Source organism: Meriones unguiculatus, chromosome 6, assembly GCF_030254825.1.
Source record: "Meriones unguiculatus strain TT.TT164.6M chromosome 6, Bangor_MerUng_6.1, whole genome shotgun sequence".
In the NCBI taxonomy this organism is placed as follows: domain Eukaryota; kingdom Metazoa; phylum Chordata; class Mammalia; order Rodentia; family Muridae; genus Meriones; species Meriones unguiculatus.
Window position 1 is genome coordinate 2,102,345 of NC_083354.1, and position 144,179 is coordinate 2,246,523.

Below are 144,179 nucleotides of genomic sequence, written 5' to 3' on the forward strand. Positions count from 1 at the left end.
ACAGAAACCAAACTAGAAAATAGAACATTTAGCCATTCTCATATCTTCTTGTGGAATGCCTAGTCCTGTATTTACTCTATTTTTTAACTTTACCGTTTAGCTTATCTTTTCATCCTCTTATAAGGGATATTCATAAAATAGCACTTCTCTAACTTAATGAAACCCAACTTATCAACTTCGTAATTTTCCACATACATAATGACTATAAAACCACGTTGTTAATTATCTTACTTAGAAATGTAGTCAAATTGTTACCGTTACAGTTACTGGCACCCCCAGTGGCCATTTACAGGATTATTGGAGAATTATTTTTAAAAGTTTCATAACTGAATCACCATTCATGTTGTCACAATATAATTGTAAACTGGCAGTCCTGCATACCCTGGGGAAAGATCATCTGCCTGTGTTTCAGAGACATTTAAATTCTTACAAAGATGACTACACAATTTCTCAAAATTCTATTATGGGTAATTATTTTATTTTTCTTATGGAAAATTATAGCATCAGCTAAAACTTTGAACACTAGATTTCATATGTAAAAGAACTAAGAAAAATTTTAATTAAAACAAAAGCAATCAGGATGTGAACAAACGGAGAAAAGTAAATAGTGACAATAACAAAAACAGCTCTATATGGCCTTTAAACTTAATTTTCTTGTGACCAGGATAACACAAAGCTTTCAGTGTCTTTCCTATTACCTACCCAAGTAAAGGAAACCCACATCTTAAAAAAGAGGTAAAGAACCAGTACTTTATTCGATTTAACTATTGTAAAATTGAATTCGCTGCTCCTTAATTCAGTCCCAGGATGCTCTGGGTCTGCATCCCTCTGATGCTTCAGGTCTCGGTTGCGGCTATGCTGTGGGTGTTGACCACATTCTCACGCTGCACAGTTGCTATCAGAAAACACCATGAGTGCTGCTTCTTACGTGTGATTCTTATCCCGGGGAGCCGCAACGTGGAGCTAACCAACACAAAATATACATCAAAGTTCTCAGCAGTCCAGAAATCACACACAAGAAGCACATATGAAACCTGTGACTATTACAAAGGACTATCAACAGAGGAATCTTTGATCTACGCCAAATGGTACTTAATGGTCTGTCCTACTTACTTTCCTATTTCATTAACATTTTAGCTAGATTATGCTTACCCCGGGAGTTAGTATTATGCAGTATTTAAAACCAGGCATCTTTCAGTCAGTATGTCAGAGCTGGAATCTTGGATATGCTACTCTTCAGTTATGTGAACTTCGGAAATTTATTCTTTAAATATTAGCTTCTCTGAGGTCTAGCTATTGCTACCGACTTTAAAACATAGGAAAATTGAGTAATATGAGGAAATACGCAGCCATGCCTCACACAAAGCTCTCCAAACATAACTAAAAATAATAACAAAGTCTGACAATTAAACAAGGTAGCAAAAGACTCACTGAGTGTATGCCACATAGTCCAGTGTGGCAAATAGTTGAATCTTAACGTGATGTTTTTAGATTCAGACCTTAGTTCAAAACAGTGGCTCTTCCCTCTATAGACACAGTAACATTCATCGTCTATCCTCTCCATAAAAGCTGTAATTATTACTCTACAGGACGATTAGTAGACTATTAGTCTACCAAAAAGGGCTAAATGTCACAGCCGAGCTTCCAATGATTGGGTCAGCCTCGGAGAGTGCTGGCGAGATGAGGCTACATGAACAGGTTACACCAAATGCACCGTACAAGGCCTTCTAGATGTCTGAAGTTTACTGTAAGTCCGATAAGAGCCACTGAAGCATTCTGAATACTGAACTAAGCTGGCCTGTGCTGTCAAATAATGACCTCTTAAATTATATAGACAATGGGCTAGAGGAGGGTGAGTGAAGAAGTAGAGGGCGAGGAATGCAGTTCAAGAAATAATGTCGTGGGTCAAGACATGAGCACTGAAGATTTAGAGAAGCGAGTAGAAGGGCGACATGTTTTGAAGGTAGTATTGGCATGGTCGATTACGCGTAGGGAAGAGAAAACTCCAAGACTTCTGTCAAGTAATTACATGCTGTGTCACATAATGCAGTAAGAAGTATAGGTAGAAAAAAATAGCTATAGGAGGAGAATAAGATCAAAGCTTCCTGGGCTTCAGGGATGGCTCAGTGGGCAGAGTACTTGTGGTGCAAACATAAGGACCAACCAGAGTTCAGATCCCCACCACCATGTAAAAGCTAGGAGGGAGTGGCAGGTTGCTGTTTTCCTGTCATTCAAGAAGGTAGAGAGAGGAAATCCTTGGAGCAAGCTGGATAGCTAGACTAGCCAAATCAGTAAGCTCTGGATTCGAGTGAGAGACCCTGCCTTAAGGTATAAAGGTGGGGAACAGTTGGGAAAGACATCCAGTCATCAACCTCTAGTGGAAATACAGGTGTTCCCACACACAAGTGAGCATGCATATACACATGCAAAAATGCAAGGCTTCTACAACATGAGTGGTGTTTCTAGTGGGTGATGGTGGTGCATGCACTAGGGAAGTAGAGGCAGGTGGATCTCTGAGTTTGAAGCCCTCTTGGTCTACAGAGAGATGTTTCTAGGATATTAAGTGAATATACATGAATTGGACAATCGTATATAGAACACTAGAGCTGAAAGGGGAAATTTAGAACAAGAACAAATAGAATTTTAATATTATCTAAGGTTATGTCATAGAAACCTATTTTGTTCAGTCTAGCAACAGTTTGTGAGAAAATTAGTGACACCTCAAGAATTGTTTTAGTAGCATTGTGTGGGGAATAAGGTGGGACTAATTCCCTAGAATAGACTTGTAGGAGGAAAGAGAATGCTCGACAACAGGTGAATACAAGAAAGGTGGGTATTTTGAAAATGGCATTTTAGACAGAAGGATCCCACAGCAGTTTTACTCCCACAGATGGCTAGAGTGAGACACAGGAATCCTGGTGAGGCTCACAATCAGTAAGAATGCTTGAGCTCCAAGTCGTATGTTGGAAGATGGGTAGAAGAGCCACCAGAACAGGTAAGACAGATCAGGATGGTGCAGACATAGACATGACTTACAGATTTAGTGAGAAAGGGATGGAGACAGTACAGCCTTATTGAATCTACACTGAGAGACTGACCAGGGCATCGTCTTATGGCTGTGAGCTAGATACCAGAGGAAGGCCCAATAAAGGAAGAAAGGTATGGGCTAGGTGAAACAACGCTGGGTGTGCATGGACTAAAATTGTTCTTGTGACTTGGGAGTTAGGGATGCTTAAAAGCATGATTGTCTCAGCAAAATGGTGAAGGTTGCTAATTCCAGAATCCAAGTGGAAGTGAGGGGATTAGAAGATGGTCCTCATAAAATAAATAACTGGTTGATGGTAAAAATAACTGTATGCTGAGTGAGACGGAATTGAGACCACAGGGGGTAAGTCCCAGACTTTCTCAGCTCATGTACACGAAGTATCACCGAAGGCTTTTTTTTTTCCACTGCACTCCTTTAGCGGGTGTCTAGGCTACTTCTCTGTGTCACAGTACCAACGTCCATAGGGACAGTGCTCATTCGATACATACTAAAAAAACAAAACTATAAGTTGAATTAAATTGACTTGTGAATTTTAAGAGTTAAATAATGTACGTAAAGCTCCCATCAAGCACTCAATAAACGGGAGCTTAAAACGGGTCTCAATTGTTGTATCTTCATAGGATAGTTTTTGGCTTGTACACACTCGAAGGTGCAACACGCATTGTTGACTGAGAAGTTCCAGCTAGAAAGGAGGAGTTAAGTCTACTCCTTTACTGTTTGAAGATTCTACTTGTATTCCTAAATGGCGTCCTCTGAAGAGTTGCAGCGTGTGCCAATGCGTGTATATGTATTCAGAGAGAGAGAGAAGGAGGCTGCGGGAGAGAGTGCGGCAACTCAAGCAAGAAACTGTAGAAGAGAGCTTTGAAAAGCAGGATGCCGGAAAACCCAGAGCTGCTGAGCTAGTGCCCCTGTCCCACAGAGCTTGGTGTTGTATGTTTTCAAATGCTTGTCCACCAGGTGGCAGACGTCTCTTCCAACGCTGCAATTATTTCTAACAGGTTTGTGTTTCTCTCACAACACCCACACCGAAGGTTTATCACGTGAAGGAAATCCAGCCTCGTAAATCGTTTTTAAAACTTTCAGCCTAGAAAACAGCGTTCAAATGAAAAGGGTGGGAAAGGATGAAAAAAGGAGCAGCCCGCCGAGAAAGGAGCGGTACCGAGGGATTAAACTACAACTCCCAGGAAGCCATGCGCTGGTTTCAGCTTGTGCGCTTGCGTCCCGGTCTCTGCGTCCGCCGACTGAGCTCAGATTTAGCAGGGAGCGGAGGGAAAGCGGCGTCTGGGTGCTGCCGCCTCGGCCACGTTCCTTATTTTCCGCCATACCCGGCGTAGCCCTGGTGGTTCCAGTCTTTACCTGCAAAGTCACCAGAAGACTTGACAGCTGGTCTGAGCGCTCCGGAGGTCACGTGGCAGGCTGGATCACGTGACAGCCCGGAGCCTGCCCGTGGAAGTCTGTTGCCCTGACGACAGCTGGCCCGCCCGGACTTCCCCGGAGAGCGCGGGCTCCCCGGAGCAGGTAGGTGAGACGCTTATGGCCCTCTGCGACCCTGTCCATGTTTCCAGGTTGTATCTCAGATCCGGTCTCCCAGCTTGGACGAGCGCATTACTCCGCTGTTCTGCCGGGACTCCAAGTCGGATGCGTCTTTGCTTGGCGCTGGCCCCCAAATCTGCGCTTCCTGCAACCTGGACCCCAGAAGACCTGGTCTGAGGGCCCATTCGTGGGATCCGCCTCTGACCAAGCTGTTTGTCCAACTCCTTATCCTGTCAGTTCGACCTCTGGTAGAAAATTCAGATAAAGGCGTTAGGTGTTGCCCTGCAGATTGGAGGACACCCTTTACCTTCAAATCCTCCCGCTCCCGTCCCTTAGAAAAGGAAACCAGCGTTCCTGCTGCTCTGCAGGGTTAAATCCTAAAGCTGGGACCGGTAGGAAGATGGCCTCACAGAGGGCAGAGAGTCGAGCTTTAAGCTGCAGTTTGACTACATCCCACTCAAGGTGTTCAGGGCATTGTTTCTGTTAGCCAGGTTAGTCTGAGCTATACAGGAACTCAGGCTGTAGCCCAGGCTGGCTTCCAACTAGAGGGCCTTCTGTCCCTTAGTTGTAGCGAGTTTGGGTGTGCATCGCACTAAATTCTTTATTGTATTCTGAGTCTTATAAGTTCACTTTGTTTGTGTCCAGAAACATCTCTGCTTATAGAAAGTGGATCAAACAGCATGAACTGTACTGTGCTTTACAAGAAAAAATAAATGGTCTCTCCACTTTCTGCCATATGTAGATATATAATTTGTGAGGACCTGGTTTCTGAGAGGTATTAGCAGAGACAAATACTTATACAGTACGAAATACCCTAGAACCCACCTCTGAACAATTTAATGAAATGTAATTATAGACTGTGAGAAGATACAGTTCACAAACTACCTTCCTTAGTCCGCCTCAGTGAATTAGGTAGGACTCCACTAGCATCTCGTAATTATGATTTTATATTGTCTTGATGAGATTTTTTGAAGTTTAAAGTAGTGAGGTGTTTTTTCTTCTTCTGTTTTTGTCATGTAGTGTTTCCAATGCTGTGAATACTTTTAGGATACTTTTATTTTGACTTGAAAATTATTAACTATGGCTCACTATTCCAAAGAAGAGCTTGATGAAGAATTTGAACAGTTCATGAAGGAGGTAAGTTCAGTCCTTCTAAAGCTTTGTTATGAAAGAGTCTCATGAGACCCATCCTTGGGTGCTGTCATCTGCAAACATAAACCACCCCATCTACAGAAGATGCCCAGCATCCCTTAGTTTGTTCTCATTTCAAATGCTGGCACCTGTTAGCTCAATGCCATCACCTCACCTAGTCTTCCCCAGCAGTTCCGAGTAAATATAGCATTCCCTCCGAGGTACATGTGGTGCACACACGCCCATAGCATTCCCTTGATGGTACATGAGGCGCACGTATGCAGCATTCCGTCCATGGTACATAAGGTGGGCACACACACACACACACAGAGGGGCCCTCCAAGATACAATTTAATATCTGGTTTTAGGAGAGTGGTTCAACCCACTTTTTTTAAGGTTAGCTTTTTTTAGTTATAATTAATAACCCATACAGCTCACCCATTTAAAGTATGAATGATGACTGATTGAGAATTACATAACCTTCACCATAGTCAGTTGTAGAATACATGCATCATTCCTAAAAAGAAACCTCTTATCCTTTAACTTTTCCTTTCAACTCCTTGTCCTTTCCCAGTCTTAGGCATTCAATGATTGCTTTCTGTCTCCAAGTTCGGCTGTTTACAGATATAGAAATTGAACCGTATAGTATGGATGGCCTTGAAGTCTGGCTTCTTTTACTTAACGAAGTGTCCTCAAGGCTTATTTATATTACAGCATATGTTGGTATCATTTCCTTTTAGTGAGTAGGCTGCTCTTCTGTGGATATGCTACATCTTGCATATTTTCAGTCGACAGACATGTGGGATCCTTCTACTTTGATCATTCATGAATAATGCTGCTCTGAGTAATCATCCAAGCATGAGTGCGGATGTATGTTAATCTCTTCTGGGTATTTGCCTAGAAGTGAAATTGTCTGGTCGTATGCTCTGTTATTCCCACCAGCAGTGTATTCAGTTATGAAGGTTCTGATATTCATTATCTTTCCTAATTACTATCTGAGGTCCAGGTTTTTGTTTTCATTTGATAATGATAACCTGCAAAGCAGTGTAGATTTTGAGAGTCAGAACACCTACAGTATATTGGAGGGGTGGATATTCATCATTTGTTTTTTTTGATCTTTGCCATAACTCTGAATGGTCAATGGTTCTATCACTGTATCTAGACAAAGAAACTGGGGTATAGAAAGCAAGAAATAGATTGTTTCAATGTGGTAGTAATGTTTTAAGACCAACTAGAAAGTGATTAGATACCAGAAGTTCAGATTGAAATTTTTCCTTTTCTTTTTCCCCACCTTCCCTTTTTCCTACCCGGAAAACAGTGAGTTCTTTTTGAGCATTGTAAAAGTTGAAACTCCATCAAGTTGTTGGATGTTCCTCATGTTCATCAGGAGGAAATGTGTCATCCTTATTGGATAGCTGCATGCAGTAGTGGAAAGTAGACAGCCATCAGCAATGTCCTTAGTTTGGATCCCATTTGTTATCACTCTTCAGTAGTTGTACCTGGGGCAGTTGTTTCTCCTCCAGGTTTCAGCTTTTCAGCTGTTCGAGGTTGTTTAAAGAATGAGATAAACCAGGTGCAGATCCTGACACTGAGAAGGCATGTGATAAACATGGTTTCTTCCAGGCTGTATATGAGGGGTTATAGAATGAGAATGGAAAAGGATGAAGAACCTAGTCAACAAGAAGTCTCGTGTTGGAGAAGTGGGCTCAGGAGCCCCTAACTGTTAACCAGCTGTGTGCAAGGCCACAGAGGTGAAGAGGAGCCCAGAGAAGGACACTGCCCAATTCATTCCTCGGTAGAGCATTCCATAAGGGATCAGTTTCTGTGATGTGGTCAGTTGATGACCGAATATATAAAGATATCCATATGTGTGTGTATATATATATATATATATATATATATATATATATCCACACTCATACTTGGATGGTTATTCAGAACAGCATTATTCATGACTGACCAAAGTAGAAGGATCCCACATGTCTGTCAACTGAATATAAGCAAGATGTAGCATATGCACAGGATAGCAACCTACGCACTAAAAGGAAATGATACCAAAACATTGTGTAGTATATATTGGCAGGCAGCACTTAGAAAGGTTCTGGAGACACAGTGCTGAGTGGGAAACTTGAGGGGAGTGGGAGAAGGAGGCTAAGGAAGTGATGATAGAGAGCTGGAGAAGCTAGGGAGCCAAGGAATAGGGAGGAAGAGTCGCCCCTCTGTGGGTTCCCTTGAGGGCCAAGGGAAAAAAAAATGTCTTTTGAAGCGGGGAGAAGTCTCACCAGATGCGAGTTTGGAGGTGGACTAAGGAGAAGGGTGGCATTTAGTTCTTGGTTATCTAGGAAGAGGGAGGCTACCTTATTGGCTAGAGGAGGTGAAGTGTTGAGATTAGAAAAGGGGGTTCAGTTGTAACTGTGTCTTTCTGAGTCTGGACTACCTCACTCAGCATAACCTTTTCTAGTTCAATTTATTTGGATATTAGCCATAGAGTGCATACAACAAGCCATAGACCTAAAGAAGCCAAGGAGGGTTCAAGGGAAGATGCTTGACTCTCACTCAAAAGAAGAAATAAAACAGACATCTAAAGTAGATAGAGGGAGGGAACTGGAGGGGAGAGGGGTTATGGAGGGGAACAGGGGTGGGGATCAGGATTAGGGAGAGCATCAGTGGGGAGCCAGGTGGAGGAACGAGGACTAGGAGAGAAAATAAAAATAAGAAAAGAGAAGAAGAAGGAATTCAGAATTGTAGTAAAAAAAAAATAGCTGAAGAGTAGAAAGGGACAAATAACCCATGTTTATTAATATTTGGACAGTATGTTTATTTCTGTGGCCATTGCATCTTCACCCACTGAGACTAGAATTCTGTTTTGGAGTCATTGTAATAAGTTTGCTCAATTGCCATTTGTTCTTAGGCTCTAGAAAATGTCCAGAATATAGGATTTTATTATCTACTTCCTTTTCTAAACAAATATATTTATCATATTTTCTTATTTTGTTATTGTACCTATCTGTTGCTGTGAAGAGACACTGTGATCACTGGAACTCCTATAAAGGAAAACTAATTGGGGCTGGCTTACAAATTGATGGATAATAATAATTAATATTCAGTCGTATACTTAGTAAATATTTACTCCTTAATCAATAATTTCTCCAAATAACCACACATTGAAACTACGCTTCATTCAAAGCTAAGCACCAAGCTGAGCATAATAACTAATCTATTATCTCACTATCAGTGTACTTCCTCCCACCCAAAGCCTCTGGTACTTGCATTATTATCTTTTCTGGAATATGTCCATTCTCCTCCTCTCTTGCACCTCTCTCTTGTCAAAGTCCCCTCTTGACTTCCCCAAATCATGCCCCTCATTCTGCCTCTCTCTCCCTGCTCAGCCCAGTGTCAGCAGTCTATCTTCCAGTCAGGGATAATTTTGGTAGGCCAAAGTTACAGATGTCATTTTGGGTGTGTGAGTGTCTACTCATCAAAGACAGCAAGCGACCTGGGGAGCAAAACAATTAGCATTAGAATACATAGCACCAGGCCAACCCTCAACAGGTTGGCCTGTTACAGGTTGGCCCCTTACAGGTTCAGGGGCTTAATACATTATCATATTGGTGGAAAACATGGTGGCATACAAGCAGACAGGGTGATGGAGAGGTAGCTGAGAGTAACTGGATCTAGATGAGCAGGAAGAGAGTGGCGTTGGGCCTGGCTTGAGCATTTGGAACCTCAAAGCCTACCTGTTATTGTACTTGCTATTAACTGGCCCCCAGTGACATACTTCTTCCAGCAAGGCCACACCTTCGAATAGTGCCACTCCCAGTGAGCCTCTGGGGGCCATTTTCATTCAGACCACCACTGTATCTTACTTGTTTAATTCCAGATATAAAATCAGTATTCAAAGACATATGCTCCATTTTTAAGTTTGGCTACCTATGTCTGTGGATGGAATTTATGTATTATTTCTTAGACTGTTGTTCATGTTATAACTGAACTGTGAGAGAACTAAAGGAAAAACATTTGTAGTAATGTCTGGGATTTTGCAATTTGAAATGCATCTTGGAATGTAATAATTTCTATGTAATTCAGCTTTCAGATGATTCTTTTGAAAGTTCAAACAAAACACCTGGACAACGTAAAAATGAAGTGAAGAATAAAGATACAGTGCCTTGGTGGATAACAGAAGATGATTTTGAAGATGATGGTAAAGCCTGAAGTTTTTGGTTTGGTTTGGTTTGGTTTGGTTTGGTTTGGTTTGGTTTGGTTTGGTTTGGTTTAAATCGTTTGACCACAAGAGGTCAGTCAAGACTTTAGTTCTAGACTGTGTTACTACACCATTAAACTGTAAAGAAAATAATACTAATGGAATGAATCTGAGGTTTAACTTAATTTTCATATTATTCTACTTTGCTATACAATATGTAACTAAGAGTGACTTTTTCCATTAATTTGCATTGAGATCATTTGTGTGCATTCAAATTAAGGAAATACATGAAGTGTATTTACATATCATTTATAATATAAATAGACTCGGTGGTTTAATAAAATAATCTGCCACTATACTCATGTAACCACATTAACAAATAAGTAGAATGTGGAATCTCAGTTTGCTGATAAATCATGAAAAGCAATAATTTACTTCCTCAACTGTAATGAATGCATTCATCTTCCCTGGCATGCATTTATAGACTTCCCAGGATGTCCCTAGTCACACTTTATAAATGCAATGTGACTTTAAATGTTGCTTACATATGTAATAGGTGTGCATCGTATGTAGTGCTGTCTGCATCTTGAAGCAAGTCAGACTGTGTATGGCATAGACTTCCTGTGCGTGCTGCTGCCACAGGTACTTGTGGGTCAGGGTAGCATCTCTGTTTCTCCTGTCTAGGGAAAGATTTCACCATGGCTTTTATTATTCTTGTGGGGTTTGTTTGTTTTTCTTTTCATTTTTCCATCCACAAGATTGAACGTAAATTCCTTAAAGTGACAGCTGAGGTTCTTCATAATCTGATGATAGCCCTCTTCTCTATCTCATGTGGCCTAGCCACACCTAGTTACTCTGTCTTCTAGAAACACCTTTGGATCCTGGCCTCTGTGCCTGACTTTGGAGTCCGTGCTTCCCTACCATCCTAGCTTTCCTCTCCTCTCCTAGTCCAGCAAGACTCGGTGTCCCTACTGTGCACACTCCCACTGTGACCCTTCTGGATCCCTGCTAACACGAGCTTTCTCCTTTGCGCTCAGAACACCACAGTGGCCCTTGCCTATCTTGTGACAATTGTGGACTTGGGAGCTTAGTATGGATGGGAAGCACTTCTCATCCCATGTCAGCATAGATGTCACAGTTCTTAGTATTTTGTTGTTGTTTGTTTGTTTGTTTTTAACACTGCAATACATTAAAGGAATTTCTCAGTGAAAACTTGAAGGTGATTTTTCATGAATCCCCAAACCATACAACCTGTTAAGTATGCCTGCCTATCAAGAATGTTTTTATAGAATCATTCTTTTCCTGCTAGCATTCAAAAAACCTATCATTCATCGTAGGATAAAGTACTTTGAAAATGTTGCCAAGGATTTGGGACTTAATTATCATTGAAGCCTTTTTTTTTCTTCTAGAAGATACTAAATCAGAGCAGAAATATGCAAATATTCCAAAAGGAAAGACTAGCTCCTAGAATAAAAACGCTTGCCTGTAGCAACTAAAATTATCAGTTTTTCTTAAAAGGATGTCAGTCCAAAGTATGTGCAGTTAGTAAAAGAAGCAGGGAAAACGAGGCAACGCACAAACCATTTAAGACTTCACTAGCACACAGGAGAGCTAGCTCCACTTACATCCCACCCAGAGTGTAGCCTGCCCTGTTCCTCCCCGGATACATTTAGTGCGTTCAGATTTCCTTCTGTGTACCAGGCACTATCATCCTTACAAGATGGGAGCTCTGCCATTGGGCAGAAGAAGCTTCTGAGAGACCTGTATACCCATCCTAAGGAGAGGGATCCATTCCCTACCACGCTTGAGCAGCTACCATTCATTAAACATTAAAACTGAGCAAATTCTGTTAGAATGATTTTATTTTATTTTTTTCAGTTGTCATAGGGTTAATGGGCTCTGCCTAGTAAATGAAACTGTAATTCTCTTGCTGGTCAGTAATTCAGTTATCTGTGAGCTTCTGTTGTTTCTGTGGAGCCTGTTTGTCTGGGTCACATCTCTTGAGCCAAGCTTCAGAGCCAAAGTGAGCAGTTGCCATAGCAGCACCACAACTGTGGTTCTCACTTAGCAGTGTCTATGGATAGATTTTGACTTTGTATAGCTGTGTGGAAAGTGCTGCCTGATCTAGTAAGACCATTATTCACATAAAGCCATAAAAAAAAAAAAAAAAAAACTTGATTCTGGAACCCAAGCAAGGGATTTGTGTCAAGTACATAGCTAAAAGCTAACTATGACAGGAGTCAGTGGTAAAACATTTTTAATATGTTCATTATATTTTAGTTTGAAAATAAAGTATCACATTCAAAATTGTTATTAGAGACTGTGATACCATCCCCTCCCCCAACAACATTGCACATACTCTGGTGTGAGACTTTCCCGCTGTGGAAAAATAATGGCTTCAAAGATGTTCTGGTGTTTTCTTGAAATGATATGTACACCAACAAGGATCTTGTCTATGCCTTGTATTTGTCCTTGACCCTACCCAGCCCCCCTTGCGTTTTCTGTCCTGGTTCACATAGTCTGTTTGAACAGTGTTTCAGACAGCAAAACTGGGTAAAGGAGTCCTTTGTAAATTTTAAAATGAAGGGTACTGTAATCAAACAGAATTACAGTTTTTCTTTTGTGAATTCTAGGTCTAGTTTTTTTATGTAGTATGACAGGTTTGTTTTGTAGCCATTATGCATTAAAATAAGACAGTATCCTTATGTTGGCATTATGATCAGAACAGCTCCCTGAATATAACTACTTGTATGTAAATATGAACACCAACTCTAAGTCTTGTCCACAGGACTTCTTGGAACACATGTAAGCTATTTGAAGACAAAGAAGACTTTTCAACCTATTATGGACACAGAAGAGGAGTCTGCTGAAAAAGTTCAATTTCTTAAGAGCAGTGGAACCTCCATCTTAAGTGTTGACAGCTTAGAAGCTAATGGTGAGAAGGGGGATGTGTCAGGAAGTCACTACTGTACTTGAGAAACTTGTAATGGTGGATTCAGCTAATCCTTGGCTTCCCTCACCAGATCTTACAGACGGATCATAAGATCTTCCCGGAGAATCAGAAGTATGTCTTAGAGATGAAGTCAGCCTTATGTAGATCTGCTTGGTGGGTGGGAGGTTCCTGTGCAATGTTAATAAAAGTATCGCTTAGGTTTATCAAAGCTGTACATGGTAACAAAATGTATTTATCATTCATTTCTCTGTAGAATTGGTCATTTCTGAGCTCCATCATAGTACCCTTGGTTTGGGCTTGGACACATTAGAGGAACAAGAAGAGAAAGAGCAGTTCTTTGCCAGGCTTGAGAAAGGCTTGACATCTTCTATTGATTATTCAAAATTAAATCAAGAACTGGATTCTGATGACTCCACACAATTCAAAGCTTTACGTAGGTAAATACAATAAAAAAAAACATTAACTAATTTTTGTGCTTTTCTATATTTCTATGTGTGCATGAATTCTAGTAGGCAAACAGACAAAATTAAACCTCATCTATTTCTTTTAATGTATGGAGGCCAGGGTTTGGTGGCATACATCTTCCTCATTTACTCCCCAGCTTACTTTCTGAAACAGCATCTTCAGGGAACCTGGGGATTACCAGTTCAGCTAGAAAGGCTGCCCATCAAACTTCAGGGATCTGCCTGTCTCCAGCCCCCACCACTGGGATTACATGCACACAGCACTGTGCATTGCTTTTTTGTGTAGTTTCCAAGGATATGAAATCAGGTCATTTTGCTTATCTGGCAACCATTTTACCAACTGAGCCATTTCTATGCCTTAAATTTTATCTTTAGAACTATGTTCTGTATTCATGATAGTCAGGGTTTTTCTTGTGTATGGGTGAAGTATGTTGCTATGTAGTTAAATCTCCATTCTGCCTTTAGATGCCTGAAATTTCATACCTAAAATACTATCAAAACTGCCAAGTCTTTCCTAGGAAAGAAATTTGTTTTCTGTGGACAAGGAAAATAAAACCCCAGATTACTGTTATAAACTTGGATTTAAAAACAAATTTTTTTTGAAGGAAGCAAAGACCAGTTTGATTTAAGTGTTACCTCTGTGCATGGTAACTCTCTTGGTTATAGGAACCTCATTTATTTAGAAATTCTAGTTGACTGAGAGGGCCACTTCTGAGCATAGTTGACCATTGCCATTTTCCAGTGTTTGCTAAGGTCTTGAATTTCCTTAAGTTATATATCCATGTAGTAGTTCTTCTTTTTACAAAGGAAAATTGGGCTTTTTAGGGTTTTAAAAACACAGAGGTAGAAATTGAAAGAGTTGGGAGAATCACGGCATATGGATTACCATAGCGGATTCTCAAGATGCCTGATACAGAGATACAGTATTACCTGAACTGGCATGGACTGTGGGGTTCTGAGACAGTAGTGTACTTGCAGTCTTCCAGTGTTGTAGACAGTGACAGTTAACAGTCCTCAGTCAGAAGCAATGGACTCTATTTCTCACAGCTGTACCAGTACCCAGTTTAAAGCCCTGTCTCTAGTTACTTTTCTGTTGCTATGATGGCTTAAACACTGCAACCAAGCAACTTATAAAAGAAAGACTTTACATGGGGCTTAGTAATTTCAGAGGATCAGAGTCCATGATGATAGAGCAAAGGCTTGGCGACAGGAGCACCTAAGAGCTCACATCTATATCCACAGGCTGAGAACGCTAACTGGGGATGCTGAGCTTTTGAGACCTTAAACACTGCCCCAGTGACACACCTTTTCCAACAAGGCCACACCCACTAGTGCTTCCCAAACAGTTCCACCAACTGAGGAACAAGTATTCAAATGTATGAACCTATGGAGGCTGTTCTCATCCAAAACACTGCAGGCCCCTGTGTGGCTTCCAGTAAGAGTCAAATTGATCATTGGCATATCAATGTTGATCTCATTTTGTAGAGTTTTTTTGTTGTTTGGACTTCCTGTAAGTTTACTTAATTCTCCTCATAGCTCATAATGCCTAATCTCTAGTGAAGAAGAGGTACTTACTTCATGGGATAATGTGCATACCTATTCATGCACACACATAGAAAAGCATGTGTGTTTGTATTTAAGAAAACTAGCATTTTCTTTTTATTATTTGTGCTGATCCAAAGTAAATTTTAAGCTTTAAGAATTTTTTTGTTTTCAAAACATTTTCCATTAATCCCAATTTTTAGCTTTGTTAAGAATTTGGTAGAACCATGATACGTAAGGCGTAACTTTATAAAATTTAAAACACATAATGTAATATATATTGTATGAATATATATTAGCCTATAATAGGACATGTTAAATGTTTTTCCAGCTACCCAGCTAGTGTAGAAGCAGCTGACGATGAACATGAGAATGAAGCAGAGCATGAGGAACTACCAGGTAACTTCACTGAAAGATAACATAACCCTTAGTATAGACATTGATAAGAACAGGGCTGAAAGATAAACCACATTGTCTTAGAAAGTGCTCTTTAACATGAAGTCTTGCTTTATAGTTGCCTGGCCTTGAACTTTTTCTATAAAGCATACTAGCCTTAAACTCACTATGTAGACCAGTCTGGCCTTCAGTTCAGGGATCCTCTTGTTTTTGCCAAGTGCTGGTATTGAAAGTGTGTGTGCTTTTTATTTACTTAAAATGGTTTGACCTAGCTGGGCTATGCTTTTCTGACTAACAAGTTTGCCCCTGGTGTGTAATTGATAAGCATCTACCTTTTACAAATGTTGTTTACTGAGACGGTTGTGAACCTTGTTTTTGTTTTTAGTTTTTTTGGCATAAAAATGTTGCTATAAAGCCCAACCCTGCCATGAACTTACATCAGTCCTTCTGCCTCAGCTTCTTGAGTCCTGGGGTTACACACCCAGCTTGTTGTATTGTTTTTGTTCTGCATTCTCCTGGTTTACTTACAGAATTCTGTTCTGTTCCCTCTTTGGGCTCTTTGGGTAAACCTTTTGGTTGTTGTTGTTGTTTTTAATTGCTACTAATCATACAAATGTTTGCTTTCTGAGAGTATGTTCAAATAATATTCTAACATCAAAGACCCCCTCCAAATGCCAATTTTTAGGTATTTCTTGTTCCAGTGTATGTTGTTACTTCAAAGAATGTAAAGTATATTTTTGTAAAGACATGCTGGTCCTCTGCTTTTAGTCAGTTCCTGGCTACACACACTGTTGTCCTCAGCATGAAGAACCCTCTAAGCCATCTAGTTCAGGCTGCTGTTAAAAATAAAGTCTCCTAGCTTTACCTGTTTGAAAATATATGTTACCTTCATTATTATAGAATGTACTCAGCCCCTCCTTCCAAATGGGAAAATTGCTAAGTGTGTGTTATTCCAAACTGCACTCTGATATTTTCATTTAGTAACTGAACAAATTATACGAAAATATTACCATATAACATGAAATACCAGCTTCCTCGCTAGGAATCTGTAACAAATAGAGTTGGTGCGAAATAAGAAGGAAATGTCATTGGGTCAGTCTCCAGTCTCACCAGCCATGAGGGTGAGCCTCTCAACACTATGAGGGCTAATCTGTAGTACTCTAATCACTTCAGCAGAGGATAGTTTACATTCAAAATATTCTCTTTGCTTAACTTCAAAATTATAATTTTAAAAACAAGAATGTGTTCATAAAATTCAGATACAATAAAACCATAGACAATTAAAGGTCTAACTGCTCCTTTTTGGGGGCACTTCCTAGCCTTTATTGGCAAATTTATCTGTAAACTGAGTAAAATGCAATCTGAAAAACCTTCTTCAGCACCTGTAGTGAGGAACACAGGGGCATTTGGACATTTGGACAAGGGATGACCACATACAAAATTGTGACAAACTATAAAACGACACAGAAAAGATACTGAACAACTTCAAGCAGGATGAGTACAAGAAAGGCAGCCTTAGATGGTCACAATCAAGAAGTTAAAATACAAATGTAAAGAGAAAGGCCCTAGCTCATTTTAACACTGCAAAGAAAGAGAAGAAAAAAAGTGATGTGTGGCTTCATTAACTTTTAATGTAAATTAAGCAAAACTGGCTATCATACACACATCATATTTGGCTCATAGATTGTACATGTTATAGTAGGAGTGTTCCTTAAATACTACTTAACTTTTAGATCTCAGAGTTCCTTGAGATAATTGCTGTTAATCACTCTATGGACGAGGAAAGTAAGGACAATTCTGAAGCTGGAAGTGGAATAAAGAACTGAGTTTAGGCCTCTGGTTTCAGGTCACTCTCTTCAGCACTGTTACCGTGCTTTTACATACTACCTCTGTATGCTGACACCGTAACTTTTTCCATGCTGAGAAAAGGTCCCTCCCCTTCACTGCACTGATCTCAACCAGTCTCTTGATTTAAAAACTTAAAAATTGATGAAAGAGATGTTGGTCAAATAACTGCTTCCTCACCTCCATCATGAATAGACAGAAGAGACTGATTAACTCAGAGATACATTTCCTTCCACTGCAAAGACACTGAGATATAATCTAGAGCTTTACACCAAGAATTGTCTAGGACTGGAGAACAGCAGAAGTCATAGGGCCAATATTTATGTAAAGCACATGACAAAGTACAGAAAATAAAATAAACCCAGCATAGTCTTCATTTTAAATTGAACCCATTCATTAAATAAATAAATAAATAAATAAAAATAAAAAAGATCTTGGAAGGCCCCTTCATGCTGACACCTCAGTGGCTTGTACTTGGAGAAACCTTCTTTGTAAGCCAAAGAATTTTTTTGGCATTTGACCTTGCCAGTGTGATCCTTCTCTTCCTAACAATAATTTCCTTCAGAAACATACAGTGATGATTTTGAAGATGCGGAAGATGTTGGTTCACCTTTGGTTACTAAAGATGAGGAGACCCATTCAGAAGAAAAGTCTGAGTCAAGAAAAGTGAACGTTCCCAAACAGGTATGTATCAGTTGTCCTGCAACAGTTTTCTGGCTACTTTCATCAGCGCGGCTCATGCGCCATAGGAAGACCTGAGATACAGAGTTCTTCATGGCTTTGCCCATTGTTAACTTAGCAAGTTTCAGGGTGTCAGTATAAATTAGACAATTGTGACACTTGATGTTCTATTTATACAGGATGACTTTTTCTGTATAGTTTTCTTAAGGTAAGCTTAAGAACAATTAAATGTTAGTGCTACTTTTCAACTGGTCTACGAACTGACATTGTAGTAATACCCATACTTATGAAAGGCCGCAAATGCCCCTTATCAGAATTGGTAAGCCAGGCAGTGTTAGTGTCTGGAGCTCATGTAATTAAGATAAGGGAGCACGCTGCTCTGTTCACATCTAGGCTGCTTCTCTCCAGTTCTGCGATTCCCCAGTGCTTACCAAGTTGTGTTAGGGCTACTGTTGAATATTACCTATGTACTATAATTTATAATTTAAACTATATAATAGTAATTAGTTGGATTGTTCCTATTTATTATTTTGGTTTTTATCTGGACACTTTTGGGGGACTGTTAGAGCAAGATGTTTTAAACATATAAAGCTGTATATTCTCTAAATAGAAATACTTTGAGGTTATATATAAATTCTTTCATTTTTTTATTTATTCAGTACATTCCTTGAATATATATAGAGTATATATAAATAAAATCACTCAATTTTTTTATATATTTATTGATATATCGCTTATCACATATAATGCTCCTATCACATATCTCAATATATGTGTATATGTTACTCATATCACATATATTAATATATACATTTCAATATATATGTATACATCTCAATATGTATGTACATTGAGATGTGTGTGTATATATATATCTCACTCAGCTTGTAAGAGGCAAGATGACCTGTAAATTAAGAAAAATTAATGTGACCTCATGAAACCTACAAATTTAGTGCTATTTATTTTTGAAATTTGGCAGTCTTAGTATTTTGTGAATAAAGCATTAGTTTTAATAAAAGGCATGCTGATACCATTTATCAAGAAAATAAGCTGTACATACTAAAATGGAAACCTCCCAGGTAGCTGAGTAAGAATCAACATAATAAATTTAAAGTTTTAACTGTAGGAAACCCTACACTCTGCCTAGCCTAGAGGGGAATCAAGGATATGCTACTTAAAAGATTTGCTATATTTTAGTATTTGGAAGCATTCCAGTCTGAAGTTATGTCCTTCAAACTGTAGAAGAAATGGGGAAATGGATGTATATTTGATAATTAATTTTTGCACAGTTGATTGATTAATAATGTTATAATTGTAGGCTCCTGTATGAAATAGCCTTGTTACTTTGGTATTTAAAAAAAAAGAAAAAGAAAGAAACGCAGAATTTTTGAGCAAAGTAGATGAGCTCGTAACCTCTAGGTACTTCGAGCAAAGCTTTTTAGACATAAAATAGTTTTGGTAATTGCCCAGGTTTAGAAGAGACATGGAGAAGTTCCTACAAAGCTGTGACTCAGATAAGTGTTGGTGAAGGAACCTAGAAAACATGGTTCCTGATCTTCTAGCTCCTGCTTCTCAGAGCTCTGTCCATTCTGTGGTCACTTTGTAAGTTTGCTTTCAGAATGTGTAATTTTCTTCCTCTAATATAGGAGGAAGAGAAAACTGGCATGCTGGCTAATGGTAAGTATTAATTGGCAAGTAATTAAGACTGTTCAAAAATCTCATCTAAATAATTTTGAATAAAATGTCTATTTTTTAAATCTCTCTCTAAGGAATTAAATTTCATAGCCTTTCTTAATCATGTATCCTTATTCCTGTTTTGGCCCCATCCTGTTATATTTGAAATATTTCCTTTTCTGTTTTTCTCTAGCCTTTTTTACCTTCTACATAAATGTATAGATACATGGAATCACTTATGTGCATTTTGATGTTAGCCTGTTATCTTGTATATACCATGAAAAATCCTGTTTGTAGAAACACACACATGATTACACACTTATACTACATTTATATGTAAACACTTATTTTTTTAATCATTACATGTGATTAATTTTATTAGACCAAAAGTCAAACAAAGTTTCCTACACTTGGTTGTTTTTCTTTTATATTCCTGCAGTTGTGCTTCTTGATTCTTTAGACTCTGTTGAGGATGTCGAGCTTGCTGATCAAGAGAAAGCAATCCCTAAAGCTAAGGCCCTCCCAGAAATGACAAATGGTGAACTAGCGGGAACAGGTAAAGTATGTGGAAATTTGAGTCTTCTCTAGCTACAGAATGCTCTGTGAGCAACTAGCTTCATTTCAAGGAAAATACATGAAATAACCATCTGGATATTAGAGACATTCAGTCTCATAGCAAGAGTTGTCAATACAAGGGGAACACTGTCGGTGAGGACTAAGCAGTTGTCATGCCCATCCTCTGTTTTGTGCCCATCACTATATATATATATATATATATATATATGTAAAGTATAATATATTCTTGATTTCCCACATTGGGACCTTTTAAACCATCTTGCTGTGGGGTGGGGGTCTTTAAGCCTGTTTCCTCCTCTTTAAGATAATGTGATAATGGTCAGCAAATATGGATACCGCATAGTGGCTCAGTAAGATGGCTCAGCAGGTAAAAGTTCTTGCTGTGCAAGTCTGATGACCTGAGTTCAGGTCTTCAAATCCATGTAAAGGTAGGAAAGAACTGACTCCACATACATAGTTGTCCTTTGACCTCTATATACAAGCTGTTGCATACATGTGGCATGTGTTTATACACACACACACAAATATGTAAATTACTTTTAACTTAAAAAGAATTGCAATACACAGCAATCACACGTGGTTATTACCATCACTGGTAGTCTTCAGTTAATAATACTGAAGCTGCAATACAGCACTCAAAGCACATAGTATAAACAGTTGGTGTCTGTGGGGTCTTGTGTTTATCTAGAGTTCCTAAGGTACATTTGAAGGACATCTTAAAGTATAGTCTGTAGGTGAGCGTCTGAATTTGGTATAAAAATGGAAAGGCTCAGTAACTTTCTGTTTTGTTTTACCATGTTTCTATGAGTGATAAGCAGCCTGGGTAGGTAACCTGTCAAAGCAGTCTTTTATTAGCGTCATAAAATTCTTTGCTAGGCTGTATTACAAAGGTTAGTAAATATAAAAGTGGGGTTTGCTAATACAAGGCTATATTATTTATATTCATTTGTACTTGTCTCCAGACAGGTGTCATAGTCTTGTGTCTGGATGCATGGCTGGAGTAGTCATCACAGGATGACTATTGTTCCTTGAGACAAGGCCTATTCTCTGCAGTGGCAGTTGATAACTTTCTGTAGTTGAGAGCATAGGAAACTTTGGTCTTGTACAAAGTGACTACATGGAGTAAGGCAGAAAAGTAAGCCTTCTTACTTACATAAAGTCCATCAAGTGTGGTCATTTTGCATTATTGTGGGATGACTTAATTTGCTTTGACTTGACAAAGAACCTTTCCCCCCTCTGTTTCCAAGCAGCCTTCCTTGCTATCTCTAGTTCGTAACTTTTAGGTCATTTCTTTTTCTGCACATCTAGTTCTTTGCTGCTCTAAGGCAGTGGTTCTCAACCTTCCTAATGCTGCAACATTCTAATACAGTTTCTTGTATTGTGGTGTTCCCCAACCATAAAATTACTTCATTGTTATTTCACAACTGTAATTTTGCTACTGTTAGGAATCATAATGTAAATAATCTAATACGTAGTGTATCTGATATGTAACACCTGTGAAAGGATCTTTGGCCTTAAAAGGGTTAAGACCCACAGATTGAGAACCTTTGCTCTAAGGCCTGCAGCTTCCTTCGCGCCCTTCACACCTACTAAACAGTATGAAGGTTCAGTGCTGCGGTGCAGTCACTCAGCATTCAGATCTTTCTGTAATGCACTCAGCATCTCATGCAGTGTCCTCATATTTTTATAGAAAAAAGAAAGCACTTTTATGCCTTTTCTTTTTTTTCATAAAAATTATTTCTTCAGTTGTTTCCTCCCCCTCCCCCCGCCCGTGTGACTTCGGTGGGGTCAGGTAGGTTGCTTCAGTGTAAGAGATGGCAGAGCAGACCTTTCCTCTAGATTGTCTTCTGACAACTCGGCTCTTTAGCTGTTGGAAACTCTGCTCTAATAGTGTCCTCCACTTTCAGGCTTTTAGTTGATTTAAGATGTTTGCTGTTCAGTCTGTGTTCTAGTCTTGGTGAGCTCTAGCATGAGCTAGAAAGAAACCCCCCTGTTAAGCAGTACTACACACACCTCCATGATGTTCAGCAACACCTACATTTAGTGTCGGGGGAAAAATCCCCTTACGAGCTGTGCTCTATACAGTTTCTGTTATGTACGGAACATGAGATTACATAAACCATTTCAATTATTAACCATATCAGTTTTAAGCATTAATTAACTATAAATGTCAAAAGAGGAGAAAACTAGTTACCCTATTTATATTTTTTCCATTATATGGCTTATTCTTTACTTTTGAAAAAAGCCACTGTTAAAATTGGAAAATATTCCTAAAAATATTGGGTCATTATTTTCATTAGTTTTCCCCAAAATTTGTCAGCTGTTGGGAGGAAGGTACTAGGGCAGGAAGAGTAAAAGGTGATTATCAAGGTTTCTGTTTTTGTGACTGAGTAAATAATGGTACCATTAGTTAAAAATAGGAAATACTGGTAGCAAAACAAGTTTTGGTGAGGACTATAATTAGGTTAGGAGCATACAACTGATTGACTTTACAGAACAGTGAAAATGTCTTTTAGAGAGTTTGGTGTTCACAAAAGTGATGAGAACAGAAATGTGTATTTGGGAATAATGAAACAGGCATGTAGTTGAGGCTAATAGATTTGGGAATTATGAAACAGGCATAGAGTTAAGGCTAATAGATTTGGGAATGATGAAACAGGCATAGAGTTAAGGCTAAGTGCCTTAATAAAATTAGCTGGGGGCTGCAGATCAGTGCTTTGTAAAACAAGTGTGAATGGTGCATGCCTGTAATCCAACACTTGATCAGAAGTTCAAAGTCATCCTCAGCTGTGTAGCAAGCTTGAGGCCAGCTTGGGCTACATGAGACCCTTTCTCAAAAAATAAAGGGGTAAGTATCTAGAGACATGGCTTAGAGGGGAAAGGTGCTTGTCTTGCAAGCCTGATGGCCTAATCTCTAGAACCAACATAGGTAGACAGAACCAACTCAAATGTTGTCCTTTGTATCTATATACACACCATATACATGCATGCTTTGTATTTATATGCACACCATATACATCCAATAATAATGATACATAATCCAAAACAAAGGAAAGGATAAAGGGCAGGATAAAGGGAAGAATCAATTAGGGTTTTAAAAGTATTCAGAGATTTTTAAAAGAGAACTAGAGTTAGGCCGCTTGATGGGCCATTAATGAATGAAAACTGGAAAAGCACTGACTGGAGTGGTAGGAATTCCAAGAAGAAAAGGGTATAAAAGGAACAATGGCCAGGTAAAGGACAATGTCAGGTGTCTCACAAGCTCAGAAAGGACCCATGACTGGACTTGGCCATTCGGAAACAGCTTTGAGTCACAACTGCTTTATCAAGGTGTTGGAATACTTGGTGGTTTGCAGAGTTACAGGAACGTGCTTGTAATAGAACTGTTACAGAATGAGCCGGTACAACACAGCAGAGTGAGAACAGTATGAGAGAATAGTGGTGATAAGACAAGGGCAGGATCCTTCCAAGGAATGTGTCCATGTAGAAAGTGTGCGAGTGTTTTACCCAGCACAGAGAGGTTGCTTAAGGACACTGAGAAGGCATTGACTGATAAAGTCAGACTTTACAAGTACATCAGGACCTGTCGCGACTTGCTCTGACTTGTACTGATAGCTCACCCAGGTTTCTGCTTGACTCCACTTTTATAATATTGCCATTGTCCTGCAGCCTGTTCACCATTCGTAAGAGACTAAGGAATGACTTCAGTGTTTTGTCTATCAGGAGGTGGTGCTCAAGAATGTTATTTATTTTATCAGGTGTTTTGTATGGACAAAGCAGTGGTGATACTGAAGCCCTGCATCAGGCTTACTGTCACGTAGCTCATTCTCTGGGAGATACAAGTGAACCAAGAATTGAGGGTACCACTGTGGAAAATGTCATGAGCTTAGTAAAAGAACGGCTTCAAGAAAAAGAAGAGTCTTCAAAGAACATCTCTACCACCGAATCTGGTAAAGGCTGACAGATTTAGGAGATGGTGATAGATGAAAAGTGAATGGACAGAATTTCTCTACTATTTATCCTTTTTAAATAGTGCCCATTGAAGAAGAGTTCACGTGGTGATGACTTCTCAGTGTTTGGATGTAAAGGACATGATTAAATGACACCCCATGTGGAGCATCTCCAAAGTTAGAGCTGAACAAAGAATGCAGCTCACATCCTAATGTGCCTTGACCAAATTAAGCAACAAATTTAGCATACATATATATGTGTATTAATAGAGAAGACTATTTTGAGATTGAAAAATACATAGAAAGTATGTATGTGAGGTCTGGGTATAAGTAATAGAGATGTATTTTATAAGTTCAAAGAAAGGGTTCCTGGTATAATTTTGTGATACACACTTAGTTTATTGCGCATGCCATTTTGTTAACTATATGAAGTAGAGAAAAAGTGATTTTGGTGGTATTCAGTGTGTAAATTAAGCAATTTAGGCATCATTTTTGGTCTCTGGTTTAATTTTCCTCCCCTCTTAGATCTGCCCACAGTAGAGGAGCTGATGAAACCTATCAGGATAGATTCCTATGGGATCAGTGGCTTTGAGCTTCAGCCTATCAGGTATGAGGTTTGGGCAATGCCCTGTGCAGGACGGGTGCTCAGCTGAGTGGTGTTTACTGTTTTGCTTCTTGTTTTGTCACAGGGAACTTATAGCCATCTGTTCTGTGGAACCATTCTTAGTAAATGATTAATGAAAAATACAAGCTTACATGTGTCTACCCATGAGCCACTGCTGTCTCCATCAAAAATCTCCTCGTACTAAGAGAAAAAGAGCTACTGAGAATATTGGTGCCATGAATTAGTCCAAATGTTTTCACTGAAAATAAGATTCCTCATCTTTCAGTGGCACATGGATAGTTGATTCACCATAACGGGGAAATTAATGATATTTTTATATGAATAATAGGTTTTCTGTTTTATGGATCAGTCGGTTCTGACTAAGTCACCAGCTGGCCGTTGTCTCCCAGGGCAAGCTCTGAGGTCGTAAGAGAAACAGGCTCCATGGAAGTCCTCCAGCTCAGTGTTAGGGCAGTGTATGCAGAGCTGCAGCATTCCTCAGGGCACGGACAGCTACAGTGACCTGATGCAAACAGCTTGGCATTCGTGTAGCATTTTCAGTATCATATCCTCTCCCTCACATCCTTACTACATATGGGCAGGCATCTTCAGACTCCTCTCTCAAAGGGACTCTGAATTAACCACATGGTGCTGACACTTAACATACATCGCATGCTAATAGTAGACAAGAGCCACACATTCTTACATGCATTGATTCAGCCCTTCAGCAGCTCTGAATATAGTCCATTGCTTTCCATAGTGCATAGACAAGAAAACTGAGGTTGAAGGTTAAAATAATTGTCCAAGGTAGTATGTCTGTACAGTCAGCCCATGTGCTTAGCCACTTGCATCAAGTCACTATAGCACTTGTGTTTCCAGTTACGTTTTGAGCCCCTACTTTTACCATGTTCTTATTGGGGAAATCTGCTTGTGATTTCTTGGCCTTGTTCCACACTTAATGTAGGTGAGAGGAAAATGACACAGTGAAACTTAGGCTAAAATCTCCCCCTCGAATGCTGAGTGCTCTTACAGCCATCTGTGCTAATAAGCATCAGTAGAGAGGGGCCTGCGCACTCGTCGATGTTTGAGGGGATGTCACTGTTGCTGGGGTTTCTTAGACATCATGTAAATTATTTTAATGATATGAATTCTAAAACATACATATTCGTTTAAATACTGAGGACAAACAGCTTTTCTGGAGTAGACCCTTCTTTTGGTTATTCGAGGTATATATTCATGAAGGAATTGCCAGATCACAGAGGAATGTGCTTTTACCCCTTGTAATGAACTGGAACAGTGCTTTTCACAGCAGCGCTGCTATTTGACATTTCCAGCAGGACTGCACAAGAGTGCTAATCCCTCCACCCTCTCCACTACCAGTTGTTTCTGGTAACCATTGTAATGGAATGTTGAGGATTGTCTTGGTAAGGGTTAGTATTGCTATGCTGAAGCACCATGACCAAAAGCAACCTGGGGAGAAAAGGATTTATTCAGCTTACACTTCCATGTTGTTGTTCATTATTGAAGGAAGTCAGGACAGGAACTCGAACAGGGCAGGAACCTTGAGTCAGGAGCCAGTGGAGAGGCCATGGAGGAGTGCTGCTTACGTGGCATGCCCAGCCTGCCTTCTTATAGAACTGAGGACCACCAACACTGAGATGGCACCATTCACATGATCCATCAATCATTAAAAAGGTTACATACAAGGCTTGCCTACAGCCCCATCTTATAGAAGCATTTTTTAAATTGAGGTTCCTTCCTCTCAGATGACTTTAGCTTGTGTCACGTTGACATAAAACTGTACAGCACAAGGATGTTGTACTAAGGAGGTGAGGCAGCCATGAAAAAATGAACACATATGCTCCAAACTATATGACATAGTTGAAAATCATAGGAAAAAGAGAAGAAAGGCAAGAGCTGCAGCAGTAGAATGGCAGTGGTTTAGTGGGGATATAGTGGGTCTTTGATGCTTGTGGAGTTTTCAGCTTCACAAAATCGGTATAGGGGTGGACACCGTAAAGATTGTTCAACAGTGTAAGCATGTTGTACCACTGAAATGTATATTATGAGTAGGAAAGAGTTAGTGCTAGACATATTTTCTGAGTATTCAAATGAAATTTAAACAACAGGCTTTGTTTTATGCTGAGTCTTAAGTGCAAGCAAAATAGAGGCGTTTGGGAAACCTATGTATTCAAATTCCATCATATATTTTAACTGTAAATATATAAAATTTTCATTGTCAAAGAAAACCGCAAAGTGTCCATGTCTGAGTTCCCAGACCCTTGAAAAATGCTTTTCCCAAGCACCCCTTCTCCTCTCTGTGAGAAATAAAGTATCTCAAAAATTAAAAAAAAAAAAAAAAAAAGAAATGTATACCACAAGAAAAAAATAAGAGAATAAACAAACAAGCAAAAAAAAACCTGAAGACAAATATAGTTACATGATCCAGGGAACAATAGTTTTAGAAATGTCAATAATACAGCCATTAGCACATTTAAAACTTTTAGTGATCATCAGTTATCTCTCATTCACACCTGGGTCAGTGAGGCTGGCACAGGCTCTCCTCCATGTAGACTTTTAGTGCCCAGTCTTCTGTCTTTGAGGCTATAGTGTCATCTAGCAAGTAAATAAGTGGCTTGTCACTTTAACTTGCATTATATTAGGACCAGCACTTGGGAAACTAGTCCAAGGAAGGTGGAAAGTGATTTGCTGTGTGCCTAGAAAGAAAAGCAAATTGGTTTGGCAGTGTCTTATTAGGGCCCTCCTGATAACCAGATGGCCGATGGCTAACATTTTGAGTCTTCTGGAACTAGAGCTATAGGCAGTCATGAGTCACTGTGTGGGTGCTGGGAACAGATACCAGGTCCTCTACAAGAGCAGCGGTGCTCTTAACCACGGAGCCACCTCTCCATTTTTAATGCTAGCTAATTTTTTTCAGTTCATTAAATGGGTTAATTTTAAATTCTGGTGATTTTTCTGTTTTATTTTTAATTTTCCTATGCTTTGGTTATTTTTATGCATTTTTTTAGTGTTTATACTCCTTGATTCCTTGTTATAAATTATAGTCACTTTATAGAGTCTTTTACAGAGATTTATAAAAAAAAATTTTCCCTACTCAAATACATGTTGATTTAATAAGAAATTATGAATAAAAATTATTGTGCTGCATTAAAATTATTTGAAATGAGTCAGGCATAAGGCACATGCTTGTGATCTGAGCACTCAGAGGTGGAGTCAGCAGGATCCGGAGTTCAGAGCTGCCCTCTACTAAAATGTGCGTTAGAGGCTGGCCTGGGCTACATGACACCCTACCTCAAAGAGCAGAAAGAAGTGTAAACAGGACACCTGCAGGTATCCTTGGCTCACTGTTGTGCTGTGTTGTGATGACATGTTTAACATTGTACGTTCATTTGGATAACAGCTCGTGTATGTACAGATGTGGGTGGATACCTGAAGAACTTGAGGAATTATGCCTCCTGCAGTCTATACTGTGCTCTGCTTTGTTTTCTAGCCTGAAGAAAGCAGCTGACAGCAAAGAAGGGGAATCTGTAAGCTCTTTACTGTTGAAGATGAACACAAACACTATCTTGCAAGACCCCAGGCATGTAAGCCAATTTCCCCACAAACACGATGAAAGTGTGGGTTTACACAAGACAGCAGGTGAAAGCACGCACAGCAGCTGTCCAGCTGCTACGGAAGAACATTTGGACAAAATGTACCTTGAGATTTTGAGGAAGAAAACGTCTTCGCTATTACCTCAGGATGACAAAACTAACCAGGTAAGAAGTATGTGCTTGGGTTAGTGGGGCTGATGACATCATCTGTGGGTGATGTCATTCCTGTGGGTAGGACTTATTGACAGAACTTCCATTCTCCAAGTTCAAAGTACCACTTTCTTCTAGAAGTACTTCCTTACACTTCTCTCTTGCTTTTTCTTTTCTTTTTCATTCTTTTTAATAACTACTTTAGGACTTGGAGAATATCAGAAAATAGTCTCTGCATCACAGTGTTGCTCATGGCTCATCTTCCTCATAAGTCTGCACTACTGCACTACAGGAGAGTTGGCATTTTACAGGATTGTGATTAGCAACTGTGACAAAATTCACGTCATTGTTCCTTCTTTCTGTTTTTATCTTTCCACTTTAGAGCTCCCATGGTTCTAGTATTGTATTTCACTTTCTGATTTTGTGTTTTGTATAAAGCATCTCATTTCTGTGGAGTGAGGCAAGGTGTTGTGTTAGTTTCTTTATTGTTACTGTGATAAAACACTCTGGGGAAAAAGTGGTTGTTGGATCACAGTTTAAAGTGTGGCCGGTCATGATGGGAAAGTCAAGGCAGCAGAGATGAAGGAAGAACAGAGCAATGAGTCCCATGTGCAACACAGTCCCTTTCGCCTTCTGTGTATCCCGGGATCCCAGTCATAGAATGGTGAGCATCCTCACCACAGTCAGGATAAATCTCGCTCCCTGGCCCATCTCTAGCTAGACTGCCTGCCAGGTTGACAGTTCACTAGCCATCACAAGTATGGATGTTCTTAATGTACCTTAAATCCAGAGAAAAGAAAGAAGTTGTTTTGGTTGTCATTTCAAAATATCTTCCTCCTTGATGTCTTCATTATTCTAGTAGCCACACATACACAAACTTATTTTGCTTTATTAATTTTAAGTACTTTGTCTTCATGCTAACTTTGAAGATAGGCTTCAAAACACTGAAATTCTAATGAATTATAGAACTTTGCTGTAGCAGTTTGCCCTTCACAAACCACATTATTTGCCAATTACAATCTTGCCATTTGATACATTTTCATTAACAGTAGTTGAAGTTCATTCTAGTACTAAAGAGTTTAAACTTGTGTGCAGACCCCCAGGCCGAGGCTCAGTGCTGGGGAAGAGGGACCTGTGGCTGGTAAGCAGGTTTTATATAAGAAGACCAGAAGTGCACCTCCTTTGCTTAAGAGAAAGCCACAAAGTGGACCGTACACGTCAGCTCGGAGCTCAGGCTACGGCAAACCCAGCCCGCCACTCCAATTATTCTCTGCTCTTGAAAAGAAAACTCCAAAGGACAACACAAAAAGTAAAACTGTGAGATCCATTCCCACCTCAAATCAGTGTCGAAAGAAAGGTAAGAATATATTCTTTTCACGACAGAGTTAGACACATGTAGTGCGTTATTTAATTGTCTTTGTCTCTGTGGAGAAGAGTAGTAAAGAACTGATATTCCTTTTTGGTAAGTTTAGTTCACAGATTTTTAACCGAGGGTATTAGCAGTGAAGACAGTGAAAGTGGTTGAGGAAAATATGTTTAAAGGTAGAATTGGTAAAACTGATTTGGAGCTGGGCATGGTGGTGCATACCTTCAATCTTAGCACTCTGGAGGCAGAGGCAGGCAGATCTCTGTGAGTTCAAGGCCTGCCTGGTCTACAAAGCAAGTCCAGGACAGCCAGTGCTACACAAAGACAAAGACAGAAAGAAAAAAAAAAAATGCCTGGTTTAGGTCACTTATTTTGGCCCCATGCAACTGAAGATATTTTAAGCTGAAAAGAAGGAAGCCCAGAAATTTAGTTTTGAGATGACATTTTTGGCTTATAAGCAGGAATGAGAAGGCAGTCAGATTGAAAGTCTAGATAGAGTTCAAGAGGAAGTATAGACTCAAGATACCATTTTGGAGTTTATTAAAAGCCAAAAAAAGTTATTTTTTTCTTAAGCCATGATACTCACTGAGCATGAGGATGTTCTAGTTAGTTACCTTTTTCTTTTATTATGGTACGCCACCATGACCAAAAACAGCTTGGGGAAGGAAGGATTTGTTCTAGCTTACAAGCTTCAGTCCATCTGTGTGGGAATCCTAGGTAGGGGCTTGAAGCAGAAACCCAGAGGAATGCTGCTTACTGACTTGGTTATCCTGGCTTGCTCAGCTACCTTTCTAGTACAGCCCAGGGCCCCCTGCGTAGGGGTCACAACATACATTACTAGACCCTCCTACTTCCGTTAGCAGTCAAGAAAATGCCCCCACAGACATACCACCCACAGGCCAGTCTAATGGAAGCACTTCCTCAGTTGACGTTCCCTCTTTCCCTGTGACCCTTAAGTTTGTGTCAAGTCGACACCTGAAGCTATGACAGGACAACTAGAGGGTAAACACAAACGGACTCACTATAGGAGATCAGAGAACTATAGTAGATCACTCTGCAAAGCAGGCAGAGTGAAGCAGGAGGAACCTTGACAGAATCTTCAGTCTAGAGAATAAAATCTCAAGGAGGGTCTGTTCTGCCATTTACTGCCCTCAGGAGAAGAAACAGGACTGAGAACCGCCCTTCAGTTTTAGCAAGCAGGTGGTCATCAGCAATGTAAATAGGTCAGTTTCTTGGCAAAGCTAAATGTGCAAAGCAGATTGAATGGGAGTAGGAGAGGATAGGGATGGAATTAGTGTTCCAAGCAATAGAACCTTTTGGAGGAGGACAGAAGACAGCGGCGATAGCTGACTTAGGAGAAAGAGTTAAGTTGAGGGCCAGCACAATAGCACTGTGGATAAAGGTGTTTTCCACTCCAGACTAGCAACCTGAGTTAGTCCTGGAACCCACGTGAATGTGAATGCTAGAAATTACTCCTAAAGTTTATCCTCTGGCCTCTATAGCTCCACACACATCATACACTTATTGTACACACACAATATTAAGTAAATATTTTTAAATTAAAAAAGGAGGACCTAAAGAGATAGTTCAGCAGTTAACAGGATTTGCTGCTCTTCCAGAGGTCCCAAATTCACAAGGTCCAGCACTCATAAGATGGTGCACAACAATGGAATCTGAACACTCTTCTAGTGTACAGACACATATGTAAACAAAACACTCATATACATAAAATGCATAAATAAATCTTTCTAAAAAATTTTAAAAAGAAACTTCGGCTTTGCTCTTAGAGGCAGTGGTGACTGTATGTTTGTATGCTGTTAAGAAAGACTTAGTTGAAAGAAAAGAATGGACAGTGTAGTAGGTAGAGAACTAATTGCACCAGGGCAGCGTCCTTGGCTTATAATGGTGCACAGAGGATTGCATTAGCTGGGAGTGTGAACAGTCGTGAACTGTAGGAAATGTGGAGGCACAGGAAGAGAGAGCAAGCTGGCAGCTGGATAGGCACTAGAGGGAGGAAATGTGGATCATCCTTCAATTTCATCAGTTCCCTCAGAAATCAAACTCGGTGCTGTAAGATAGCAATGAAGAGGGAAAGGGAAGATAGGAAACACGCATTCAAAAGATACTGAGTTGGAGGTTATTAGGTCATTCCATGATTGGTGATAAGATCCCTAGATTATGCCAGTGTGAGTGAACAGCTAAGGGGGAAGGAACATTCAGGAACTAAAGCTTAGGGCTTGCAGGGCCTGATTATGTTGAAAAGATTGCAAGTGAAGACAGAAGTGTCACAGTGATTTAGAAAGGAATAAGGTCAATGATGGGTTGATAGATGAAGGCAACACTTTTTATGAGTAAAGTTAACATAGTCTAAACTCGTTTTCCCATATTTCAGAATCTTACAGTATTTGTGTCTATCAGAATAAAAAATTACTCATTTTTATGCCAAAAAATGTAGTGATGGACCATATCTGTTCTTTCACTGACCTACTTCAGTCTCTCTTTAGACTGTTAAGTATGGGGATTTGTGTGTGTGTGTGTGTGTGTGTGTGTGTGTGTGTGTGTGTGTGTCTGACTTTTTATTAATAATTTACCTAGAGCAGCTTCAGTTACTCAGAACTGAAATTCTTTGGGCATGGTTAATTGCTACAGTTTGGCTTCCTTGGGAAGTAAACTGGTAAAGGGAAGTGTAGAGAATACACAGATCAACAGTGGCTTGGATTAAAAAATAAGTCCTATTGTATAACCAAATAAAAGTCTTTTCTCTTTGATGTAACAGTGAATCCATAGATAGGGAGTTGAGAGCGACAGCGAAGAAAGATCTTTTCTTTCCTGCTGCAGAATCTAGTGTGACTTCTGTCCTTTTATTTTTGTTTTTAATTATGTATGTGTGTCTGTGTGGGAGTATGTGCATGTGAGTACGGGTGCCCATAAAGGCCAGAGACATCAGATCCCCCTGAAGGCGGAGTTACAGGTGATTGTGAGCCACTGGACATGGGACTAAGGAAGCAAACTTAGGTCCTCTGCAAGGAAAATAAATGATCAAAACCGCTGAATCATGAAGTGGAATGACAATAAAGCAGCCAATCCTAGTGTTTTCATTAAAATTTCTTCTCTAGAACACTTAGCTAGGAACCTGTGCTCCCATCTTTTGAATACAACTTGTGGCCACTGCAATTTGTGTACAGTTTAAGGAGCCAGTTATGTTGAGCTAAGCACACTGCTGCCCGTGACAGAATTAGGTATATGTTAGTGGGGAGGGCAGTGTCTTTGGCCTAGAAGAACAGGTTGAAAACCACTGTTTTAGAGGTTGTTAAAGCCATGTTAGTGTTTCCAGCCTTCAATTTCAATTTTATGTGTTGCCAATCACTTCCTTCCCCTCTAAGAAATATGAAGTGATATTCCCTTTTTCTATGCTACCCAAACATAAAGTGGTTTTACGTTTTCAAGGTATATTTATTCTGTCTTGTAATTATATTTTTCTCAGTTTGGAGATGGAGTTCATGCTTCTGGTTATTCAGGAACTTGAATGTCTCTTACCTATAGTGGCTCCAATGGGAATTATTTTGGTTCTTTTTTGTTATTGAATATTATTAATTCATTGTTTCTTCAAAGAGAGCTTTGGGGTTTTAATTATGAGGTGTTTGGTATTTGAATTTCATATTAAGAATTTTTTTTAAGTAAGGGGAAAAATACTGGATAGGTGTCTCGCTATTAAGAGCACTTGCTGCTCTTGCAGAGAATCTGGTTCAGTTGCCAGCACCCACGTGGTGGTTCACAACTGTTTATGCCTCCACTACCAGAGGATTCAAAGTCCCTTACTGACCTCCTTTGGCCCCAAGCACAAACATGGTGCATAGATAAACATTCCACAAACACTCACACTCACACTCACACACAAAAACATCAGGAATGGCAAATTCTGTTGTGAAAAAGACTGGCAGGCTAGACTCACACACACAAGACCACCTGTGTTTAGCTGCCTGGTCAGTATTGGCCATCTTAGAGGATAAGTTGTTTAAAGTGATAAAGCCTTGAAGTTACCCTGTTTCACAGTCTCCTCACACTGATCTAGCTCCATTTGTGATTTCAGGTATCCTAGGGCAAAAGTAGACATTGACTGTGGGTGGCTTCTGGGGTTGCAGTGACTATAGTGAAAGAGCTGTGGGGTGGAGCGATGCCTCAGCCTGCGCAATGATCACCATTTTACCTTCCCATTGCCACTGTCCTCATATTCATTGTCCATCCTTGCTGAATGCACCGTACCTTCAACCTTACTTCTGTGATGCTTTCTTCTGTTGTCTGCAATATATAGAAATATTATCTGGAACAAAACTCATCAAGCCTGCAGCTCTGAATAAGCCATCCCCTCAAAGTGAAGGTAGCCTAGCCACACCTAAGAGGCCTGAAGACCCCCCAGATGATGCCCTCGTTCAGTTTCAGACTGTAGGTATTGAAGTTCTTCTTAATAGTTATAATTTTCATACCTTAAAATCATTTTAAAGTAGATTATAAAGTATGTGTTAATTGAACACTATGTAAGAAAATATCACAGTTGAAGTTGATTAATATGCACAAATAAAATATAAAATTAATTTTCCTTATTTACATCACTCTTACTGTTTTCTCTGTAGAACTGTTAACATGTCTTTGCCAGTTTTCATTTTTGTGTTTGTGTTCTAAGTTTTAAACACACAGCTAGTGTAATGAAGCAATGCTTCTTTTTGAAAGGAGCCTTCAGGGTCCTATGTTGGAAACAGAGAGAAAGAGTTACTAATGTTGAAAAGAGCTCAGGAAGCAGAGGAAAAATGGAGGGGTGCACAAGCACTAATTGAACAAATTAAAATCACATTCTCGGAAAAGGAGAAGGAGCTGGAGAACACCATGGAAAACCTGAAGAGGCAGCAGGAGAGAGAGCTCTTCAAACTCAACCAAGAAAATTACATTCTTCAGGCCAAGGTACCGAGTGCACTATTCAGGCTTTCCTTTTTATTTATTGAACAAACAAACAAAAAACAAAACTGTGCTTCCTACTAAATTCCTTGTTATCCTTGGTGCCTGGAGCTGTTGAATTGATGTATTTGTCACATAAAATACAGACTTCATTCTTGGTTCTCTCCTTACGAAAGAGTGAATTGAACCATTGGGGAAAATCAAAACTTGGCTCATTTTGATGATTTCCCCGTGTCAGCTGTTCTTTTAAAAACACATCAGTGAGTTTATTATGAACCCCAGAAAATGAGAGGTTTAGCAAGAAAAGCATGTCAGGTTAATGTTTCTGAGGCCCCTCTCTCGGCAAAAAAAAATCTCTGTGCTGACTTGACTGTGGTCACAGCACTTCTCAGTATGCTTAGTAATGGAGGTTGTTTGGGTCTGAAAAAACTATTTTCCTCACTTCTTTCTTCATTTTCCTCTGCAAATTAAACAACTTCTCCATTTTCTTAAAGCTAAGTAGCTTTGAAGAAACAAGCAGAAAACAGAGGTGGCTACAATTTGGAGAAACGTCTGATCCCATCACTGGAGAAAAACTGAAACAAATCCAAAAAGAGATCCAAGAACAAGAGACACTTCTTCAAGGGTATCAGCAGGTATGGTAGTTCTTCAGCCTCTGACAACTCTGGTTTTGATCCTTTAATCATAAATACCAGTTACATTAAAATACCACTGTGGTCATGTAAGATGTAGTGTCTTCACCCTAACACACATCATTCCTCTCCTTTCCTCCTCCTTCCCTCCTGGTCTTCCTCCTGTGCCCTGGAACTCATGGATAGTCCAGGTGAGCCTCAAGGTTGTGATCCACCCCCCAAATGTTCGGTGTAGACATGCACTGTCTTGCCCAGTTGACCTGTACATTTCTTTTTTTCTTTTTCGTTTTTTTAATTTTTTTTTTATTAATTACACTTTATTCACTTTGTATCCCCCATAAGCCCTTCCCTCCTCCCCTCCCAATTCCACCCTCCCTCCCCCTTCTTCACACATTTTCCTCCCCAAGTCCACTGATAGGGGAGGTCCTCCTCTCCTTCCTTCTGATCTTAGTCTATCAGATCTCATCAGGAGTGGCTGCATTGTCATCTTCTGTGGCCTGGTAAGGCTGCTCTCCCCTCAGGGGGAGGTGATCAAAGAGCAGGCCAATCAGATTATGTCAGAGGCAGTTCCTCTTCCAATTACTATGGAACCCACTTGGACACTGAACTGCCATGGGCTACATCTGGACCTGCACATTTCTTATTAGCCAGATTAAAGTAGCCAATTCTGGATTTAAATAAAAACCTAGTTTTAAATCTTAACTCTAAAACCGTGAAGCCATGTGCAAAACCTGTCACCCTTCTGTTTTTATGAGTAAGGACAATAGTGAATAAGGTCATAGTGAAATTCAAAATAAAACAATACAGACTAGCCTCATAACCAAGCACGTAGTAGCCAGTCAGAAATCATTACATGCTATTTTAACAGCCATGTTCTTTAGAGATGAGCACATTTTCCTCTGCTTTCTACAAAGTTTGTAATAGAGTTTGACTAGTCTTGATATTATTTTTAACAATAACAATCTGTACTCAAGTGCTAATGCCCCAGGATGAACTTTTTTAAGTTAGTATGAGCTGTTTGTTTATAGCAGTAGATGTTTCCAGTGGCTTTAAGACTTAGCTTCCTTCTCTGCCTTACTTTTTGTCCTATTTCTCTTCTTTTGTCTCCCACCTCATTAATTTTCTTTTTCTCTTTTACAGCTATAATCTGAGCTCTTCGCTATTCTTTATCACCCAGAGGGGACTCAGAGAAAGCATTTCCACACTCTTGCTCTGAATGTTTGCGCAGCACACGCTGCCTTCAGTTTAGAGAGATCCATTCAGATTCTTCATCCACTGCTTCACCTTGCCAAACAGGGATTTTTCAAATTTCACAGGCCCTTAAGTATGTCAGCTGCCCCCTCAGAAGACAATATCCAGGCTGCGCGTGTTGACATACCATCTGCCAGGACTGGTCCACGTGTGCTGAGATAGTCCATGTTATTGCTACCACCTCAAAAGTTCCTGGTTTTCAGCAGATTCTTAACACGAAGCTAGGTCAGTCAGTTACAGCGTCTGATCACAGATTCATTTGTTCCATATCGAATTACCTTGATGTTGAAAGCCAGGCTTCTGAAATTTTCCTCTACTTCTGATTTTTTTCCCCCCTTCCTGTCCCAAATCAGAATTGGGTATATAGCCCCACTGGGCTCTCTCACTCCTAGCCCACCACATGGGTGATAAAGATATGTTGATTCTGTCTTCACTCTGCCTTTTGCATTTGCACTGATGAAATTCAGTTTATTACACTGCCATTAGATTCTTCAATTTAGGGGAATTTTTAACACTTTGTTTTTTGAGTAAACAATTTTAGCATTTCAGAAAGAGTTGTGTCTAGATAAGTTGCCTTCTATGATGATAGAAGATGTATGAAAAAAATTTTAAATTTATAAAATTAAAAAAGCAAACTTGCCAAGTGGAGTGTCACATGCCTGTAATCCCAGCACTCAGGGAGGCAGAGGCAGGCAGATCTCTGAGTTCAGGGCCAGCCTGATCTACAAAGCAAGTCCACTATTTAGCCTCGAAAAACCTAAATAAATAAATAAATAAATAAATAAGTGAATAAATAAGTGAATAAAAAATATATAAATAAAGGCAGGAAAATTTAAAGACCACCTAAATGATTTATTTACTAACATTTCATTTTATGTTATAAAGTACTGCTAACTTAACTAAAATTCATTTTTCTGTTTTTAAAAAGGAAAATGAAAGGTTGTATAATCAAGTAAAAGATCTTCAGGAACAAAATAAGAAAAATGAAGAGCGAATGTTTAAGGAAAATCAGAATTTATTTAGTGAGTTAGCCTCTTTAAAGTAAGTTCTTTTGAAATTCTTACACTTAAATATGCTTAACTGTTTCTAAGCATAGTGCTATCATCTTAATAATGCATTTTTTCTTAAAAATGATACTTTAGCATGTATCTATTCTCACTTGTATATTGACTTCAAGTCTCATAATTTTTATGTTACATAGGCAGAGGATTTTTCTTTTAGTAACTGATAGTAATTGATAGCTAGTATTTTCAACAGTATTCTCAACATATCTGAGTGTGTTGCCATTGTTTTTAAGAAACTGAAAGTAGAGCATTTGTCTTTGTCCACACTTAAGCCTAAAATGCTTAATTATTCCCTAAACAATGATTTGATCAATAATACAAAAATAAAAAATAAAAACCATAGTATCACTTTGAACTTAGGTTCTGTAGAAACAGAATAACTGTAGAATAACTCTGGAAAGAGAAAAAGAAACAATGATCCTAGAAAAAGAGAAAAAGAAAGACAAGAGAGAGGATGTAAATGGTGTGATCTCATCTGAAGGCTAGCTTCACTCTGATGTCACCAGGAAGCTCAAAAGAATAGACTGTTCTATACTTGGTACCTAGCTGAGCCCCTGCCACTGACTGGGATGTACCTGTGAAGGAACTTGGAATGTCTTCCAGGTTTGGCTGAAGTCAGTTGTTCAGAGAGAAAAAAACAAAATAAACAAAAAACACCTATGAGTTTTTACTGTGTCCAGCACTCACTGTAGAGTAGTGGAACACATATGACAGACCCTGGGCCATCACCTTACTGTTAGAAGGATAAATGCCAAACCTACAACCATGGACAAACATGGACAAACTAGGTACTGCCTTCTGCTAGGAAATAACAGTTCATCATTTCACATCAATGTCCAGTCACACAGGATGTTACCAGAAGTTTTATTGACTGTAAATGTCACGAATGCTAACCTTATTTAGTAACAGGCTACCTTCTTTTAGATGGCTTATAACACAAAAAGTGTAGCTATTACAAGAGTGTAGCGTACACTGCTCTTTTGTGTAAAACAGAAAAATATACACCCTCCAGTAGATATAAGTGACAGCTATACAGATTGGTAAGCAGAGGGTGTGTGGGTCTGTGTTTTAATGTCCTGTTCTGGTCAGTGTGGCCCCAAAGCCAGGTGTGCTGAAATGATTCTTGAAAATACTTACATCTTCTTTCCAGATGCTTCTCATACACATGTCTAGATCTCATAAAGATCCTATCTGAACTGGAGATGTAACTCAGTTGGCAGAGTCCAGCACAGTACCCAGTACCACTTACAGCAGGGCCTGGTAGCATACACCTGTTATCACAGTTCTCTGGAGGGGAGGCAGGAGGCTCAGAAGTTCAAGGTCATCTTCAGCCATATAGCAACATAGAAACCAGCTTGGACTATATGTGACTGTGTCAGATATTAGATAAACAAGCATCTTTACTACCTGGCTTCTAGAAAGAACTATTCCAAAATCCCAAACTAAGTGACTTCCATGATAAAATAATTTATTTAAATAACTTACTGAGGCGATATTATATAGCTTTCTTTTTAAAAGTATCTAAAAATTGAATCTGAGGTCCAGATGTGTTTTGGTTTTGTTTGTTTCCGTGTTTAAAATTGGAATTTTTGTTTGTCAAAAGAAAGGAGGTAGCAACAGTAAGATCAGGAGTACACAGAAAGCTCTAGAAAAATAGCACATTTTTTTGTAACACTTCATTTTCTCTGAGAATTAGAAGCAAATGTTTTTAAATTTCATTTAAACCAAAAATCTTAGTATTCCTGTTCTTCTAACGTGAAAAGTATAAGCATTTCCCTCAAGTCTACTTTTTAACACGTCTAGTGATTCATATAGTTTGGAATTCATTAGAATATTTTGTATTAAAGGAAATACTTTTTTTAATCTTTTTTTTTAATTTTCAAAATTAGAGAACAGATGAACAAAAATCGTTTTCTGTCTCAAGCAGTTGAAAATGCAGAACCCACCAAAACCCAGAGTTTTACGGATCTTCTAGCAGAATTACGGGTAGCACAGGTAAGTTGAATAAGGACTTTAACTATTGAGGTTAGTAATCACAGAAATTTCAGTGTGCAAAAAGACCCATTATTTTAAGATAGATTATTTGAAAATTAGGAAGTATCTAAGATTAGCATTTAGTATTCATGTGACTTTAATGTACAGAAAACTTTGGAAGCTGGTTTAAATGGTCCCTACTCTTCAGTACAACCTCTCCTGGGGCACTTATCACACAGAGCCACATCACAGGCATTGCATTTGGGGCACATGTATACTTTATTTCAAATAAATTCCCAGCTCCTGGAAAAGAACATGTCCTGCCCCTTTGAGTGAGACCCGTGTTTAGTTCTCACTGCCTCCTTCAGGCAGCACACAGTCACCTCTAATTCCAGCTTCAGGGGGTCCAGTGCCTCTGCCATCCCAGGGCAACGTCACTCGGTGTATACACACACTGCGTGCTTATGCTTTAAAACATAAAGATTTAAATGTATTTAAAATATTAAAAAAGAAAGAACATTAAAAAATACATTTAAAAGTTCTTCATTATAGTAAATACACTCATTGCTAAAATAGGAAACAGGATGAAGGTAACTGTTGCCTTTAAAAGTTAGTAACTTTGTTTTGGGAGCGTTTTTTATTAATGAAGTTATTTACTTTACATCCTGATCGCTACTTCCCCTCCTTCTTCTCCTACCAGGCCCTCCCTCTCACCTCTCTCTCTCTCCCCTATCTACCCCTCTTCCCATTGTCCTCAGAAAATGGAATATCAATCAGCCTTGGCATATCAAGTTGCAGTAAGCCTAGGCATATCTTCTACTGAGGCTAGACAAGGCAGCCAAGTTTGCGGAGGGATTCAGAAGCAGGCAACAAAGTCAGAGACAGCCTCTGCTCCTGCTTTAGGAGTCCCACATGAAGACCGTAGCTGTATAACTGTGACATATGTGCACAGGGCCTAATTCCATCCTATGTATGCTCCATGGTTGGCAGTTCAGTCTCTGTGAGCCCTTACGGGTTCAGGTTAGTTGATTCTGCAGCTTTTCTTATGGTGCCCTTGATCCCTCTGGCTCCTTCCATCCTTCCTGCCCCACTTCCACAGGATTCCCCAAGTTCCACTTAATGTTTGGCTATGAGTATCTGTATCTGTTTCCATCAGTTGCTGGATAAAGCCTCTCTAATGAGAGTTATGCTAAATTTATGTCTGCAAGTATAGTAGAATATCACTAATAGTGTCAGGGGTGGGCTGCCCCTCATGGCATGGGTCTCAAGCAGAGCCAGTCATCAAATTCTGTTCCATCTTTTACCCCTGCACATCTTGTAGGCAGGAGAAATTGTGGGTCTAAGGTTTTATGGTTGGGTTGGTGTCATAAACCCTCCATTGGAAGTCTTGCCTACTTACAGCAGATAGACAGTTCAGGCTCCATTCCCCATCTCATCCCTCTTGTCCCATTCTCATACCTCCCCCACCTAGACCCCTCCCACCACTCACCCTCCAATATCTAATCTGTTTGCCTTTCTCAGAAAAATTCAGGTGTGCCCCCTTGTTAGTTAGCTTCTTTGGTCTGTGAGCTATAGTGTGATTATCCTGTGCTTTATAATATCCACTTATAAGTGAGTACATACCATATTTGTCTTTCTGGGTCTGGGTTACTTTACTTGAATGGCCTTTTCTAATTCCATCCATTTGCCTGCAATTTTCGTTCTTTTTAATGGCTGGGTAAACTCCATTGTGTAAATGTAACACATTTTCTTTATGCATTCTTTGTTTGAGGGACATCTAGGTTGTTTCCAATTTCTGGCTATTATGAATAAAGCCACTATGAATATAGTTGAACAAGTGTCTTTTTGATCTGATGGAACATCTTTTGGGTATATACCAAGGAAAGGTATAGCTGGATCTTGAGGTAGAACTATTCCCATATTTCTAATAAACTGCCAAATTGATTTCCAAAGTGGTTATCCAAGTCTGCACATCTACCAGCAATGGGGAAGTGTTCCCTTCACTCCACATCCTCGCTAGCATGAGCTGTTGCTTGAGTTTTTTGTTTTGTTTTTTTTTTAACTTTTTTATTATTATCATTTACTACAATTTATTCAATTTGTATGCCGGCTGTGTCCCCCTCCCCCATTTCCTCCCAATCCTATCCTCCCTCCCTTTTCTCCCCCTATACCCCTCTCCTAGTCCACTGATAGGTGAGGACCTCCTTCCTTCCATCTGACCCTAGCCTATCAGGTCTCATCAGAACTGGTTGCATTGTCTTCTGTGGCCTAGCAAGGCTGTACGCCTCCCCCCGCCCCCAGGGGGAGGTGATCAGAGAGCCTGTCACTGAGTTCATGCCAGAGAAAGCCCCTGCTCCCCTTACTAGGAGACTTGGAGACTGAGTCCATGGGCTACATCTGAGCCAGGGTTTTAGGTCCTCTCTATGCATTGTCCTTGGTTGGGGGTATCAGTCTCTGCAGGAACCCCAGGGCTCATGTTTTGTTTTTTTTGGTTGGTTTTGTTGTTGTTGTTTTGGTTTGGTTTCATTTGGGGGGGGGTTGGGGTTTTGTTTGTTTGTTTGTTTGTTTGGCTCTTTTGGTCTCCTTTTAGAGCTCCTGTCCCCTCCAGGTCTTTCTATCTCCCCCTTCTTTTGTAAGATTACCTGCACTCTGCCCAAACTTTAGCTGTGAGTCTCATCCTCTGCTCAAAACCTCAATCAGTGGACTTGGGGAGGGGCAATCATGAAGAAGGGGGAGGGAGGGTAGGATCGGGAGGGGAGGAGGGAGGGGCTTATGGGGGGATACAAAGTGAATAAAGTGTAAAATAACAATAATAATAATAAATAAAAAATTAAAAAAAATGAAACCTCAATCAGTAGAGTCTTTCAGAGACCCTCTGTGGTAAGCTCCTGTCCTATTCCCTGTCTTCTCCTGCTTCCAATGTCTATCACATTTGTCCTTCTGAATGAGGATTGAGCATCTTCCCTAGGGTCTTCCTTGTTGTTTAGTTTCTTTAAAAGTATAGATTTTAGTCTGTTTATCCTATATTATATGGCCAATATCCACTTATGAGTGAGTATATACCGTATGTGTCTTTCTGCTTCTGGGTTACCTTACTCAAGATGATCTGTTCTAGTTCCCACCATTTGCCTGCAAATTTCATGATTTCCTTGTTTTTAATAGCTGAGTAGTATTCCATTGTGTGAATGTACCATAATGTCTGTATCCATTCCTCCATTGAGGGATATCTAGGTTTGTTTACAGCTTCTGGCTATTACAAATAGAGCTGCTATGAATATGGTTAAGCATAAGTCTTTGTTGTATAGTTGAACATATTTTGGATATATACCTAGGCATCAGGGAAATACAAATCAAAACAACCCTGAGATTTCACTTTACACTCATCAGAATGGCTAATATCAAAAACTCAAGTGACAACACATGCTGGAGATGATATGGAGAAAGGGGAACCCTCCTCCATTGCTAGTGAGAGTGTAACCTTGTACAACCACTTTGGAAATCAATCTGGTGCTTTCTCAGACAGTTAGGAATAGTGGTACCTCAAGATCCAGCTATACCACTTCTAGGCTTATATCCAAAAGATGCCCAAGTACACAAGAACATCTGCCCAACCATGTTCATAGCAGCTTTATTTGTAATAGCCAGAAGTTGGAAACAACCCAGATGCCCCTCAGTTAAGGAATGGATACAGAAATTGTGGTACATTTACACAATGGGATACTACTTGATTCCATTGATCAACTTGTCTGTTTTTATGCCAATACCATGTGGTTTTTATTAGGTTCTGTAGTATAGCTTGAAATCAGAGATGGTGGTACATCCAGAAGTTCTTTTATTGAACAAGATTTTTAGCTATCCTGTTTTTGTTGTTTTTTGTTGTTGTTGTTGTTTTTCTATTTGAAGTTGGGTATTCTTTCAAGGTCTGTAAAGAAATGTTTTGGAATTTTGAAGGGAATTGCTTTGAACTTGTAGATGGCTTTGGTAAGATGGCAATTTTTACTGTATAGTCCTACTGATCCATGATCATAGATCTTTCCATCTTCTGATATCTTCAATTTCTTTCTTCAGAGATTTGAAATTCTTATCATACAGGTCTTTCACTTGCTTGGTTAGAGTTATACCAAGATATTTTATATTATTTATGGCTACTGTGAAGGGTGTTGTTCCCCTAATTTCTTTTTCAGCCCATTTGTTGTTTGTATAAAGGGGGGGGCTACTGATTTTTTTAATTAATTTTTTATCCAGCCCTTTTCTGAATGTGTTTATCAGCGTTAGGAGTTCCCTGGTAGAATTTTTGAGGTCACTTATGGATTCTATCATATCATCTGCAAAGAGCAATTCTTTGACTTCTTCTTTTCCAGTTTGTATCCCTTTGGTCTTTTTCAGTTGTTTTTTGCCATAGCTAAAACTTCAAGTACTATATTGAATAGATTCAGAAAGAGTGGGCAGCCTTGTGTTATTCCTGATTTTAGTGGAATTGCTTTAAATTTCTCCCCATTTAATTTGATGTTGGCTATTGGCTTGCTGTATATTGCCTTTAATGTGTTTAGGTATATGCCTTTTATCCCTGATCTCTCTAAGACTTGTAATAAAGGGTGTTGGATTTTGTCAAAGACTTTTTCAGCATCTAATGAGATGATCTTTTTATTTTCTTTGTAGTTTGTCTATATAGTGGAGTTCACTGATGGATTTTTCTATGTTGAACCATTCCTTCATTTCTGGGATGAAGCCTACTTGATAATGCTGGATGATGTTTTTGATATGTTTTTGGATTCAGTTTGCGAGTATTTTATTGAATATTTTTGCATCAGTTTCTGAGTTTGTAGGCTTCCTGTTGTTTCTGTTGTTAAGATCCAGCTTTAATCCATGGTGGTCTGATAAAATATAGGGAGTTATTTTAATTTTTTTGTTATCTATTGAGACTTGCTTTGTGATGGTCAGTTCTGGAAAAGGTTCCATGAGGTGCTAAGAAGAAGGTATATTCTTTTGTGTTTGGGTGAAATATTATGTAAATATCATAGCATCTGTTAGTTTTATTATTTCTGTTGGGTGCCCTTGCATTTGGGGCATAGATATTCAGAATTGTGATGTCATCTTGGTGGATTTTTTCCTTTGATGAGTATGAAGTATCCTCCATCCCTTTGGATTAATTTTGGTTAGAAGTCTATTTTATTAGATATTAGAATGGCTACTCCATCTGGCTACTCCATCTTGGGTCTGTTGCTTTGAAAAATCTTTTTCCAGGCCCTTCCTCTGAGGCAATGTCAATCTTTGATGTTGAAGTATGTTTCTTATATGCATCAGAATATGCATCCTCTTTTCAGATCCGTTGTTAGCGTATGTTTTTTTATTGGGGAATTGACTGCATTAATGTTGAGAAATATTAATGACCAATGACTGTTAATTCCTGTTATTTTAATGTGGTTGGTGTGTGTGTATGTGTGTGTGTGTGTGTGTGTTTCTCTTCTTTTGGTTTTGCTGGTGTAGGGTTATTTTTTTTCCTGTGTTTTCATGGCTGTAGTTAACCTCCTTAGGTTGGAGTTTTACTTCTAGTATATTCTGCAGGGCGGGATTTGTGAATAGATATTAACTTTGGTTTTGTTATAGAATTTCTTGTTTTCTCCCTCTATGGTGATTAAAAGTTTTGTTGGCTATTGTAGTCTGGGCTGACATCTGTGGTCTCTTAGGATCTGCAAGACATCTGCCCAGGCCCTTCTGGTTTTTAGAGTCTCTGTTGAGAAGTCAGGTGTAATTCTGATAGGTCTGTCTTTATACGGTAGTAGGTCTTTTTCCCTTGGTGCTTTTAATATTCTTTCTTTGTTCTGTACAGCTAGTGTTTTGATTCTGTGGTGGCAGGATTTTCTTTTCTGGTTCAGTCTATTTCATGTTCTATAAACTTATTGTATGCTTATTGGCGTCTCTTCCTTAGGTTAGGGAAATTTTCTTTTGTGATTTTGTTGAAAATAGTGTCTAGACCTCTCAGCTGGGAATCTTCTTATTATATTCCTATTATTCTTAGATTTGGTCTCTTCATAGTGTTACAGATTTTCTGGTTGTTTTGTGTCAGAAACTCTTTAGATTTAACATTGACTGATGTATCAATTTTTTCTATTGTATCTTCTCTGCCTGACAGTCTCCCTTCCATCTCTTGTATTCTGTTGGTGATGCTTGTATCAATATTTTGGTTCTCTTCCCTAGGTTTTCCACCTCCAGGATTCCCACAGTTTGTGTTTTCTTTATTGCTTCTATTTCCATTTTCAGGTCTTGAACACTTTACCTGTTTGATTGTAATTTTCTGTATTTCTTTAAGAGATTCATTCATTCCCTCTTTAAAGGCCTCTATCATCTTCATAAGATCGGATTTAAGGTCATTTTCTTGTGCCTCAGCCACATTAGGATATCCAGAGCTTGCTGTTGTAGGACAGCTGGTCTGACAGTGCCATATTGCCCTGGCTGTTTGTTCTTATGCTGGTCTTCAGCCATCTGGGTTTTGCAATTATTATAGGTTTAAATGCTGACTTCTGAGTTTATCTTTGTTGGATGTGGGGGGGTGGTTTTGTTTTGTTTTTTGATGGTTTTTACGCTTGGTTTCTGTTTCTTCTCTGTTTTCTGGCCTTAGTGGCCTGGGATTCTGGTAATTAGTGAGTCTTCAGGTGTAATAGGATGTATCCCCTGGGGGTTTTGTGGCCTGTGTAGCCTCTGGGATTTTGGGTGCTAACCTTGCCTCTTGCCTCTTTGGGTCCCTAGTACCAGCATAGCCTGGGTTCCTTAGTGCCAGAATGGCTTGTAGGCTAGAAAATGGAATCTGGGGGGAGGGGAGGAGTACAGTTTAAGGCTGTTGGGTGTATTTTAAAGAGACTTGGTGGACAAGGACTTACTTGGTGTTCCTGGTGACAATGGACCTCTGGGAAAGCAGGCAGAGTTGTGGGACAGAAAATGGAGCACAGGGGATAGGGTGCAGCTTACCGCTATTGGGTGTGCTTAAGGGGGCAGTTGGCAGGCAGGACAAGTTAGTAAATTTTTACGTATCTCAGTGCACATCTAGATAGCAGACTGTGTATTACAAATAGATGTATCCTAGTTACCCAAGGTCAAGGTGGGGACCCATCTGTCAATCAGTGGTCTCCGTTCCTAGGCAAACAATCCTATTTATAAAGTCCTTTCCTATACTAGTATCTTGAAGGATACTGCCTATGTTTTCTTCAAGCAGTTTCAGTGTTTCATGTTTCACACTGAGGTCTTTGGTCCATTTGAAGTTGTTTTGTGCAGGTGAAAGATAAAGAGTCTAGTTTCATTCTGCATGTGGACGTTAAATTTTCCCAGTACCATTTGTTGAAGGGGCTTTCTTCAGCATGTATTTTTGACCTCTTTGTCATGTCATGACATGAAGGAGCAAGCTGGCAAGCTACCTGAAAGAATAGGGAGTGCAGAGCCTTTAAGGTTGGCGTGCTCTAGGGGTAGGGGGTATTCAAAGAACAGCAAAGAGACATTTGTGGCTAAAACAGAACAGATTTCTAGCTCAGTCACAGCCACAGCTAAGTTATGTGACACTGAAAGTCATGGCTAAGGATTTGAGGTTCACCCCAAGAGAACCACTACCGGAGGATTCAGCTGGAGATGTGTGGCTAAACCGTGAGAACAGGCTGTAGGTAAGGTTTATCACAGCAGTCCAGGCAAGGGGTTACTGACCATCAGTGCTTCAAAAAAAAGAACACATTAGGATAACACAGTGGGAGTTCCAGTGGGATGATGAGAAGACTAGAGACTGCGGGAAGTTCGGGGCTAGAACACCCTCTGTCCCTTTAAGACAAAACATGACCTGAAATTTAGGAAATGTTCACGGCAGTATTTTTGGTGGGTTGAGTAAAGAAGAGAATGTCCCATGAGTTATCTATTGGTTTGGAAGTAACCTACTTTTATATTCCTTCAAATATTAAGAAAGAGAAAAACCATCTGATGGAAGACATCAAAAGACTGAAGCAAGACAAACAAGCTCTTGAAGTGGACTTGGAAAAAGTGAAGAAAGAGAGGGACCAAGCTAAAGATCAGATTGCTTTTGCCACAGGTAAGCACAGCCGAGGCCATGAGTTCAAGATTGAACTCATGTTCCAATCATGAGCTCAAGTAAGAGGAACCAGATGGCATCATTAAATCACTTACCCTGTCAATAACTGGTGATCTTTGAAACATTTTAAACTAGTGATAAAATAATGTATACTTCTTATTTTTAACAAGAACAATTGCAACATCAAGGGAGAATCAGACATTAGTTGAGTTCATAGCTTTGTGTTGAGTTGTTTAGAGGACTATAGTCTTAGCCTGGCTGAAAGCTTCCTAAAGGCAACTGAAACATGCTCTGAAGTATTTGCCATGTGAACACATACTGCTGCATTATTTTTTATGAAAAGAAAATTTTTCCACCAGGAAAATTTCTGGGAGAAAGATAAGAATAAACAGAATGTAATGGGATGGGAGAATACAAACAAACACTAAGAGGTTTGAAAGTAAAGGAGTGGAGGTAGGGCTAGGGAGGGGCTGCCTTGAGCAGATTGCTGGGTAGGTGGTGGGTGGCAGACAAGAAAGGTCAGAGTTCTTTTTGCCAAAGTTAGCCTTCTATCTACAGTACCTTCAGCTTCAGTGTAAAAGCGGTACAAACAACTCATTCTTGAGTGCTTATGAGAAAATGATGTTTCCTTTATTATCTCCAAAGTAGAAGAGGAAAAGCTATTTTTAAAAGTTCAAAACCTTTTTCATATAAATTTGTTGTATTACCTTAAGCAGTACACTTGTAAATGTATGCCATTTTTATTTTTTAACTGTAGGCATTCCTTATTTTTATTATTCTTTGAATCTATTCATTTTCTCCTGAAAACAACTTGAATTTCATAAGTCAGTGGGTAACAATTAATCACACGTTTCTAGCTAGCCATCCTTGCTATGACGTAGATTTGGATTATGAACACAATCTCTTATCTTCATTACTAAAAGAATCAACTAGACACTGGTGCATGCATCATTGGTTTATGCCTTTTGTTTCTTCATAATGCTTTTACCAGATTGACACTGAATTTTTATTTAAAATACTGGAATTTTGTTATTTCCATATTTTGAAAAAATTATCATCAGGTTATTGAGTTATTTTGTCATGTAGGTGAAAATTTATATGAAATAAAGATTTTAGAAGAAACGCATAAACAAGAAGTCAGTCGTCTACAAAAGCGGTTACAGTGGTATGCTGAAAATCAGGAGCTTCTGGATAAAGATGCAGCTCGTCTCAGAGAGGCCAATGAAGAAACGGAGAAGCTGAAACTAGAGGTGCTTTTGTACATGAGCATCCTGCTGTAGTATCACTCCTGTGTAACTGTTGTCACTGCTCCCTTGCTGCTTGTGTGTTCACCTCCTCTACTGGAGATAAATCCAGGGCCTTGCACTTGCTCTGCTCCTGCGCTCTATCTCCAGCTGCAAGCCTCTCACTCTTAACATCTGGATTTAGAGGTAGTTTAGGTTTGGCTTGAGTTTTGAGTTTGAGAATAGTCTTTTTACATAGACAGTAGATAAGTGCCAGCTACTTATTACAGCTTATAGGTACCATATGGCCTGACCCACAGGGGCCTGCCTCAAGACCTCCTGTGTGCCCCTCAGTGAGCTGACTCCCTGTAGCCACATAGCAACTTCAGATTAACTCCACTTGCCGCCTTGTCCTTGGTTCTTCACATGCCTCACACCCTCTCTTCCTCTATCAGAACTCAGCTTAAGTTTCTGCTTAGAACTTCCTCCTCCACAACCCCCCAGCCCTGCTCTTTGTCTTTTGATCTGTTGTTTTGTTGATCATAAATACCTGTGACGTAAGCTGAGTCACTTGTTGATTTACCTGGTTAGCTTATCGACCGTCTCTTTCTACAAGTGCAAGGACCCAGCTTTTCTTGTTGGCCTGTATCTCCTGCAGCCAGTGCTGTACCTCAGAGACATTTGGAAAAAAGAAATAGCTCAACCATTGTCTGTTACAGAGTTAATAGGTGAACTAACATGTCTCCCACCTTTGATGCTTTCTTGTTGTAAATACACTTCTTGCTTCTTGCTTTGCCACATTCCTCATTTGTGGACAGATTGAGAAACTGAAAAGTGAGTGTGGGAGCCCAGCTACTCAGCAGAGGTTACGCTCAAAGGAAAGAGCTCTTGATGCCAAAAGAATTCAGGATCTGGAGCGGCAGGTAAGTGTTAAAGGTGAATTTTTATTGAAGCACTTTTTTTAATCCATATTCTGACCAAAAAAGAAGAAAAAAAAAAAAGGTGGGAGGAGAGTACAGGAAGATCCTAGAATTGGGACTATGTTGCTGATCTTAGGAAATGTTACAAAGCAAGCACCCTGCACAAGGAGCATCCAGTTTCCCAGTCCTCTGGCCATCAGCCTGAGCCTTGCTCACACTGGGCATCACAAGTATTCATTTCAGGCTTGGTGTAGCAAAGAGACTAGTAAAATCTTACTGTGAAGCCTAAGGGAAAAAATGTATTGGAGTAGTTTTGGAGGAGTACAGACAATTAAAGCATTCTGTGTGGCATTTATATTGATAGCTAACTATGAAAGTACAACTTTCCATCCTTTGATGAGGGAGCAGGACTTGTGCAGTCACCTCCTGGTATTTAAACAGACAGCTATTGTTTCATCACAAATCTAAGACTATGAGGTCATCACAGAGCTGAGTGGTTTTATGAGGCGGGAAACTAAGTAAAAATTCAACTTTGTTACTTTCCCGGAACCTTTTCTGGTATTAAGAGGTATGATTTAGTAATTTGGTTGAAGGGTCAAGAAAAGGCTAGGACAAAAGTGGCTTGAAGAGCTAGAAATAATTCACCGTGAGGGTAGTGCGGGATTGTGCCCTGATTGTCTTCAGGGCTTAAGGTTTATGTTGACAAGTGTAGAAGCAGCTGTCCTTAACTAGAGGGGACAGGGGCAAAAGAACAGGTCAATTAGATGATCTCTTTAAGAGAGATCACGTCAAACTGGATATGTGAGAGTAAAGAAATGCTATGCTTAACCTATATATAAGACTTCAAATGGTGGTGTGGGGTAGATGGCTCAGTCATTGTGGTGGTTGCTGTACAAGCATAAAGAACTGAGTTCAGTCCTTAGGACCTCCAGAAAACGTCAGGCTTGGTAGCATATGCTTGTCATCCCATCTTTGGAACCCTGGGGTTTACTGGATAGTTAGCCAACAACCCCAGTCCACAAGGCACAGACTCCAGCGAGATGCTTATAAAAGTCCTGTCTCATAAGACCGCTCCTGAGGAGCAGCACTCACGGCTGACCTCCATAGGCTCCTACATCCAGGTGCAGGTGCGCGTGCACATGCTCCCATGCCAGCGGTGCTCCGCACTGGCCAGACACACAGTCTATAAAAGCACCACGTTTCACTGGACACTCACTGGTTAGCCGTCATCCCTTATGTCCCTGTAGAATACTCCTTTGAGGATATTTTCAGTTAGATTGTTACATGTACATTCTGATGTGCATACTTGATCTGTCTCCTTGAGCATTTCTTTTGTAATGATTCCGTACCTAAATTCCTATTTTATCAGAATATATCACTGATATATTCTCTGTGCTGCAGCTATGTTCTCAAATAGATTAGCTGTAAATAAAATATATTTTCTAGATAGAACATAAGTAATAGTAAGGATAATTGGATGTTCTTTTTAAGATAAAGTTTACATTATCTCTATTCATACTATTAATTTAATGGAATATTTTATAGTTTTTTAGTGCGACCTTTTTAAAATTGGTTTTATATGCCAGTCATTGGTATCACTGACCAAAGAATAACATTTTAACCCAAAATTAAAGTATAAATAGAAGTTAATTTTCCTCCAAAAATGTATTATATATTTTAGGATATGACATCTTTAATATTAAAATAAATTATTTTAACATTAACATTAAAACTATGTTAAAATATTTAATCTAATTCTCTTTTTAAAATGTACATATATATGCCTACTAATTTACATTGTTAATACCAGAGAAAATACCTTTGAAAGTTGACCGAGTGAAGTACATTTATAATATGAATATCATTTGAAGACGGTATGTTCTGAAATTTCTACTGTTAGTTGTGTGTCTGTAAATAGTATTTTGAGCTCTTAATTAGGAAAAAAGTCTTTTTAGACAAATTATAATAAAAAAAAAAACAGCATTTATCAGTGTCCATTGTATGCTGGTGCTTTGCAAAGACTTACCAAGACAGAAGTCAGTTGATCCTCCCTGTGTGAATCTTGTGAGTAAATATTGTTGTTATCCTTGTTTTACCCATAAAGCAAGAAATTTGGATTGAGAGAACCAAAGTCCCCTCATGTGGAGCATAACCAGACATGCCCCTAACCACTGTACTACCGAGTGTTTCAGATATGTATTTTTGCATGCTGATGAGCTAGGAAAGTGTTTATAAACAAAGACTGTTGGGTTTAACATATAGTTTACAGGATGCCATGGCCACAATACCACCTTAAAGCAGGTACAAGCCTTGCCACCTGTAATACCAAGCTGCAGTTTCTGTGTGCTGGGGCACAGTGCTCTCTTACAGAAAACTCTTAAAATATGTCACTGGTTTTTCAACTGAGTGAAAATAGTCTTTATGATGACTTTAAGGTCGTTTTAGGGAAGGGAGAGATGACATTGTGGTTCAGAGCATTTGGTACTTCTTCACAGGACCCAGGTTCTATTTCTAGCACCCACATGATAGCTCACGACAGTCTGTAACTCTAATCTCAGAGGACAGAGTACCTTCTTCTGACCTTCATGGCCACTGCATGTGCGCAGTGCTCAGACAAAACACCCAAACACATAATTTTTTTTTCTTTTAAAGGGTACTGTTAAGTGTCTTTGTCAGGGAGGGCCTGATGGCCTAGACAGGCAGAGGCTTAAGAAGCTCTGTGTCAGGAGACAACTTCCTGAACAGAACACCAACAGCACAGGCTCTAAGAGCAACAATCGATAAATGGGACCTCATAAAGCTGAAAAGCTTCTGTAAAGCAAAGGACATAGTCACCAAAACAAAACGACAGCCTACAGACTGGGAAAGGATCTTCACCAACCCTTTATCTGACAGAGGGGGCTGATATCCAGAATATATAAAGAACTCAAGAAGTTGAAAAGCAGCAAATCAAGTAATCCAATTAAAAAATGGGTACAGAGCTAAACAGAGAATTCTCAGTAGATGAATACAGAATGGCAGAGAAACACTTAAAGAAATGCTCAACGTCCTTAGCCATCAGAGAGATGCAAATCAAAATGACCCTGAGATTTCACCTTACACCCATCAGAATGCTAAGATCAAAAACTCAAGTGACAACACATGCTGGAGAGGTTGTAGAGAAAGGGGAACCCTCCTCCATTGCTGGTGGGAATGCAAACTTGTACAACCACTTTGGAAATCAATGTGACGCTTTCTCAGACATTTAGAAATAGTGCTTCCTCAAGATCCAGCTATACCACTCCTAGGCATATATCCAAAAGAGGCTCAAGTACACAACAAGGACATTTGCTCAACCATGTTTGTAACAGCTTTATTCGTAATAGCCAGAACCTGGAAACAACCCAGATGTCCCTCAAAGGAGGAATGAATACAGAAATTGTGGTACTTTTACACAATGGAATACTACTCAGCAATTAAAAACAAGGAAATCATGAAATTTGCAGGCAAATGGTAGGATCTAGAAATGATCATCCTGAGTGAGGTATCCCAAAAGCAGAAAGACACACACAGTATATACTCACTTATATAGACTTATAAGATAGGATAAATATACTGAAATCTGTCCACCTAAAGAAGATAAACAAGAAAGAGGACCCAAGGTACGATGATCAATCCTCACTTAGAAAGACAAATGGGATGGACATTGGATATAGGAGCAAACAAGTAACAGGACAAGAGCCTATCACAGAGGGCCTCTGAAAGACTCTACCTAGCCATGTATCAAAGCAGATACTAAGAATGCAGGGAATCAGAAAGGGGGGGAGTTAATACGACCTGCAGAGGACAGGAGTTCCACAGGACCAAATATATCTGGGCACAGGGATCTTTTCTGAGACTGTTTCTCCAAACAAGGACCATGTATGGATGCAACCTAGAGCCCCTGCCTAGATGTAGCCCTTGGTAGCTCAGTATCCAAGTGGGTACCCTAATAAGGGGAACAGGGACTGTTTCTGACTCGATGGCGGGCTCTTTGACCTCCTCCCCTATCCCCACCCCCACCCCCAGGGAGGAGCAGCCCTGCTAGGCCACAGAGGAGGACTTTGCAGCCAGTCCTGAAGACACCTGATAAACCAGTATAAGATGTAACAGAGGAGGTTCTTCCTTATCAGTGGACTTGGAAAGGGGCAGGGAGGAGATGAGGGAGGGAGAGGGTGGGATTGGGAGGGAAAGAGGGAAAGAGGGAGTGGGATACAGCAGGGATACAAAGTTAACAAACTAACTAATATTAAAAAAAATAAAAATTAAAAAAAAAAAAGCAGCTCTGTGTCTGTGTATAGCAGTACGTTCTCAGCCAGTGCAGTCACAGGAAGGGACCAGTGAGAAGAACAAGAGCTCTATACTCCAGACTTGCTGTTCTCAATAGATCAGAAGGACTGAAGGTGTGCTTTGAGTGACTGTGAGATGATCTCTGTGTCAGCAGGTAAGTTAGATGTTAGAGGGTAACCTTTTGAAATGATTGCACTCCAGTACCTTTGCTTTAGCATAAGATAGGCTGTAAGCATCCTTGACATTACTGTTGTAGCATAATCTAAGCTTAGATATTAAACTGCTTCACCCTTGTGCATATTTGTCAATCTATATATGTTTAACACATTTTTATAGGTTAAAGAAATGGAAGGGATTCTGAAGAGACGGTACCCCAACTCTTTACCTGCTTTGATACTGGCTGCCTCGGCAGCTGGTGATTCAGTAGATAGAAGTACAGTAGAGTTTATGGAGAAAAGGATAAAAAAGCTAGAAGCTGAACTAGAGGGCAAAGATGAAGAAGCAAAGAAAAGCCTTCGCACCATGGAACAGCAGTTTCAGAAGATGAAGGTACGTACAGGTAGCAGATATGGAGTGTGGGAACAGGTTGTTTCCAGCCCTCACTTTAAAAGACTACTCTGAGCATCCTTGCCTGCCAGTGTGATTCCATGTAAAAGAAGTCTAGGTCCAGCATGTCTCTTGAGCTCAGCCAGCAATTCCTTTCTATCTCAGACAGAGCGATCATCCTTCAAGACCAAATGTAAACGTGCTGTCTCTATGCAGTCTTCCCACTTCCCCAGGTCTCCCAGCAGGAAGCACTGCCTCAGCCCCTGCATGTGCGTGTCTTTACTGTAAGTGACATAGGACATGGCAGCTGTTGTGTTGCACTCCTCTCCCAGTGCCTAGTATGAAGTTGTAGCTCAGTAAATACTCACAAATGAGCAAACATTGGTACCTGGTTCCAAATAGAATAAATTGTTTATTATTTATATTTCACGATATTTCCTGCCTCCAGCTGTCAAGTTCTGGGGTTGTAGGCACGTACAACACTTGAAGACTTTATAGGCACACATTATCTAATATATTTGAATCAATTTTTAAATGATATTATTACACCCTTCAGAGACTAGGGCCCCAGTACATCTGATTTGCAAACAAAGCTGAAGACTTAAGAATACGTGTTTGGACAGAGGACTCATATGAACACAGTAAAATGCAGGGCTTTGGTAAGTAATGATATGTTTAACAGGGTTTTCATAGGTCCTGAAATCTTTCCTCAGATTCAGTACGAACAGCGGCTGGAGGAGCAGGAGCAGCTGCTTGCCTGCAGGACGAAGGAGGCGCCACATAACCAGCGCAACAGCTCGTCTAGGCTTAAGGCCCTCGAGACAGAACTTGGGGACATAAAGGAAGCCCATCAGATCACTGTAAGAAAGCTGGAAGCTGAAATAGGTGTTCTCAAACATGAGAATGCTGAGTTAGCACACAAGAAGAATGACAAAGAGGATCAGGACCTCCAGTCTATAGAATTCCAGGTAGAGCAGGCACATGCTAAAGCAAAGCTGGCAAGACTCAATGAAGAACTGGCAGCAAAGGGGAGAGAGATACAAGATCTTACAAAAACTGTGGAGAGGCTCCAGAAGGAGAGGAGAGTGATGCTGTCTAGGCAGAGCTCCAGAAGCAGAGAGGAAACGTCACCCAAAAGGCTTAAGAAAGAAGTTTTGCACCCAACTAGAGCAAATGCAAACTCCTTCCCTGAAACCCTGGATGCCAAACTGTACCACCCACACACCTTTACTGATACCCATATTTCAGAAGTTTTGCAAGAAAACTACAGATTAAGAAATGAGCTAGAGGGATTGATTTCAGAGCGAAATAAGCTGAAGATGGAATCTGAAGCAGCAATAAGCCATTTTGAAAACTCCATGAAAAGGTAAAAGGTTAATTTGTTTATAAATATATGGGAACAAAAAAGGAGTTTAATTATGAACCATGTTTTTACTATAATAGCTTCACCTTGAAATATATTCATAACTACATTTAAAAAAATGCAGTTGATCAATTGCTACTATGCTTGCCTAGTGTACATGGAACCCTGAGTTTGATCCCCAACACCACAGAAACAGAGTGTGTGGTGTACCCATGCCATCCTTGCATCAGACACTTGATAAAAGGAAACAGAAGGATCAGATCCAAAGTCATTCTTGGCTGGGTAGCAATTTAGAGGCCAGGATACCAAAATATAATATATAAAAAATAATATATATTTATTATATTGTGTGTGTAGTAGTAGGAGTATGTGAGTATTTTCAGTGTATTATTTTCTACTTGAGGAAACACCAGATTCTGATGAGCTAAAACCTCCATGCTAGTCCAAGCCGGGTCTTTGGGGTGACTGGCAAAGAGTCCTCTCTTTTTACCCTAGTTCTCCCCTCAGACTTCCATTCCTGCCCATGCTCGTTAACTATTAATGCCAACTGCCAGTCAGTTTTACCTCCTTTATTGCTTGAGGTCACTGCCTATAAACGTTTGTACCTGTACCACCTTCCTCTCTGTACTAACAGGTCGTCATACTTTCCCACCCCATCATCCTTTATTTCTCTCCCAATCATCTTACTTTAAAAATAAATAAAATAATAATAACAATAATAATATTCTCTAAATGTTCTCATAGTCATATGGTCATTGGGCCCTTTCAGTAACTGCCAACATCCTTAAATATCAATACTAAATTTCTCTACCTAGCATCTCAAATCCCATGGCCACTCTCACATTAATCTCTGTGTCTAACTTGCCATGTTTCTTTGTATATTTTGCTCAGTTCTGATTCAAGTTTTGCCTCTTCCACAAAACGTTTTTTGGCACATTCTCAGAAAATTGCTTGCTCCCACCCACAACTCCTACATAAGCATCAGTTATTACCAGCCTTGTGGTTCCAGAGAACAGATAGAAGACTGCGCTGCATTTGCATGCCTACAAATACGTGGTTTCACTCAAGCAGGATGAGCATGGAAACGGCACCCACGATGCTTAGTGATTGATTGACAGCAGTTTTGGTAATTAAATAACCATGACAGCTACATGGTGAAACCAGTTTCTCCAGTACTGAATCTAGTTGTTTAAAGATTGGGGGAGAATAGTAATCTTTCCTAGAAATAATACAAAATTTAAGTTTGTCATTTAAGGTTTTATATAGGAATTTTGTTTTATAGGAAAGTTTTGCCAGTGTTGTTAGTCTGTTTCTCTGATCTGAAGAGTTTTGCTAGGCCCAGCTTGAGGCTGTTCTTTACTTTACTATAACAGAGTTAGATTATGAGTGGTTTGGTTTTAGTCCTTTCTTAGAACTCTAACTATACTCTTCCTTGAAGAAATAGCGAATAAGCAACTGATGCTTGCCTGTCACTTTTAAATTGCCATTGTAGGTGTTAGGAATAGTGACTGTAGCCATTGCCACTTATTTGACTGCCTGGGATGCACATACTTTGTCACAGACAAACGAATCATCACATATACAATACAAATTAATTCTTTGTCTGTGAATTACCATAAAATTATTGTATTCTCACAACATGCCACTATCCATGTAGTTTGCATGCCCAAATAGTAGCGCACTGTCAATAAAAACCATTAAGGATTTTAAAGAGAACTGCTGTGGTTATCCAAACAAGAACCCAAGTAAGAAATCGTGAGTGTTCCTGAAATCTGAGTGTACCTTAAAAGACAGAATGACTAAGCAGTTGCTTGAAACTCATGCAGGTGAACTGAAACCTAGCAGTCCCTTGGAGACTATAGCTCCAGATGGAAGGAAGAGTGGAAAGCCCAGATTTTAAACTCCGTTTGGGCTTAACTTGATCTCAGGCTGAACAGTTTACAGATCTGCACCCTCTGAGCGATCTCTGTGTGTCACTTTTCCTAAACCCACTACTTTGACAAAACCTAGAAAATGCTAGCCCGTGAGTGCTTGCAGAAGCTCAAAGCATGCTGTTGGACACAGCTGATGTGCAGCAGTAGTAACTACTCTTTGGTGCTTCCTTTCTAGGTTTTGGATAAGAGTCTGGGCTTAATTACAGGTGTGAGATCAACTGTACCTGTTCTCTTGTATTTGTTCCGTAGGGTCAAGGACGACACTGCAGCACATATTGAGTCCCTGAAGGCATCTCATCAGAGGGAAATAGAGAAACTCCTTTGCCAAAATGCAATAGAAAATTCCTCTTCCAAAGTAGCTGAACTGAATCGCAAAATCACAACTCAAGAGGTAACTGGTTTTTCTGAGACTTTAATAGTATATTTTTAATATTTTGACAGAATATGATTTAATCTGGAAATGTTTTAACTAAATTTTTTTCAGGTTAATGATACAAATGGAAAATAATTATTGACTTAATTTTTATACATAGAGAGGGGATACCATTATTATATACTTACCGTTTTACCTTAAAATTAGGCCCTATAGATGTTTATGCAGACTTGTGCCTATACTTCTCAGGTCTTCCTCTATGGCTGAGGTATACGTCTAGCTGACCAGGACCTTATCATTTGACTTTTCATGTTGACCTCCCTCCCTCCACCCAAGTGGTTATCTTCATGCATTCCTCATGCATTCTCACCTTTCATCACGGAACAAATAATGACTCCAGTCAGTGAGGCACTAGGGAGAAAGTAATGAGCAGAGACACAGGGCTCCAGCCCACAGGAAGTGCAGGCTTCCAACAGCTGGGATGGGAAATGCTGACAACTAGCATTTCCTTCAACTGCTATCCTCCTTCTTGGATATCAGGTACATGTACTTTGAATATCTGAAAATAGCTGCCATTTTCTGTACTGTTAGGATGAAAATAAAACTTTTATTTAAAACAGTATATAAAAGAAATATAAGCAGTGGTGAATGAAGGTACGTGTTTATTTTGCTTCTCGTCCTTCCTAAAGGCTTTTATTTTCTTTAAGACAAGCTTAAAGGGGAGACTTCAAGGTGTTTCTGCATTCTTCATACTCTCTCTGCCACCTGTAGCCACTCCCTACCATTATAATTTTAAAAAAATCCTTCCTTGGGGGTATTTAAATAGGACAGGTTACAAAGTATTTGTAAGCCATTGTAAATCATCAGATGCAAAAATGTTGTTAAACTTTTTGAGAAGTGCCCTCCTATTACAAAGAGGTAGATGTGGAAGCACCTACCAGATGGAATGTAAGGAATGAAGATAGTTCTCACGGTGTGAGAAGTGTTTGAAACACTTTTCTGGAGTGTTTTTCTAAGTAGCACTTAGGTGCCCCTGCAGACCCTCTCCAGGTGTCAGGAGGCAGCTGGCATTGCAGCAGAGTGACTTGCAGGGACAGTGAGAGAGTAACATTCTAATGCCACAGTAACACGCATAATGTATTTTCCTGAGATGATAAATGTAATATTGCAAAAATCATGAGTTCTGTGGAAGTCAGTGCCATCTGCTCATTAAAACAGTGAAGGTGTAGTGTCCCAGAGAAAAGAGCTGGCCCTTCCACACATTCTTAGAATGTCTGAAGGAAGTCTTTTCATGGATTCCAAATTCCTCTATCTAGGAACTTGTCATTTTTAGTTCACAGGTATTATAACCTTTTAGTTAAGAAAAAAAAAAGACTAATATCCTACTTAGCCACAAAGTATGAAGATAATCCTGCCCATTTCCAAAGCTTAGGCTTTACAAAGGTTTACTTCTAACGGGTTTTTCAGTCCTGAGTCAGCTTTCTTATATTATCTACATAGTAGTCAAGGAGGAGCCTTATTAGCCAAATTCTCCTACACTGCTCAGTTTCCAAGATCAGAAGCGGTCTGGTGCATTCAGGGTTATATGGCTGTAGACTAACCCTATTTGTCGTAATTCACTAGGTACTTATAAAACATTATCAAGGTCAAGTTAATGAGCTGCAGGGTAAACAGGAATCCTTTGCAGTTTCTCAAGTTCGAGAAGAAATCCTACAGAAACAGGTAAGAAATAACCAAAACACTGGACTAAATAACTTTTCTTAAGAGATTTCAGTTAGGTTCATCTGTATGTGTAGATTTTTTTTCAAACAAATGAACATATAGACCTAGAAATCTCCGTCCTATAAAGAAAAATCATTAGTAACTTAATGTAAAGTCTGCTTTCAGTTTAGAAATGAAAACCCAAATCTGTTTTAATGTGACTTACACAATGAAACCTTCATCTGTCTTCAACCGGTAAGTCTTGTAGCTTTATTATGCATAGTACAGGCTTCCTGAGCAAAGCTGCTAATAGTGTAGCCCCCTAAAATACAAAGTTTCCTTCCCAAAGTGCCTGAGACATCAAACACCTGTTACTACATGGTGGGTAATCAGACGGGTCTGATGCTCTTTGGGTGGATGACACCTAAACGAACATCGGTACAAAGTCCCAATTTATTTCTAATATCAGAGATCAGACCTCTACTCTTGCCTGATGCATCTAAAACAAAAAGGGGGAACTGTAGAGAGCTGCGGAATGCTATGCCTTAAAGATGGAGCTGGTTTCCGCCTTCCACCTTCCCAATGGTGAGTGCTCTCTGTCACGAACAATTCCACATTTGGCTAAGGCTGAGGATCTGGCTTGCTTCCATGTATGTGGACCTATCTGCATTGCCCACGTGGCACGCCTGGGTTGGCTACCCAGAGGCTATCTAAGCTGTGGGCTGGCTGTCCCCAGGGTCCGAGGATTGTTCAAGGTTTCTGAATAAACTGCATTGAAAAAAAAAAAAAAAAGAAAATTAACAAGGAAAAAAAAAAAGAATGGTGGTTTTGGAGACTTGTTTCAAGTTACTATGGAATATAGGGTTCCAGTCAGACCTACAAATGCAGACGCAGCTATTTCTGGGGGAACTTTGGCAGCACCAACCAAGCAACAAAGATTGAGAAGCCAAAGGCCCCCAGTAGGCCCAAAGCCAGCACACAGAGTGGTGCTTGTCAGTCTACCCTAGTCCCTCTAGTAAATTGCCTGACACAAGCCAACATTTATGTCCTTCTAGCTGGCGAAAACCTGTGTTCTCACTAGTCACAAAAGCCATGCTGTTAGAACATGAGGGAAAAAAAAACAAAAACGGAGAAATGTATCCATTTGTAAAAATTGTTAACTGGCCAGTCCTTTATCCTGACTTGAGCAGCAAGGCTTATAAAACCTGGTATGTGCTCTACCTGTTCCAGCAGATGGCAAAAAAGACAACAACAACAAAAAAAAAAGATCCACAGCCAGTAACCACATGCAACTAATTCTGTGAGAATCAGTCATTAAAGAACTGAGTTTTACCTTTTGTTTTTTTCCTGACAATCAGGATTTGTAAAGGAAGGGACAAGGAAAGACTTTACCTTCTTCCCTCATCTGGGAAGTCAGACATGTGGCTCATTCCTGTAATCTTAACACTCTGTAAAACTGAGGCACAAGTTTGAGACTAGCCCAGGCTACACAGTGAGACCTTGTTTCAAAAAGCCAGGGAGGAAAAGAGGGAGAGGGGGAAATGGCTTTAGTAAGAATTCTTTCATTAAACTGGCTGCTGCCACCCTACCTAAGACACCATCCATAAGATCCCAGGAAGAATCGGGTTTCTCAGAAATCCCTGTCAAAGTCTCTAGAAACTGTCAAGGAAAATAATGTTCCTTGGCTCTGTGGGTTCTTAGTTGATACAGGCTACTGTAACAAACAACAGATTAATGAAATTCAAGAAAAGCCAACAAGTTGATTGGCACACACAGTCCTCACCAAGCAGAAGAAAACTCAGTGGCAAAGGACTATACAGTGGCTTAGAGCTCTGCCCTCAGCAAGTAAACCTACGTGCATACAGCCAGACAGTGAAAGCCACCGAGTGCCGAAGGCAGCAAACTGTGGGAAAGAATAAATGGGAGAAAACTTTCCGAGTTAGGTTTGATTTCAGACTCACCTGGTGTCATCTTCAATGGGCTCATAGAAGCCGAGCAGATGCCAGTAAAAGACTCTGTATCCTGCCTTAGACAAAAAGTGTGCATAGAAAACTTTCTGTTTGCTGTGTTATGGTTATCATCCACAGAAAAACATGTCAAAGAGGCATGTTTTAGGATGTGGCTTCCTGTAACACTGATAGTCATGCTGTGTCATCAGCTGCAATATCATTAGATACTGCTCATTGGCCTAAGGTCCCTTTGATTCTAGGAAGTTTAAAATATATATATATATATATATACACAAACACATGTGTGCATATATACATACATACATACATGTGTATGTATGCGTTTCAGCGCTCAAGATGCGCACAGAATGTTCTTAGCCATAATCAGTAAGCTTATAGGATCTCACAGAATTGAACTAAAGCTGTTAGAACAAGCAATGACAGGAAATATATGTTCATGTTTGCAGGGCCAAAAAAACAAGATCAGTTTTAACCAAGTTATCTTCTTGTTAATTTATGGACACAGTGATTAAGGCAGTTCTTTTCAGAGTAGCCAAGATATTTGAAAATAGGAAACATTTTTTGCGGATTTATGCTGTTATAAAAACATCCTAAGGCTTGATTAATCAAAACCCATTGTTAATTCAGACATCCTAGAACATCATGCCAGTAGCTAATGGGGCCTTTATAGTGTATCATCCTAGGGGAAGAAGGAGGACAGGAGAGGGCCAAACTTGCTTTTCTAACAGCCTATTTCCAAGTAACTCACCTGCTCCTCCAGTAACAACTTCAGTTCATTCGTGCACTAGGACACACTGAACACTAAACAGCTACAGTGTGTATTGAAGCTGTGTCCTGTTAAAACTTCCTAAGCTACTGCCTGCTGAATAGAGATATGCTTTGAGTCTGTATACCTGCTTCTTAATATGGAGTTCATTTACAGGAGCTGCAGTAGCATTGGCTAATATAGGCCTACCACTGATGAAGACCTGTTGCTCCTTAGCTTTGTATATACTGAGGCATTCCATTTCAATTTGAAGGGAAAATGAACTGCTCCCACCACTGAACAAGAACCGTTTCTATTTCCTGAAGCTGAACTGCTGCATGATAAACTGGGCAGTGACAGAGCTCAGCTTCTCTGAGGAGTCACAGTCCTGTGAGCTATTGCTCAGCATCTGAAAGCAGCTGATTGGTGGATTTTACTTTGTATTCTAGTTGCCCAGGCAAGGATTAAATCCTGTTACTTTGCAGGGCCACAAACGAAGGTGCAGTATACATTTTTAAAGAGTGGTAAAATCTGTTAGATCTTTTGCTAGTTTATATTTGTAAAAATATTTTTAAGGGCCATCAGAAAGCTGTGACTTGGAAGACTTCAGAATATAGTTAAAGCAAATATCCTCAGTGTCCTTGGGAATTTGCCTCTCTCACTTAGGGTACTAATGCCAGGTTACTGAAAGGGCTTTTCAATAGATAGCCTGTATGTCCCAAGCCTTTTTATCTAAACCATTTTCAAACCACAAAGCTGTTTAAAAATCTGCTGCTGCAAAGGGGTGCAGACCTTTTAGTCAACCTTTACCGTATCATCAGTCAGTCTCGTGAGGCACACATTAGCTCTTGTCTCGTAACAAAAAAAGCTCATCACTTATGAGTTAGCAGTCATTATAAATCATCAGTGACTACTCAAGTCTTCATTTATTTCCTTGCACCCTAGAGTTAGAGAAAGGATTCAAATCAATCCAGAAATCCTAACGCCAGATGAGGGATTGATTCCTACCCTGTGCAGTTAGTGTATGTGCTTCACTGATTACAAATGTCACCATGGAGAAAAAAAATTACAGCCACTTCATAGAAACCAAGCTGGACATGGTGGCGCATGCTTGTAATCCCTCAGAAACCACACTGGGCGTAGTGATGGGTTAGTGTCATCCCAGTACTTGTGATCCTCCACCTGAGCTGCCCAAGCTCCAAGCTGGCCTGCACATTCAAGATCCTGAGCAGTTGGCTAGGATGCTTAGAGCAGTATGAAGGCCGCGCATCATAGATCGTGTGTTAGAGCAGAGTTACTCACCTTGTAACTAGGAAACAAAGAAAGTTAGAGACTAGAATTCCACAATCCGATGACAAGGCTTGACCTCCCAGTAACCTAAAGACGTGTCACAAGATCCCCTCTATAGAGATACCATACTTACAAAATGGGCATCAAAGAACCAGATGACAAAGGGAAACTTTATTTCAAGAAGAGGGATTAGAACAGGGAGGAAGTAAGTGGCATCCTAAACAGTTTTAGAGTTGGGAAGCAACCTAGAGAACAAAGAAAAACTACAAACTTAAGCCTGACTTCCTGGCCATGAGGGGTTTGCCAAGAAAAGACAAATGAGAAACCACCAGTGAGCTCCATGATAGCAGCAGACCGGCAGTCCTCACTAGATGCCCGTAGTCTTTACAAGTAGTAAATCTACTTTGGACAACTAGCTACAAATAACTGTTTTACTCTCACTGAGTGCCCCTTCAACTCAAGAGACCAACATGCTACATCAGCCACACTTAGATTCCATCCTGCCATAGGGGCTAGCAGATGAAGCCTGGTGCCTGCACCTGCTTCCTAGGGACAAGCACAGGCTTCTCCATGCCCTGTAGGTCCATGACAGAGGCTACTGCATGGGAACTAGAATCATTCTTCTCCATAATCCATGGCCTCATAGCCTTGGTATTGCTGCTTATAATTCAGAAATTCCTGACCCTCAGGAACTGAGGAAGGTTCCACCTGTGCCCCACAGCTTCTGGAATGCTACTACCAAAGTCCAACACTCGTTACCAAAACTAGGGAGAATCTCCCTAATAACTCCAACCCACAGGTGACACCGATGGTACAAACAGTTCCACTATCACCTGAAGCTGCCCATCACCCCAGAAGTTTCCATTCCTCATCTTACAATTCTAAGAATATAGGCATTACCCAAACCCCAACACCACCAGCACTCACCCCACAGATGTTGATGCAGAAAGGTCCTGTCACCATCCAAGCCTGTCCTCTGGACATTCCCATCTGTGTTCCATTTATTAGGCATGTGAATTAACAACACAAATGCCAGCCCCACTAGCACTTTTCCCCATGTGACCTGAGAACATCCCCATCCATCCCCATCACATCCCCATTGTGCAGCTCCAGGACCATAAACACAGACACAAGCCCTCACAGAACTTAGAACCACTTTCATGAATCTGCAGTCTAGACTTTGGAAGTGCTCACGGACAATGCTGACACAGTCACTGCCAAGGAATCACAGAGACTGAACTTCAAGCTCATCCACAACAGAAACCAAATCACACTACGGAAAGCCCGTATCATATCTAACTGGAGGAAAAAGAAAAGAAAAATTTCCCTATAAAAGCTACTTCCAAAAATTGGGGGAAACAACTACAATAGGTACAGAGGCATCATATTGGAACATAAGAGACATGAAATAGTATACCGCTAAAGAAACATAAATTCCAAAAGTCCCATTTTGAAGTAAATTTATTAAAATGCCTGAAAAATAATTCAAACTATTGATCTTAAGGAAAGTCATGAAAGGGAATATAAGAAACCAGACAAAGAAATGAAAACAGTTCAAATATGAATGAAAATGTCCACAAAGAAACAGATTGTAAATGAAAGAGGAGAACATCTATGAAGCCAATGGAACACCATTAAGTGGACCAAGGTTTGCATAGTGGAAGTTGCAGAAGAAAAAGGCATGGACATTAAAAGTCCATTTGATAAAATATGCAGCTATTTCCCAGATTTTCTAGGAGAATGGAAATTCCAAAAAAGAAGCTCAAAGGACCCTCATCTAGATTCAGCAGCAACAGAGACCTTCACTGGGCACATTACAATCCATGTATTAAAAGTATGAGTGGCTGGCTCTTTGACCTCCCCACCCACCATGGGAGGAGCAGCCTAGCGAGGATACAGAGAAGGACAATGCAGACAGTCCTGATGAGACCTGATAAGCTAGGGTCAGATAGAAGGGAAGGAGGATCTCCCCTATCAGTAGACTTAGAGAGGGGCAGGGAGGAGATGAGGGAAGGAAGGTGGGATTGGAAGGGAATGAGGGAGGGGGCTACAGCTGGGATACAAAGTGAATAAACTGTAATTAATATAAAAAATAAAAATTTAATTAAAAAAAGTACAAAACAGGAAGGCTCTGCAAGAGAAAAGCATTAAATTACATTTAAAAGAGAAACCAAGAGATAGAGTCCATATTTCTAGAAGGTGAACTCTTATAGGCATAAAGAGAACAGGATTGTGTATTGAATTTGCTGAAAGAAAAAAAAAAAACAGCCAAAAACACTATTCTTAACAAAACTACCCTTTAGAATGAAAAAATAATATTTTTTTTTCTTAGATAAGCAGAAACTTGAGGGGATTCACCACCAACAAAACAGGCCTACAAGAAATGAGTAATATTCTACTCTAAAATCAAAAGAATAATAGTGACTATCATGAAAACACACATTTACAAAACTTATCAGGAAAGCAGATCCCTAAAAGAGAAAGAGACCAAACCATGAAGTTAAGTGATAAGAGAGGTAGAACAGAATACATAAAACAGTTAACAAAATGACAGGAGAAAGTTGATACCTGTAATTAATAATCTTGACTGTAAATGGATTCAATTCAAAAAGGACTGGGAAATGATATGCAAATGAAAACTAAGAGCAAGCAAGATGAGCTGTGCTTCATCATAAAGCAGACTTTGAATCAGAAACTAAAGAGAGACCACGGGGTCACTGTACAGTATATACTAGACTGATTTAGGCAGACACAACAGTTGGATTAGTACCACTGAAGTACAAAAAAACCAAAAAATATCAGCTCCAAAGGGATAGACTGCACTGCAGCAATGGTTGGAGACTCCCAGCGCTGACAAACTTCATAGGCAGAAGACCAGCAAAGAAACATGAACTGCAACACTGTAGCTAAGTGTAACCAGCCCACAGCTCATTTCATCCAAAAACAACATTCTCCAAGGTAAATCAGGCATTAGGCCACAGTCAAGTCTCAGTATTTTCAAAAATTACAATCTTATTGTATCTCTTAGACAACAGAGAAGATAAAAGCTATATGTCAACAAAAAGAACAGTGGAAAACTTGCAAAATGTGGAAATTGAATAACATGTTCCCAAATGGCACATTGGAAATTAAGGTTAAAGCAGAAATCAAAACATCAGTCTGGAAACATGCAAGTTGAAAGGACAACCTGAAAGTCTGTAGGGCACCACAAGAGCACTGGGAGGCTTGTATAGCAGTAAATGTATGCATCAGAGAGAAAACATGCAAAACCCAATACAAAAGATTTGTGAAGTGCTTCCTTGGAAACACAAAATAAACAAACATTTAATTAAACTATTCAAGAAAAAGGGAGATATTTTTATTGCTCTAACTCGATTATAATGGATCATTAGAAATAGTTATGCATAATTATATGGAAAACTAGTAAGCCCAAAAGAAATGGATAAAACTCTATCTACAAACATACTAAAATCAAATCAAGAAGTATAAAATATAAGTAAAACACCAAAAAATTAGTACAGTTGGAGCAGTAATTTAGTCTACTATTTAAAAATCCAGAACCTAATGACTGTGGATTTCTACAAAATTTCATTAAAAAAAAAAAATTACAGTTCTTAAAATAATCCAAGAAATTGAAATGACAAGAACTCTGTTAAAATCATTGGGCCACTATTCCCATGATACTAAAACCAAAGATAACAAAATATGAGAACTACAGACCTGTATCTCCAAGGAATGTAGATGTGAAATTCTCAACAGAATGCTAGCAAGTTGAGCTCAAGAGCACATCACGTGCTCATACATAGTGATCAATTGAATACCTGTCAGGCATGCAAGAAGGGATTAGCTTAGTATGAAACCATAAACATGATTAAGACGCCTCATAGAATGAACATGTTTCCTTTTAAAGTCTGGCACAACAAAACAAAAAGAGATAGCCACTGTCACCACTCTTATCTAATAATAATATCCTGGCAAAAGAAAGAGAAGGTATCCAAATTGAAAAGGAAAAAGGTATAAACAATCCATATTTGCAAGTGATGTAACAAATGTTGAAAACCCTAAATTCTCCATTTAAAAAAAAACTGTTAAAATTATTTGAAAGAATTGCAGGATATAAAACTCAACATATGGGGTTTGGATTGATGGCTCAGCACTTAAAAGTACTGTCTGTTCATCTAGACTTGAGTTCAAATCCCTGCACCGACATGGTAGTTCACAACCATCTGTAGCTCCACATCCAGTGACACAATCTGGGTGAAGCATATTTTACTGAAGTAAAATAACTATCAGCTATTAATATAACTGAGATTTCTGTTGATATTTTTATGCCTACTGAGCATGGATTAAATATATTTTACACTAATATTAGTTGTTATAAATTAGAAGCTGTAAAAATCACCTATGGCCCCACTACCCCCATTTTGCTACACCCTTTCCTATTCACACAGGGTGCAAGTAGTGTGTGGGTACAGTCACTGATGTATAGATGGGTATGATTTTCAGAAGCTTAAATGTCTGTCTTTTCTCCCTAACAGTATATTTAAGTAGATTTTTCTGTTGGCATGTAGCTCCATTATCTGCTTCTTAAACCATTTAACAAGACTGACAATGGTAAAAACAAGTATATATTGTTTGGTCTGAATGGACTATGCTAAGTACATGAACTAGTTCTTTTATTCTGATCATAATGGAGGAGTGGGTACTGTTTTGTTTTGTTTTTCATTATAAAGATGAAGTCTATGCCAAGAAAATGAAATAACTTCACCATTGCTACTAGCCAACATAAGATCAAAAAATGTTAGGCTTGAGTCTATTAGTAAAATCTATGAGTCTATTAGTAAAAATCTAGGTCCTAGAAATACTGCATTTTGTGGATCAGAGAGTAAACAAGTAGAAATGTAATTAGCTGAGGGTGCCATCTAGTGTATGCTCAGTACTAACTCACTGGGGCTTGTCCACTGACTTTGACTCAAGTCAGGAGCATCTGCCGTAGGAACCCTGCCAACCACCTCTTAGGAGTTGCCCCACCCTACAGATCCTTGGCTGTGTTAGATTTCTCATCTATTTGTTGGCTTCAAAAGACCAGGAATGGGCGTACAGGTATTGCATCAGATAGCAATGACTTAGATGACAAAATCATTTTCCAACCATAAAAAGTTGATGAGGAACTAGTGTGGTAGCTCAGAGGCAAAGTGGTTACACTGGGATACATGAAGCCCCTGACACGCTCCCAAAATTAGGCTTACAGAAATTGAATATTTGACATCCATTCTGTATATAATTATGACTCCCATCAGCTTTTTGTTCAGTCATAATGCCTGGGATATTTTTTTCTAAATAATTTTTAGTAGTCATTGTACATTTGTTTATGCAATTTTTTTTTTTTTTTTTTTTTTTTTTTTTGAGACGGGCTTTCTCTGTGTAGCCTTTGCTGTTCTGGACTTACTTTGTAAACTAGGCTGGCCTCAAACTCAAGCAATCCACCTGCTTCTGCCTCCCCAGTGCTGGGATTAAAGGCCTGCGCCACCTGCGCCACCATGCCCGGCTAGTGTACACCATTTGTATGCCCAGCAGTTAGCCTCTCCCTAACCTTCTGCAGAACACCCCAGCCCAAGACAGCATATTTCTGTGGTGACTGTGATGCCATTGGGATGTTTCTCATTTAAAATACTTTTACTGGCCCTGATCTAATATGCTTTTCTATTCATTTTTCCCCCATCTACTTTAGGTGAGATTGAGGAAATAGTATTATTTTTATTAGATAATGGGTATTTTATATAAGATGTGATTGAATGTGTCAATTATCCATCTTCATTTTCTTATTATTGCCTTAGCTATAGCAATTAGTGAAGTCAGATCTCTGATAGAACATAATATATGATAGAAAAAAATGCAGTTAATTGCCTCACTGTGCCTAATGTAAAAGTCTCTCAAACCCCCTGCATGTTATTCCTAATGCTATAAAAATAGCTCCATTTTCTCTGTGGTGAGAAAACAGAGGTCCTGCAATGACTAACTCATGAGGGCAAGTACTGTGCCTTCTATCTGTCTACATCCTGGGATCCCAAAAGAATAGTCAGCCAAAACACATACACAACACACCCCACTGCCCCTACTTAATTCTCCTCTGGCAATTAGTTATTTATATGTGGAGCAAATTACCAACATTATAAAGTGGTATAAGGTTCATCAGAGAATTACAAATAAAATTACTGAGTTCTTCCCGTGTATTGAACACAGTGCAGTGCTACCTGATTGAGCTGTACTTCTAATCACAAAGCAGTTACTAATACCTTGAAGCTGAAGAAAGCGCCCAACTCAGTGGAGCCCCCTTACAGTCATGGAAGAAATGTAGTCCAGACAGTCAGAGCATGAGATCAGCTCAGCTAGTTACCCTTTACTTCTTGTACATGAGGATGGAAGCTATCCATCCATCATAATTTCTAGAGGAATCCAAGGTGCCACTTGAGAAATCCTAAACAAATATTCTTGATTTTCAAGATTTATTTACTTGAAAATAATTGTGTTCTTGGGGTTGTGATTTTTCAATTCCTACTTCAATTTTAGATTACAAAACTCTTGGAAGAATTGAAAGAAGCCAAAGAAAACCACACCCCAGAGATGAAACATTTCATGGGCTTGGAAAGGAAGATCATGCAGATGGAAATGAGGCACAAGCAGCGAGAGCAGGAGCTGCAGCAGGTGAGGCGGTGTGTGCACTGGCCGTGCTTTACTCTGTGACCGCTCGTGGCTGTGGCTGCTACAGCCTTCCCAAAAGCTTTCCTCAAGTGTTTCGGTATCTATTTATGTATCTTATGTATATAGATATTTTGCCTGTGTGTATGGCTGCACTGGAGAAAAGACATCAGATCCCATAGGACTACAGTTATAGATAGTTTGAGCATGTGCTGGGAATTGAACTCAGAACCTCCGGAAGAGCAGTCAGTGCTCTTAACTACTGAGCCACCTCCCCAGCTCCCCACTCTGATTATCTTTTAAACTTATTAAAAATATAGCTTTGAATAGAAAATGAGACTTTAAATCTCAAATACTGTAATACTGATTTTCTTTATATTTTAAGAGAGAAAACAAATATCATGTCCTTAATCACTGATGGGTACCTAATAAGTTTTACATTTATTTTCCTGGGAGTAATATTCCATTTTTAAATCATGTCAAATATTTATAAAATCTGGGTTGGTGAGATGGCTCACCAGTTAAGGGCACTGGCTATTCTTCCAGAGGTCCTGAATTCAATTCCCAGCAACCACAGAGTGGCTCACAACCATCTATAAAGGGATCTGATGCTCTCTTCTGGCATGCAAGTATACATGCAGACAGAGCACACATACATTTATATATATATAAATAAATGCATATATATACATATATTAAATAATTTTAAATGTTTAAAAATAGCTTAAAATATTTATAAAATTTATATTAAAAGATGACTGTTGATATATCACAGTCAACACTAGGAACAGGCTAACTGCATTTAAAGATAGAGGATGTGATGTTTGGTGCCAATGCTCAGCTCTACACTGCAGCAGTTAGCCTGCCCAAGCCGTCATGACAGAAGTCTCCTAGATTAGGTGATCAGAACAAGCGGAGATGTTTTGGAGGCCACATATCAGGACTTCTGGCTGATTTGGTTTCTACTGAGGCTGTCTTCCTGGCAGCTTCATTCTTGAGCAGCCTTTCCTGGAGGCAAGAAGGCTCCCTGATGTGTCTTCTTAGGAGGGCACCAATCCTATCTATCAGTTCAGGGCCCCATCACCACAACCTAATTTAACTTACTCCCTCACTGGAAATATAGCCACGCCAAGGCTTAGAGTTACAACATGTGGTTTTGGGGGATGATGGGAGAGTCATTTCATAACAGATAGTGAGAAACTTACGTAAACCTTTGAAGACAAAAAGGCACATTAAGCTTTATGGTTGATGGGAGTTTTCCACCAAGAAGCTCTGGGTATACCTACTCAGTATTGTCCTGCTCTTTAAAACTGTCACAATACTGTCCTCATTTCCACTATGAGTTGGAACAATAATGTGAAGTTTTCGTGTTTTCAGATAATACAGCAAACACGCCAAGTAGTAGAAAGTGAGCAAAATAAGGAAGTTGAGAAATGGAAGCGACTTGCACAGTTAAAGAACCGGGAGCTGGACAGGTTCCGCACAGAGCTGGACGCCATACTGGACGTTCTGCGGGAGCTGCACCGGCAGGGCGTCGTTGTGCCGGTTCCCCTTGCAGATGAAGTGAATACAGCAGAGTTTTAGTCGAACTTGGATCTGAGTGACCTCATCGGAAGACAGATGAAAACGTGCCACTGTCGGGAAACAAATCCACCACACAGCCAGGCGTGAACACCACCAGAGTAACATGTCAGAATAAACTGCCCTGAACCAGCAAGGAAAGAACGTACAGCATGTTGTAGTGTACTAAGAGCCATTAACTAATTTGAGGTCATTTATGAGCAGGTCCCATAATGTAAGAAGACCTCGACCAGCAAAGTTTACCGCAAAAGGGCAAAAGGGCTGCTTCCCAGGCTACCGGGAAGAGAAGTGCCCATCCTCAGCCAGTTTATAGTTAAATGTACTCTGCATTTTCTCTGTGACAGAAAATCAGCTCTTTCTAATGAAACAGGTAGATGAGGTGAATGTCACACTGGGGACAGTCTTGTCAGCTGTCAGCTGAGCTGTAGAACATCCTCAGTAATGGAGATGACAGTTGTAACTTCTGTATGGGGAAACAGCAAGTTCTCTTGGGCTTTTTGGACCTGACAAGTAACAGATTGATGTGTCCCTTACTGTAGCCCAGGTCTAGCAAATGACAGTCCTAATTTTTGGCAGCTCTAAAGTACAAAGAGTATAAAAAGTTTTACCTTTTCTGTTGAAAAAGAAGAGTATTATGTCCATTAGAAAAAGTAAAAGTTTGCTTAAAAATAGTTTATTTTACAATCCCGTTTTTAAAAGCAGATCAAAAATGTGTAAATCAAAGCTGTAGCCAGTTTGTCTTCAAGTGCCTCTCCCAGTGTGCCTTATGGCCCCTCGCTGGAGATCAAGCCATCCATAGAGACACACATGGTGTCTGCCCTGGATACTCCTGCTCACCCAGGTGGAAGAGGCGGGTGACATGAGGACACCTGGGCTGCTCTTAGTAGCTCCAGGCACTAGGATAAGAGCCGTGTGGTGAATTTTAAATCAGTCAGTGTAAAATGTGAAACGGAACTGGGAATATATTTTTATACTTTATAGAGTATATTCTACAGTAATAGCACATCCTGGTTTGGACCACATCCCACCTGCCAGCAAATGCAATTCTGAGGCAGTTCTTGCAAAGTAGAATGTTTCGGAAGGGGTAGGTGGGCAAGTCTTAGTGGACTCACGAGCAAAGGTTGTGAAGTACAGCATCTGTTAAATGTAAGTGTGATTATTGTCTTAATGCCAACATTTTGTATTTTCTTTCTGAAAGGGGAGTAAAAACATTTTCAATCTTTTCATGTATAACATTTCAAAGTTATAATACAAATAATTTATTTTATTATTATTTAGATGTTTGTGTTTATCAGTACACTTGTCTCTAAATACATAGTTTCCTACCCCTCTGTCCTTTGGACTGATTGTGTATATGAGCCATTCAAAGTACAAAGCTCTGGTAGAATTTACTGTGACAATGGCCACTCTCAGCTGCTCCATCGTAGTATCGAACTCTCCAGTCCAATTACCTAAAATATAGCTCGACAATTGTTTAGACAGATTTGCAGCACAGGGAAAATTCTCATGTTGTATGCTAGTGACACAAAGTCCAGCATACTTTCATTGACAGCCAGGTTGAGCGATTTGCCATAGGGTATCTATTTGCTCCTGCAAGAGGTCAATCCTCTGATTGAACACCATCAAGCTTCCTTTTAGTTGAGCATTAATTCCTTTATGTACAACTAAGGCATGAGCTACATTGGCTAAATGATTATTCAGGGTCTGAGCAGTCTGCCCAGTATGACTCATGGCTAATGCCCTGGTGGTAGCTCCAACAGCCGTCAATGAGATGGTAGTAACAATGGTGGCTGTAGTTCCAAGATCCCTTTTCTGTCTGAAGAGAGTCATAGCGTGAGGGGCATCAATGGGCACAGGCACCCAGTGAGGCATGCGAGTAACCAGGGCATACCTAAATGTACTAGCATTCCAGCATTGGGCAAAAAAGCAAGTATCATTACCACAATTACTTGGCTCTATCTGGCTAATAATGAATAAAAATGGGGGATATAGACAAACAGGTGTGGGCTTATAGGAAATATTATGAGAAGCCTTAACCCCTCGTTGGAACATCCTGCGTCAGTTCTAGAACTAGCAGTGGTGGTGTCCGAGGTCTGAGTAGGTTCAGGAGACCATTGCCCCCAGGGGCGAGACGTGCTCCATGCCAATTGACTAACTCCATGTTTTCCTCCAATTTTGAAAGTCATTTAAGGTTCTTAAATTATTTTTTTCCCTTTTTTCTTAAATTTTTCATCAATTACACTTTATTCATTCTGCATCCCCCCATAAGCCCCTCCCTCCTCCCTCTGCTTGCATGCCACTCCCCAAGTCCACTAATAGGGGAGGTTCTCCTCTCCTTTCTGATCTCAGTCTGTCAGTTCACATCAAAAGTGGCTGTATTGTCCTCTACTGTGGCCTGGTAAGGCTGCTCCCCCCCCCCCGAGAGGGAGGTGATCAAAGTAAATTCTACCAGAGTGGACGCAGGACTAGCCACAGGATTATCAACATGGATTGCTGCAGCCATGAATCATCTGAAGGAATGGGCGAGCATGGGAGTGTTAGCAGGCCTTCTGGTGTTGGTCTCCTTGGTTTGCCTGTGGTATATATGCAAGATTAGAGTCTCACAACAGTGTGATGCAGCCATGATCATTCAGGCCTTTACAGCCATTGAAGCAGGACATTCTCCCCAAGCAATGTTGGATACCATAAAAAGCTAAAATGATACGCTCAGGATGCGAGGCTAAGCACTGCACTCAGGGTCAGCCGCTTTGGACCCAGAGAAGAGCATGTCTGATTGCATGCGGGTTGATGCCCCAGGTCCCGCCTCTGAGAAAAAGGTATCAGACGGGTCTGATGCTCTTTGGGTGGATGACACCTAAATGAACATCTGTACAAAGTCCCAATTTATTTCTAATATCAGAGATCAGACCTCTACTCTTGCCTGATGCGTCTAAAACAAAAAGGGGGAACTGTAGAGAGCTGCGGAATGCTATGCCTTAAAGATGGAGCTGGTTTTCGCCTTCCACCTTCCCGATGGTGAGTGCTCTCTGTCACGAACAATTCCACATTTGGCTAAGGCCGAGGATCTGGCTTGCTTCCATGTATGTGGACCTATCTGCATTGCCCCCGTGGCACGCCTGGGTTGGCTACCCAGAGGCTATTTAAGCTGTGGGCTGGCTTTCCCCGGGGTCCGAGGATTGTTCAATGTTCCTGAATAAACAGCATTGAAAAAAAAAAATTGGATCATATAAAATTTGATAATCATAAAAAAAAAAAGTACAAAGCTCGTTTTAAAATACAAGGTAAACTTGCAGAAAAGGTTGGCATAGACTAGGTTAAGCCAAGTCCAAACGCAGTATTTCTGTGTCTGTACATAGGCCCTGCACAAACATTTGCCTGGGAGTGGGGATTAGCATAGCCAGGTGCTGTTGCAACCCTGCCAGCCTCAGCAGTTTAACCGTGAGGTGGAGCTTGTGAGGCGAAGCTGTCATGGCTGCTGAGAGAATGCACGAGAGGGTGGCACACATGCCCTAACATGGCTCCTAATGAAGTGATGGGTTCAAAGGCTCCTGTTCACTTACTGGATGCTCCTTAGAAGTCTGATTCTTTTGTTGAGTGGAGACATCTTAGCTTTGTTGATGCAGATGTGTTTGGATACCCAGAATAGCCTAAGAGGGGAGGTACTAAGAGCATGGAACACAGTGTTCAGTAACAATAGTAGTGTGGACGTGCTGCTTGGGAAAGAATATGATCCTACAGTTTGCAGTGGCATCCAGGGAGGGCTCTGATGGAGCTGGGGGTGTAGACCTGCTAAATTCCAGTGAGCTCTTCCCGAGGGAATGTGGCCCAGAGCACTGTATATTGCAGGCAAGTACCCTTTTGTTTTGTTTTGAGACAGTCTTGCTGCATGGTTCAGTTTTAATTCAAACTTGAGATCATCCTGCCTCCGTCTCCTCAGTGCTAAGGCTCTGTATATATGGGCCTTTGAAGAGTGCTTTTTGTTTCCAGTGGTGCTGGCGCTGGTGATGCTGGTGCTGGTGGTGGTGGTGGTGGTGGTGGTGGTGTTTTGAGACAGGAGCTTATCTAGTCCAGTGCTGGGATTTGAACCCAGGGCTTTGTGCATGCTAGCGTCACTCTTGGCTGAGCTACAGCCCCAGCCTGATGAGCGCTTCATTCAGAAGTGTGTTGGCAGGAACAGCCTTCACCACCGGAGGGGATTGGCACTCACTGACTGAACCATTAAGAGCATCTCCTGAGTGAGGTCTCCCAGGTAAGGCAGGTGACTGTTGCCATTGTCAGGTAAGCCAGACAATTCCGGTTTGCCCTGAGGCAGAGAGCCACCAACCCTGTTGCTTCTACACCTATACCTGGACTTTGGTCCCAGCGTGCTCCCGAGGGTGAGATACAATCTGTAACCCACAGAAGGTGTGGGTTTTCTAATTTATACAGGTAGAATCCAAGGGATTGCTGTTAAAAAAAAAAAATCATGAAGGAAAATCACGATGGATCAGACCTAACATTGATACGCACCCACAAAAGCAGAGATTCTGAATAAAGAGTCATTGGGTGGGGATGTGGCTCAGTCAACAGAGTACTTGTGTAGCATGTGCAATGTAGCATGTGCAAAACCCTGGTTCAGATGCCAGCACTGGACTAGATGAGAGCCTGTCTCAAAACTGAATTTTGCATTTCAAGGAGTTAGTAAGTGCTCCTAACAATTTGTTTGACTGAAGCAGGCAAATTGGAGGCGTTTAGGGAAAAAAATGTCACCATGTAATAGTCGCTTACCTATTAATATGCCACAAGGGTCCAGAGGACCACTGTGCCTGCCTGCATGTATATGTAGGTGGGCTCTATACTGTCTCAAGTTTTTTGAAACAACTTCCTGGGGGACACTGTTTTTTTCATCTGATGTCTGGCAGGCTCATTTGGATTAACTCCAGAGGGAGAGACAATGTACATCTTTGCTCTTTACCAAAAAAAAAAAAAAAAAAAAAAAAAAAAAAAAAACATTCTGTTTGACAGTAATAATAATCACCCATTCTGCTGACCAAAAGTAATATTAACAGGGTGTGTTAGAAAGAATTAAAGAAAAATGCATGTGAATATATAAGAAGAGTGATGTTTTGCCATGAAGGAAGAGACTTCTAATGGGCCTCAGCAAAACCCTTGTGGCCTCCACCTTCCTTCTCCATGGTATTTTAAACTTTAAGAAGTGGCATCGTGATTCTTCTCTGTCTGTTAGTATTGTAAATTAGAAGAAGCAGTTATAGTCCTTGCCTCTCTCTTGGCCCATCACATGCAAAACTGATGTGTTGCCCGGGACATGGGCGAGAGGGCCCTGGCACTGATTAGGTCATCCTGGATGACCTTCAAAATCTGTCTTCCTAATGATTTCATGACTCCTAAGAGAAAACTCACTGCAAAAGTGGCTTCAGCACAATGACTACTCTGCCATAATGTTTTGTAAAATTAAGTTAAGTACATTTTTACATATAAGTTTTGTTGTTGTTTTTTGTAAAGAGCATCTGGCTATGTGATCCAGGGTGGCCTTGAACTCCTGGCATTCCTCTCAGTATCCTAAGTGCTGGGATTACAGGCATGCCGTTCTGGATTTAAAATCAAAATGTTCTAGGATCTTTCAAATCATTAACTGAGATTCGATTTAGGATGAAATTCTTGGGGTGCTTTTTCTCTTCTGACAAATCATAAATCAGCCTTTAAGTAGTCGTGATACTTTCCTAAGGATTAGTGGCATGATGCAAATACGTAGGATTCTCAGAATTTCACCAGAAGTAGTGAGAGTAGAAAGAAAGATATACAAAGAGAGGCATTCACAAGTGACCTCAGCTTTACATGGCTCACAGGAAAAATCATTAGCCAGGTGTCACAGGTCACGAAGCATGGTGAGAAGGCCAGTTCTCTCATGTAACCTCATGCAGTTGACTCTAGCCAGCTCCACAAAGGCCTCAACACATCCTTGTACTACATTCACTGGGGAAAATGACCAAAATTCCAGACAGCAGCAGGCTGTTAGGGACAGGGACATACCTGTAGCTGTTCCCAATGGAGGGCCAGAACAGGGCTAGGAAGGAATATAGTAATAGCTCAGAGGCAGGAACCACTAAGTTAGCCCTTAGGCGAGAGCTAAGACACAAGCTATAGCCTTAAAACCTAATGGAATTGCTGCCCTTGATTTTTTAAATGTATTGGGACCTGTGACCCATGAACAGAAGTTTATACCCTGTAATTTAGACTTGTAACACCAATAAACCAAAAATATTTTCTAGTTTTACAGGTCTGTAACTGGAGATGACTTTTTACCCAGGACTTACTAACAGCTGGTATGGATGGTTAAAATTATGACAATATGTAGCTTGCCGTTGATATTGTAACGTGTTGAAACTCTAGCATTTTGAGATAACTATATTCTGCATGGAGGATGAGCTGGGCCAAGAAAACAGGAAAGGCTACTGACTTTCAACATGCCCACATTCTCTGGAAAACTAATCCTGTGTTCCCTTTCAAGACAAGAGGGACCCTGGCAGATAAGATTTAAAAAAAAAAAAAAGACGAGACTTGAAATGGGTTATCCTTGGTAATCCAGTGTAACACCAGATTCCTTGTAAGGACATAGAGCAATAAGAGATAGAAAAGAAAAGAGAAGGTCACAGTGCCATGGGGTCATGATCCAAGGATTGAGCTGCCTGTGGAAACTGACGAAGACAAAATAATGGATGCTTTCCCCAGAGCCTCCTATGTTAGCTTTCTCTTACTGTGCAAAAATACCTGAAAAAAAAAAGAAAATGTATTTTGGCTCATGGTTTCAAACCATAGTCATTTGGTCCATCTTTTCTGGGCCTGTGGCAGCACTTCATGACAGCAAAGAGTATGGTGGAGGAGGCTGCTCACCTCAGGGTGGCCAGGGCACAGAAGGCCCACCAACAACTAGGTTCTCTACCTCGTATGTTTCTGTCACCTCCATTAGTCCATTAAACTAGGAATCTGTTAACTAATCCATAATGAGCTCGTAGCCCTCGTGAGCCAGTCATATCGCAGAATGCCACATCTGGTCATTACTGTGCTGGGGACCAAGTCCCCAACCCATGAACCCTTGGGGGACATTCCAAGTCCAAACCACAGCTTTTCTAGATGAAACACAACCACATTAATACTGTTTTTAGCTGTCTGGGGCTGGTTATGGACTTGTGCACTATGATGTTAAGGAAATAAGTTTGTGTGTTGCTTTAAGAAACTGCCCTAATTTACTATAACAGCAATGGAAAAATAACTCAGAACAAACATTTTTGTGATGCACCTGCAGCCTGATGGGCTGAAATGAAGCTCTTGGTCTTGCTCAGAAATCTTGTATCTGCTGGAAACATCCATGATACTGAGAGAGCCTAACCTGCTAACTTGTAAGAGCTTGTGAAGTGTTAGGTTTTTCGTGGTTCTTAACAGTACTTAAAATTATGATATACTCAGGAACATTTTTCCTTCTCTTTAAAACTCCAAGTCCTCTTTTGGCTGATCAACTTCACAACATGCTATCGCTTAAATAGCTTTCAAACATAATTAAGGAACAGCCCATGATTAATATTTGGTTGAAAAATTGTTAATACTCATGCAAGCTAATAAGATCAATCTTGTTGGTCGCATAAAAATATACGTGAAGGTATCATGTCTCTATCTGCAAGAACTCATTAATGTGGCTTTAAAGATGTAATACTAAGCAGCCCATGTTTTTATCCTCCTACTTTGTGTTAGCCTCTTAAAGGATTGTATTTCCTTCCTTCAAAGACATTATAGGAAAGGAATTTCCTTGGGTGGAACTGTTCCCAAACAGAGCTCCTGTGTGACTGAGTCTAGCATCCCTGAGACATTGTCAGCACACACACTCTCAGAAATCAAGAGACACTGTAGACACAGCAGAGGACAGCTTTTTAGAGATACAGAAAACATCCTGTGTTAAAATTAAACCAGAGAAAATTCCTGTTCAAGCAAATGATTTTATTTTGCAACTTAGGCAAGACAAATGGTGGACAGACTCCTAAAGAAGATGCCACCCAGAGATTAGCAGATGGTCATGCATGCAACTCGCCATTTGCAAAACCGAGTAGGTCCTGACACCAGCAAAGGGTTGATTCCTTTGTGCAGTGAACATCATGTTGCTCACATTAACATCATGGCACCGTCCTGAACATCTGTTAGCGTGGTATAAACAAACCACTGATCATCTCAGCTCCGAGCCAGGCAGCTAACACCTACACAGCTGCCAAGCAGACACACAGCACAGCAAATAGTATCCTCTTGTTCTGAAGCCAAATACTTTAGCAGTGCGAGCACAGGGATACCCAGAAGGGACCCACATCAGCCAGATGACAATCTGCCCTACCCTTTTTTGAGAGCACAAATGCTTGTGAAATACTTTAGGCTGGTACTTGCTGGCGTCAAAGCTGTCCCGGGTTTAAAGCACAGGTGGGTGGAGTTGCTCACATAAACCAGCTCAGCATAACTCAGCAGGAACACTGTCCACAGTGTGTGTGAGTCTCCTGGTATCCGGTAAAGGTTCCCCTAACTAAAGTACAACTCAGAGAAGGACTGAGCAGAGAGCGGGGAGGTACCAAGACCTGGGGAATCTGCGATGAAAGCCAGGATGCCATGATCTATTTTCTACTGCTTATATATTTCTGAGCCTGTCTTGAAGGCTAAGTCTGAAAGTCACAAAATGCTAAAGCTGGGATGGGTCATCGACTCTGGACAGGCACTTTACCTGTAAAGCCGTGGTGGTCCAGAGAAGTAAAGCAGCTTGTTACAGGCAATGGGCTAGATTAGAATGCAGTGATCTACTCCTCATCCAGGGGCAGATCATATGCAGCCAATTGTTTCAATAAAGAAGCTTTAATACTGTAAATGCATTTTTAATAAAAAAAAAAAAAACATTATCCCCACCCCAAAAAAAGAAAAACAAAACCCACAAAATGGTGCCTTCCATCTCCAACCTTCCCCTCTATCACTAAGTCCCAGGTCTAGCCCTAAGCCTAAACTTTAAACACTGTTCATCATTCTCCTCTCTCTCTCCTCCCTCTTCCTCTGTCTTTCTCCATGCACACACACACAAAGTTTGGGTGGCTTGAGGTTTCTTGCTATACAGAGACAGACTCATCCCCAGGAGAGCACCCATAAGCATTTCTCAGCCCAGGTCTATACGTGAGGTCTGGGAAACTGGCTTATTTTCTAGAAGGACAGGTGGTTCTGAAATCAGCAGGTCATCCTCCCCAAAGGAGGAGTTCTGGTCCGTGTTCACGAAGTTGGGGATATCAAACTTCATAAACCTGCTTAGCTCCTCCTCCTCAGGCCTCCCACTGCTTCTGATGGCTTCCTGGAGTTGGACGTCACTGTCGATGGCTGTTGTTTGGTGGCAAACTTTAACCCTGTCCAAGTGCTCCACTTCATTGATGTAACAATGGAAAAGAGACCTGGACTCCTCGTTGCCCTGACGAGAAAACACCTTGTCTGACTCCAGTGGCTTCCCAAAGTCTGACACAAAGCTGTTCATTCTGAACCTCTTCTCTGAGGACTCTGCATTGCTATAAAGACAGGAAGGAGAGGTCATAGATCTGCAGCTCATTCACCTATAGCCTCATGGTGTCCTGCATGGAGGGCAGGCCAAGAGATCGCCAGGAAGTACCTCCTGGGTGCCCTTTACGGGGTGCAGACCAGCAGTGAGATGCATCACTTCTGAACACAGACATCCAAGGCAAAACCCCCAGATGAAAGCCCCTGGATTTGCCTGAGGGCAGGTAGGATACAGAACCCCTATAAGCCCTTCAGTGACCTCCACAGATTCCTAGATCCCCTGAATTGAAATCAGTTTTTAAACTTTATTTTGTGCTATTGTATATGTGGTACATATCTATATATGTTTGTGTGTATGAATGTCTGTGCAGGTACACGAGGAAGCCAGAAGTTGATATTCAGTGTCTTCTTCCGTTGTTTCTGTACCTTAGTTTTGATTTTGTTTTTGATGTTTTTTTTTTTTGTTTGTTTGTTTTGTTTTTTCCTTTTGTGAAACAGGCTCTTTCATTGAATCTGTAGCTCATGGATTCAGCTTAGATTGGCTGGCCAGCAAGAACCAAGGAATCTTCCTGCCTCGACCTTCCCTGTATTAGGATTATAGTCACAAACCACCACACACTGGTTTGGAGGATCCAAAACCGGGTCAAACTTGCATGGCTATCTTCTAGCCTTGCATCAAAGTCAATTTAGGTACCTCTGAAGAAAAGTCCTGTCTTGCAATCCTCCAGGATCTCTGGAGACAGACTCGGTAATCAGCACTTTCATAGTGATGTTCCAAGTCATACAGCACAAGCCTACAGCGTACAGCGTAGGCCTGGAGCAGTGCCTAAAGGGAGCCCTGCCAATAGTTGCAAGTTGCCTCCTTCCTCTTGGTCCCTCCTTAGTCATCTGGAACCTATCTCTGCAAGAAACCTTCCCCAACACTTCTTATCTGGGGTAGTTGCTCTACAGGGACTGGGTGCTTCTCATTTATCCATTTATCTTCCTCTCTGTCATGTGACTATTTCTCCACTTCTCTATCACCTGCTTTAGGCTGTAAGCTCCAGGGTAGACATTGTGTGCTTCTTGCCTTCGTTCCCAGTGCCAAGAACAGCGGTTGGTATATGCTAATTGTTCAGCATGTTTTTTGCTGGATACATGAATGAACGAACACCTCAGTCATGAAGAGATCTGAAATCAAAGCAAATCTTGTCTTGGCAAGATGCCTCTTCAGCAGATCCTACAGGCTGGTAGTAAATTCAAAGGCATGCTCAGCTAAGGCCTAAAACTAGAAGCAGATGAACCTGAATGGAAAGATGATTGACACTAAGTGTAGATTCCAAAGACAGTGTTACCAGACTTCCAACAAATCAGTTCCGTGCAGGTCTCTCCTCTGTCTGTCTCTATTTGGTTACAGAAAACCACCTTGTCCTTGCTCCCCACGTCTCCAAAACCTGATCAATAGTTTGCCACGGGGCTTCCTCCCCAGGGTGCTTGGCAAGCACAGACCATTTGGTACTTTGCACCCTCCACAACTTCCAGAACTGGCCAGCCTGGGTGGTTGCATAGGCTCAGATACCAAGACGGGGGTGGGCTACCTTCCTGCTAGTTATTAGTGAGAACAGCCCTCTCGGAAGGTAATGAAAACGTTGCAGTCACGTCCAGTGTTACAACACAGCACCGCAGTCCACAAAGTACATGTTCAAGGACTTTGAGCCACAGGCTAGAGAGATGGCACAGCAGCCAAAACCAAGCACTGACTTCTTCTAGAGAAACTGAGTGCCTAGGACTACCTGTAACTCCAGAGCCAAGACTCTGACACCTTCTAGCCTCTGTGGGCAACTGTACACACACACACACACACACACACACGCACACACACACACACACACACACACACGTAAATTTTTAATTAAAAACCTCATCACAAAAATATATTTTAAGTAAGTTTTTGATATTCACAAAGCTGTTCATTCTGACACAGGCATGCGAGAGGGTCTTAAAGCACCTTGGCCCTCATTGAGTCATACCTGTGAGCACTCTTAGGTAATTAAAGCAGTGACTGTCAAAGGATGTTCTCTAACAAGCAGTGAGGAGCTTGCAGCTAAACTCTGCCTTCAGCTTTCAGGAAAGAAGTGCATGCACTATTGCTAGGGTTCGTAAAATGTCTATCTGTATTGACCTGGGTACCATTCCATAGGTTCTACGATCTTATGACGGAGGAGGGCCAGCTGCAGCTTCAAACTCTCAAACTTGTAGGTCCTGGAGGAAACGAAAGCTCCCAATACCTATAATAGCAGTTAAAAAGATGTTTGAAACCAGCCAACTCTTCTGCGGCTCTGGCTATACCTGGGAAGATGGAAAACTACCAGACCCTAACATCTTAAATTCCACCTGAGCTAAAATTATATCTGAAACAAGAAGCCTCAAGATTCAAGACCTGAAACCTTGAAAGGGTGGGCCAGTGGTTGTTACCATCATGAAAAGAGAGCACTCAAAGAATATTTGCCAGAGACTGTTATCTCAAAGACTCCTAGCACCTTTCCTCATTTATGACAGTCAATATCAGTGTGTGTTCTACAGCCAAGAGCTGGCTAGAGTGTTTAGAAGTCCTCGCATGTCATCCTAAGGTCTGAGAAATGAAGCCTGTTCATTTTGCTAGAAACCTGAAGCCATTTTCTCATTTGTTCCGAGAACATGCATTCTTCATTTTTAATTTTTATTTCACTAATCATCTCCAGTATCCTGTTTCCCTGACTACAGCTGACTGCTCTGATCCTTGGCTTTTTGGGCATCATAGGCTGCACCCTCTATGCTCCAGACCTGTGGGGTTACCAGCACCAGAATAGACAGCATCCCCCAGGAAGGCCCATATAGTCCTCTTACCTATGCAGTGACTGTCCTTAGACATGTCCCTACCCTGTTCTGTTTGAAAGGACTCTGGCCAGCTTGAACATGGCTCTGGCAGGCCTTGCCCTTCTCCCTAATTCCTTCTGCCCTGTTAAAAACTGTCAGATTACATTCCTAAAGCTAGCCACCAAGGTCTATCCCTCATTTGGCCATGTCCTTCTCCTGAGGCTGACTACCAGGGTCCAGCAATCGAAATACTGAAGTCCAGCAATCAAAAGCCCCCTTTGGCTCCTAATTAACATGCCCAATTAAAATTAAACACCTCATCCTACCACAGGGTTTACCTTTGTACCTTCATAAACTGCCATTTTCCTATGTGCTCTGTTTGTCTCCTCTCTGTCCAGAGGCAGTCCTCTGTCCCCCTGGGACCAATGCCCTTCTAACCCCTTCCCCTTCTCCCTCATCCTCTATCTCCTATCTTTGCCTCTTATTCTCTGCCCTCCATCCCTCTGGGGCAAATAAATCTGCTTTATTTATGTGCTAAGAAGTTGGTCTTAGGGGTTCTGAGCTGATACTGGTCCTAACACTATCACCTGCTTTCAGCTCCCCAGCACCCCTGCCTGATATTCCTGATCTCCTCCCTCATACTCTCCTCCCCTTCATGTCCCCTCTCTCAGAAACCCACTAGCTTCACTCTACAGTTTTGCTACAATGGACCCAATTGGCTCCCTCCATGCCTCTATTTGAGGTGCCCTTCCACCAGCAGGCCGCTACTCTGATGCAGTCAGTGCCTCCATGGTAAGGCTCTGTGATCTGGCAACAGGAAGACATTTGTCCATCCCCTTTCCCCTCCCCGCCCCGCTCCCATCTTTTTCTGCTTTCTTTCATAGGTCCTGCTTTTCTGCCTTTTGTAGGAGGTATTTTCCTCTGGCCTTTCGTTTCCATACACAAATGTGCACACACTATGTCCTTCAAAGCATCTCAGTAAATGCTATATGAAACACTGAACACAGCAAGACTATCACCTACAGGATGATCCAAAACCCTGACTGCTATGATACGCACAGCCATCCCAAGATTCATCTTTTCATGACAGAAGACCAAATAGAACCAGGAAGATGGACGCCACGCACAGACCTTCACCGGCAAAGCACAGTACCAGTGATGCACTTAGCCCCTAGCGATTTCTCTATCAATGAATTCCTGCACAGGGATCAGCCTCCTCATCTACTCAGGGAAGGAGGTGGGCCGAGCAGAATGGGGCACCTGCCATTTCCAGCAGTCTCTTCCATGGGGCTCTTCCTCCTAAGTGAAATTCTATGAGAAAATAACCAGTACTTCTCATGGAGACACAGCCTACGCTGAGAAGTTTATACAAGATGTAAATCAGCCCGATGGAGGCGCCAAGCACATACTTCTGTGAAAGCCTTTCTATTTCACAGGTTTTGGTGATTAGCAGGGAGATGTCAGGCTGTCCGGGCAGGGAAAATTCTACCACCATAGAATTCTTCTCAGCATGGCCCTGAGCAAGCAGAACTACACTGCACTTAATAAACCTCCTAACTGATGGCAAAACAAAGGCAACTCAGCAAAGGTTGATGGGCTGGGCGCAACGCAGCCTTTCTACGGGTTGACAGGGCTCATCCGCACACTTGGGATCTCAGGGTTCCTTAGCAACCACTCACCACATCTGCACCCTGCCAAGCTAGACCCGGGCTGTGGTCAGCACCAATGATCATTCCAAGCATGCTGCCATTTTCCTGCTGTCTGCTCTGGTTATACAACCCCATCCTGTAATGGGTCTGATAAATTACGATTTGAGGCAAAACGCCATCTTCAGTTTTATAAGGTCATGAGTAAGCCTGTATTCACCCTTAAATAAAAGCTACCCCCTAGCAGAAGATAGAGCAATTAGCAAAGGCTACAAAAGGGGGTCATTTGTGGCAGACATCTGAGGCTTGTTTTTGTTTTTTTTAGAAGTCCAACATAAAAATGAATCTAAGAACTGCCTAACCTAACCCCACCCTCCTCTCTAACAGAAGTGTGCTAATGGGCTGTGACACTTTACCAAGCCCCCACGCAGTCTCCCCAGCTAACAAATAGGATAGAATGGCTTGTCACAATGGCATCCAGATAGGAGCATCCCCACCACACACAAATGCTCCACAGGGAAAATAATCACCATCAAAGCTGCTTCTGGGGCCTGAAAGCTTTGAAGAAAGAAGGTGCCAGCTTTATACCTAGATCTCTGCCTCCAGCCCCTTCCTTCCTTGTGCCCACAGACAGCTGGCTCTCTTCTCCTAGACAGGAAGCTGACCACCATTCCCAGCCCTGGGTGATCAGGTGGGCAGAGGTAGTTCTGACCAAGGAAGAAAGGATGCGTACTACTTCCCAACTAAAGTACAGAAAGGCTGGAATCCCCATGTATGTTGCCACAACAACCAGGAGGTCAGAGGTAGCTACTGCAATGCTCTACAGCAGTGGCTCTCAACCTTCCGACTACCATGACTCTTTAATACAGTTCCTCACGTCATAGAGACCCCCAGCCATAAAATTATTTCGTTGCTACTTCATAACTGTGACATTGCGACTGTCATGAATCATACTGTAAATATCTGATGTGTAACCCCAGTGGAAGGGTCATTCGACCCCCCCCAAAGGCATTGAGACCTACGTGTTGGACCCCTGCTCTAATGGAAGAAGTCTCTGTCCCTTGCCAACCTTGGCAGTCACACCAATTGAGGACGACTCGGCCTCTGCTGTACAAGGACTGTTCTGTCCCATAACCCAGCTTAGCCTTGCCAGTGCCAGATCTTAAGATGGCACCAGACTGTGAGGAAATATAAAAACTGTGTTGATCTACTATCTCCCTGAGGGCGAAGGGCAGCCTCCCTCCACTTTGTTAGAAGAATCCAGGGTCCCAGGGAGACCTGTGACTGAGCACAGCTCAGAATGACTCCTTAAGGAAGCAAACTAGACAAGGGCTCTCCAGAGAAACAATAGAATGCAAACCTGCCCCCTCTTCCCCTCCTTTTTTCCCATCTCTTCCCTCTCCCCCAGTCTGTGTGTGCATGCCTGCATGCTTGTGTGTGTAAAGAAATTTCATTCCAAAACTGGCTCATTCATACTTTGTAAGCTTCAAAGGCTGCAGGTACAAGAAAGAGTTCTTATGTGGGGTGTCAGTGTTTTTCCGGAAAGGTCCTCAGCAGAGTGACTGAAACCCACCTCAGGGAGGATAATCTGCCCTGCATAAAGTATGCAGCTTTAAGTATCAACCTCGTCCAAAATAAATACGTGTACAAAACTGTCTAGAGTAGTGTTCGGCCAATAGGATCACCTCGCTAGGTTTATGTATAATGTTTTGCCAGCTTGTACATGTCTGGTGCCCAATACGTTTAAAAGACAGCATCAGATCCCCTGAAGCTGGAGTCACAGATGGTTGTGAGCAGCCATGTGGGTTCTGGGAATCAAACCAGCATCTTCTGGAAGAGCAGTCACTGCTCTTAACTTCTGAGCCATCTCTCCAATCTGTTTGGTTTTTCTGTCTGTTTAACCTTGTCTTTTCCTACTATTACAAACCACGTCATACGTTTGGATTTCCTAGAACAATACTATGAAAAGCAAAGGTGCATGAGGTTGCCTTTGAGAGGAAAGCTAGGGAGAGAGAAGGGGAGAAGAAAAAAAGGAGAGAGAAAATAAGATTATTTCTAGTGGCTTTTAAAGAGACTCTCCATCATAGGTCAGCTTATACATACTTCAACATAAGTGCCCCTCAGCTAGAATGTTTGTATCAAAAGGATTTCTCTAGTTTTTAACTAATCCTAGTTAGGATTTTTCTAGTTCCTAAAGTCTCAATGTGTTGATGGTCCCTTTTGTTGGGACCTTCCTTATAGTTGAAGTATGGAAATGAGAACCAACAACAGTCAGGAGAGATGAAGCAGGAAGACCCAGGCAGGAGAGTATGCCAGGCTCAAATCTGTAAACATGTCAGCATTTGTACGCAATTTCTTTCATAGAAACTTTTTTCAGAAAAATCGAGAAAATACATCTTAACTTTAGTATAAAAATCAGATCTGGGATCAAAATGAAGATGGCAGGAAAAGACCAAGAAGCCTGATCTCATGAGGGCAACAAGAGGCAAAAGACCAGGGAGAAAGTATGATCCCACACAGCACCTGGACCTGGGGAGCAATCCATGCCCTGCCCCCCTCCCCAACCCTGAGACAGCCCAGCCAGAACTGGTTCCCTTTCTAGTGCTCTGTGAAGCACAGAGCAGCCCAGACTTACTCTTGGTGTGGGGCACCTGTCTTCGTCAGCAAAGTCAGCACAAAAAACATGAAAATCACAAAGACTGCAAGACCAACCCAGAATCCAATCACAATGGAATCTGCAAGACAGGTAAGGTGACATTAGTGTTTCACGTGAACTGAGTTAGCTTACACGGTTCAGGATTCTGAATTTTCTGGAGGTGCCAGGTACGCAGAATGTAACAAGTCAGTCAGCTATCACAACCGAGGTGTAGAGACAGGTCACAGGTTATCCTAAGCTTCAACCTCCCTTGCTACCTTGGATTAGACTGTTTTGTTGTTATTGTTTTGTTTTGGGTTTTTTGTTTGTTTGTTTTTCTGAGTTATATGAGTTGACTCTCTTGTACCTCCTTGATGTTCACACTGAAACAATTCAGGTCTAGGTCACTATTTGGAAAGGAAAGGATGTATAGATGCCTCCTGACCACCACAAACAAATGCATACCTCCTCTTTCCCTGCCTTCCTTCTTTTCCGCACAAGCTGCTGTACTGCAGCTCTGAGGCTGGGGCTGGCCTACATTGGCCAGGCTGAAAGTGCCACTCAGAGCACTTTCTTCAGTGCCGGTGGCTGAGAAGGCATCCAGCTGGGCTGGCTTTTATCATTACAATGGCCATTATAATGTCTCCTAATTTACTCCTACTTTAAATCCCATTTGGATTAGGGGACATTGTGTCCTATGTTTGCTTTAGCTCCTGGCTACAGCTTCCTCACACCAACACTTAAACAGAATTTCTCACCACTTTGGAGATGGTGAGAGTCGGAGCTGCAGTGTGGGTCCTTCACTTCCTTCGGCAGGCCTCCTCTTATCTCCCTACCTGGCATACTCCCTCCCTCCTTAAATCAGAGCACTTCATCTTTTCTTCTCTGAACGGGTCTTTCCTCGGTCCTGTCTTGAGCATGAGAGTCATGACTTAAGAGTTTTTCATTTTAGGAGTTTTGAAAGTAACGTGAAGCCACTAAAACCTGTACCGTCAAATGTTCAGCTTCAGTATTTTCCCAGGCTTGCAAGAGTCCATAGGTATGATGCTGTCTCTAGAAAAGGACTGGTGACAGCAAGCTGCCACTCCCAAAGGGCTGCTCTGTCACAGCAGGGACAGCAATACTACACCATGGAATTCAGCTAGGTGATGTCGTAGGTTAGGTAAGTTAAACCATTGTTCAGCTTCCGTATCTCCAGTTTTTTTGGGATGTATACCATCATAAGTCAAAGCTGGATAGCCTCTGTGAATGTGTCTGGGCACAAGGATTAGAGTCAGTTTCAGAGCCTGGCACACACACACTAGGATCACAAACTGCTGAAGGGACAACAGTGCCGAATCATTCTACACTTTCAACTTTAAAAGGTTTACCTACTCAAGAATACAGTGAATATTATGAGAACTTAGAAAAAATAATGATCAGAGCTTATACAGTAAATGTGCTTAAATGCAAAAAAATGTATTTATATGTATATGTGCAGTTCATTTTATAAATTTGACAATTACTCTGCATAATCCATACTTGCCTAATATATGTACTATTGACGAGATAAAGAGACAGACAGACATTTGAGATAGTATCTTTAGCACTCTGGAAAAAATATTTAAAAATTAATGTCTCATTCCTAGTATTTTAATTCCTTGCCTTTTAATATAATGGAAATGAGACACAAAGGTAAAGGCGGGGTCTTCAGGATGGTTCCGCAGGGAAAAGCACTTGTGGAGAAAGCCTGACATTCTGCGTTTGTGTCCAGAACCCATGAAAGCGGGAATGAGAGAACCAACTCCACACAGTTCCATATGAATACTGAGACACCTGTGTGTACACCAACACACACCATATATGCAAAACATACAATAATAATAAATACATAAAATTAAGAGACATAAAGATATTCACCAAAACCACACGTATTCGGGTACGGGCGACTTGGAATTATAAATCTCCATCATATGGGCATGTGCTGCGGGGAAATGGTATGTAGCCATCTTCAAGTCTACACACTGCATTTTAGCAGCGGCTTCATAGAAAGAGCCAAGTCTGAAAGTATATGCCAGTGTCATGTTTCAGTCCCAGAATTAAAGGCAGTGCTGTCGTGATAAATGGCATTTCTAAGTCTGTTTATTGAGAAGCTCTCTCCTGAGGACAGTGTGGTCGGGTCCCTGAGAGCCAGGGAGGAGAAATAGCTATGTGGGCTGAGCAACCTCCTTAATAAACTTGACCACATCTCTCCCGCAAACTCTTCTTGCTAAGAAGCCCTCCCAAAGACCTTAAAGGAAGCGCTGAGAGCCTGCCCTGCGGTTTCATCTCTACCAAAATGCTTTTTCGACATCCTGCCATCTTGGAGCAGCCCTCTTTTCTTCCACACACGGGCCACTTTTAGAATCCCACCTTAAGGACTTAAAACGACCAATGAAATTATATCTTAACATATATAAAAGACAGAAAGTGAAATTCACACAAAAGGCCCCATTTTACAGTATTGGTTTCTCTGGGTGTTTATTTGCAGTAAGTAAGAGTTTGGCTGCGATTGCTAGTGTAATTAAAAGCCGATTTCCCAGAGAAGCCTCGGTATTTAATCTTTGTTCCAAATTCACAACAGCAGCTTTCATGAGGAACAGTGGGCTGGTCCCCAGCAAGCCTCTAACCTCCTCAACAGGGAGCAGGCAAAGAAGGAACTGAGAATAACCATCTGGCACAGGAGCAGAAACTGTGCCGTCCTCCTTGGCCTTCCCACAGTCTGGGCATCTCTAAAACCCTGAAGTCGCCACTGCTTGGGCCACACCTTCACCAGCAGCCTCTACAGGGCTCTCTTCAGGACTCTGCCTCATGCTGCTGAGCCTCAGTTTCTCTCCATGGCCCCTTCAATCCTGGGCTTTTCACTACAGCTGAGACTAGACCTTGACCAAAGCTTCGGCCCATTTCCTTGATGGCTTCATGCCTTCAAAACAAGTACCATATGGGGAGACTTCCACATTATCAAGTTCAGCTGCCGACTTGGAACTCAGCCTTGGGCCCTCTTGGACCACAGCATCTGTGGCCTGCCCGTGAGGAAATCTTCCCAGATTTTACCTCAGTGACGCCGGTCCCAATCACAGCTGATTCCTCAGCTCCAGCCAACCTCCCTCCATCTTCTCAGTAAAGCAAAGGTTTTGCTTCTGTATTTTTTTTTTATCCAGGTGTAACACACAATCAGCCTGATAAGAGTCTTTGCTTCCCTCTGAAACCTCACAATCCAGATGTCCATCACCCTCACTGTGCTCAGCGTTACCTTCTGACTTTCCAAGCTAGCTCTCTGAGCTCTGGGCTCTCAATGGCTTTTCAAGCCAAAGTTCCAAAATCCTCTTTCCCAGTCCTCCAAAACCATAATCAGGTCCAAAAGAGCAACATTCTGTTTTCCTGGTACCAATGTCTGAGCTAGTGTCCTCCCCACCACCACCCCCTTGATAAACGCTCACAAAAACCAAATTGGGGAATAAAGGGTTTATTTTACCTTACAAGCTGCAGTCCGTCACTAGGGGAAATCAAGGCAGGAATCCAAGGTCAGAAACTGGAGTTAAAAACTGATGCAGAACCCACGGAGGAACACTGCATACCGGCTTGCTCTGGGCTGCTTGCTTGCTCAACCTGCTTTCTTATACAACTCAAGACCACCTGCCAGGACCGGCACCACCCACAGTGGGCGGGACCCTCCCCTCCCACACCAATCACAAATCAAGAAAATGCCCGGCAGACTAGCACAGAGGCCAACCGGTGGTAGAGGTGGATCCTCAACTGAGGTTCCCTCTTCTCAGGTGACTCTAGTGTGTGTCAAGATAAACACTACACTACACAAATGACTACCTTCTAATGTTAACGGTGACCTGGGGCTCAATCCCAGGACACACACACACACACACACACACACACACACACACACACACTTCCTAATCACACCCATTTACCAGCCTCTTAGCCTTGAAAGGTGTTTAAACCTTCATCCTCCTCCCCCATGTCGCCTTGGATGTACGGGAAGTGTCTTGATTTTTGCACATGCAAAACTGAGCTCTGATGTTCCTCTTTTCTGGGACCCTTACACCTATTATTCATCCTGGTTAAAGGCAATTCCATTCCCCGAGTCACTCTACTCACAAAAGCTTGAAGGCAACCTCGCCTGTTTTCTTAAACCCATACCAAGCCAGGGACACTCTAGAGACCCCCACATCTGTAAACATCTGAAATGCACTTGCTTCTTCCCAATCTACCCTAGCTCCAACGGTCATACCTCAACGACTGTGACCAGGAGCACCTCACTGGCCTCTGGTTCTAAGCTTGCTCACGTCAATCTCAGTCAGAGTGATCCCACTGAAATCTAAGGCAGATGCTATTCCTCTGTCTCAAACCTTTTTCTGACTTCTCGGAGAAAAATCAAGAGTCTTAGCCTGATCTCTACTCCCTTTCTGCCATGCTCTCCTTGACATATCCACACTTGCCTTCTGCCACACTTTATAGAATTTACTCCCCCGGCACTGGGATGGGCTCTTCTTTCCTTGCATGATCCACTTCATTCCAGCCTGGGACACTTTCCAGCCTGTTCTTCCCTCAGACATGGCTCAGTCTCCCAGTTCCTCCAGATGCTTCCCTCAGATCTCTTCAGGAAGGCCTTCCATGGCATGCCACAAATCCCAGCTGTTAGAGGAGGTGCCATTGAAGTTTTGACTCACTGCTGCCTCTCTGCCTCATAACATGATGCCATGCAAAATAGGAGCCTCGGAAATACGCTGGAGTCATAAATGGATAATTTCCACCCTTAGTAGAAACCATGATTTCTGAAGAACTTCATCTGTGGAGGCACCTGCTCTTGCCAAATGTGGTACAAGTAAAGGGAGTTGACCAGGCCATAATGACCACTCTTGTCCACAATATATGTATCCTCTAAAAAACATTCTGTTGCCATTCTCTTTGCCAAACTAGCTGCATAGGTCACCCCGTAAAGAAGCATGTCATATAAAATGTAAGTGTTACTGATTTAAAAAAAAAAAAAAAAAATAGAAGTCCAAGAGCTGGGGGAGATGTCTCAGCAGTTAAGAACATGTGTTGTCCTTGCAGAGGACCAGGTTTCCATCCCTGGAACCTATATGGTGGCTCATAGTTAACTGTAACTCCTGTCACACATGACCTGATGCCCGTCTCCGGTCTCTGCAGGCATCAGGCACACACAGTGCATAAACACACACAGTGTATAAACACAGGAGCAGACAAAACACTAATACACATAAAATAAGAAATAAATAGAAGCAAAATACCAAAATGAAAGAAGGTACCGATGTTCCCATTCCCATGGTTACATTCCTGGGGCATTTTACTTTCCTGCTTATCAAGGGAGCATGTGTCTATGTATGTTCAACTCTCCTCTCAGCCTCATATACTGTCAGGTTTCTGTGCCAAGAGCCTTTACTTTGGTCATATTTCTACTTCAGAACAGTGAGTGCTCACCTGGGCATTTTATGTTTTCATGATGTTAGTGCTGACACAGATTCTCACTAATGCACAGCCGTTAAATTAAGTATGCAACACGCCACTGCTCTGCCTTGGTTTTTAAAGGAAGTATTTTTTTTCAAACAATAATCGTTTCTATAACAAAAATGTTCAAAAGAGAGCTCTTGGTTGTCTCTGGAAATGTGCCAATAAAAATTATAGCAGTAGGGCTGTCTGTGGAGCTCCTTAGGCTAAGGAAAAGAGACAGGATCAGGCTGACGTGGCACGGATGGAAAGGCTCACATTACAGAGAACAACATGGCACTCTGCCAGTCTTTCCAATTTCCACCAAAACTCATAACAGACAAGTGTCCTTTCTTAGAGGTTATCCCATTAAAAACAACAGATTAAAGAACTTAGTCTGCTTAGGAGGGTTATTTCATACTCAGACCACAAGACCCTTCATCAGATAATTAACGACAGCATATCCTGAGAGGTTCATGCACTCTCTTTTCATCCCCATAAATACTGAGCAGATGTCAACACAGGAACAAGAAAAGCATTTCGTTATTACTGGAAGTGTGAGGGATATGTGAGTTAGCTAGTGGCTTTGCCTAAGGAAGAAAAGCAGAGATCCCTCCTTGTAGCAGATGGGCACTGCTAGCAGCTGCAACAGGAAGAAGAGAGGGAAGGAGGGAGGGAGGGAGGGAGGGAAGGAGGGAGGGAAAAAGGGAGGACGGGAGGGAAACATGACTTGCTACCTTTACACCTGTGATTCTGATCTCTCACATTTCCCAATGTGCCCCTTGGTCTGGATCAGCTAAGAGCCCAAAATGGAGGGCTGGGAAGATGGCTCAGCGCTTAAGAGCACTTCCTGCCCTTGCAGAGGACTCAGGTTCATTTCCCAACACCCAGATCAGGTAGCTCACAACTACCTATAACTCCAGCTTCAGGGGAACTGACACTTTCTTCTAGCCTCTGGAGGAACTACACACACACACACACATACACACACACACACACACACACTAAAAAATGCATAAATCTTAACGCATGTAAGACATATGCAGTATTTATGTATTCAGCCAGAAACAACTGGACATTGCAGAGACAGTTACAGCATGACCCAGAGTAGGGGGCCAGTGCTTGCCTGCGACAACAATTCTGCCTTTCAAAATAAGAATGTATCATGTGAGCCAGAAAGCATGGGGTCTGAGGAGAGTGCAACAGTGAACGTTCACAGAATGACATGGCTTTATGGCAGACCACCCCAGTTCCCTGCAATGAAACCGACGCCTATGTTGCCGTGGTATATGACGGGAGGCTGCCTCTGTGGACCCTGCTCTTCACAGATCTGGAAGTCCAGTGAGATTTTTTTTTTTAATATTTATTGTTTTTATTGTATGTGTCCTGCTGTTTGGCCTGCATGCATTTATGTGCACCCTCTGTGCACAGTGTCCATGAAGGCAAGAAGAGGGCGTTGTATCCCTTGGAGGTGGAGTTAGAGACGGTTGTGAGTAGCCGAGTGGGTATTGGGAGTAAAACCTGGGTCCTCTGGAAGAGCCTTCAGCTGAGCTATCTATCTATTCCTCCTTCCAGTGGGTTTGTAAATGATGCAACTGGCTACTACAAAAGAAGAGTCTTCATGGAATTGTTCTAGATCCTATTTCTATACACATTTTCATTGTTGTTACTCAAACATTGATGCTTTAAGGGAGCTGGAATAATTTTGCGGGAGTTTTTTGTTTTATTTGGTTTATTTGTTTGGTTGGTTGGTTGGTTGTTCTTTCTCGAGATAGAGTTTCTTTGTGTGGCCTCAGCTGTACTGGACCCAAGCTCTGCCGACCAGGCTGGCCTCAAACTCACAGAGATTTGTATGCCTCTGCCTTCCAAGTGCTGGGATTGGACAGGCGTGTGCCACCACTGCCTGGCGGGAGCTGGAATAGTTAATGCCTTCTTAAAAACAAAAAACCTTGTTCTAAAGCAAAACCCTGATTCACACTTTTCTTTTCTACCAAGCGGTTATGTCTTAAGTCCTTTGTAAATCAGAATTACCAATGCTCCATATCATATCACCTCATGGCTATCGACCTATGAACAGGGGGCACTTTGTATTTACAAATAGAAGACCATTCTGTAAGAAGATGGGTGTTAGGAAAAAGAAATCACACGGGGCTTCACAGGTTAATACAAACACAGGACAGTTACCCCAGGGAGCAGCACAAGACTTACATTTATGAGCCTTCAGTCCTTCAAAGGAAACAGGTCCGATCTCATAGTACTCGTATTCCCAAGTATAGTCAGAGTTAGATGCTGACTGCAGCGATGTTCTGTTAGAAGTTGACCTCTGGGCAGACATTTCCATCCTGCACACACGGAGACAGACAAGTGCAGCGCCCGTCAGCCCATTCTCAGATGCACAGCTACCTCCATTGAAATTGGATGTATTCAAGAGTCTTCGGTCAAAAGTCCCCTGGTTACCTATCCCTCATACCATGTAGCCATTATTTTCTCTCATTCTGCACTAGTCTGCAATATACATATTAAAACAGACACTCTGGATTTGTGTGCTCCTGTGAACCGTACCAAGTGCCTGGCATGCAATCAATGTGAACTCCTGAGCGATGAAGGGGGAAAGGGAGGGAGGAGACTACGTCAAAAGCTCTGAGGTTGTCCATCAGCCTCCCCACCTAGACGTGTATGGATCAACAGCGGTGTCAGGACTGAGCTGCCCGCATGTCTGCCCTTGGACATCTACCGTGTAGCAATGCAGATGCCCACCCCAAACATCAGAAAATGGCGTGAAAGAGGGACATGAACAACAGCACCTGCGCTGTGGGGGAAGCTCCTCAGCAGAACTCACACCTCGCCTTGGCTTACTCCGAAAGGAAACTATAACTTCAGGATCTCCCAGATAGCTTTTCTGATTATTGGGTTACTTCAAGTGTCTTCTCTGGGAGATGTTAGACTGTGTGCCTGGCATAATTCTGGTCGGTGCAGCCTATAATTACTGGAGAACAGCTGCTGGGAGTGAGGCTGCTTGCTGGGGGCAGAGCCGCAAGAGCTAGAGAGCAGAACCCCACAAGCACCTGGATAAACAGAAGCCACTTAGAGGAAATTTTGGGTAAAAAAAGAAATAATCAAAATCAAGATTCCCTGTGCAATCTCCACCATTGCACTTCTGTCGCTAAAAGAACTTTCTGGAACTTGCTTTCTTCTGTCTGTCAGGGTCTTAGAGACATCCACGTAGGGTACAGCCCCAGGGAAAGCTCAGCAAAATCATAACCACTGTTCTGTACCCAGGCACATCTCTTTCCTTTCATGTACTCCTTCCTCCCTCTCCCTGTCCCTAGACCTGGGACTCAGAGGGAAGAGCCTTGGAGTCAATGCAGAACACAACCAAACACCGAGGTCTCAGCACAAAGGAGACTATTACCCCGGAGGGAACAAGCTGGGGGCTGCCTCTGGATGGGCAAAGGCCGCAGCCAGTGTCTCTGCAGGAGAGGTTTTTAATGAGAAAAAGGGGGTGTCTGTGCTAGAATGAGTTGGTGAGTCTTGACTGGACATGATATTCTGTGTAGCCAGGTAATGAATTACTAGACCTTGGTGTTTTCATAGCTGGACCTTGGAGTTTCAGTCATGAATAAGAAAGTGACCAAATAAGGGACTAGACATTGGCAGCTAGCGTTAGGAATGTAATCTAGCTGTTTAGCAAAGGAGAGAGCAAGACCTGCTGGTACCATGTTTGCAATGCTTGGGCTATTACAGAGCCCTTCACACAGAGTATCCAATACCTCAATGTCCACAGCAGAAGATGCTGAGGCCCACAGGCACCTGCCAATGTCGGGAATTAAGTCCTTCCCCTAAGGGTAGAAAGACAGAAACAGAGATGTCAGCCCTTATGTGGGGATGAAGGTTCCATAAGCTAAAAGGAATGCTGAACTTTACGCAAGTTAAATGTTCAATTACCCATCCTGTGTCAGTTTAAAATAATGTAAAACCATTACCACATGTGATAGTTAATCTTATCAATTTGACTGGACTTAGAATCACCATGGAAACACAACTCTGGCCATATCTATGAAGATGTTTTCAAAAGGCTTAACTGAGGAGGGATGACCCCTCCACAACTAGGTTATGCCGGACCGTAGGTAGGGTCCTGGACTGAATATAAAGAGGAAAGAGAGCTGGGACCAGCATGGATCTGTCTCTGCTCCTTAACTGTAGCAGCAATGTGAGCAACTGCTTCCGGCTCCTTCCACTATGCCCTTCCTACTGTCAAACTATGAGGCAAAAGAAGCCCTTCTGTCCTTAACCTGTTTTGTCAGGCATTTTGTCACAGTACTGAGAAAAGTAACTGATGCAGAAAATTGGTAATGCAGAGTGCAACCTGCTGTCGTAAAGCTGACCTTAGGGTTGTTCAGCATCCAACTGTTGAGTAGCCTGGAAGAGTGTTAAATGAAAACTAGAAAGCCCACTGCTCTGCCCCACCCCCAGCTTTGCTTTTCTCTTTTTCTCCAAATGGTAGTTCCAAACACAATCCCCACCCTAAACTGTCTCTGCCGTCTATTGTTGCTTCTACCTGCTCTGGCCATCACAGCTGCTTTCTGGCTGACTCCAATCAGGGGCTGATTCTTTCTGATGGAGAACGCCCCCTTCCCACTGCTTCCCGCCTCAGGAGCTGCGTGCTGGCCTGATTGTCCCAAGCTCCAGCCAGCCACACCCACAGTTCCCAGTCACCAAGCTAACCCATGTATGCTTACGGACATTTCAAACTTCCCAAACTGCCTCCAATAATAACTTATTTTTTATAACATACTTCATCTATCTTGTGCCTTATCAAAAGAGCCTGTGTTTTGATTTAATGTCATATTTTTTTATTCAAAAAAGTATACCTCGGAATTTAAAAAATGACCAACAACCAGCTTCTCTACTTTTCTTCATAACAAAGTAATCCATGATTCACAGCTGATTAACATTACTCTGACAGCTCTTGCTACAAACCTAATTTGGAGGGGAAAAGCTTTTTCAATTAGGTTTGCATGTTAAGTTGTCAATGCTACTAAGTCTCATGATGTGAACAAACAAAATAAACTGGAAAAAATGTAAAAAGATGCTGCTTAAAGCACCCTCTGTGATCTAGAACTTGGCCCTGAGCTAAGATGGCTGCAGACAAAGCTGAATGAGTTCCCAAGGTCTGAGGAAGTTGCCTGAGGTAGGTGAAAGATGAAACAGTGCAGATACGTGTTCAAAAATTGACAGCTACTTTGATTTGCTTGCGGTAACATTTACAAACACTGACTTAAGAGACTGTCTTCAATCAAAATGACTACATGGGAAGCTGGCAGATTGGAATGTGTTTAAAACTGTGCTTTGTGCCTATGCTGTATCTAAATGTCAAAAAAAAGTATTGATTTTTGTAAATATTGGCCTGCTCATCCTAATATTTATAACACGTACTTTGTATGTTTTTCTATTAGATAAAACTACCTGCTGGATAGCCCCTGTCTCAATCACATTCTTTACACTTAACTTCAAATGCCTTTCCTTCATCTTTTACCTTGCATCCTTCACCACCTTTACTTCTTTTAAATACACCGTTTTAATTATTTTAGTTTCAAAATGTCACACATGAAAGTGTTACTTCAAGTACAAAGGACAAAACCAAAAGACTCTGAAGGAATCATAGTGGCTAATAGATCCAAACAATCAAAAATTTCTTCCTTGAGCCTCTTATAGTTATTTCTCTCTCCTGCAGGCCTGCCTGTTCTCCTGATTATTCAACCTCATCATTATCAAACAGAAGTTAAGCTCTTAACCGCAGGCTTTCAAAAGCTACATCCATAATGGAATTCAGCAGGCCCTTTAACCACTCAACCACAGACATGTGTAAGTGTGGAGAGGAAAGAAATTACAGGTTCCAAGCTAAAATTTTCTAGAGGTATTTAGCTTAAAAAACAAAAACAAAAACAAAAAAACTGGGAACAACATAGATGTCCCTCAACTGAAGAATGGATAAAGAAAATGGTACATTTACACAATGGCATACAACTCAGCAATTAAAAACAAAGAAACCATGAAATTTGCAGGCAAATGGATCAAACTAGAAAACATCATCCTGAGTGAGGTAACCCAGACCCAGAAAGACACACATGATATGTACTCACTTATAAGTGGATATTGGCCATATAGTATAGGATAGATCTACTACAATTCACAGACCCAAAGAAGATAGGTAACAAGGAAGACCCAATGGGTGGATGCTTAAATCTCACTCTGAAGAGGAAATAGAATGGACAGTGGAAATGGTTGACGAGAGGGAACAGGATAGGAGAATGAGCATAAAAAGAGAAAGGAGGATGGAGATCAGACCTGAGGAGAGTGGGGGCGGGAAGACAGAGAGCTTGCAGAGAGAAGAGAAACCTTGGGTAGGGGCATTGCTGAGACAAGCTGGAGACGTACGGCAGGGTAGGCTCCTGGGAGAATATGGTGGTGATTTTAGCTGCGCCTCCTAATATAATAGCAGGGGCCATAGAGACTGAAGAGGCCACCCTCAAACTAGACAGGACTCCTAGTGGAGGGAGGGGAACACCAACCTACCCACAAAATCTTCAACCCCAAATTCACCCTTCCTACAAGATGTGCAGGGATAAAGATAGAGCAGAGATTGAGGGAATATCCAACCAATGCCTGGCCCAAGTCGAGACCCACCTCATGGGAGAGAGCTAACCCTGGCACTTTGAATGAATCTCTGCAATGCTTGCAGATGGGAACTTAGCATTGCTGTCCTCTGAGAGGTAGTTGGCTTTTTAAGAGCTAATCTATTACCTTCTCTCGGCATTATTGTGTGTCTAAAAGCGCATACTGAAACTAAACTCCAGAGACATCTATAAAAGTCCAATTTTTTAAAGATTCACTTTCACCTTCTGAGGTCTTTCCCATGCCCCCTAACCTACCTTCAAATGTCAAAACTACATCCTTCCCAGCACTGCCTTGCACCCACTTTACACCATCTTTTTAACAAATTCAGTTTAAAAATTTCAAAACTCTGTATGGACCTCTGCATCCACACCAGGCTATTCCTTAAATATGTTTTTATTCTCATATCCATATCTTCTCCTTCCGTTCTGTGTAGTGATCCACCCAGAATACTGTTGATCGTGCTACTTGTACTCACAGACACAGATACCGATCTATAACCCAGAGACAGACAACCTACTAAACACAGGACAAAGGGTAGAGGAAGCCCAACTTAATTTCCCATACCTATGTCCTTGTTCAGCTCAAAGAATTCAGACTTGAGTCTGCACCCCCACTCCCATAAGCCCCATAACCTGTAACCCTTCGTGTTCTATCAAGTGATTTTTATATAATCTGGAAATGTTGGGTTATGGCTTGTTTCATTAAGACAGTAGTTATTCTAAGAGGCCAGATCTCACAGCCTAAAGAAATGGGGCTCTGTCAGTCCCTTTCTGGGAGCATTGAAGCATACATGTCTCAGCAGGGAAAAAAAAAAAGCAAACCAGAGGAGGAGAGTTGACCTCCCCCGAAGCCCTTGTCCCTAACAGATAGTAGCAATGACAGGGCAGTGTCAAAAGGCATTTCTCCTCATCTCTGCAGTCTTTGACCTTGAGTTAGGTCAGGTTCCTGATGCCTGTAAGCCATGTGTTCCCCTGGGAAATATTGCAAAGTCATTCTCTTCGTTCCCATTCTTTTTGTGGGCCTTCCTGATGGCTCACTCTAGGACCTGGGTCCTATAGACACAAGTAAAATAAAAGCCCATGTTTTCTCAGAAATTCAACATAGGACCTGTCTATTGAGGCAGCTGTCCCTCATGCACCCTCCCCCCCCACACACACACTGCTTCTCTCATCACTTCTTCTTTTCTGTTTAACAAGGATTATATGAAAATGTGTGGTCTGGCAAGGTAAAGTAAGTGAACGCTGATGAAACTATGGGCAGGGTGGACAGCACGTGTGCATTAAGCAGGTTATTGGAATTAAAGAGAAGTCAGACAACATCTGGAGTTAGCAGGACATTGCAGCATCTTGTGCATGATGGTTTGTCCGGCGTAATGGAGTAATGGAGTCATGGAGGCTTGCACCAAGGTTCCAGGAAGCCACCAAGACCAGGCAGTCCATAATAATAACAGGATGAGATTCTTTGTACAGAGGCCCTTGAGAGGGCACTGTATGAAGCAGGAAGGTAAATGTCTAAGTCACAAAGGAGATACACACACACACACACACACACACACACACACAATATTGGACATGCCAGGGCTTTAGATAGCATACAGCTGCAGGTTCAAACAGGCCTGAGAGAGAAAGAGAGAGAGACACGGAGAGAGATAGAGACAAAGAGACAGGCTATGCACTCACGAGTATCTGTGCTGCTGGAGAACTGGGGTACACAAGACTGCTGGAGCCCACCCAATGCCACCCAAAACCCCAGCTTGAAATGGAGCTGAAGGTTTGGCATTTGCCTTACTGACTTCAGTCCTTTCCTTACTGTGTCCCCATTCCTCTTTCATAGAATGGGAATGTTTACTTCATTCCTCTGTATATTTTTAAAGGGCAACTTGGATTTTGATTTTCGAGCCGCTCACAGTAGGAGATAACCTTGAATGTCACAAGATACTTTGATCCTAGCTTCTCAACAGTGTTGGAACTTTGAAGACTGGGGGAACTCCTGGAGATAGACTAACAGTCTTTTAAGAGGAGGGCTTAGCAGAAGAACAATCACTGGGGCTTGTGTGCAAGTGAGCTCTGGAGCAGTTCAGCCCCTCCCCTTCTTTTTACTCTAAAAAAAGAAAAAAGAAAGAGGAAGGAAGGAAGGAAGGAAGGAAGGAAGGAAGGAAGGAAGGAAGGAAGTTATTTATTACCTACACAGTGTTCTGTCTGCAGGTATGCTTGCAGGCCAGAAGAGGGAACCAGATCTCATTATAGATGGTTGTGAGCCACCATGTGGTTGCTGGGAATTGAACTAGGACCTCTGGAAGAGCTGCCAGTGCTCTTAACCTCTGAGCTGTTCTTTTTACTTCTTGACCACCATGGCGTAAGCAGTTTTGCTCGGCTGTGTTCACCTCACTGAGATGCCACTGTCTTCTTAGTGTCTTAAAACAACAGGCAAAAAAAAAAAAAAAAAAGTGGATTGAAACCCTGAGTGAAATCCTTTCACCCTCAGGAGTTAATTGTCTCAGAGAGCCACTGTGACAAAAAGCTACTGCAAAGGTCACAACAGAGGCCTCACCAGCTCCTCTTACTTTGAGCTACTTTGCCTCAAAATACAGTTTGGAAACTGTATTTTTAACAGCCCCTCAGACACTCTGTGCTCTGTGCCACCTGCACACAGGATGTCCCCTATGACACTAGTGCTCCTTGTCCTCTCTTCACCCCAACACCCCCTTCCTTCTCAGCACAGCCATCCAGTCAGGGGTCAGCAAGGCCAGCCCAATGTCTCCGCTCTTACCCAGCTTGCCAGGGAAGAATGCTCTATTTCTGAACTGATTGAGAAATGATTGAAGAAACTCTAACCAACGATCCCTGTGATATAAGACAATATGGAATTCTAATACAAGTATCCATTTTTAAAGAAGCCTTATCGTAACTTGGCCATCTGTCTGTTTTGTGTTTTCTCTGCCTTCCTTAGCATTCCAACTGCAATAGAGAGAGCCAAAAGGCCCCAAATATTTATTTTCTGGTCTTTGGTAGAAAATATTTGCCAACCTGAGCTACGGAGACATTAGAGAATTGCCTGGGCCTCTGTTTCCCTACTAGATAGCTAAAGGTAACAATACCTGCTTTACAAAGTAGCTGTGAAGAATGCAATGGCATATGAAGGATCAATAGGGAAGGGACCTGGCAAACTGCTTAATGTGCAAGCAGGAGTTCAGAGCTTCAGAATTGATGTAAAAATCCAGGGACAGGGCCTCATGCCTGTAACCCCAGCACTGGGGACACAGCCACAGGAGGACCCATAAGGCTTGCTGGACAGGCAGTCTCGCTGAAGTGGTGAGCTCCAAGTTTTGAGATCTTGTCTCAAAAATTAAGGTGGAAAACGATTGAGTAAGACACTGATGTCAACCCCCTGGTCTCCACAGGCACAGACATACATGTGCACACACACACATGAATGTGTACATATACATACATAAACACACAAAGATGAATAAGGAAGATTCCGGGTAAGATTAAGAAATAGTAGCGTAAACTGTTACTATTATGTAAAAACTCTCCTGGCACAGAAAAGCTCCCATGTTTTACCACCAGCTCCTTAGCCAGCTGGTTCCTACCAAACCTACCTTGTGGTTAGGAAATCTATGTGTTCTAGGCGAATGAAGAAAATTAAAAGTAACCTATATGGGATGTCGCTCAATGTTTGCCTGCCGTGTGTGAAAGCCCTCAATCCTCAGAGCTATAGAAAAAGAAAAAAATAATGAGAAAGGGAAAAAGATATGGAGAAAAATTATTTATAATAAAAATAACTCAAATGATGGGCATTTAGATGTTTAAAAGCTGTAATTATCAGCAATTATGTCTTGGGGTTCCTGATACTTAACTGACTTCCTAACTTAGAAAGGACCAGTAAATAACTGTTTCTTTAAGGATGAGGTCTCCTTTGATCTTTGCAAACTGATACTGCAGCCAATGAAACAAACAGACAAGTGGATGATGGTAAGTACATGAAACAAAGAAAACAAAAATGGAGGATGCTGTTTCTCTTATCTACACAGCCCACCCCAAACGTGCAGCTGCTCATCCCACAGCCCAGCAGCAGTACACAGAAGACACCAACCGGACTGAAAGCAGCCACCCAACAGCCTCACAGGGCCCCAGGCTGTAAGGAGTGTCAGAAAGCCGGCTGCAAACAGCACATTTGTATGGATGCTTCTCTTTTGTACGCTACTCGCTTTCATCTAAGTAAGTTATTTAGGGGAAGATCACTCAGCCCTGTTAGTTTCATGTGCTAGAGTACTAAAAGAAAGAATCCGTGATAAGAGAAAAGCAAACCTGGCAGCGAACGACACCAGAACCAGCCCTGAGGTCCTTGCAGCGAGGCAGAAAGAAAAGCCAGGTGCCCCTTCCCCTCCACCCAGCTGCAGTTTTAGTAGCCTTCAGAAAAAAGAAATAAATAAATAAAAATGAGGGCCTTATTTGCACTATCTCCCTTTTGCCTTGGACTCCCAAAGATAAACCTGAGGGCAGAACCTGTGGTCTCTTTTAAAAAGCCATCTGTTCTCCTTGGAAAATCCAGCAGGTGATGCTTTTCCATCCAAGCCCAGGGCAGATGTTTAGGCCTTTGGATGCACATGGACAAACAAGTAGATCGATGGATGTCTAAAGCAGCATTTTAATCTGCCTGTTGGAGACACCCAGGGCTGTCTCTGAGCCTGGCTGAAAGGGAGGCTGGACCCATCAGGCGTTTGGAAATTGCATCCTGTCTGTCTGGAAAGCTGGTCCTAATAGACTGTCTGAGGTGCTGGCTCAGGGGTAGTAGTTACACCTTGACACCAGGGCTCACACAAGGTAGCTAAAAGCTGTCAGTGGCTCTCTGAATAAACAAACAGGGAACAGGGACTGCCTCTGTCGGGGGGGGGGGGGAAGGGGGGGACGGACACTGCTCTAAGTAGCTAATGTAGGTCATATTGCCGCCCTACCATTAGAGTCCTTAAAAATAACCTCGCTGACAGGAAACACATCCTAAACAAGCTTCCTGGGGTGGCAGAGAGACAAATAGTTCTTTTAAGCAGCTGGAAGCTCTGCTGCCAATGAATGCAATAACAACAATTAGGACTACACCTTAAAACTACACTGTAAAGGGGGTTAGCTTTTTCACGTGTGCACAGGTAGTTCTAGAACAACCCACAGTGGGAAAAAATGTGATTAGCAAGGCTCCAGATACCTTTCCACGCAATAAAAACCACCCAGCACCTCTTCGCCCTCTCACACTCCAACACTTTTTCATTAACTCCTCTGACTCTTTTATCCTCTAACCCATCTCTACTCCTCGTGGGCATTCCTCTCTTAAGAATAAGCATAGATCTGGAGAGGACAGGAACTCCACAAGGAGAGTAACAGAACCAAAAAAAAAATTTGAACACAGGGGTCTTTCCTGAGACTCATACTCCAACCAAGGACCATGCATGGAGATAACCTAGAACCCCTGCACAGATGGCACCACATGGCAGTTCAGTGTCCAAGTGGGTTCCATAGTAATGGGAACAGGGACTGCTTCTGACATGAACTGATTGGCCTGCTCTTTGATCATCTCCCCCTGAGCGGGGAACAGCCTTACCAGGCCACAGAGGAAGACAATGCAGCCACTCCTGATGAGACCTAACAGACTAGGATCAGAAGGAAGAAAAAGAAACTCTTCCCTACCAGTGGACTTGGGGAGGGGCATGCGTGGAGAAGGGAGAGGAAGGGAGGGGTTGGGAGGGGAGGAAGGAGGGAACTAGAGGGGGGATACAAAGTAAAAAAAAAAAAGTGTAATTAAAAATAAAATAAAATAAAAATTAAAAAAAAAAAGAGTAAGCATTAGGATAGGAACTCCACAAGGAGAGCAACAGAACCAAAAAATCTGAGCACAGGGACCTTTCCTGAGACTGATAACCCAACCAAGGACCATGCATGGAGATAACCTAGAACCCCTGCTCAGATGTAGCCCATGGCAGTTCAGTATCCAAGTGGGTTCCATTGTAATAGGACCAGGACTGTCTCTGACATGAATTGATTGGCCTGCTCTTTAATCACCAAGCAGCATTACCAGGCCGCAGAAAAAGACAATGCAGCCACTCCTAATTGACTAGGATCAGAAGGAAGGAAAAGAAGTCCTCCCTTATCAGTAGACTTGGGGAGGGGCAAGCCTGCATAGGGTGGAGGAAGGGAGGGAATGGGACAGGAGGAGGGAGGGAACTACAGGGGGATTACAAAGTGAATAAAGTGTAATTAATAAAGAATTAAAAAATTAAAATTTAAATTTAAAAAAAAATCACTGAAAAAAAAAAAAAAGAATAAGCATTTCTCCCCATCTCCTGAACGTGCAACTCCCCTGATGGATCAAACCAAGAAAAGGGCTCTTTATCCGTACCCTTCCGCCATGAAGATGCTCATACTCAGAGGCCAGTTAAATAACCTTCATTTCCCTGTTAAGGGTAGACAGAAATAGAGGCCTTTTCCAAGTGAGTGAAATCAAGGCAGGGCACAGAATTCCATGCTGAAGGCCTCCTCACGGCCAAATTCAACTGAACACATTTCTGTGGAAGTCTAAAGTCAGCAGTTTCTTTCAGTGCACGAGGTTTTCTCCAATTCTGGCTCGTGCTTTGGGGACCTCAGTGTCTTCTGCTTTGACTCGAGCACACCTCTTACTTTTGAAGCCACACTAGCTGAGATTACAAACTTGCAAATTCCTGTGCACACACTGGGTCCATTCTCCTTTCCCAGGAGGACACACTCCCGTCATTTATCTACACCCGCGGTTCTCAGTCTTCCTGATGCTGTGGCCCTTTACTGTCATTTTTGCTACTGAATCATAACACAAATATCTGTATTTTCCAATAGTCTTAGGTGACCCCTATGAAAGGGTCATTTGACCCCAAAGGGGTCACATCTTACAGGCTAAGAACCACTGACCTGCACTGTCAAGTTTTATGCCATCTCCTGTTGTATCATAGAAAAATACGCTACACTGTGACTGACATCTAGCAGACTTTTAAGGATGTATCTTCAGTTCCGCCTCTATTCACCAGGGTACAGCTGTGACTTGTTTCAGCGCACGCCACAGGATAAAAAGTGTATCCTCAAGACTGATGATGTGCCCCCTTAAAATCAACATTCAGACCAATATAATAACTTACAAATAACACATGGAGCTTAAAAGCGTAACCCAGATAGAAACTAAGCAACCTCATTAAATGGAGACTATTTGATGGCCATCCTTTCTCTAACGACCGATGCCTCAAAGAGGACTTGAATCCCTCCACCAATTAGGCTTGGTAATAATGACAGTAAAAAGGCCAGATAGCAATGTTCTCAGTTAGTGTTTCCTGCCTCTGCAGTTCTCCCTAGTTCAGTCCAGAAATTCTTCTCAGTGAAATTCTAGGTGTTGGGACAAGACAACTGTCCTTGACCTTTGGAAATAGTGACATTCCTTCCCAGAATATCACAGAAAAGGTTATGATGCCGCTGAGTTAACCAGTCCTCCCCTGGCCTTCTCTCTCCCTCTGGCTCCTTCCGTAAGCCATAAGACAATGGCCTCTTCTACTTTGCTCACCGCTGGAGTTCCAGTCGCCTACTGAATGCTGGCTGTCCTCAAGCTCATGTGTTTGACCTTAGGTCATAGTTAAGAGTTTAGGAGGAAATTAGGTCACAAGGGCTCAGTCTTCACAAATGGGATTGATACCCTAAGAAAATCAGCCCAAGTGCACTGCCTGCTCCCTTCATATGAAGACACAGCAACAAAGCACCATCCACGAGGCTGAGAGCCCCTGCTAGACCCGAGTGTGCTGCTGCCTTCACAATGGGTTTCCTGTGCTCCAGAACTGTGAGCAGTAAATGTCTGTGGTTGATGTCAGCCAAAAGTATCTTGTGCTGACATCAAGAACAGACTAAGATGTACGCGAGATGACTCCATGGTTAAAGCACTGAAGCACTTCCTGAACAAACCCAATGACCCTAACCCAATTCCCAGAACCCACACAAAGGTAAAAGTAAAGAACCAACTCCACAAGTTGTTCTCTGACTCCACCCCCCATACACACACCATGTGCTCTCTCTCTCTCTCTCTCTCTCTCTCTCTCAAGCATACACATATACCATGTGCTCACTCACTAATAATAATAAAGTTGGGTTTTTTTTGTTTTTTTAAACAGACTAAGATAGTACACAGGCCTGCGTCATAGCAGACATGTTCTATGTGTTATGGAATCTCATGATGTTGATGCGTTACAAACTTATTCTTCTCTCCTTTTAACCCTGAACATGAGAGTAAATAATAAGTCTTTGTTCTAATAGAGACTTCAGGAACACAGCAAAAGGGATACCAGGCCCACACAGGGGTTAAAGCCAAAATAAACCAGAGAAGCTTCATTTGGAAAGGACTGATTGGAAGGCTCTGAGGCATGATCCTGAGGCACACAAAGTAGTTCTAGGCATGATGCCCCAGCCCCTCCCATAGACTCATGTATTTGAATACTTCTTACCTATCTAGTGGCACTATTTGAGGATGCAGAATCTTTAGGAGGTAGAAGAAATGGACCAGGGACAAACAAACAGATTCTCTCTCTCTCTGTCTGTCTGTCTCTCTCTCTCTCTGTCTCTCTTTCTCTTTCTCTTCCTCTCTCTCTCTCTCTCTCTTTCTCTCTCTCTCTCTCTCCCTGTCTCTCTGTCTCCCTCTCCTTTTCCCTCTCCCTCCTTCTCCTTCTTCTCCCTCTCCATCTCCCTCTCTGTTCTGTTCTTCTTGTTCACTCTGCTTCCCAACTGCTGATATAACAATGTGATCTCTGGCCTCCTGCTCCTGCAGCCAGCCAAGCCTTTTCCTCCCAGATGGAATGCATGACCTTGAACTGTAAGCTAGAATAAGCCTTCTTTCCCTTAAAGAATAATGAAAAAAAAACTAAAAACATTTTTAACATAAATAATAATAGTAATGGCAGGAAGGGCTTCTCAGTCAGTGTTCTGTAGGAGGGGGTCTGAGAGCTCTCCAAAGCAAGAGGAGCCCAGGGAGAGTGGACAATGCTGAGCCAAGCAGGTACCCTGCCTATCCTCCCAGCCACAAGCAACACAGTCTTGCTTCTTTCCAGAGCTCAGGGTTGAAGGGAGTCTCTTTGGGGATCCCCTTTCTCCATCTGGGAGAGTCATGAACAGCTGGGGACTCTCTGTGCTCAGACCAGACCAGTTATAGAAACCCATGTAGATTTTTAAATTCTTTATTTTTAAGCTTCTGCTGCATTCATGTAATAGCTTCCTATGGCTTAAGTACTCACCTTTGCTGAGAGGAAGTGTAAAGGGCTTAAAGGGATTTGGTGAAGTTTATTCTAGATGAATATTCTCTGACAAAATACTGACTTGCTTTTTACTTATGACATTAGCCTTCCATGGGTATCTATTTTCAAGAGCTATGCATAGGTGAGTGAGTAACTGCACATGAGTGTTTGTGTATATCTGGACAGACAGTAAATACACAATAGACAGATGATAGTGATAAATGGTAAACTGACAGATGATGATAGTGAACTGATGACTTCATAGACGCCCATCAGATAGAGGAAAGAGATGGTAGACATGGGTACATAGATGAATAATAAACAGATATGACACTTATAGACTGAGTTTTGACCACCTTATAATCTGTACATCAAATCCTTAACCCCTCACACTTCAGAATGTGACTACATTTGGAAACAGGGCTTGACTGAACAGAGGCCATCTAATGGATTTCCTGAGAGAGATGAGGACACAGAGAACTACATGTGAACAGATGGCAGAAGGGCAACCACCAGTGAGTGAAGGACAAAGACCTGTGATGGGACTTTTCTTTATGGTCCCCAGTTGAACATGCATGACTGCTGTTCAAGCCTTTCTACCTCAGGTGCTTTGTAGTGCAAGCAAACTTACATAAGTCCTGAATTTATTTGAGGAAAACACTGTTCTCTTTGATGAATTAAACTGTCATTAAACATGAAACTGCCATTTAACTGGATTGATCTGCATTTGAAAGTCCATTATGTCTGACTTATTTTGTCCCAATCATTCTTACAGTAATGAAACAATAGATATGCCTTTGAAAAGAAAGCTATTTCCAAACTGTCATTAACTCACCCTGTTCCTTCAACAGGTACGCAAAGTTCCCACAAGGATGTTCTGTAAGAAGGAATGGCTGTTCTAACAAGTTAAAATTGGTAGGAGAAAGTTCAAATCAAAACACTCATAAGCCAAACTTTGGGCAAGTGCAGGGAATCTTATAAAAGGGAGAGATGAAAGACCTGGAGTGGACAGGAACTCTACAAGGAGAGCAACAGAACCAAAAAATCTGGGCACAGGGGTATTTTCTGAGGCTGATCCTCCAACCAAGGATCATGCATGGAGATAACCTAGAACTCCTGCACAGATGTAGCCCATGGCAGCTTAGTATCCAAGTGAGTACCCTAGTAAGAGGAACAGGGGCTGTCTCTGATATGAAATCAGTGGCTGGCTCTTTGATCACCTCCTCCTGAGGGGTGAATAGCCTTACCAGGCCACAGAGGAAGACAATGCAGTCAGTCCTGGTGAGACCTGATAGGCTAGGGTCAGAAGGAAGGAGAGGAGGACTTCCCCTATCAGTGGGCTAGGGGACAGGCAAGGGAGAAGAGGAAGGGAGGGTTGGTTTGGAAGAGGATAGGGAGGGGGCTACAGCTGGGATACAAAGTGAATAAATTGTAATTAATAAAAAGTAAATTAATATAAAAAAACAAAAACACAGTGAGCTTAACCATGAGAGACTTGGTGAAAATCAAAAAGCCCAGGCTGATACACTCTAGAATTTATGCTTATATATGAAATTGTTCTCACCCCTGCTAATCTTTACCTTTCAAACACACACAGGAACACACATGGCATCATGACAGTGTTACAGCTTTATGACATAGACAGTGGATACAAAAGCATCTTTAAAAAGAGTCTCAGCACAGTGCAGGAACCCAGGCTTAGCACAAAGATGGTCCTCAAAGCTTCCCTATTCTTTTCTTCCCTCCATGCTGGACTTTGATCTTTCTCTCTCCAGACTCCCACCTTCCTTTCCCTAGAGAAGGGGTTGTCATGAAACAGTTTTTTCCTTTGGGACTGAAGCATTCTGTCTTGCAGGAAGGCTCCTTAAACAGGAATGTAAACGACTCCAAATAGCTTCAGGAAGTCCCTGAAACTGACCAGGTTCATTAGGTTCCTCCTTTGCAGAGTAAGCAATTAAAGCTAGGAGTCACCATCATACCCCAGAGAGTCAAGCTGCAAAGACTCTGAGACCAGACTTGCTGCCTGGAAGATGTAGAAAACACCTGAGCTTTTCTGACGAGGTTTAGGCCAGAGTCAGGTGGGAAAAGGACACTCTCCAACCTGTTGAGTTGTAGGCTGTGCCGTGTGCTCCAGGTTCCCAGTTTTTCTGAACTGTCACCCATGTTGGTGATGTGGCCGTCTTTCAGTCATTTCTGCTCCTGTAAGTAACCCCTTACCCATACTCCTAAAAATAACCTCAGTAAAACTCATTGGTCCACTAAGCTGGACTTTTGTGGTACCTGTGCTTGGGCATGTTATAGGTTTCCTACCTGGGGGGAGTAGATGTGTGTGGTAAGTCTCCCCAGGAGGAGTTTTGTCATACAACAGGGGCATAGCACCGCCTCTACTCTACCACGGTGCTCTACCTTAGCATATGAGGACTCTTTTCTCAAATTCCATGATGAATTACTTGAATGTCTTACTTATGAGAAAGTGTGGTGGTCTGAATGAGGATGGTCCACCACAGAGTCAGGGATTTGAACACTTGGTCTCCAGACTATTTTCTCATCGGGGAGAGTTGGGAGGTGTGGTCTTACCGGAAGAAACCTGTCACTTGGTTATACTACCTCACTCAACTTCGAGTTTGCTCCCTCTGCTTTGTGTCTTCTGTTAAAGGTGGAACTCCTAAGAAAAGAAAAATAAATTAAAAAAAAAAAAAAGATGGACCCCCTGCCACCTTGTCTACCACTTACTGCCGTGTCTCCCTGCCATGATGAACTCTCGGCCCTCTGGAACTATAAGCTCAAATAAACTCTTTTCTTTACGTTGCTTTTGGTCATAGTATTTTATTACAGCAACAAAAATGTATCTAAAACAGACAGCATGAATCCAACTCCCAGGAGATCAGCCTGTCACTCACCAAGTTCTCAGGCTGATTTATATTGCTGTAGTTCTAAAACATTGTGCCAGGCAAAATAAAACTTTAAGCCTGGGCCATTTGCGTGGCCCTTGGGAACCACTCTGTAAGTTTTAATTACTGGAGCTTTTGAAGCATTTGGCACAGACTACAGTAAGTAGAGTTGGCTGTATCTTAAATCACTTGGAAGGTGACCTGTCAAAAACAGCTTGCTTTCTATGTCTCTCCAGTGGTATCCATCTTCAGGCAGCACACACCACTCCTTCAGCCCTGAGCCAAATCATTCTGTTGACAGGCAAGTAAGTCCAGGGGGAAGGGATCAGCTCTTGTAAGTGTAGGAGGCTGAGACAGTGCAGCAGAAATACTCAAACACAAGGATCATCTTCTTGGTCTGGAGTTCACCTCTCACGGTTGGCTTTCTACATTTGCCTACCCCTCAGCTACTTTGGTGGAATTGCTGATACAAAGCAAGCCATAGCCTGGTGGAACAAGGGCAGTGCTGGCTTCCAGAAGCATGCTGCTTCATCTTATGGAGAAGACCTGACCAGCAGAGAGCAAGGAGGGATCTTGCAAAATAAGGGACGGAAAGTAGGCTCCACCCGATCTTGACTGAGGATCCCCAGGTCACCAAAAATACCTAGCTCATCTTTTTTCTGTGTCACTTTGACTCAGAGCTGGCAGGCTGCTTTCTATAGTAAGTAAGTTACTGCAGACAGAAACTGTACAAAGGAAGTAATCATGGAAGCCATGATCTGGCTCCTGGCACCCCGAGCTCAGCCTCAGACTCCTAGAGGATACAGGTTAACTCTCTCTGCACCATGAGGCTGTGTAGAAACTTGGCATGAATATGACAAAGGTTTATATAACGCTATCCAGAGCTTCATCTTGAATGTCTGCTTTGTCCATGGAATTGTGTTAACTTGGGTGGGCTTCAGGGGAAGAAAGAAAAGGTTTAAGCTCACATCCTCTCCCTTATCTCATGTCTCTTTCTTGATCCACCAGGCTGTGAGTCCACCTGTGGGCAGCTGTGCCCTCAGCCAGCCCTGCCTCCCCTTGACAGTTGTTTTGCTGTTACAAGGACATGTGTGAGGAAAGCAGAGGCACATTTGAGAGGATGATTATTTGAGGCTCATAAATCAATTTCACTTGAAGAGCTATGACATTTTAGTACTGCTCTCTAGTCAGGGAAGTGATTATATAGGTCTTGGTAGCAGAAGCCAAAACAATTAAACCCACATTTAACTTCCACAATTTTAGCATCTCAAAAAGATTCTCAACCTCTGCATTTTTACTTCACGCGTAAGCAACATTATCATGGACTGAACAAGCATGTTCACAAGAAACGGGAAGCAAACATAAATGTCTCACATACTTTCACCTTCTTTCTAGTGGGAATAAATACTTTTCATACTCCAGTAGAGGTAGAAAAGAAAATCACTTTGTACCTTGGCGTACAAAGCCAAAAATATCAGCATTGCGAGCTAGGAGTGAGACGTGCTCCTTGTTAGGTAGACAGAGCGGGGGGCAGGGCTGTAGCTAGGTAATGGCAGAGAAGGTGGAGCATTTCCTCAACCTCCTAACTTGACACAAAAGCCTGGCAGCTTTTGGGTCCCAGCAGCAGGCCCCCTGCTGACGGACTGGCTCAACAGCTTCCAGGCCAGATCAAGACTTATCACTCAACAGTTACCAGCCAATCAACTGCCTTCAAACTGACCAATCCTAAATAGGGGAGGAAAACTCTTGAGAGGCTTTAAAACCTCCGTCGCTGGAGAAGAGACTGGCCTTCTGGCTTCCCCCTCTGCTTTGCAGAGGGTCTTTCTCTCTGTGTGACTACTGCACCTGTGGGTTTCCTCATGCCCCAATAAACAGCTTTCTTCGACTGTACTATCTCAGATTTCTCTGCTACCACCTGTTATGCTTCCGATTTTACCTGTCAGAGAAAATGAACCCCATCCAGACCCCAGGTCCCTGGACTGTATCAGCATCGTCTTAGATGAATGCTAGTCCTCCCCAAACAGCGTTCCGTCTCCTAAGGAAAATACATCTCCCTACCTGCCCCACCCCAGTTGTTTGCATGCTGCTGTCTGAAGAAAAAGAAACAATTCTAGGAAAATGGAATGTATGCGAAAGTCATTTTTCAACCACAAACAACAGACAAATGCGCAGTTGGTATTTTCAGTAATTTTGTGGGGTACTTCCAGTGTTTATTATGGCTGGCTCTCCCTCAGTGTGTGTCTGTCTCTCTAATTCTGATAAACCTCTCTTTCCAAGTTAGAGTCTCTGGAATGCTGGCTAAGTAAGCATTTTCTTTTCTAACTGCTCCCATATCTAAATCTTCCATCAGAAATAAATGTAGCATCAAGCAGACAGCTTACTACTCTTCTCTATTTTAATCCAAGCATAAAAAGCCCATACTCTGAGCGGCCACAGTTTGTGGGGCCTGCCCAAGTATTTGTTTATTTTTGCTTCCCAACACGCCTTGAAATGTATCTATCTTCCCTGCCTTTCACTGCAGAAATCCGTAACTCTTCTATTCACACAGACACTTCAAAGACCCCAAGGAACCGAAATGTTCAGTCCTTTAACACAAATGAGACATTGGCCTCTCACCATGCTCCCTACTGGGATCAGGGGAGCTTCTCATTCTCCATCATCTGCTGAGCTGCTGGCCAGTTTCTCACCCATCCAAGTTCAAAGCAGGAAGACAGGACTGCACTGGCCTTATTCTCTGTGTGTGCTCAGTGACACCATCTTCTTTCTGGTGGCCCTTCATCACCTCCCCTACTCAAAACTCCCTGCTGCTGTGCCCTCACTCTCTAGCTGATTATCCCTCCCAGGTGGTTCCTCCCGGCCCCATGAAATGTCCAAGCATCCTTTTCCTCACCAAATTTGAACAAAGCAGGTTGATTCGGCTACCCAGGAATCTCATGAATTGCATATGCAGGAAGCACATATGCAGCTCAATTCATGTTCCCTTGAAGGCCCAGTCACTGGGAGAGTGGAAGAGATCTCTCTGAAGACACCTCTTCAGCTTCTTCTTCTCTCAGCCCATACATTATCCATCTTTTTGTGCCTTAGTTATGCTGGGGATGTAACACAGGGTCTCACTTTTGGTAGGCAAGTTCTCCATCATTGAGCTGAACCATCAATCCAGCACTCAGATATTACAGCAGGGTAAATAACACAGAAGTGTCAGATCTCCTAGGACTGGCCTTATAGACAGTTTGGGTGCTGGGAACTGAACCCAGGTCTTCTGGAAGAGCAGCCAGTGCTCTTAATCACCTGCTCATCTCTCCAGCCCCCGTCCTCTATTTTAAAGCTATCTCTGAACCTCTGTCTCTCTCTCTGTGCATGCACACAGGTGCATATTCTATAGGTGCTTCTCCATACGTATGCCTATATGTGTGGAGGCCAGAGGTCAATGTCAGATGTCTTCCTCTAATACTCTCCACCTTTATTTTTTGAGGCAGGGTCTTTCATTGAACCTGAAGCTCACTGATTGTGCTGGACCAGCTAATCAATGAGCTTCAGGGATCCACTTGTCTCTGCCTTCACCCTGAGAACTAGGGCTACAGGCATGACCCATTGGACGTAGCCTTATTCATGGATTCTGGGGATCCAGATTCAGGTCCTCATGTTTGCAAGATAGGCACCTTGCCAACTGAGCCATCTCCCTAGCTCAACCCTCACATTTTTGGAGTGGCTAGTGGGCTCACAGTTTACTGAGATGTTTTCAGGTAGAGACCTTGAACTTTTCTCTTGGCGGTAGACTGTTTTTGTTTGGAAAGTCTCAGAACTTGAAAGTGTATACCTTGGTCAAAAAGCTTAGTCTGGTGCCCTTACTTCATCTATGGTCACGTGTGTGTGTGTGTGTGTGTGTGTGTGTGTGTGTGTGTGTGTGTGTGATTGAGTGCTAATTTTTTTATTCTTTTTCTTAATTTCCAGCAGAATTGAATGCGAGCATTAGAAAACAAGACCCAGTGCCCTCTAATCCTATGGGGAACCCCTCTTCTTCACCATCCTGACCACTAATCTTAGGTATGATGCCAAGTCCTGCTAGGTAGCTATCTCAGGAGTGGTTCAAATGCTGGTATGTCTCTTCGCTGCCAGATTAATGTCTGCTCCTCTGGTGACCTGGTCTCCAGATCCTTGTCACAAGACACCTTCTTCCAGATTCTTTGAAGTGGCCCCTGCCTCTAAATAGGGGCTGCTCGGAATTGAACATGGAGTGGAGTGGACCCTGGGCTCCTTTGATCCTAACACCACATGGGGGGAGGGGAGGCTACAATGGTTATGTGTGAGGCTCTAATCCCAGATCTCATGTCTATTGCCTCTGTAACCATGGACAAATATCTTACTCCTCTGCACCTCTGGCTCTTCATTTGTTTTTTGGTTTTGTTTTTGTTTTTGTTTGTTTTTTTGTTTTCCAAGACAGAGACAGGGCTTCTCTGTGTAGCCTTGTCTGTCCTAGACTCACTCTGTAGCCCAGCCTGACTTCAAACTCACAGAGATCCACCTGCCTCTGCCTCCCCGAGTGCTGGGATTACAGGCATGCAGCACTACACCCAGCTATCTCTTCATTTGTTAAATGAGCAAAGTGATAATTACATTCCCACCTCGTGGGGTTGTTAAAGGTGTTAGGGTATAACTGTGAGCATTCCTGCTTCCCTGACACTTAAAAAGCTCCACACAGATGCACATAAGGAATGGCATGTCTTCATCAATGAAATCCAAGTCTGTTCTCTAGGGCTCACTTAGCTTGCAGACTATTGAAACCCCAGGATGCCTTTCACACATGAATGGAGATCATCTCTTCTCTTCCTACCTCTACCCCTACCCCCAAATCTTTTGAGACAAGGTCTCACTGTGTAGCCCAGGATGGCTTCAAACATAACCTCCTATTCCCTAAGCAATGGAATTTACAATCATGCGCAGCTCAACCAGCTGTGTGTGAGGAAGTGTGTGTGTGTGTGGGGGGGGGGGGTTACATGCATGTATGTGCATGCTTGTGTGGGAAAGCAAGAGAATGGAGGTTGGCATCTTCCTCTGTTGCTCCCCCCATTTTTGACACAGGATCTTTCTCAGTTCTGAAGCTCATTGATACAGAATGACTAGCTGGCCAGCAAGCCGCTAAGGACCTTTCTGTCTCCAGCTCTGTAACACTTGGATTATAACCACTACTTCTGACATTTTTTAATGTGGGTGCTGGGGACCCAAATTTAGTTCTCATGCTTATCCAGCATGAGATAAGTACTCTATTAACCATGCATGGTGCAGTGACCAGGGAGGCCAGAAGAAGTGGCCTTATAGACTGGCCTTATAGACAGTTTGGGTGCTGGGAACTGCCCCAGGTCCTCTGGAAGAGCAGCCAGTGCTCTCTTAACCACCTGGTCATCCCTCCAGCTCCCCCCCTTCCTCTATTTTAAAGCTGTCTCTGAACCTCAATGCAGAGCTAGAGTTTCAACCTGACAGTAAGTCCCAAATTCCAGGATTAGTATCTTTTGCAGAAAGCTCTTCCCTCAGATCTGTAGTTATCGGACCTCCCACCACCATCTTTGTCCCGGTAAAGGCGAAGGCACAGAGCCCTACTCATTTAACTCTCCCCCTACCTCCACCCCTGTCCTTTGACATAGCAGGGTACTGTCTTCCATGATTCTGCAAAGCCAGGTACATACTGTCCACCATGGTAGTAGTCAGTGGCTACAATGTATCTGTAGGTCCTCTAATGTAGAATGGAAATAACAGTCACCTTGGCCTGAGGACTAAAGGAGACCATATATGAGGAACCTCAGTGAGTTACTGTCACCCCGAAAACCTTACAAATCCAAAAACATTCAGGAGTGGATTCTGAGTGATCAAATGTGCCAGTATCTGCCAGCCAATAGAAACTGGGAGAATATGAAGATGATGTCATTTGCAAAGTAAAAGAGGACCCTGCGTGAGCCAGAGGTGGGTGAGCTTAGAGGGCAGGCCAAGAGCATTCGTCCCTAAGAATGTAGGAAAGAGCAGGGTAAATAACACAGAAGCACATGCGCAGGAACGCACATGCGCGCAGAGTGCGCTCACAAGTCAAGATCAACTCTGGCTCTCACAGTAAGCGCCCATGTTTTCTCCTCTCCTGTATTGAGCTGCTCTGTGATTTCCAAATGCTGGCTGCCACCTTCTAGGCTAGCATCATTACACTAATGAGTCACAACTCACGTGTGAAGAAGCGTGGAGATGGCACAACCCCATCCACAGCTCACCCAACCATAAATTACCTCTGGGGGTGCTTTCCTGGGTGGCCCTGGGCTGCCTTTTTAGAAGCATTTGTTCTGGAAGGCGTTGTTTCCATCTTTTGAAAAGTCTCCTGGCTCTCTTCTCCTCCCTCACACATGTGCAAAGGTGACTCTGAAACACCTTCACAGCTCCAGGGTGTCCGCCACGCTAGTTTCAAACTGTGTCTTTAGATCTTCAAGACCTCCCCAAGCAGTTTGGGCTGGCCCCTGCCTCCTCATCCCCGCCCCGCCCCGCCCCGCCCCCACCCACCCTGCTATAACCTCTGCATCAAAGCTGGTCAAGGGCCCAGGTGGCGGTGCCCCGACAGTCTCCGGATCCTTGCAGCCCAGGCCATTTTCTTGTACCTGTTTTTGCTGCTGTGCTCCACGCCTGAAATCACAGCGTTACTTTCCAGATCGCTCTCCGCCCCCACCGTTAACTAGGGGAATCAGGTTGGGAAATGTACTTAGCTCTCTCATCTCATTTTCACCGGTGTGCTGGAAATACTGCTACTTACTTGGGGGAGGGGGCAGTTCGTAGGGATTAATTTATGTGTGGCAGTTCCTCTCTCTTCCCTGGATCGTCAGGGGCACTTTCTTCCAAGCTTCTTTTGCTCCCAGAACATCCCCGATCGCTTCTTTGCTGCCAGATTAAATAGAGTGCAATATCCGGGGCTCCATGCCATCTAAAGTGCTGTGGAAATTGAAGCATCAAAACAGTTTTCTGTTGCACTTGCTCCCAGAAGGCCTTTCTCAGTTGAGTACACAGAACAGGGCAGAGAAGAACACAAGAGGGATTTGCAATTGCTGTCTCAACAGTAAGGTGACCCACAACCATCTCCTTAGTCTGAACAAACCTGTCAACACAGGTTAGCCCTGAAAAACAGACTTACTACAGGGGGCGCGCAACTGGGGCCGAGGAACCACGCCCTTGGTCTGGAGGGACGGGTCCCCAGCTCCTGGGGCTCTGTGGATGTACCGCGGAGGCCCGCAGCAGACCCTGGTGGCGGCGAGAAAGTTTCTCACCTGCGGGAGAGGGTGTGGCCGGGTCGTGGTGCCCTGCGCCCACTGGATGCTCAGCTCAGCCCGAAGAGCTGTAGCCAAGGTTTTCCTTACCCCTCGGGCCAGAAGAGCTGACTTTAGCAGCAGGGCAGGCTGCGAACTTGGGGGCCCTTCAAGAGGCCCGCAAGCTGCCCTCAGTACCGTCTGTACCCCAATCGCTCTTCCCATCCTTCCCATCTTCACCCACTCCAATCCCAACACGCGTGCAGACTGAAAGGCGCCCGGACCCCAGGCTAGCCCCACGCCCCATCCTGCTCCGGGTTACCGCAGGCTCTGCACGGTCCAGCTCCTCCGGGGCGCGAGCCTCGCCGCCACTGCCGCCGCCGCCGCCGCCGCTCCGGGCCTGAGCTGTGCGAGTGGCTGGCTCCCTGCGTCGCTGTGCGGTGGAGACGCGCGCTCGCGACCTAGCGGCGGAGGCGGCGCCGGGCACCGAGGCTGGGGCTGAGCTCCTGAGGCGCCTCCCCAACCCCTGGGCTCCAGAGGAGCCCGCCCTCAGCGTGGGTAAGGACCTGCTGCAGGGAGGAAAGGAAAGGAAATATGTTCTGTGATACTTTGCCCGATCTGGCTCTGTAGTGCCAGCTTTGGGTACCAAGCTCTCGGGAGCTGAACAAGAGGAAATGGAGCCGCATGAACAGAGAGGCTTGCCAGTTACTCTCAGCCTTGTGTTCAAGTTCACAGAGGCTGGAGTCTTCCATAATGCGCTGCTTAAATCACCATCACAGTTGTCGAGTGCTTCCTCCAGCCTATAGGTACAGATGCCAAGAAGGCATCAAACATCCTCCAGACTGACCCCAAAGAGCTAGCAGTGGGCCGGGAGCAGGCTTCAGTTAACCGCTATGACTCTCTTCTGCATCCGTTTGCTTAGCCAATCTGTATCAGGTGATAAACAACAACTTTCTAGAGCATAGATCTAGTAAGGAGACAGTAAGTACAACTCGCCATACGTGAATAAAGTGTGGCGGACAAAAATACAAAGCAGAAAACAGGGCAGTGGAAGGCGGGGTGGGGGATGGATTCAGAGCTGGCCTTACTAGTAGTTTAACAAGAAGGCTTATGTCTAGAGAGAGAACACTAGCTGTGAGCCAGGCGCTAAGATGGACGTCCCTTATCGTATAGTATCCTATAGTGTGTGTGTGTGTGTGTGTGTGCGCGCGCGCGCGCGCGCAAATCGCAAGTGCTGCTTAAGAAAGGTCCATGTCCATGTCGATTTACAAACAAGAAATTTTAAACTGGGTGGTGGTTGTGCAGCGCCTTTAATCCCAGCACTCTGGAGACAGGACAGGCAGATCTCTTTGAGTTCGAGGCCAGGCTGGTCTACAGAACGAGTTCCAGAACAGCTACACAAAGTCACCCAAGAGGGAGAGGGAGGGATAGAGAGACTCATGGGAAGCCGGTGGCAGAAAAGGATTCCTGGAAATGATATTTGTGATATCTGATTCATGGATTTTTTTTTTAAGAAGTAGTTTCACTGTTTTTTATAGCATCTCTATGTGATCCTCTGCCTCACTGGGAGGCAGCTTGGTTCTAAATGATGCAATTTAACATCTGTGGTAAGAGTCGTCAGTGGTTCTCAAGACTGCACTTTGACTCATTCCCTTTGCAGAATTCCGAAACGGATGTGATCCATCACCCAAGCCACGGCACCTCTCCCACTGTCAGAGCCTGGTGACACTGCCCAAAGCAGCCTTGGAACTGCTGAGTGCCAACTGCTGAGCAGGCCAGTGTCCACCCTAGCTGTGGACACCAGGGGGTCTTTTGCTTAGCTAGAGGGACAGGGGTTCACAAGATAGACACTCCAGGAACAGTGTGCTTGGGGGCAAAGGCAGGGGCTGTTAGTTTCAGAAGCCAAAGCTGTAGCATCCCAGAAAGCAGTGACGTCGGGAGGACAACGGAGCTCACAGGTCCTGCTTATGCACCACACCTGTTTCTGGTGGCACACATCCCCTTGTTTCCTCCAGAGTCACTAGCGTCCTTCCTCCTTTCCCCCTAGATCCGTCTCAAGCACCGCTTCTCCCAGAAACCCTTCCTCGATGCTCGGCTATGAGTGTGTATGTCCCTGTGATTGCAGTCTCCTGTGTCCCACTGTGAGTGTGGGAGAGATCAACCTCAGGCATCTGTTCTCACTTTCTACCTTGTTCTTTCATTGGTCACTGGTTTTCAGGCCTGTACTGTGCCCTATCTTATTGTAAGAGCAGAATTACAGACACATGATGCTTGATCCAAACTCAGGTCCTCAAGCTTCCTCAATAAGACACTTTACCCAGAACCACCTTCCTACCACTATTGACAATTTTTTTAATTTTAATTTTTTATATTAATTACAGTTTATTCACTTTGTATTCCAGCTGTAGCCCCCTCCCTCACTCCCTTCCAATCCCACCCTCCCTCCCTCATCTCCTCCCATGCCTGTCTCCAAGTCCACTGATAGGGAGGTCCTCCTCCGCTTCCATCTGATCCTAGCCCATCAGGTCTCATCAGGACTGTCTGCTTTGTCTTCCTCTGTGGTCTGGCAAGGCTGCTCCCCCCCCTCAGGAGGAGGTGATCAAAGAGCCAGCCAGTGAGTTCATGTCAGAGATAGTCTCTGTTCCCCTTACTAGGGTACCCACTTGGAGACTGAGCTGCCATGGGCTGCATCTGTGCAAGGGGTCCAGGTTATCTCCATGAATGGTCCTCGGTTGGAGTATCAGTCTCAGAAAAGACCCCTGGGCCCAGAATTCTGGGTCTGTTGCCCTCCTTGTGGAGCTCCTGTCCTCTCCAGGTCTTTCTACCTCCCCCTTCTTTCATACGATTCCCTGCACTCTGCCCAAAGTTTGGCTATGAGCCTCAGCATCTGCTTTGATACCCTGCTGGGTAGAGCCTTTCAGAGGCCCTCTGTGGAGCCTACCCTCTATGATAGGCTCCTAACCTGATGCCTGTCTTCTTCCTCTTCTGATGTCTGTCCCGTTTGCCTTTCTGAGTAAGGATTGATCATCTTACCCAGGGTCCTCCTTCTTGCTTAGCTTCTTTAGGTGTACAGATTTTTGTAGGTTTATCCTATATTATATGTCTGGTATCCACTTGTAAGTGAGTATATACTATGTGTGTCTTTCTGCTTCCGGGATACCTCACTCAGGATGATCTTTTCTAGATCCCACCATTTGCCCGCAAATTTCATGATTTCCTTGTTTTTAATGCTAAGTAGTATTCCATTGTGTAAATGTACCACAATTTCTGTATCCATTTCTCAACTGAGGGGCATGTGGGTTGTTTCCAGGTTCTGGATATTATGAATAAAGCTGTTACAAACATGGCTGAGAAAAATGTCCTTTTTGTGTACTTGAGCATATTTTAGATATATGTCCAGGAGTGGTATCGCTGGATCTTGAGAAAGCACTATTCCTAATTGTCTGAGAAAGCGCCATATTGATTTCCAAAGTGGTTGTAAAAGTTTGCATTCTCACCAGCAATGGAGGAGGGTTCTCCTTTCTCCATATCCTCTCCAGCATGTATTGTCACTTGAGTTTTTGATCTTAGCCAACCTGATGGGTGTAAGGTGGAATCTCAGGGTAGTTTTGATTTGCATTTCCTGATGACTAAGGACGTTGAGCATTTCTTTAAGTGTTTCTCTGCCATTCCATATTCCTCTATTGAGAATTGTCTGTTTAGCTCTGTACCCCATTTTTTAATTGGATTACTTAATTTGTTATTTTTTAACTTCTTGAGTTTTTTATATATTCTGGATATTAGCCCTGTGTCCAATATAGGGTTGGTGAAGATCCTTTCCCAGTCTGTAGGCTGTCATTTTGTTCTGATGATAGTACTTGAAGTCCCAGCTAGAGCAATAAGACAACTAAAGGAGATCAAGGGGATACAAATCAGAAAGGAAGAAGTCAAAGTATCACTATTTGCAGATGATATGATAGTATCCATGCCAACCACAGAAATTCAATTAGAGAACTCCTTCAGCTGACAAACACCTTCAGCAAAGTGGCTGGATACAAAATTAACTAAAATAAAATCAGTTGCCCTCTTGTATGTGAAAGACAAAAGGGCAGAAATTAGGGAAACTATACCCTTCACAATAGCCACAATTAACATAAAGTACCTTAGTGTGACTCTAACCAAGCAAGTGAAAGACCTCTTTAAAAAATTATTTAAGTCTCTGAAGAAAGAAATTGAAGACAATATCAGAAGATGGAAAGATCTCCCATGCTCATGGATCACTGGGATTAACACAGTGAAAATGGCCATTCTGCCAAAAGCAATCTACAGAGTCAATGCAATTCCTATCAAAATGCCAACACAATTCTTCACAGACCTTGAATGAAAAATTCTCAACTTCATATGGAAAAACAAAAGAACCAGAATTGCCAAAACGATCCTGAAAAACAAAAGATCATCTGGAGGTATCTCAATCCCCAATTTCAAGCTGTACTACAGCAATAATAATAAAAACTGCATTGTACTGGCATAGAAACAGAATGGTGGATCAATGGAATCGAATAGAAGACCCAGAAATAAATCCACACACCTAGGGATACTTGATTTTTTACAAAGAAGCTAAAACCATACAATGGGAAAAAAAATGTAGCATCTTCAACAAATGGTGCTGGTCTAACTGGATGTCTACATGTAGAAAAATGCAAATAGATCATATTTATAACCATGTACAAAACTAAAGTCCATTGGATCAAAGACCACAACATAAACCAAACACACTAAATCTATTAGAAAAAAAAAAAAGTGGGGAAGAGCCTTAAACTCATTTGCACAGCAGACAATTTCCTGAACAGAACACCAAGAGCACAGGCTCTAAGATCAACAATCAATAATAAATGGGACCTCATGAAACTGAAAAGCTTCTGTAAAGCAAAGGACACTATTGATGAATTTTAAACTGAAATTTGAAACCTCTCTTATAGCGCGTCTCCTTTTCAACTTTAGAGTTTGTCATGCATACCCTAACCCTTCCCAGAGACGTATTCCACAGTTTCTCTGCAAGATCACGTTTTTGCATCCAGTGGACATTTCATGGGCGTGCTTTTATTACAAGTAAGAAACTGACCTGCAAAGAAGCAGATCCACTGTCTTTTAATTCTGTCATTTCCCTCCAAAAATAGCTTTCCAATCCAAGGAAAGTTAGTGACAAGGCTAAGTTACATGTATGTATAGATGTTGTCTATTAATAAACATTGACATCAATTTGTCTTGAGGTAAAAAATCTTTGCCCCGTTCTGAGATTGGAAAGCTAAGACTCAACAGAATCTTAGTGTCCTCTAAGGTCACAACTCTAGTGAATGGCACAGCTGGGATTGACACTCAAAGTGCGGAAATTATCTTCATCAGGAGCTCATACTTCCTCTCCTTCAATCATTCATTCACTTGTTCTTTCCACAGATATTTACAATTATTTGCCTCAGCTCTGTAGCAGCTGCCAAGAAAATTGCAATGCGCATAGATCTTACCCTCAAAATCTAATAACAGGGAAAGATGAGCGAGGAAGCAATCAAAACCCAATATTCTGAACTTCACAAGAGAGTTATGGAAGGGAGAGCCTGAAGGAGCTTTGTTTCACCCACAGGGTTGGGAAAGGGGAGCTGGCAGTAAGGGTTCACAGAAGACAGAGTTATAGTCTGCTGCACTAACGCTGAGGAAAACTGCAGAAGCCAGAGGAAAAGCATGGGCAAAAAACATGGAGGCTGGATAAGTGAAGCTAGTATTGGGGATGGGGTAGGAGTGGGAGATGGGAGTGGAGGACAGGAGATGTGGGGTTGATGAGAACATCAGCAGATGAGCCCGGCAATGCCAGCAGGGACAGATCACAGAGGTCTATGAAATATTTTCATGGACTACATCATCCTTGAACATGTATGAAAAGTCATGACTGCTCATATCGTCTTCTCAGAGGAGAAGATCCATGGCTTTATCAAATTTTCAAAAAGGTCATGAAGCAGAAATTTCTGTTTCCTTGAAAAACTCAAGTTTTGTCACGTGATGCTTTTGTTGAAAGCTGGGCACATGGTGTTTTGCTCGAGGCTGGCTTGTGAGAGTGCATGTGATGTTTTGCTGTGAGCTCTCTCGTGCGAAGGGGGTGACTTTGGCCAGCTGAGAACATTCATGGGTGCACTCTGAGGAGAGTTGATAAATAAAGGCCCATGCACAGTGAGACATTGCTTTTTTGGATCAAGATGGTTGTGCTGATCTTCACACTTGGATGCTTGACTTCTTAGAGAAAAATGTTCCAGATAACTTCTCAGGGTAATCCAATTGAGCCTTGCAGCTTTCTCTGACTTCATGTTGCTGCTTGTGTTGGCCTTTGGACTGGACTGCTGGTATCCTGATGTCTGAGTTTGGTAATCCCCTAAAGACCCATTGATCCTAATCAGCAGGAAGTAGAGAAAAGCCCTTTTTCCTACTAATCTCCTACATAAGATTTTTGGGGGGTTGGAAGGGAAGTAAAGGTTTTTAAGAACCCTAAATAAAGTAGGTTTGGTGAAAAATCTAAGTCTGCAAGGCTACGTGACCTGGGACCAGAAGTGTGGGACATCGATTCTTTTATTGAAATGAGTTGCACTGTCATATGCAGGACACCTGGATTTGGGAGGGTATAAGGCTCAGCCCTGCCCGATGCCTCCAAACATGACATGCTACTGCCACCCCTGAATAAGAATGGTTGGACCCTCCAGCCTCTCACCAATACTTCCTGGGGGGGTGGGGTGGAGGATGCTGCTAGTTGGTTGGCAGACCAAGAGTCAGGGATCAAATGGCCAAGAGCATGTCATGGGGAGGGAGCAAGGAGAAGGACCACAGTTTGCTGAGACACTGAGCCTTTACTACTTGGAGTCCTCAACTGCTTCATCCTATTTCACTAACTGCTAAGTTATGTGTCCTCAGAATCAGAGGTTCTGATCCCCAGGACGACTTATAAATGAGGGCCTTTAAGGAGGCGATTAAGTTAAATGAAGTCATGTGGGTAAGTCTTGATCTATAGGACCCAGTGTTCTCATGAGAGGACCAAATGAATACACGAAGAAATAGTGGGTGCACATGAGTGTAGAAGGGTAACTATGTGACAAGAAGAGACTGGTACCTGAAGTCAAGATGAGAGATCTGAAACAGATCTCTGTTTGTGGCCCTGTGAGGAAACTTTTGTCTCTGTGAGGAGCTAAAGTTCTCTATTGATTAAAGATGCCTGGACTGTGGCATTTTTGTTATGGTCAGACCCAATAGATCGATGGACAGAGCACCAATCCAAAACTCAAAGATAATGTATTTATGAAACTTAAGATAGCAGTCAAATAGCTTTAAATCTCAAGGGATTGGCCTGTGTGAGTATGGAGTACTCTGCCACCACACTGGTCATATGCCCCTGAAAGCCAGTTGTAGAAATATGGGAATGGAAATCTGAATACAACTTGGGATGCAGGAGTAGAGTAGTTCAAGCAAGGCATTAGTGAAACTAATCCCTGGAAACAGAGGTGAAAAGAGAGCTGATGTCAGAAAGAGCAGCTAGGGAAACAGAAGGCAAACAGGAGGGGGTAGAATATATGGGGAAACAGATAACAATGTCTTAGGTCAAGGTTATATGATGACGATCATAGCCCATGAGCCTTGGCAAGGTGGTCACATGATAAAAACTAGGGCCAGACTGCTTCTGGCAAGGAACTGGTCATATGAACATAGGGTACCCTTACAAGCGAGCTAGAAAGAAAGAGAAGGACAGGAACATAGGCCTAAGGAAAACCATGGGACAAGGCGGGCTGGTCATCAAAGGTAGGTCATCTTTCTAGAAGGAACAATGGCAAATCTTCCAATAAAGACACCAATGGCCTAGCCGTGGTGTACGGCCATAGTTGGAGCTCGTGTTTGTTGGCTCATTAATTCAGCCCAGCACCACAAACAATGCTGGAAACACACACAGTAGGTACAGCCAAAAAGATGAGTAAGTGAATAAGATGAAATTCTTTTATTAGCCTTTACTTGTTTCTTTTTTCTTTTCAGATTAGAGACAAACATTTTTAAAGATGGAGAGCATCTCTTACCAGTGGAAGAAAGAACTGAAAGATAGACTAGAGACAAGCATTTTTAAAGATGGAGAGCATCTCTTACCAGTGGAAGAAAGAACTGGAAGACAGAGTCAAGGGAGAAAATAGTTGCTGAAATAAGATACTAGACCAAAACAATAAGAAAATAAATCAAGGAAAGGCTGTAGGAAGAATCCACATCCACTTATTTATTAGGTCGGTGGGCATAATGCATTGCCCTTCTGAAGATAAGGAGCTTTCTTTGCAGAGATGAGACAGATATGGAAGAAAGCATACAGTTTGTTCTTTTCTGTTTGCTTAAAATGATACCATCTACTAAGAAGTTTTTCATGAAAAAAATTAAGGAAAAAAAACAACAACAACAACCATGAAACACATCAGAGATGTACCCGAGTATCCAAGTAAACGAGAACAGTTTGGAGGCAGAATGAACCTGGAGATCACCCAGAAATATCACCATAGAGGAAGAGAGAAGATAAGGGAAGGGAGGAAATGCGGGGCAATGGGCTCTGCCCCCGCCTGCTGGCAGGGTACAACTCGAAACTCTTAGGATGCCAGACACAGGGGCTCGTTGTTGGCATGCTTTATTTTTTAGTTGATTAGGACCTGTGTCAGCCAGCCCAGGAGGAAGCAGCGAAATCAGGACCGGTCTCTGAGGATACACCATGGATACTTAATGTGTCTGGCCGAGGAAACCTGGCTGCATTCCAATGTGTTCAACAGCAAGACAAGAACCAACGGAAGGCGGTGGTGAGACAGACAACCTGCTATGGCTCTCAGATCTCAGGATGCATAAAACTGATAGGTTTGCTGCTCTAACTTGGCTGTTTTCTTTCCAGAACAGGATATTCTATCATCTAGCTAAACCAAAGGCACGTGTCTACACACTCTCCCATCAAAGTCAGCCGAGGAATCAAAGTGCCATTCCTCAAGGACATTTCCTCCTGCTGTCTATGGGGTTCCAGAAGCCAAGCAAGAGGGTGAGCATTCCAGAAGCCCAAACTAGACTGTGAGAAGCACGGGCTCAGTGCCCTCCTGACAGTCAGGACAGCATCCCACCCCCTTCCTGCAGTAGCTCCCAGTTTTCCCTGGCAAGTTTGAAGGTTACTGCTTATCATAATATTTGTCTTATTACTTTTGTCCCAAATTGGATTTAATTTGACTTGTCTTGGTTTTCTGCGGCGGCTCTATTCAAATTTGCGGCGGCTCTATTCAAATTAGCACAATGATTCCCAAGTCTGAGTTCTTAGCTTTCACTTGCAAACAGTTTCTTTTTATTCTATGGATCATGCAACAAGGCAAGCTATAACCCAGCAGGAGCTTACACACAGGCCCTGTGAATCCCAGCCCCTCCTGTTTTATGCTTGATCACTTACTCAGACTATCCCTTTTGCACCCAGTTCCTTCACTAGAACCTCACAGACATCCAACCATAGAGTGTGGCTCCAGGCAGACAAAAAAGCTAATGGCTTTCAGTTCACACATGGCATTCAGTCAGGAAGTCAGGAGTTTTGGTAGCTGTGAAATGGGAAGTAGAACACATTTCACACACACACACACACACACACACACACACACACACAGAGTGGGGGAGGGTGGAGAGAGAGGGGAGGAGTGGCTTTCTCAGATGGTGTTTGAATGTTTACAATCACACAGTAATGAGGAAACTTCAGTTTGTTGGCTCGGGCTCCTCTACTTTCTGACAGTGAATGGTAAATAGGCTGGCTTGTCCAGGCTCTTTGCTTCCTGTCAGTCTTTAAATTGCATCTCAGCCAATTAGAAGGCACCCTGGAACTATTCCAAAATGGAAATTCCAGGCGACACCGGGGGTTAGTTAGATGGGTGTTGTAGCATGTGTATTTAAGCCCCTGCTCTTACGTGCAAGCCAGCAGGCTTTCTTGGTGAGGTGAATAAGACAACCTTCCCTCCCTTGTACTCACCACCCTCCCTGGAAGGCTTCTTCTTCATTTCTGGTTTCAGCCTCTGACCCATCCTGTGTGCCTCTGTCATCTTAAACATGCACCAGTCCAGCTGCAGTCCCCAAGTATCCCCCATAAAACTCAATCAGGAGCCACCACCAAAGACCTAAAGGTGCCTTAGCACAGCCATTCTGGAACCCATCCAGTAAGGTCCATATCCTCCTTGTCTAGCCCTCAGGAGCAGGGAGTCAGGCCCTAGAGCACTTATCGTTGGGCAGTTGCCATGACCCCTTTGCCACAGCCATCATCAACTTGGGCCTCCCTTTAGAGTTCAAATTTGCGCACACACACATGCACACCTACCCTTTAATACAGTGAAATTTTACAATTAACGCTGAATAGAAGACAATAGTGCTCTGACATGGTCCACATTGTGCTGAATGCTTGGAACAGGGTAACAGTCAAAGAACTGTTTCATCATCTTCCCCTTTATTCAAAGGAGGGATTAATGCTTCCGAGGACAGAGACTTAGCTAATGTGGTAAATGCAGTCACATACTTCTGCCTTTCCCCAAATCATCTCTCAGATGGTTCTTCCTACTTTTGGCTCCACCAGAAGCATGTTTTTGTTGTGTGGAACCAAATGTAAAGAACATAAATAACAGTGAGATGACTTATTCTGTGCGTGTGTGTGTGTGTGTGCTTAAAAATCTCAGGTATATTAAAAATATGGACGTTGAATTTTTAATTATTTTAAAGATAATCAACATTTAATAGATGAAAAGATCACCCGGCCCTCATTGCCTCAAGATCACCAATGATAGGTGACAATCTCATTAGTCTTAGGCAATTGTACATCAGGACTATTTTTTGAGTGCCTAAAAAGTGCAGATGTGACAGCCATAAATTGGAGTATTGATTTTTTTCATGTAATTTTACTCTATTGTATTTTATATTTTATTATATAATGTCTATAAACATTAACTTTATTAATTTTTTGACATAGATTCGTGCTCTGTGGCTGTAAACTGGACCCAAACTATCAATTCTATTGCCTCAGAGATTATAGGTATGCAACACCTTGCCAGGCAAACAAAAACTTTTAATAGCGGTAAAAGTTCACCGAGAATGTACTTAACTCTTTCTTGGTAGCGCTTTAGGCAGATGCCATTTTTTCTACCATAAGCATTGCAAACACGATGCTTGTCTTATGTAATGCTCAACATGACAAAATATTTATCCTCTCCATCCCTTCATGCTTATTTTATATATGTCAGCATTTTTCAGTTGCCTGCCAATAAGTAGGGCAAGCCCTGTCCACTTTGGCAAACAAGAGGCTACTGCATAGGAGAAGGTACATACTAAAATAGCAGTAAATATTAACCTATCTTATTAACCAGAAATATAGTTAAGGTCATAACTTTATGAACGAGCAACCATTCCATTTAATCTAGGCACAGGAAATATGAGTTCCGGGAGAGGTGATGACTGAATTCAAACACTTGAAGGCTGAGGACCTGGGGAGAACTGTTCAGTGAGAGTAGGTGGGAGTGTCACAGGAGTGAGAGAAAGCTCTGCTGGGTGGTCCAAAGAGCTCCTCACTGGTGGAAGCTGGAAAAGCACATGGCAAGGACAGAGTCAAGGGTGTTCAAGTCAGCCTGATGATACAGACAGACAGACAGACAGACAGAGACAGACAGAGAAGGGAAGAGAGAGAGGAGAGGTGTTCTTTTGTAAAGTAGCAGAGTCAATTTGCCATAATTTTGAATTGTTTAAAGTGAACGGGCAGTTTCTTATGTTGCCTCCTGTAGTCGGCCATTCAGTAAATATGCACCAAGCATGTATCAAGATCCAGGCGTCCCTTTAGATGACAGGGAGCCAAGAAAAACAGACCAGATTCCCTGCTTTCACGGAGCCGGGAGACGCCTGGCATGTTCTTCAGACTCTCCTTTTAGGGCTTTACTCCTTTGACTCCGTGATGAATGCGTGAGATGAGCAGGCCGTCCATGCTGTGGGTGAAGAATTGAAATCTTAACAAGAGCGCCCAATGGGGGAAGGCAGCAAGAGAAGAGCCTCCAGGGCTCTGGCCTGCCTGACTGGCCACCTGACCAGCATTCTCTGCGTGTGGGAGAGCGCTGTTCCCATAGTCCTACCTCAGACTTCCAGAACGGGTAACAGCTCCTGTTTTTTTTACCAAACGCTACCACTTTTTTTTATGTTAAAAATAGCTTAAACCTCAGATGTCACTCTGGCTACAAGCCTAATATATTTTGATTACTAAGTCATGGGGTTCTTGAAGGAAGATTCTGTATCTTATTCATTTTTGAAAACACTGTGTCCTGTGCATGATACATGCTGTGCAATGGATGGGTTATATATATATATATTGTTTTTTAAAATTATTTTTATTTTTATTAATTGCAGTTTATTCACTTTGTATCCCCCCTGTAGCTCCCTCACTCCTGCCTCCCTGCCCCACCCTCCCTCCTTCTTCCCTACTTGTGCCCCTCCCCCAGTCCACTGATAGGGGAGGTCCTCCTCTCCTTCCTTCTGATCCTAGTCTATCAGGTTTCATCAGGACTGGCTGCGTTGTCTTCCTCTGTGGCCTGGTAGGGCTGCTTCCTCCCTCAGTGGGAGGTGATCAAAGAGCAGGCCAATCAGTTCCTGTCAGAGACAGTCCCTGTTCCCCATTATATGAATCCACAAGGACACTGAACTGCCATGGGCTACCTCTGTGCAGGTCTTGCAGGTCATCTCCATGAGTGGTCCTTGGCTGGAGTATCAGTCTCAAAAAAGACTCCTGTGCCCAGACTTTTTGCATCTGTTGCTCTCCTTGTGGAGCTCCTGTCCTTTCCAGGTCTTACTATCTCCCACTTCTTTCATAAGATTCCCTGCACTCTGCCCAAAGTTTGGCTATGAGTCTCAGCATCTGCCTCAATACCCTGCAGGGTAAAGCCTTTCAGAGGCCCTCTGTGGTAGACTCCTGTCCTATTCCAGGAATGGATACAGAAATTGTGGTACATCTACACAATGGAATATTACTCAGCAATGAAAAAAAAAAGGAAATCATGAAATTTGCAGGTAAATGGTGGGAACTGGAAAAGATCATCCTGAGTGAGGTATCTCAGAAGCAGAAAGACACACTCATTCATAAGTGGATATTAGACATATAATATAGGATAAACATAATAAAATCTGTACACCTAAGAAAGCTAATCAGGAAGGAGGACCCTGGCTAAGATGCTCAATCCCCATTCAGAAAGGCAAAGAGGATGGACATCAGAGGAGGGAGAAAACAAGGAACAGGACAATGGATGTTTTATGTGTTCATTAGTGGAGAAACATAACCAATAAAATACTACTCTCATCATTTTCAAAGTATGCCATTCTCAAAAGTAAAGTGCACTAGAAATGGGTGCTATTTAATGTGTCATCAAAGGAGTAAGACAGGTTAGATAAGGATGTGTGTATTGGTTACAGAAATGTTAGGTAAACTGTGCCCCCCTGATATCTCAGGAAAGCATGGGTCTGGTTTCATCTTTGTAAGGTTGGTTTGTTTGTGTTTTCCTAGTACATTTCAATATTTTCTGCTTAATTCAATTCTGGTCCTTAGTTTCCTAGTATCTTACAAGGCATTCTTACTAACCACTGGAGTCTGTTATACTGATGAGTCATCATGCAGCATTTAGAGCATTGTCAGCAGCTGGAAATCAAGAAAGGGAGATGTGATGTGTGTTTCCATGGTGGGTTTCTGGCAAGTTTCTGTTTAAAGAGAAACGTTGCCAGCATGCTCTGTCTTCAGGTTCTCATTGGCTGAGAAAGCATCATGCAGATGAGGTATATGTCTTGAGAAAATGTCATGCAACTTGAAGCAGATGAGGTATCTGTCTTCCCACAAGAAATGCAGGCTATGTGAAGATCCCACAGCTTTGTTTTGAGAGAAATCAAGCAAAATTTGATGTGGTAACTTAAATGAGATTAGCCTCATAGGCTCATGTATTTGAATACTTGGTCCCCAGTTGGTGGAACTGTTTGGGAAAGGTTAGGAGGTATGGCCTTGTTGGAAGAGTTGTGTCACTGGGGTTGGTCTTTGAGGTTTCAAAAGACTCATACCATTTCAGCGTCTCCATCTCTGCCCCGTGGGTAATTGTGACTCAAGACGTGAGCTTTCAGCTACTGCTGCTGCTGCCGTGTCTCCCTGCCATGGTGATAATGGACTCTAACACTCCGGAAATGTAAGTCCCAAATTAAAGACTTCGTTTTCTAAGTTGCCTTGGCCATGGTGTTTTATCACAGAAATAGAGATGTAACTAAGACCCAGGACAGCCTGCTTTAATCCCTGTGTCAAGATGCTGGTGACAGCTCTGCAGCTGAACAAAGAATGGTATTGCTGTTAGGAGACTCCCAGAAAGCTTGGGCTGTGTGTGTACCAGACTGCCCTGGATTGCTTCTGGTGGACAAATCTGGGATCTGTGAATTCTGGGGGAAGGTTTCTTGTTGCCATCCACAAAGCTATGCAGCTTGTCCCATCAAAACTTCAAACACTTTAAGACTTAAACTGCCCACCGAGCTGCACACATCATTTTGATGAGTTCCGTGTTCCTCTGAGTCAGTGTGGATGAGATACTTTGGAAGGCGGCCCTGGGAACCTGGCCTGATGAGTTCGTCTCTTTGGCTTCTCTCTGTTTCCCTGTGCCGCTTGAGCACACTGTCTCTTTGAAATCGTGTGTAGAAATCTTCACAGGCTGGGTTTTCTAATTCGTTCTGTTATAACGTTTCAGCCCTTCTCTGTGGAACAGTCAGGAGTCTGGTGAAGCATGGAGCGGGCATTCAGGTGTCACATAAGCAAAGGGCTGGGGCATCCATAAACTGAGGACAGGTTTGCCACCGAAGTCCCATATGTCCCATATCTGTCATAAGTGTGGGAGGACTTGGAGCTCGGTCCTCAGAGATGGGGTAGTCTAGATGGTAATTAAGGGATCAAAGGGATGGACTTTAGATACTTGTCTAGTGACATTCTACTTAGAATTCGCTCAAATTCCAAACGAAGGGCTTCACTGCGAACTGCTCTTAGGATCTCTTCAAAGGATGCAGAGCCTGTATCACTGAAGAACATCTGAGCAGGGGTGTCACTAATAATGACAGGATGGAAGGCTTGATGAAAAGCTAACGTAAGCAGGGCACCCAGGTAGGAAGTGTGCTTTCTGGTGGTGTGTGGATGGCAGCCCACGAGCAGCCCTCTCCAGCTGGGACTCTTACCCACCAGAGCACTTGGTTAATAGAGTCTATTTTTATCCTCAGACTCCAATCACTTTGATTTTTCTGCTCATTTCCTCTAGTGTTACTTTAATTCCCTCTGGGTTCAGCCTCAGCAAGGTACCTATTTTATAAGAAGAAAACAAAGTTCACAAAGCACATCCTTGTGACAAAAGGAGAGCCCCCCCCTCGTCTCTTGCGTCCTTCTCCTGTACCACTCAAATGAGTCCGTGAGAAGCATGACATTCATTAATTCCAGAATATGACTGCACATGTGGTTGCTGGGCCCACCAGAAACAGTCATCTGTAGAATGGAGACGAGAGACTGAATGAGCTATCTGTTCCCTCCCAGGATCAGGTGAAAACATGTAACTCATAAACCAAACCGAACCCTGTGTCCCTGTAGATAACAATTAGATTCTTTGAATACCAGTTTCCCCCTCCACCTCCAGAGGTAAAACAAAAGGCTGGCCGTGCTGATTGGAGAATAGATTCTTCCGGTCGGTAATGAATATTCCACCAGTGCCGTGATGAAAACAAGCCTTCCATGAATAATCAACTGCAGGCTTCTTTTGAGATGTTTCACAGGGAGAGAGGTTGATTCTCTACCAGACACAAGGCTCATAATACATGCTTCTGGAAATCTCAGATGGAGAGGTGGACTTCTCCATACCCCCAAAGAAGTTAAACTAGAGCATGTTTGTTTGCAACAGAGTGAGAGGCCTTGGTGGCTGACACACATCTTTATGTCTTTCCCCCGAAGACAACTGTCTGAATTTGATGCACGTTTATATGGCATTTGCTATAAGTGTCTTACAAAGACTAACTGGTTCTGTCTCCATAGCTACCTTCTCAGGTTATTTGGATCCTATCATTAACTTCACCTCCATTTTGCAGGAAACCGAGCACAGAGAGCTGGAACTTGCTCAGAGTCACCCGACCCACCTGAGGCAGCTCTGACGCAGGACACATACTCTGATTAGCTCTGCTCGCCTACCATGTTTCCCTCGTGTGTATGTATGTGCAGTGTGCCTGTGTGGCAGTGGGTGCCCGCATGTGTACAAGGATGCGTGTGGAGGCCGGAGGCTGAGGTTGGCAGTTGTCCTCAGCACCCACCTTATTCACGGACGCAAGGGCTTTCAGCTGAACCCAGAGCTTGCTGACAGGGCTATGAGCTTGCCCTTGGCACCCCCTCTCTCCACCTTCCGGGTGCTGAAACTACAGGTATGTCACCAGACACACCTGGCATTTACATGTGTTTTGATCTTCACATTTCTGCGGCAAAGTATTTTAACCAGTGGGCTATCTTCCCAGCTCAGTGTTTTTATTCACAAGATTAATGCACATTCGATTCTTTCTCTGTTTTTAGAATACTACTTCTGTAGCAACAACAAGAAGGTGTATCCATTGCATCTTCAATACATGTGTTGCGGATACATCTTCTCTGTGGGAGAAAATGGGCAGAGATTGTGGGCAAGATACTGGGGAGTGTGGGCAGCAGTTGTTTGGGGTCCACTACCCTACACAGGCTTACAGAGCTCCCCCGTCTCAGTTCCCCCTTCATGGGCTGGGTCTGATGGGAGGGTCCCTTGTTCTCCTTCCTATGCTCATGTTTCAGAATTCATGTTACCTACTGAACACTCCCTGATTTATCCATTAACTCATCTCACAAACTCCTTCTGTGTGTCAGGGTTAACCCTGGCATGAAGAACACTGGAGCCTCTTCTAGCAAGTGAATATGAAAAAGCATGGAATAGCAAGCCCTGAAGTTAATGCCAATCCTGGGTACCTCAGACAGACCGGAGAAGAGTGAGGAATCCCATATATATTGCTCTTCCATACTAAATGGTGACAGTAAAAGTCACAGTGAATATTACTAACTGTAATAAGTCCCTGGCTTGTTTTATGTATAAGTCAACAAGATAAGTTCAATGTCCACCTCACCGATCTTTTAGAGGAAGGCTGCCAATAAGAAAATAATTACAGGCACAATTATAAATGGGCTAATGTTACATTGTATTTCTAGGGTGAGTAGTATTAAACACCACAATGCCCTGATACGGCAGTACTTTCTATAGGAGATCGTTATCCAGTCTGATAACTCCTCATTTTAGGAGTTTGGGTTGTGATTTCCAGGCAGTCTCCAGGAGGGATTTGGTAGTTTTGTCGATGATGTGTTGTGGAGGGACACACCGGAGCTCCAGAGGCAGAAACTGTTGTGACAGCCCTGGGTATTTCTTAAATTCAGCATTTAATTTTCATGTTCTCTTGATAAAACCACAATGCATTCTATAAGACAACTCACACTGGATGTGTTTGAGTGTGTATGATAAATGTGCCAATGGGTATGATGCGCACGTTAAATAGAGATCCATGCTTGGGAAGGATCCTGGTACCCTACATGGTATAGAAAGGCCAGCTACAAACTGGGGACCACAAAGGTCTGTTTAAGAAAAAGCTTGAGGGGAGGATCAGAGGGGCTCTCAAGGGTCAATTAAACAGGCTTTGTTGTGCATGTGTGTGTGTGTGTGTGTGTGTGTGTGTGCGTTTTAACTACTGTTTCTAAGCCCCAGGCCTCCACATGTCCCTTCAGAATAAAATATTGAGTGCCCCCTTCCACCACAGCAGAACAAAAAGAAGGCAAAAACTGTTATCAGGAGTTTTGATGGTGTGATTCAAAGAATTTGTATACCTTTTGAGAGAGCTACAAAACTATAAAGAAGTAGAGACTCTCAAAGATATGTCTACTGGATGACAGAGAAAAGGATTTAATAGCAGTTACAGAAACGTGGAAATAAGGACATTGGCAATGATCTTGGTGGCAGCAATTTCTGTCTCTGCTATTGATTAGAGTGAGCCTGCTCGTCCTGAGACACACAGCTTCACAATGTCAGCTCATACCAATTATTTCCTTCTGGCTGGTTGGTAATTTAATTTAACCCAATGAACAGCAAGTGACCCTAAAAGCCTCAGAAAGGTCAAAGACTATCATCTCATTTCCTGAGGCCCTGAAATACTAGTTTCCTGCTCTGTGCATCTCAGAAGGAAAAAAAAAAAAAAGAAAAAGAAATGGGCAAAACGCTTATGTGGATTTTTATTCTTTCACTTTCCTCCTTTGCCAGGTCAGATTCTAAAGACGCCACTGCAGAAATCACAGCAAATTAAAGAAAATTCTGCTCCTGGTTCCAAATGATTGGAAAACAGTCTCAGGCTTTGTTTCTGTAATAACATGTATATGTGCATGTTGGATGCTCCCACTCTAAACTCAAGACCAGGAGAATGTAAGCTAGGTGGAGGGAAAAATAGAAAAAGGAAAGAAACTCATTAAAAATAAGCCAGAAGCAGATGTTTGCTCTCTTACACTGAAGCCCCCTACTAGCCTTTGCACTTGTAGGAAGAAACCCTCACAGCACTGAGAGGACAGATTTACCATGAGAACTCTACACATTTTCTCAATAAAACCAAACTCCTACCCAGAATGCCTTGCCTGGTTTACATTAGTTCCCATGCCTGCCAGTGAATCTTCACCTGTGTTTTTGTATTAGTCTTCTAAGGAATCTGTAGATAAATTGAACTTAATTTTTTTTTAAATGTAGAGAATTAACAAGGATATGAAGCTATTCGTGGAATGTGCAAATTAACCAAATAAGTGCAAGACTCTAATTAGTCAGACTTTGCTTCCCTTTGACAAAAAGGCCTGGCAAAAACAACATAAAGGTAAAAGGAACTATTTTGGCTCATGTGTTTAGAGGTTTCAGTTCATCATCCCTGGCTCTACTGATCCTGATTCTGCGTTGAGAAGGACCCCAAGTGGAGGTGACATGTGGCAGATATTATTCACGGCATAGCAGACAGATCGCCAGAAAGGGCACAGGGACAGAGAATAAGTATAACTTTAAAGAGTACCCCTGCCCAGTGACTCACTGTCCTGAATCATCCCCCATCTTCTGAAGTTTCTACCACCTCACAAAGGTGGGCACCCAAACTCAGAAGTGAGATTCTCAACTCAGCTCAGGTTGGGCCTTCTCACTTCCCTTATCTCCCCCTACAGCTGACCGCCTCCTGTAAGCAAGGCATCTAGCTCCCTGTTAGCGCACACTCCCAACATCTCTTCTTACTTCCAAGGCTGTTCCTGACTCCCTCCCTGGAAGCTACCCACTCTTTTTAAAACTGGCAAGGATTTCCCTGCTTTTTACTATTGTCTGTACCACTGGAGAGTTATCTACAGCAGTCCAGTCCATTCTCTCTCTCTCTCTGCCTCCCGAGAGATCGCTGTGGAAGTTGTGAATTTTCCAAAATAAACCTTTCTTTCCACCCATAGAGTAGTCTAGTTTGGTGGTTTCATTGTGCCCTCACTTAGAGGGTACCAAACATTCAACGTGTGAGTCTGTAGGAGACATTTCGTATTCAAGCTGTAATATTTTTTAAAAGAAAAATTCACAAAGCAAAAACTAGAGGAATTTAAGAAAGAGATGGTAGTGTGACTGAAAGAGATGAAGCAGTGACTAGGAGGTAGCAGTAGCCAAGAAAAGCTAACGTTATGGTGCTACATGCTACCCTCCCAGCAGGAGGATAAATGAAGGACCAATTGTCAAGAGCCATTCTGTTAAAGGAATTCTGCAGGCATGTGGACCTTCTGAAAAAGGATCCAGTATCTTGCAAGTCTTGTCCCGTGATGCACCCCCAGAATTGCTTCCGGCCTTTGATTTGGGAAAGTTCAGTAGGCGTGTAGGCTTTCTGGAAGAGATCCGGTATTTTGCATTCTGTACCGTGATGTACCCCAGAATTGCTTACAATCTATGGGTCTTTTTTGCACTGCTGCTGCATCTCTCTAAAATCTGGCCTGGTATGAACCATCCCTTCCTGGCTATTTACCCACTCTGATTGGACAAACTTCCTATGGGATCTTATTGAAGATGTTCTGCTGTTCAGACATATTAATTCCTGATTATGGTATTCCTGATTTGATTCAAACAATTTTAAAAGTTAAATTGTTTTAGAACTTCTAAAACAATTTTAGAAAGTTTCTGGCTGCAATAAATAACTTTGTGGACTTCCCGATGCCTCATTAGGAGACAGGCTTGAGACAGATTTGTGGCTTCAGATAAGCTCTCACTCTAGGGATGGCACCATGAATCCTGGTCTACACCATAAATATAGGCAAACTTCCCATGAACTCAAAATATAATGGACTACCTAGAAATGTCTAATTTAAGTACAAATCTTGTTGTCAGTAAATGCATTTTATTATCATTCCTTATACCTTGTCACCTTATGGCATAAAATACTGTCATTTCAAATTTTCTTTGTTTCTTAGAAGGTAAGACAGATGAAATTATTGTTCACAACTCACTATAAACTACAAGATAGTTGGAAAATGTGTAGCCAGGTCAGTCATTATTAAAAAGACATATATTCTTGTAACTTCTTGGACCCTGTTAACCTTTAGGCCTTGTCAACTTTTGTCATTCTGATCTCATTATGAACTTGGGTAATGGATATATTGATAAGAAATATTTAGTTTTAATGAAAAAAATCATGTAATCTGTTGTATTTTAGAATTTATCTGTTTTGTGATTAATTGCCTTTTTGATTATGAGGCAATTCCTTTGTCTCAGAAGGATAAAAGCTGCGACCAGACAATAAAAACATTGGTCGAATCCCACTAGAATTCACTTCATCCATGAGTTGTGAGTATGTAAATATGTATATAGATATGTGGTTGCATGTAAATATGTCCATTTGTCTGGTTTTTGTACATGTGTTACATGAGTGTATGCCAATTGTCTGTCTGTATGTAAGGAACTCCTTTTGAATCATCCATTGAATATGCATATAAATATACACAGGTCTATATGTCTGATGGTTTGTCTATGTGTATGTATAGCCTGAACTTGCTGCACTTTCTGCAGAAAAGATGTTCGCTGAAATCAACATCATCCTCATATGTAAGCTTGTGGGAATTTGTTAAAGTTGAAATTAAAGTTTTTAGCTTCATCCACCTTTTCTTCTTGAATGATTCTCTGTTTGTGTGTCTGGTCTATTTTTAATCTCTGTTATTTCTTGTTTTCCTGTAGATTCACTGTTAAGTCAACAGACTCAGCGCACACTTGAGCGTAATGGAGATCTCTGCAAAGAGGCCTATCTCCAGATCAGAGAAGTTTTTGTTTTGTTTTGTTTTGTTTTTGTTTGTTTGTTTGTTTGTTTACAACCCTGAAGCCACTTTTACAGCCTTAGATATGGGGAAAATAGTGGTCAGTTTAAGTTTTCCTTCTTAGCAGTAGTGTAGCCAGTCCCTAGTCCTAGAGAAGGAATCCTGGGCTTCCTTCCCTATTTCTTTTTCTTCTTTCAATCTTCTGTGGTGATCAGTTGCCTGAGCTGTCAGCTCTGCAACTCAAGAGATAAAGTGTACACAGATTTTGCATCCCTGTCCCAGATGCTACCCTGAACCTTATAAAATCTGAAAAACTCTTACCCAGGGTCGTCCTTCTTGATTAGTTTCTTAGGTGTACAGATTTGATTATCCTATATTATACATCTAATATCCACTTATAAGTGAGTATATACCCTGTGTGTCTTTCTGCTTCTGGAATACCTCACTCAGGTTGATCTTTTCTAAGAAAGATGCTCAATCTTCACTCAGAAAGGCAAATGAGACAGACATCAGAAGAAGTAGAAAACAGGGAACAGGACAGGAGCCTATCACAGAAGGCCTCTGGAAGACTCTACCCAGCAGGGTATCTAAACATATGCTGAGATTCATAGCCAAACTTTGGGCAGAGTGTAGGGAATCTTATGAAAGAAGTGGGAGATAGTAAGACCTGGAGAGGACAGGAGCTCCACAAGGAGAGCAACAGAACCAAAAAATCTGGGCACAGTGGTCTTTTCTGGACTGATACTCCAACCAAGGATCATTCATGTAGATAACTTAGAACCCCTGCACAGAAGCTCATTGTCTAAGAGGGTTCCCCAATAATAGGAACAGGGACTGTCTCTGACATGAACTCAGTAGCTGGCTCTTTGATCACTTCCCCCTGAGGGGGGAACAGCCTTACCAGGCTACAGAGGAAGACAATGCAGCCGGTCCTGATGAGACCTGATAGACTAGAGTCAAATGAAAAGGGAGGAGGACCTCCTGTATCATTGGACTGGGGGAGGGGCATAGGAGAAAAAGAGGGAGGGAGGATAGGATTGGGAGAGGATGAGGGAGGTGGCTACAGCTGGGATAAAAAGTGAATAAACTGTAATTAACAAAAATTAATTTTTTTAAATATGAGAGACATTGGCAACTAATGGTTCAAGGCCACGCTTAGCAGCATAGTGAACTTGAGTCCAATCTGCTGCCCATGAGACTGTTTCAATCAATCCCTCAACCAAAATAAATAAATAAATAAATAAAACATACTAAAATAAACAATAAAAATAAACATAATAAAAACAAAGGAGGATCTTGTTTCTTTTAAGAGTTGGAAGGAATTTGGAGAAAGTGATAAAAAGATGCATAACGTAAATCCAGCACAAAAATGCAATTGCTGAGTGAGGCAAGAAAGTAGACAGCTTACACATATCAGAAACAAAATAGTGGTGATCATATGCCTTAGGCAATGAAGAAACTGAGAATACCACGTGCCTGGCAATAAGCAATTGATCCCACTATCAGAGACTTGAAGAAGGAAGCTTGGAAAATATAAAAGGAGTAAGGACAATAAACTATACTATTTCCACACCAAGGATATTACTAAAGACTGGAAAATACATATAAATGGCACAGAGAAAAAAAATACGAAACACTGAGAGTCATGTGAGAGGGAATTAGGGAAGATATGGAAATAAACTGTTTATTATTATTCATGGTAGGAAACAGTAGGTCTGACTCTAATGAAGTGAGGTGCTAAGGGTGTTGTGTATAACCTAGAACCCCTGCACAGATGTAGCCCAGGGCAGTTCAGTGTCCAAGTGGGTTCCATAGTAATGGGAAGAGGGACTGCCTCTGACATAATCTGATTGGCCTGCTCTTTGATCATCTCCCCCTGAGGGGAGAGCAGCCTTACCAGGCCACAGAAGAGGACAATGCAGCCACTTTTGATGAGAACTGATAGACTAAGATCATAAAGAAGAAGAGAAGAACCTCCCCTATCAGTGGACTTGGGGAGGGGCATGCATGCAGAAAGGGGAAGGAGGGTGGAGCTTATGGGGGGATACAAAATGAATAAAGTGTAATTAATAAAAAATTTTTAAAAATACCATCTATAAAAAAATAGCTATGAGCCCAGCAAACTTGCTAAATATCAGAAGAATGGTCCACAATGTAAAACAAAGTAAAGAAAACACGTG

The 144,179-nt window shown here is 42.1% G+C and overlaps 2 protein-coding genes across 11 annotated transcripts; one reads left to right on the plus strand and one right to left on the minus strand.

The window, feature by feature from the left end:
* The first annotated feature begins 4,289 nt into the window (after positions 1-4,289).
* Positions 4,290-73,588, plus strand: Cep162 (centrosomal protein 162). Its single transcript, XM_060384635.1, has 27 exons — positions 4,290-4,564; positions 5,600-5,716; positions 9,797-9,911; positions 12,700-12,846; positions 13,118-13,301; positions 15,202-15,269; positions 17,677-17,795; positions 19,439-19,469; positions 19,906-20,022; positions 23,801-23,992; positions 24,518-24,599; positions 28,108-28,375; positions 29,456-29,717; positions 34,039-34,169; positions 34,455-34,682; positions 35,171-35,311; positions 37,488-37,600; positions 39,513-39,618; positions 47,536-47,662; positions 48,749-48,912; positions 49,704-49,808; positions 54,450-54,662; positions 55,373-56,025; positions 58,206-58,347; positions 59,953-60,051; positions 70,606-70,740; positions 72,112-73,588. The coding sequence occupies exons 2-27, from the start codon at positions 5,660-5,662 to the stop codon at positions 72,316-72,318; spliced, it is 4,206 nt and encodes a 1,401-aa protein (XP_060240618.1). The 5' UTR covers positions 4,290-4,564; positions 5,600-5,659; the 3' UTR covers positions 72,319-73,588.
* Positions 73,589-80,289: 6,701 nt separating this feature from the next.
* Mrap2 (melanocortin 2 receptor accessory protein 2) lies at positions 80,290-121,070 on the minus strand. 10 transcript variants are annotated; one of them, XM_060384638.1, is made up of 8 exons: positions 120,913-121,070; positions 120,104-120,279; positions 113,009-113,096; positions 103,331-103,561; positions 98,241-98,309; positions 96,679-96,812; positions 88,990-89,089; positions 80,290-81,884 (listed from the first exon to the last, which is right to left on the minus strand). In XM_060384638.1, the coding sequence occupies exons 6-8, from the start codon at positions 96,809-96,811 to the stop codon at positions 81,488-81,490; spliced, it is 630 nt and encodes a 209-aa protein (XP_060240621.1). In that variant the 5' UTR covers position 96,812; positions 98,241-98,309; positions 103,331-103,561; positions 113,009-113,096; positions 120,104-120,279; positions 120,913-121,070; the 3' UTR covers positions 80,290-81,487. The 10 variants fall into 10 exon arrangements, with proteins under 10 accessions (XP_060240621.1, XP_060240620.1, XP_021495354.1 ...); XM_060384637.1 differs by lacking the exon at positions 103,331-103,561 and adding an exon at positions 111,267-111,308; XM_021639679.2 differs by lacking the exon at positions 103,331-103,561 and having other exon boundaries at positions 113,039-113,096.
* Positions 121,071-144,179: the final 23,109 nt, after the last annotated feature.

Coding starts and splice junctions, on each gene's coding strand:
- Mrap2 (XM_060384643.1), bottom strand. CDS start 96,811: ATGGAAATGTCTGCCCAGAGGTCAACTTCTAACAGAACATCGCTGCAG. Junction 89,090..96,678: donor AGGACTGAAGGCTCATAAAT/GTAAGTCTTGTG, acceptor CCTGTCTTGCAG/ATTCCATTGTGATTGGATTC. Junction 81,885..88,989: donor ACAGGTGCCCCACACCAAGA/GTAAGTCTGGGC, acceptor CTGTCTTTATAG/CAATGCAGAGTCCTCAGAGA.
- Cep162 (XM_060384635.1), top strand. CDS start 5,660: ATGGCTCACTATTCCAAAGAAGAGCTTGATGAAGAATTTGAACAGTTC. Junction 24,600..28,107: donor TTTGAGCTTCAGCCTATCAG/GTATGAGGTTTG, acceptor TTTGTTTTCTAG/CCTGAAGAAAGCAGCTGACA. Junction 28,376..29,455: donor AGGATGACAAAACTAACCAG/GTAAGAAGTATG, acceptor ACTTGTGTGCAG/ACCCCCAGGCCGAGGCTCAG.